This window comes from Mytilus trossulus, chromosome 5, assembly GCF_036588685.1.
Source record: "Mytilus trossulus isolate FHL-02 chromosome 5, PNRI_Mtr1.1.1.hap1, whole genome shotgun sequence".
Lineage (NCBI taxonomy): Eukaryota > Metazoa > Mollusca > Bivalvia > Mytilida > Mytilidae > Mytilus > Mytilus trossulus.
This window is the reverse complement of record NC_086377.1, coordinates 63,398,784-63,530,891: the sequence shown is the minus strand read 5'-3', so window position 1 is coordinate 63,530,891 and position 132,108 is coordinate 63,398,784. Positions and strand designations below refer to the sequence as shown.

At 32.6% G+C, this 132,108-nt stretch overlaps 5 protein-coding genes and 1 long non-coding RNA gene across 6 annotated transcripts; 4 read left to right on the top strand and 2 right to left on the bottom strand.

The window, feature by feature from the left end:
* Window positions 1-7,063: 7,063 nt before the first annotated feature.
* On the bottom strand, window positions 7,064-9,683 carry LOC134719794 (uncharacterized). Its single transcript, XR_010107702.1, has 3 exons — window positions 9,608-9,683; window positions 7,646-8,299; window positions 7,064-7,147 (listed from the first exon to the last, which is right to left on the bottom strand). It is a non-coding gene; the product is annotated as an uncharacterized LOC134719794 (long non-coding RNA).
* A 3,784-nt stretch (window positions 9,684-13,467) lies between these two features.
* On the top strand, window positions 13,468-14,685 carry LOC134719793 (complement C1q tumor necrosis factor-related protein 3-like). Its single transcript, XM_063582754.1, has 2 exons — window positions 13,468-13,804; window positions 14,205-14,685. Exons 1-2 carry the CDS (start codon window positions 13,624-13,626, stop codon window positions 14,657-14,659), a joined length of 636 nt encoding a protein of 211 aa, XP_063438824.1. The 5' UTR covers window positions 13,468-13,623; the 3' UTR covers window positions 14,660-14,685.
* Window positions 14,686-24,447: 9,762 nt separating this feature from the next.
* Window positions 24,448-29,490, top strand: LOC134719035 (uncharacterized). The gene is made up of 2 exons (XM_063581964.1): window positions 24,448-24,618; window positions 26,713-29,490. The coding sequence occupies exons 1-2, from the start codon at window positions 24,528-24,530 to the stop codon at window positions 29,235-29,237; spliced, it is 2,616 nt and encodes an 871-aa protein (XP_063438034.1). The 5' UTR covers window positions 24,448-24,527; the 3' UTR covers window positions 29,238-29,490.
* A 38,271-nt stretch (window positions 29,491-67,761) lies between these two features.
* Window positions 67,762-74,102, top strand: LOC134719792 (uncharacterized). The gene is made up of 2 exons (XM_063582753.1): window positions 67,762-67,840; window positions 71,805-74,102. Exon 2 carries the CDS (start codon window positions 72,616-72,618, stop codon window positions 73,588-73,590), a length of 975 nt encoding a protein of 324 aa, XP_063438823.1. The 5' UTR covers window positions 67,762-67,840; window positions 71,805-72,615; the 3' UTR covers window positions 73,591-74,102.
* Window positions 74,103-77,277: 3,175 nt separating this feature from the next.
* Window positions 77,278-90,625, bottom strand: LOC134718177 (LDL receptor repeat-containing protein egg-1-like). The gene is made up of 7 exons (XM_063580668.1): window positions 90,611-90,625; window positions 89,761-89,824; window positions 88,348-88,470; window positions 85,055-85,174; window positions 80,776-80,889; window positions 79,694-79,822; window positions 77,278-77,288 (listed from the first exon to the last, which is right to left on the bottom strand). Exons 2-7 carry the CDS (start codon window positions 89,813-89,815, stop codon window positions 77,278-77,280), a joined length of 552 nt encoding a protein of 183 aa, XP_063436738.1. The 5' UTR covers window positions 89,816-89,824; window positions 90,611-90,625.
* Window positions 90,626-114,467: 23,842 nt separating this feature from the next.
* On the top strand, window positions 114,468-131,413 carry LOC134719791 (uncharacterized transmembrane protein DDB_G0281039-like). The gene is made up of 5 exons (XM_063582752.1): window positions 114,468-114,577; window positions 120,905-121,040; window positions 122,586-122,756; window positions 125,443-125,607; window positions 130,029-131,413. Exons 2-5 carry the CDS (start codon window positions 120,934-120,936, stop codon window positions 130,933-130,935), a joined length of 1,350 nt encoding a protein of 449 aa, XP_063438822.1. The 5' UTR covers window positions 114,468-114,577; window positions 120,905-120,933; the 3' UTR covers window positions 130,936-131,413.
* The last annotated feature ends 695 nt before the right edge of the window (window positions 131,414-132,108 follow it).

The following is a 132,108-nucleotide window of genomic DNA, read 5'->3' as shown; positions in this document are numbered from 1 at the left end:
CCTTGTGTTAGTACTGTTAGTACTGTGTTGTTGGGTTTATAAGTGTCGGGTCTTTCCCATCACTCGTACAAGGACGGCTTGAACCAACAATACACTTTAAAAAATTTAGAGGATTACCCAAGAACTAGACATAAATGTCTTATCTATATGTAGAGTAAGTGCAACCCCTTTCTTATATATATGCAGAGTAAGTGCAACCCTGTCTTATCTATATGCAGAGTAAGTGCTACTTCTGTCTTATCTATATGTAGAGTAAGTTCAACCCCTTTCTTATCTATATGCAGAGTAAGTGCAATCCCTGTCTTATCTATATGCAGAGTAAGTGCAACCTCTGTCTTTATTTATATGCTGAGAAAATGCAACGTTTGTCTTATCTACATACTTTTTTTTTTTATAAAACCAGGACTTTGCTGCATAGATAGTTTAATGCTGTCCTAATATTTAAGACTGTCAGTAGGTGACAGAATGTCAGACATGATAGCATTAAAATATATACAATATACATGGATATACATTCATCTAGAAGTCTAAAAAGTATAACATATGAACAAAACAATATATACAGGTGTGGACATAATGTCGTAAATCATAATATTCATTGAGTAAAGAAACTTTTATTGATGTCGTAGAATTTATTCTAATTCCTACAAAATTCACATGTTATTGTTCTCTATGGAACATTCAGTTGTTGAAGACACAATTATCAGTTTTCTATCAGAATATATTTCTTTTCAGACTAGTTGCTGATAGGCAAATAGACTTTTTTTCTGACTTACAACTGATTTTACTTGTACCGGAAATTCTAGTTTGGTACCTTGACTATTAACATTTAATTTCAAAAACAACGAGGAGGCAACGGTAGGCCTTTAAAGTCTTCTTTGTTTACGATCTGGCTGTTGTAAGGACCAAATAGGAACTTGAATAAATTGGTTGGAAACGGAATAGATATTATGTTGTTATTTGACGAGAGGCGTTATTGAATGTCTTCTTCTAATATATCATAACATGCTAATAAGCACTCTTCTGATACTTCTGATTGTTTAAAATTCTCTTTCCTTTTGAAATAATAACAGAAAATAATACTTAAATAAGTTACTTAAATGTTCAGTCCGAATCGTTCGCCTCCACCTGTCTCCTATACTTATCCTGAGCATGAGACGAAATTTATTCCTATCCAATATACCCTCGTTATCTAGTGGCAGTCCAAATTTCCCCGACCATCATCCCAGATGGCCTCCTATTATTTCAAGACCTACCTATAGTATTTATTGTGAACATGTTCTCGTCCTGAATATGCATGAACTATTCGCCACTGGACGTTAAGCATCCAACAATAAAGCAATGAGACGCAATTTCATCTTGGATTCCTTCAAACGTAGCCAATCTGTATATTTAGGATCATGGTGCAAAGAGGATGAAAAGATTTGATCTCTTCTTTCTAAAAATATGTGCCTTTCCCACATACCTCCTTGTAATTGCCACAAATATGGACACTATTTCTTCAGTTTTTGTTAAATCCTTTCCATTTGTTTCATCTACCTGTACATGTACTTCTTTTGGAACCGTAGAACGAATTCCTTATAGACCTGGACTTGGTTCGAATTTTGTTTTACATTTTGATTTAACTGATATACACGTAGTTCACCTGATTTATTAGCTCACCTGGCCCGAAGGGCCAAGTGAGCTTTTCTCATCACTTGGCGTCCGTCGTCCGTCGTCCGTCGTCGTCCGTCGTCGTCCGTCGTCCGTCGTCGTCGTCGTCCGTCGTCGTTAACTTTTACAAAAATCTTCTCCTCTGAAACTACTGGGCCAAATCAAACCAAACTTGGCCACAATCATCATTGGGGTATCTAGTTTAAAAAATGTGTGGCGTGACCCGGTCAATCAACCAAGATGGCCGCCACGGCTAAAAATAGAACATAGGGGTAAAATGCAGTTTTTGGCTTATAACTCAAAAACCAAAGCATTTAGAGCAAATCTGACATGGGGTAAAAATGTTTATCAGGTCAAGATCTATCTGCCCTGAAATTTTCAGATGAATCGGTCAATCGGTTGTTGGGTTGCTGCCCCTGAATTGGTAATTTTGAAGAAATTTTGCTGTTTTTGGTTATTATCTTGAATATTATTATAGTTAGAGATAAACTGTAAACAGCAATAATGTTCAGCAAAGTAAGATCTACAAATAAGTCAACATGACCAAAATGGTCAGTTGACCCGTTTAGGAGTTATTGCCCTTTATAGTCAATTTTTAACCATTTTTCGTTAATTAAAGTAATCTTTTACAAAAATCTTCTCCTCTGAAACTACTTGGCCAAATTAATCCAAACTTGGCCACAATCGTCTTTGGGGTATCTAGTTTAAAAAATGTGTGGCGTGACCTGGTCAACCAACCAAGATGGCCGCCACGGCTAAAAATAGAACAAAGGGGTAAAATGCAGTTTTTGGCTTATAACTCAAAAACCAAAACATTTTGAGGAAATCTGACATGGGATAAAAATGTTTATCAGGTCAAGATCTATCTGCCCTTAAATTTTCAGATGAATTGGTCAATCGGTTGTTGGGTTGCTGCCCCTGAATTGGTAATTTTGAGGAAATTTTGCTGTTTTTGGTTATTGTCTTGAATATTATTATAGATAGAGATAAACTGTAAACAGCAATAATGTTCAGCAAAGTAAGATCTACAAATAAGTCAACATGACCAAAATGGTCAGTTGACCCGTTTAGGAGTAATGGCCCTTTATAGTCAATTTTTAACCATTTTTCGTTAATTAAAGTAATCTTTTACAAAAATCTTCTCCTCTGAAACTACTTGGCCAAATTAATCCAAACTTGGCCACAATCATCTTTGGGGTATCTAGTTTAAAAAATGTGTGGCGTGACCTGGTCAACCAACCAAGATGGCCGCCATGGCTAAAAATAGAACAAAGGGGTAAAATGCAGTTTTTGGCTTATAACTCAAAAACCAAAGCATTTTGAGGAAATCTGACATGGGATTAAAATGTTTATCAGGTCAAGATCTATCTGCCTTGAAATTTTCAGATGAATCGGTCAATCGGTTGTTGGGTTGCTGCCCCTGATTTGGTAATTTTGAAGAAATTTTGCTGTTTTTGGTTATTATCTTGAATATTATTATAGATAGAGATAAATTGTAAACAGCAATAATGTTCAGCAAAGTAAGATCTACAAATAAGTCAACATGACCAAAATGGTCAGTTGACCCCTTTAGGAGTTATTGCCCTTTATAGTCAATTTTTAACCATTTTTCGTTAATTAAAGTAATCTTTTACAAAAATCTTCTCCTCTGAAACTACTTGGCCAAATTAATCCAAACTTGGCCACAATCATCTTTGGGGTATCTAGTTTAAAAAATGTGTGGTATGACCTGGTCAACCAACCAAGATGGCCGCCACCGCTAAAAATAGAACATAGGAGTAAAATGCAGTTTTTGGCTTATAACTCAAAAACCAAAGCATTTTGAGGAAATCTGACAAGGGATAAAAATGTTTATCAGGTCAAGAACTATCTGCCCTGAAATTTTCAGATGAATCAGTCAATCGGTTGTTGGGTTGCTGCCCCTGAATTGGTAATTTTGAGGAAATTTTGCTGTTTTTGGTTATTATCTTGAATATTATTATAGATAGAGATAAATTGTAAACAGCAATAATGTTCAGCAAAGTAAGATCTACAAATAAGTCAACATGACCAAAATGGTCAGTTGACCCCTTTAGGAGTTATTGCCCTTTATAGTCAATCTTTAACCATTTTTCATAAATCTAAGTAATCTTTTACAAAATCTCCACTGAAACTACTAGGCCACAATCATCTTTGGGGTATCTAGTTTGAAAAATGTGTCCGATGACCTGGCCATTCAACCAAGATGGCCGCCACGGCTAAAAATAGAACATAGTGGTAAAATGCAGTTTTTTGCTTATAACTATGAAACCAAAGCATCTAGAGCAAATCTGACAAGAAGTTAAATTGTTAATCAAGTCAATATCTATCTGCCCTGAATTTTTCAGATGAATTGGACAACTGGTTGTTGGGTTGCTGCCCTCCAATTGGTAATTTTTAAAGAAATTTTCCTGTTTTTGGTTATCTTAAATACTATTATAGATAGCGATAAACTGTAAACAGCAATAATGTTCAGCAAAGTAAGATCTACAAATAAGTCAACATGACCTAAATGGTCAATTGACCCCTTAAGGAGTTATTGCCCTTTATAGTCAATTTTTAACAATTTTCATTAATTTGGTAAATTTATGTAAATTTTTACCAAATATAGTTCTCTGTTACTAATGGGCAAAGTTCATGATAGATATAATTGTAAGAAGCAAAATCGTTCAGTAAAGTAAGAACTTCAAACACATCACCATCACCAAAATACAATTTTGTCATGAATCCATTTGTGTCCTTTGTTTAATATGCACATAGACCAAGGTGAGCGACACAGGCTCTTTAGAGCCTCTAGTTATCTTCTTCGTGTTCTTTTTTCAACATTGTTTTCTTTGTTATATTCCTACGAAATCTGGTTTAAACTTTCTAATATATTAACACTGGACACTTTTAATTTGCAAAACACTCATTTGCAAATCCGCCGCCTCAAATAAGAGCTTCAATGTCATGAATATAACCAAAATGTGCGGAATTGCATGGGATTCAATAATTTCATTTGTTTTCCACTGTTACTATTATATTTATTTTGCTATTTGATTTGTAAAAACATGGGATTTTCAATATCCCATGGGACAGGGCAAAATCCCATGGGATCGACCATTATCCCAATGGGATTTTGGTAAAATCCCATGGGATATTTGTTGTCCCATGGGATCTAAAAATCCCATTGGACTATAGGATTTTAATTTGTCCCATGGGATATTAAAAATGGGATTTAAATTATAAATATACAGTAATGTGTATATTTTCTATTTTGGTAGTAAATTGTTATAAGATGAATCTTTTTAATTGATTTTTTTTTCTCTTTGGAAATGTTAATTCAACATATTGTTCTATAAATGTTCAAAACGTAACCTTAACAAAGAAGTATCAATATATGTTTATTTATGAAATAGAATACTTTTTCGAAACACAATTATTTACCATTTGAAATCAGTGAAAAACTCTATTATTAGGCTTAACATACTAGTAGCTTTATAAGTTAATGTATTTTGTTTCACAATATCCCTCCACACAAAACATTAATAGTTACTTATCATCAAGCATTGTGTGATGTCCACTTTTTTGGTCATTCAACACAGAACATTGACATTATTGTGGTTTCAAGATCTTTTGGTATTTAAAAGAACTTCAAATCATTGACTGAGTGATGAAAATAATAACTGATCCAACTTTTGTCTTTGAATTTATTCTGGTCTTGTTTCTATGTTTTTTCATCTATTCTAGGTGATGAAATTCAATCCTTCTAAAAAGGATTAATAAAATTTGAAGTTATTAATTATACAAAATTGTTTGCATACATGTAGCAATAATATGCTTTTCAATCAAAATAGCTTAAGTTTAATGATAATAAGAATTATACCAAAGTATACTCCAACTTTTTCGAGATAAGAATTAAAGTTGAATGTAGAATACTGGAACACTTTCACCACGAGTAAAAAGAGTTAAGATTACAAGATAAAACTAATCAAGAATAAATTGACAATGTTCAAAACCTTGAAACAGTATTTAAGTCTGAAACTTACAATGTAAAGGGGCATTAGCTGTCGATCATATTCACCGATTTGATTCAAATGCGCATACTCCACTCATAACATACTAAGACGTACATCCAGATTAACAAATAAGCACAACATAAACAATTAAAGATTCACAGAGTCAGCATTTCGTGTTTATTTTAGTCTAGACGCAATGGAGGCGAACCTCCGAAGACTGCAGGGGGTCATATAATTCGATATCAAAATAAAACATAGATATAGATAGATATCGAACTCATGTAATTGGATTTTCTTCTAGATCTGTTTGATTTCATATTGTAGGTTTAACTGTGTAAGAATGAGTTTTTGTAGATTGAATCAGTCAACCAAATAGTTTCCCCCTTGTTCCAATGTTAACAGTAATTTTTTTTAATTTCTGATAAAGTCTAGTTTATGCGTTACCCATCTCTAGCTAAGGTTCACATGAATATGGAATTTATGAGGTCGAGCTATCCACTTGCAAGTGAATAATTTACTGATGCCGTTTCTTTGCTTATGTTGACAAAACTGATGCAAACTGGCTGCTTAACAAGAATAACCATTTCACTATTTCACTTTTATTAATGACTGAACAAAAACTGATTTTTTTCTATATCTCGTAGCTATTGCCCGTTAACAATAACACGAATCATTGAACAATAAAAAGCGTTTGTTCTTTAAAACGTAATTGATAGAAACATGCAAAGGTCGTAAATTTTATTGAATAAAGCTAAATTGATAAATGAAATTGTTAAAAATAGACAACAGAAAATGAGCATTCTATATATCTTTTAAGTAGGCAGTGGCTATTTTCCCGACGCCGGCAGAAAATAAAATATGCTATTTTGTCGTCTCTGATTTAAAAATATCTTAATTGAAACAAACAAAATAGCATATTTTGATAGCAATGGCTATTTTGCCGGAAACAGCAATATAGTTAACTTGTTATTTAACCGGTTCTGTGTAATGAGTGAAAGTTAACTTTAGAAAAATACTACGAAAATATGCATTGTCATACAAGAATTCAATTAGTATTCAACATTTAGTTGAAGACGATAAGTGTAACAATATTTGAGATACATTTAATCGTTTAAAAACATTTATGAGTCCAAGTGAAAGTAAAAATTGGTAAACAAAAAAAGAGTAAAAACCAAAATCATTCTGGACTAATTTGTAGCAATGAAATCATGTAGTTGAAATTATTACTAACATCATTCTAATGCTACATGTATGTATAAAAATAAATGATCTCAAGATTCTTTAACTATACGGTAAAAACAAATGAAAGATAAAATCATAGAGGATGTAGATTTGGCAAAATAGCCACTGCCTTTGAAATATTACTTTGTCTAGCGAATTTTTTTTGCAGGTATAGCAGTGTACTTGGTTTTCCCACACTCAGTTCCATCTATAATACGAACTATGTACTTTACAATTTTTGCTGACTTGTCTATTGCCTGTAAATAAAGTGAAATTATTGTAAATGCTTATAAGAAGAAAAATAATATTATTAGTCAATATGTATTCTACATGGATAACCAGCCATTCCTTCACCTTTCGTCTGATAACTTACTTTTTCAATATATTCTACACATAAATTTAAATTATGATGATTTTAAATTTACACCTATGCGAAGGAAGTAATTGGTTTTAAATATGTATTACTTTCAAGTATGTGTTTTTTTCAACCGGGGCTACTTCAGGTGGTGTTGCATTTGACAAAGTATATCAAAATTATTTTTGCATAGAATTCCAGCCAAGAAAGTGCTCGGCGCCATCTTAAACCTGCACCTTGTTGAAGGTGTCATTGTGACTTTGAGATGAAGAAAAAATATTAAAATGCACTATTTTTTGTATTTTGTGGGGTTTTTTTTTTAGATTTTGTGTCATGGATGGATATGATATCCTTTAATTTGTCTATTTTTCTATACATATATATATAATTTTGGCCTTACCTAAAAGTAAAATTTCATTTTCCTGACAGTATGCTTTGTACTGCTGTATTATGTCTGCTGAACCCATGCAACGTACAACGTTAGGTAAATTGTGGACTGTTCCATTTGTTTCATCCCCAAAAGGTAGATCACGGACAACATGAATGGATGTAATGAAATCTAGGAATGAGTCTTATCTTTCAAGATCTAATTTTTGTCGATGCAATTTTTTCTCAGGAATTGGAAGTGCTGGCCCTAAGTTCTTTGAATGACTGAGTGCAGCATAGTAGCGATGAGATGTTACTTCTGGTAGTAGAGACAGTAAGTCCTTGAAGGACATTCTTGAGGCAAGAACTGAAGGAACTTGTCTCCCTTGTTGCCAGGATTTTGCTTTTCTGTATGAAGTAACAATATCTTTGTACTCCGTATGACCTTCATTTAACTGCTTGGGACATTTTATATCTTCAATAACTTCGTCAACATCGTTTGGAAATAAAAATCCTATTATCAATTTCATAATCTCATCAAATCTTTCTTTGTAGGTGTTTCTTGTTTTATATGTGTAGGACTGCCATGTTTTTCTTTTTTTTCTGAGAATTCCTGCAATCTGACAGATGACAGGAAATCATTCAAAGATGTCAAGTAGCTGCAACATTCATAACTTCTGACTGATTGCTGCAAAGAAGTATAAAACTGATTACAATTAAATAAATGAGGAATGGGTACATGGGTCATAGATGATGCTCCTGCTTGCATGTAACATTATAAAGGGACACAACTTGGTGAATAGTTGTCTTATTCACAACTTTACAGCATTTCCTTATTTGCTTACAGAAGCTTTTGTCAATGGAAACCAGTGAGAAATATATACAAATCTATTTCAGATAATTGTAGTGGCAATAATATATTTTATCTTACCTCCTACAGATTTATGGTGATATGATTGGTTAATGAATTACACATGGTGACTATATATATTTGATATAGAGTGTCCTCAAAAATACATGGTTAGTTACCGCATAGGTTTAGCAACCATATAGGTTTAGTAAGTAGTTACTTCCCTTTCAAAACAAAAATGAAATCAGAATGGTTTAAACAGACAAATACATTTTGTAAACTGATAATGGACGATTGAAATACATTCATAACTGTACAAATTTAAATTCCTAATAACTGTACAAATTTAAGCGCAATTCCAAACACCTGTAATAAAGTGTTATAATTTTAAAGTACCAGGAAGAAGTCTTCCGTCTCTCATTAAAGAACTTTACAATAATATTTATTGTTTATTTGCTGTTGTCCTAAAAATACATGAAATATTTGCCACAGGTTGTAATGTCTCTTGTTAAGTGATGTTTGAAACCCAAAATTTATATCAAAGAACATGAAAACAAGTTGTTAATATCCGTGTCATTTTGGTCTCTTGTGGACAGTTGTCTCATTGGCAATCATACCACATTTTCTTTTTTATATTATGATTTCAAGAGCTTTCAAAAAATCAGAAATGTTGAAAAAAAAATTAAAGCACCTCTGCAGGAGGCTAGTCCTGCATTATCCTGATCCATGTTTAATATAGTAAAGTATCGCAGCAGTTTATTAGTATATGTACAAAATAATTTTCTGAGTAAATGATAAATATAACTGTCTAAAGTTTTCATTTTTACTTCAAATATGCATCAAATACTTGCCACTAGACATTACACAGGCAGCGGTAAAGAATTATGTATAATAGGTTGACAATCATCTAGCATAAACACAAACAACTGAACAATGTAATGCTTATATATTTTGAATGTTCTTTTAATTCTGTTTCCTATTAATTTCTAGTAATTGTGCCTACAATATATACTTCAGGATTCATGTCTTTTGAATGAGGCTTTCATTTCTGTTTTGAGTTGTCACATTAATCATGTTTAAGTGTAAATGATATAAACTTTAACCATTGTAAAGTGATAAAATACTTATTTTGTAGATTCTACTTACTTGTGACTGGGATAAATAATTCTGAATTCCTGACTCTTCTGATGTAACTGTATATTCGGATGCTGAAATTTCAATCTGAAAAAATAATGATGTATTTTGTTTACATTTTTTGAAATCCTGAATGTGCTAAATGCATTAACGCATTTATAGTTTTCAAACATAATTAATTACTATAGAAACAATGTATTTTGGTCTGTATACAGTATCTTATTTTTGCACTAAACTATATTCTAACCTTGTTTTAACTAAAACAGTTTTTACCACCGACAAATATATATATTTGTTTGGTACGTAAAACACAGACACATGTACTAGACTAAGTATATAATACATTAACCTGTTATTAAAATCTTTACATGTAAACATCAAACATCAACAAAAAAAGTAATAGAGAAAAACAAATGGAAATATATACTTTGGTTAAAATTAAATGTATTTCTTAGCAAAAATTACATTTTCTATGTGCTTTTATTTTTGCACTTTTATCAATTTAGAAGGTACATTTAATTCAAATTTTATAATTCAAAATCATTGCTAAAAGGGACAGATTTATAGAGGGGGATGCTAGTTTTCCTCATTGCATTGTTTTACATATGTCTTTTGGGGGCCTTTTGTAGCTGACTATGTGATTATGGGTTTTGCTTATTGTTGAAGACATTAGAATGACCATAAGCTATTTACGTCAATGCTTTTGGTCTCTGGTGGAGATTTGACTCGTTGGCCATTTTACCACGTCTTCTTGTGAGGTCTTTCAACTTTCGGTCCTTAGTTTAAGACCTTGAAATTGAGGTCAAGGTCATAGGTTAATTGGACGTTCTAGATTTTGACCTTGCTTAAAATTCATATTGATACATCATAAAGGCATAGGAACTGACATTTTCAACTGAATCTTAATATTTTCATATCAAAATAGATCCTTATTGGTTGAAAGACCTTCAATTGTTCTCTGAACAATTGGTTTTTAGGCAGTTAAGCTGCCTTATGCGAGCACCCTGGATTTGTGTGCTACCCAATAAATGCTGAAATATGTGCCATTGTTATCATCTAGCTGGCATCTAAATTATTTATAACTAATTGAACAGTTTTTTCATACTTTTCATTCTGGATTACAAAAAATATGACCAGAAAAACCTAAAATGATCGTCGATTTTCCCAAAAGTTTTGAAGTTGCACATAGAAAGTAGAGCTCATTAGAAATCCTTATGTAGTTTATTCTCCCTGAGCTTTTGGCTAAGATGTCAAAGAACAAATGTATGAAATATTTCATCGCCGAAAATCTCTAAAGACTAGTAGTTAAGATTTCCCAAATTGCAAAAGTCGTAGGAATATTGTTTGTCGTCAATATGTAGTCAACTACGTATGTATACGTCAGTAGTCTATTATATAAGTTCAACTGATCACGTTGTTGGCGGCAATTTTAAATCAGAAAACGAAAATTTCGTATCTTTTCAATTTGGACACAAGGTTTCAAATTAGCGGTGGTCCGAGGTCTGCGACCTTCCAATTTTGCAGTCGGACTTTCTACTTGGTTACTAGCTACGCCCTACATGCCCGACGGACCTTGAAAGAAAATACAAAAATAACTTTGCAAACCAAAGTTTCCTAATAAATATCAATACACGATCTCAAACTTATTTTTATCATTACCATTCATGAGAGCGATGCTCAATTTGTTCAACCGCTAGCTTTATACAGAAAATCGCCGATTAATAATGTGTAAATCCGAGTAAAATCGTATCCCACTCTCTGTCAAAAACAACATTGAAAATAAAATGGCTGCCGCGAGATTACAATATCGGATCCTATTCCGGAAGCGGATAAAGGTAATCCCGGGGTTTGGCTATTTTAAACTAGAAAATCCAGACAGGTGACAAAATACATCTATGCATGGTGAATAAATATAAACACTAGAATTGAAAACCAAAAGATATATGCTGAGACTACTATAACAAAGTAGTCTTAAGATATATATATAAAAGATGAAAAAGCAGAAAATATTTTGTACATCAATTATAGTGTCAAAATCCAATACAATGTGACAGTGGTAACAGTTTATCTAACAGTTTATTTTTTTATCTGTGATAAATGTTGGTTGTGCATGTTAAATGTTTTTCAAACATATTACTGCAATTTCAAGGGGTATTTTTTTCTTTTCAGTTTTAATAGGTCAGTTAAAATAGCTGGAAGTTTCTTATATAGAAAAAAAGATGTGGTATGATTGCCAATGAGACAACTATCCACAACAGACCAAAATGAAATATAGGGGAAGTCCTTGTGGTCACCCTACCCCTCATGTTTAAGAACTTTGAAACAGTTGGGATCTAAATTAAATGAAATATAGGGGGAGTCCCTGCAGTCACCTGATTAAGAAATTGGAAACAGTCGAGATCCCCACCATTAGATTAAACCATCTATATTCATGTATGAGAACTAATCAAATGAAATATAGGGAGAGTACTTAGGGTCACCCTTCCCACTCCTGTTTGATAACTTAGAAACAGATGAGATGAGATCCCCACTCCTCAACCATATATATTCATGTATTGGACAATATAACAAATCAAATTAAATAAAGGGGGAACTCACTGGGGTCCCCCACCCCCTCCTGTTTGAAAACTTGATAACGGTCGAGATCCCCACCAATAAACCATATATATTCATGTATGGGACAATATACAAAATCAAATGAAAATTAGGGCTAGTCCCTAGGGTAACCCCACACCCTCTTGTGTGTGTTTTGAGAACTTGTAAAAGATTGAGATACCAACGCCTAAACCATATTCATTCCTGTTTGTCATTTCAAAAATAGAATGACATACAAGGTCAATCTCATAGGCGACACATATGCATATCACTTTGCTAGACCCTAACACCTGTTATTTTATTACAAACTTATACATCATGGACTTGGGGTGAAGGTTGGAGTCATTTACATTTATCAGTCAGACCTCACCATTGATCCCTGTAGTAGTAAACATTTGTCTGATTTGTGTCTCATATCTTTTGTACTGTACAACACAAACTCAGTTTTTGTTTCCAGGGAAGCAAGTCCATTCATACTTTTACAAGCTTGTACTAAAGTCAACTTGAACTACTAACAGTCAACTAATACGAACAATTACGATCAAGTAGAAGAACTGCAATCATTGCAAATTTGTACCACTGCTGACTCATTAAAGACTCATGACCATTCATGGTCATGTGCGTTGCTATTGAAAACCTTGATAAAATATGAATTATTTGCCTAAATGTTTGATTCATTAAATGAACATAAATGTACAATTATATATGAATGTTTAATGTTTATTCTTTTAAATCTTTAAACAAAAAGTTGAAGCAACATTGCGACAGTTTTCATAATTATGTTTGCCTTGTTTTTTGGTTAACTGCCTACAGTGCTTACAGCGCTTTGATTTAATTTTTGTATGAATTGTGCCCAAAAATTATAAATATGTTGTTCTTGTGTTGAAATAATGCAAATGATGAGTAAAATATCCTTTACCTTGTTATAATTGTCTAATTGTCTAATATTTTAGGGACACCCCCTCCCCCCAAAAAAAACTAAACAAAGAAACAAATGATGGGTATATCATTAATGATGTTCTAATAATAACATTTCATAAAAAAATATTCATTATAAAGGCTGTTGCCTTATACCGCTGTTTAATATTCATAATCCTATTAAACAGAAACAAGTACAAACAACAAATTAGAACCGAGGGAAAAAATGTAACAACTGAAACAATGAACTAATAGAAAAGCTAACGAAAGCATACATAAAAAAGTACTGTCTGATAACAAATGCCATACAAACTGTCTTTAAAATGTTTATTTAATGTTTGCAACGCTGTAAAAAAGATATTTGTATACGAAATGATACGAGATAAGTGCAAATGTTTACCTACGACCGATTAAACTTGTGACTGTTAAAGGTGTATTAAAATTAAAGACCAAGATGTTACTTCTCATGATATCTGATAAGAAATTGTCAATTATATTAACTGCCTTGTGGTGATATGATGTTCGTGTTCAGTATATTCCTATTGTTTACCTTGGTGACAGCTCAACCAAATACGCATGACTTAGATCTCGCATCAGTTGTGAAAAACTTGCAAGATGATCTACACCGCTTGAAAATACAGGTTGAGAACTTGGAAGAAAGTCACAAAACGTGTGTCTCAACGTTGAAATCTTTTGGTACGTAGCATATTTTATTTATTGATATCTTATCATACGATAGTGTATTTCTTATATATGACTAATAAAACCATATCAAAGACTTCTGCATCAGAAATATGTAACCTTATCTGTATTTGGCAATAGTTTTAGTATCAATGCTCTTAAACTTCATACTTTTTGCGGGGGCTTTTTTTGTGTGTGAACGCCACTGATATTTATTTTGTAGACGAAACCCGCGTCTGGTGTAAACATAATTGTTGAACAAGTTGCTAAAGATGTTTGTAAATTAATTGATATCAACATAACTAGTCCTGCTATCCAAAACCTAGCTATAACTGCCGATATTAACTCTTTACATGCATCAAGTTTTTACAACTATTTTAGTATTTGAAGATTATGCATTTCCATTTTTTTACAGGACTTGTACACAGAAAACGATTGTTGCTACCAGAAAATGACCAATCGGACCATGTAGCCTTTTCTGCGCATATCTCATCCGGATTTACAGCTGCTAGCTTAGGGAAAGGCCATGAGGTTGTTTATGATGTAAGCGACACCAACGTCGGAAACGGATATGACAATGTTACAGGAACATTCCGTGCACCATCAGCCGGTGTGTATGGCTTTACGTGGACAATTTGTGCTGACAATCATGGTGAAATACAAGTTGAGCTGGTTATTAATGGACGTCAACGTGGGGTTAATCATGTTGATTCGGAAATTAGCAACGATCTCGATTGTTCAACCGCCTTTGTCATCGAAAAGGTAAATATGGGTGATTTTGTCTTTATTCGGTCGACAGTTGCAGGCGAAGGACTATTTATGAGCGACGGTAGAGCTCGATGGGCATTTTCCGGTTGGAAATTATTTTGAATTGGTACCTAATTGAATGATTTGAGATAAAGACAGCAATATTTATTAAAAGTATGCTATTTCTAAATGTTGTTAATTTGTTTAGTGTATTAAACTGTATTTACCTCGTTAATTATATTGGTAATTCTTTGTGACACTATCTCTTGCTTTTTATGCTGTAGTGTTGGGAAAAACAAGCAATTTTCACTTGTAGCAATGACTTCGAACTTTTTTCCTTGATCACTTGTTACCTAATAACAATAGCAGTGTTACTTTGCCCCTTCGAAATCTAAAACAAACGTTCAGAGATGATAAGACCCCAAGGGTGACTGGGGAAACGAAATATGGTCACTTGGTCCGGCAGTAAAACGCTTGCTTAAGTGGGTCTGTCCGTTTGACTGTGCGTGATGTATAAAGTTTGCAGCCACGTCCGGGCAGAATGGGGACGTTAAATACAATGCCTCGTGTAAAAATAGTGCCATGCTCTTTGCACGTTAAGAACCCTTTCAACACCTCTTTAAGGGGTCCGTAGGTGACCTGTTGCAAGGCAAAATTTCTGTCCCTATCTAATATACTCTCATTTTTTAATGGAAGTCCAAATTTCCCCAACCTTCATCCCGGATGGCCTCTCTAATTACAAAAACCTACCTTTTGTAATTTTATTGTTCTCGTCCTGAACATGCATGAAAAATTTTCCACTGGACGTTAAACAACCAACAATTAATCAGAGAGATGATAAAATACAGATAATAAATTAAATCAGGGCTACATATTAGGGTTCACATTCCTTCATAACAAAACTCGACATTTTATAACAGCAAATTAAAGATCAACAGCATTTACCTGCCAGTTCCACATTTATATTTGCAATAGAAACACGACCAATGCCATCAGTGGAACATGCTTTGGAACGTTAATTTAATGCCTTTGGTCGAAAGTGTACAATGTTAATAGACATAACATAACCATAACGGCAACTCTCTGAAGTTACCAAAGCATACAAAGGCAGCGTTATCCATGTCGAATGTGTTGCCTTTGTCCGTAAAAAGTTTTTTCCTCTTGCAATATCATCTTACCTTTTGGTGGGTTATTTTTGTTGCCTGGCAGTATTCGAACTTCAACCATCATTGCCACACAAGCCGTATTCATTAAACTTAAATGAATATTGTTTATTATGTTTATTATAAGAATACTATTTTTTCTATATTTATCTTAAGGTCTGATATTCAAAGTTAAAAAACTTCTTAAATGGTAAAATTGATAAAATTGTATATACTTAGTTGACTCTCCCATCCTGGTCTTTGTAGAGATCACGTGTCCAATGATAGTAAAGTGTCCCTCTTACTACAGACTTTTTGATTTCTGTATTTTGGTATAACACTTTTTCACTGTTATTAATTATAACTTCAAAATGAAGAGACAAGAGGATGCCAAGCCAAATCAAATTCGTTTAAAAAAATAATAACTACAGCTAAAACCGAGGGTATTAACAGCTCAGTAGTCAGTACTTCGATACTGGCATGATTTATAACAAAGTATCTATAATTGTCTACAGAAAGTAAGGTTTCAACTCCCTCAGGCAAAATTAACCTAAAATGTATGGATTAGGGGTTTTTTAGATCCTTTTTGGTTTGAAGCTCTTCAAAGTATTCGGTCCTTACATATATTTGGCTTTCAAATATTCGCCTTTTGGCGTTCCTACTGAATGTCAATTCCAAAAGGCGCATCGGACGCATGACATTTACAACGTGGTGTTTTCATATTTTTCATTACATGTGACGCACAAGAACATGAAATACTACACAGAGAACTAAGGCTATAGCAACATGATTCAATTAAAAAAACAATAACAAACTCGCCGCAAGACTCGTTTATTACTGAAATTGAATAACTCAAATATATATCAAACGATGTTCAATTCTCATTTGTTTTGAACCCTATAATTATCGACCAAAAGGTATTATTTCTTGTCGATATTTGTGAGAAGAGTTTTAACTTTAAATATGTCGTGATACCCGATACCCAATTTTTCAACATTCAAAAAAGTATATATATGAGACTTGTTATTCAATCCTTAAGAAAGGTTGCCAATCAGTTCATCAATTCTATGCAATACTTTATTCTCAAATTTCTTACTATTTCATTCTAATATGATTTGACCAGGAAGAACATCTTCAAGAGCTATATCTGATAACTGGAGACGTTTAAGGAATGTAATTTAAATCCTCTTTTATGTTTAAACTAACAGGGGACATTATTCTTGTATCTGTATTCAGGATCTCTTTTCATCTTGGGTGTATGAAAATGACGAAATCACCAGGACATTTTAACATTCTACGTCGATGAAATACAGACAACACTATATCATACAGAACAATGCCAGAATTTGAAATTTTGGAAAAATACCACATAGAATTTATAAGGAGTGAAGTGAACTGAAAACTCGGGGTCAGATGTGCCATCTCACACAGCCAAGAAGACGCACTTACAAGGTCAGAAGGCCTAACTGAACATTTTTTTTATTCCCAGAATGGAGACTTGAAAACTGAAGCGTCCGGTATAGAGTGTGCAACGATGTTTGAACTTTAAGAACACTTGCGATATCTATTTGAACGTCTGTTGCAAGGCACAATCAGTGTCCTCTATCCCAGATGGAACCCATTACACGACTTCCGTTTGTGTTTAATGGTAGTTTGTTATCGTCTCAAACATGCATGCAACACTTGTCGTTAAATGTTATTCAACCAACAAAGAATCAATTAACAAAGTTGAAAACATTGGTCAGAAACTTTTCACTGTTTCCTTTATTTTGCTGTCTACGTAATTTATTTATTGAATGATACAGTATGTTATCAGATGGTCGTAGGGCACTATTACAATTGAAGATAGGTTTCAAGTTAACGTCATAGTCTTTATTTTTATTCATATCCCGAAAGCAATGAAAAAAGAGATTGTAAGTCGTTACTTTGAGGGTAGTAACGCGTTATTTCGATCAGACAATGTTAAGGAGAAGCTAAAGAATATAATGGGACTTTCAAACCCATAAGTCGTAAATAAACTGGCAATGTCATGGCAAAAAAAAATGAAAGACCAAAACATGTAAAAGACGAACAACAGTACACAAAACATAGAAAACTAAAGATTGAGAAAATCAAAACCCATCAAAAACTTAAGGTAATCTCAGGTTTTTTTGGGGGGTAAGCATATCCTGCTCCACATGTGGCACTCGTAGTGTTGCTAATTTTAATACAAACCCGGCGAGCAAGTTTCAAGAGGTTTTTCCTTGTCAGAACTATCATCCTGTTTGCACGACATTACTTTCCTTTGCTTGACTTGTCGTATTTCCTCCAGAGTGACTTTCTGATTTTTTGGTAATCTGTTTCATTATCCGACGTAGTTTGCTTTTGATTCACTGGTGTATTGTCAGAAGGGTAATTTTGATCCAAAAGTAGTTCGTTCCTGAAAGACAGCAGTTGGCTTTAAAAGAACAATTTGATATTGAAAGATTTATAGTATTTGGCAAATGTATTATTACAAAAACTTTGTGTAGGACTCGGATACTTCGGACGGTAACAAAAAAATAAATGCTGTTTGCGCCGCGAATATTTCAAGCATATTAAGGTCGTTGAACATGTTAATAAATTATGTTTTAGACGTTTGATGACAAAATAAAATACGATCATGCAAATCGTGGGAATTGTATAGTTTTCCTTATTCTAGGTATAAATGTAAATCATGTTTGTTTTTTTTTTTGGTATTGGGGATGTGTCGGATAGTTTATTTACAGTTTAAATCAATAAATTCTTAACTTTTTCCCCACCAATATTTGATTCCCGTACTTTACATCAAATATGATATCATTGAGGTACTTTGTAATTTACTAAAATGGAAAAATGCATACATATCAAATTCAAACATAAATGTATCATCCTGTTTTTAATGTGTCGGAATATTAGAACTTTTGTTTTACCCAAATTAGAAGTAGTTCTTTAAAGTTTGTACGCGTATGAGCTAACGAATTGAGTACTATTAAATAGAAAAAATGTTTTCTCTACGTGTTGCTAAGATTATTTTATTATTTTTGTCCTCCGCGGAACATTTTGTGGAGTAAGAAATACCGTCCGTTCAATCTTCCTAGCGCTCTCGCATGTACAATGTTTGCCAGATTAAAAAAACATAATCAGCAATGACTGTGCCGAAATTATTTTCAAGAGAGTTATACCTCTTAGAAACATAAATTATCAGAAAAATTGCATTACTAGCGCTCTCAAGTGTACAATTCTTGTCATTACTGGAAAATAACTTTCTACTGACGATTTCTACTCCAATTATTTTACTTTTCCAGCTAATGTTCGACAGAGATGTTGTTACTGGATTGGTTGAACAGTGCAACAGGTTATGTTGCTGAAACTGGCGAAGATGCCGAAACGAATGACAGTGACCGAAGACTGGTCCCCTGCCTATTGAACATAAATCCACTGGCGGGACTAACTCACAGACTGGTAGAGTGAATACAAACGAAACTTTCAGTATGGATTTTATTTTCACTTTAATGAACGGATGATATCAGTTCGAAAGGCTGACTTCGACTGAAGACTTAACTTCAGCCGAAATATTATAAAAACAGACAATGTTTCCAGGTTGCTACAGAATTTAAGATTACCCAATAATAGGGTTGACACAAACATAAGATTAACACTTTAGAGTAACAATGGACCGTAATTGAAAACGAATTAATGTCACTGTTATCATAAATGTCGTGGACAAGAACTGATTAAACAGATATTGCAAATAATTATCGATGTACGACATTAACTGATTAAATAGTTATCAAAGGTACCAGGATTATAATTTAGTACGCCAGACGCACGTTTCGTCTACATAAGACTCATCAGTGATGCTCATAAAATAATTATGAAATGAAATACAAAATGTAGTCGTGTAGCATATATAAACACAATCCCTTGCTTAGTTTTTCTCACAGTTTTAGATTCAAAAGAGACACATATGAAAGATCTTTAAGAATGCAAATCAACGAACATTGTCTGTTGAAATATAATGAAATTGTCTGAACGATTAAACAGAAACTATGAATAATATAAGAAACACGTCCAAATGTCCGAAATAAGAAATACATAAATTAGTCCGACTTTTTCCACGTTCACAAATGAATAAACATAAACAAATGTTACAATTTGTCTGTCGTGGTCTTTTATACAGTTTTGACATATTTTGGATAATTTGTTTAGCTCGACATTTTTTAAATATTTTGTCAGCGTTTTTTTGGATTTCAAAATATTAGTAACACAATTGCATTTTTACTTGTATGATATACTGTGGATTCATTTATTTTCGTGGGTACCAATTTTCGTGGATTGCGGAAAACTTGCATATTCGTGGATATTTAAATTCGTTGTTTGAGAAAAGTTTGCATACATTCCTATGGAAATTTTGTATTTCGTTCAACATTTAGATTCGTGGTTTCCCTGTTCCCACGAAATCCACGAAAATTGGTAACCAACGAATATAAATGAATCCACAGTACTTTTACCCATATCTGCCGTCTATGGTGGCAGGCCGGGACATCGATGGTTCTGGCCAGGTTGGGTTAAATTTGGCCCAGCAGTTTCAGAGGAAACGATTTTGGTAGAAGAAAACAACAGACGGCGGATGCAAGATCATCAGCAAAACTAACATGAACCTTCAAGCCAGGTGAGCTAATATGCCCAAAAAAAAGTTATGAATCTTATTTTGTAGTTTAATATCAGTAATGTCTCGGATGAGTTCGAAAATTAGTTCCGATTAAATATTGTTATAAGCGTTTGGAGAAATAATGATACTGATAGTATGGGAAATTGTTAGCGCTCTCATGTGAAATATTCTTGCCAGCTTATTATGATTCTTATATAGAAGTTTTATATCAGTAATGTCTCGGAAATTTTTGAAATGAATTGCCCATCACATGATGTTTTGAATTAGTTATGTCCTTTAGAAATATTAAACAAAATTTACAAATTGTTCTCAAGATAATTGTAAAAAAAGCAACGTTGTTTGTAGGTGTTAATTTAGATTGACAAAATATGTGCAACGCGAAGACACTGGAGATCTTTCTTTTTATTTTTTTTAGTCATTTTGAAGCTACTTATATTAGAATTGTCATTTTAATAATACATATTTTACTACACAAGTAAACATCAACTTATTGTGTTATGGTTTTTGTAAGTATGGGACCTTTTATGGTGAACCGTGTCAACAAATCAAAAACGCTTACGCCAATTTTCATGAAACTTTGATATTTGGTATATCTATTGACGTAACTCCCTGTTGTATTCATCAACAAACTTATTCTTAAAAATGGGCGATTTAAAAAATTTCTTACTATAACCCGAAATGCTTTGGACATTTAAATAAAAATGTTTTAAATAGTGATTATAAATGATCACATGAGTCCCCCTTTCGTTTTTTAAGGTAAAATTTTCTGAGATACATTTAACATAAAAATGTGTAGGATTTTTGGCATAAATCAATATACAAATGGCTGTGTTTTTCAAACCTCAGCTAAAAGTCTGAATCCATACTTGATACTAAATCCCTAACGGGAAGGATTGTGCCTGATATTCGTATGATGAAATCATAATCTTTTAATCAGTTTGATTGAAGTCTGGAGCTGGCATGTCAGTTAACTGCTAGTAGTCTGTTGTTATTTATGTATAATTGTCATTTTGTTTATTTTCTTTAGTTACATCTACTGACATCAGACTCGAACTTCTCTTGAATTGAATTTTAAATGTACGTATTGTTATGCATTTACTTTTCTACATTGGCTAGAGGTATAGGGGGAGGGTTGAGATCTCATAAACATGTTTAAACCTGCCGCATTTTTGCGCCTGTCCCAAGTCAGGAGCCTCTGGCCTTTGTTAGTCTTGTATTATTTTAATTTTAGTTTCTTGTGTACAATTTGGAAATTAGTATGGCGTTCATTATCACTGAACTAGTACATATTTGTTTAGGGGCCAGCTGAAGGACGCCTCCGGGTGCGGGAATTTATCGTTACATTGAAACCTGGTGGTGACCTTCTGTTGTTGTTTTTTCTATGGTCGGGTTGTTGTCTCTTTGATACATTCCCCATTTCCATTTTCAATTTTATTGTAGGTTTAAACAACATCACCCAAGAATGTATATCGGCTATGAAGTCGATCTCGGTAAAAAACAAAACTGGCCAGAAAATTGTGAATAAATTAGTCTTTTGACCTTGTTGACATTTGTTGTTATGTCATGTATTTGGAAAGATGTAATTCAAATGTATGTTCCAATGCGAATATAAATCATAAATTTATAAGAGCTTAATTGCCACCTCTTTTGTGTAAAGAAAATACAGTCTAACATGAAATTAAGCTCTAAACACCTAAAATTATTGTCTTGCGTATACTTTCCTGGGAATCGAAACCTTTCGGTGATGAAATATCTTTATTTCTTTGAAATAAGCACGTGTAAGGAAATGTTTTCAATTTGCTGTGATACCTCCCATAATCATATATATAACTTTAAAACGACAACTTAACAGTCACTTGAAGGTTTGTGCGAAAACTGTGCTTACAGAAACGAAAACTTAACAGTCACTTGAAGCGAAAACTGTGTTTTACAAATACGAAAACCTAGGAAGACGTGATTTGGAAACATGCTAACTATTTATAAGAAATTTTGAGATATCAAGATGACTATCTGTTTACATTTATCATATAACTGATATTAGGTAAGTAAAACATGACAAAACAGAAGTATTCATTTGGAATAGTACTTTCGCCTAAAGTAGATGAAATTTCCCATTTAAAAAAGAAACCAATTGTCCATTCGTTTTTGATGCGTTTTGTTTCCAAATTGATTTTCCTCTGAGTTCAGTATTTTTGTGATTTTACTTTTGAGTACAAATTGATATATTTAATCATTAATTTATAACTGATAGAAGTTAAGAACGCGAGTAAACACATCTGCACGTCAATAAAAGAGGTCATTCAAAGTTAAAAGACGGGTAGTTTGGGTGGTGGGTGTAAAAGAATTCAATTTAAAAGTTCATGTCGGTATTGGGAACTGTATTACCTTTGTTACACCTTCAGTGTTTTCCTTGACAAGACTATGACTGGAACAATTGCAAATTAATTTATAGTATGGTCAAATGGCCGCCCTCTGCATCAAGTTCACTGTCGAGCAAGTTGCAGAGACATAAAGATTATACACAACTGTACAATATAAAAAAGAAGATGTGGTATGATTGCCAATGAGACAACTATCCAAAAAAGACCAAACGACTCAAACATTAACAACTATAGGTAATCGTACGGCCTTCAACAATGAGCAAAGCCCATACCGCATAGTCAGCTATACAAGGCCCCGATAAAACAATCTAAAACAATTCAAACGAGAAAACTAACGGCCTCATTTATGTAAACAAAATGAACGAAAAACAAATATGTAACACATAAACAAACGAAATCCACTGAATTACAGGCTCCTGACTTGGAACAGGCACATACATATATAATGTGGCGGGAATGTTAGTTGAAATCTTCAATACACTTTTTATTTTGACATAAATCAATAGAAATAAATACAATCTTCTTTTGCGACTTTATAATACCAAACCAAACAATTGGATTCAATCAGAATGTATACAGTGCGGTTGCAAGAGTACACTTTAACATATTACAATTGAATAACCGGCGAAAACATTTTAATGTCAATATATTTGATTCGATTTATTATATTCCAGTTGAAATAATTGTTTCTTTTTAAAAGACATTGAAATGTATTACAAAATATAAATATGTTGTAAAAAAAAATATAAAATGATTAAAAGTTTTATCACGCTACAGTATGTGAGAATGTTATTTTGATAATGAGTAATTTCGCTAAGTTTTAGTAAATTGTAAGACCTTTTGTCAGATTTGAAAATGAGAATGTATCTTGTACGAATATTTAAATTGTCTGACCAAGCAAAATAGCCTTTTTGTGCTGATGCTGCGTAAAGAATTCACTACTCAATCATCAATCAGATTCGACTTAAAAATAAGGGGAAACAACACTAGACAACATGTTATACGTGAAACATCTTGTTTTGTTTATCAAAAATGATAATCCGATTGTATGATATTAGTAGGAACTATGTTAGTGTGTTTTAGTTTGAGAAAAGTTCTACCAGTTAACAATATCAGATTTTTTTTATCATTTAGTAGTTAAATATAAATCTTCACAGATAACGAAAATAGTGAAAAACAACGAAAAAAGTGCTATTTAAAATTGAAAAAAAAGGTTTGTCATGTTTTTTTCTTATTTTGTCATCAAGTAAAATTTGCAAAACACATTTAAAAATAATGTATGTTTGTTTAAGAATGAAGTAGGGATTTCTTTGCGGGATTTAAAGAGTTAAATAAAGCGGCCTTCATATGCGTTTCCAAACTTAAATGTTTTTAGCATAAATCACTAATTAATTTTGTTTTGTCTTAAAATGGCGATGTGTAGCTAATGTCGCTTTACAAATCATATTTTTGTTTCGAATCAGATTTTGGTTACCATTTAAATACTACGAGCGTGCGGACATGTAACAATCGCTCATAAAACGTGGGCCTTCGACTAAACAGTAAATTAAAAATGCAAATATATATTTGTTTAGGGGCTAGCTGAAGGACGCCTCCGGGTGCGGGAATTTCTCGCTACATTGAAGACCTGTTGGTGACCTTCTTCTGTTGTTTTTTCTATGGTCGGGTTGTTGTCTCGTTGACACATTCCCCATTTCCATTCTCAATTTTATATAATTAAACAGGAGCAATGAAAAAAATATCATATACATGTTTTTATTTCAGTAAGACTGCAAAAATAATATTACCAAAGTAAAATGAGTTCTAAACTATTAGTAGTAACTATTCAGTTTATTGTCGTTTTGTTGATATTTGTGGCAGTCAATGGTGTAACAACAAACTATACAGGTAAGATTTAAAAGACTTTTTTTACTATTTGGTCACTTTGACAAATTTCCCATTTTCATTCTCAATTTAATGGTCAAAAGATCTAAAAATAATTGAAAAGTAACGGTCGATGCATTCCATCAATGATGTCTTGCGTACAAAATTTTAATCCTAATATTTATGACGAGTTTATTCTCCATATAACGTGGAACACTGTTTAATGATGTTCGCTACTTTGTTTTAAAACATAAGCTATTTAAAAGACTGTTATACACTGATAGTATGTAAAAAGGATATCAAAATATGCTTGTTTTCGAGTTATAAGGCATGTAAAATTTGGATGGAAATAATTTTATCGAGTATTTTGATACATTTAACATTGAACCCTTTTTTCTTTCGAAAACAATGAAAATATATCAAGGATTTTATAAGATTTTCAATAACGGCTTTGTTTATTACTATACTATTTATATATATAATAAAAATATGAAAAGCCAAACCAGAATATCTGGCAAAAATGAAAAACAAGAGGAGCGAAAGTTATATTTCCAACGCAGATGCTAGTGGCGAAAGATTACCTCCTTTGTTAATACTGCAGCAATACTACTTCGTCTATTGGTTGACTTCAAATCCTAGTATCCATATAATAATGATAATATTCGAACCGAACGTATAATTCCGATTTATTTCACTACTTCAACAATGCAGAAATTATGTTATCTTCAATTTTAATATATGCAACAAAATCTCTTTTTAGCTAGCTCTTAGTCAACATGTTTTAACCAAGGGTGTTGTTTTACAGCGTTAACACAGACCGGATTTAAAATCAAATGATTTTCAATCTTTTTTTATTGAATGATAGAAACACAAATAATATCGGGTATCTATCCATGACACAATATCAGTAAATGGACAACAAAAACCTACAAAAAGCTATCAAGTACGTTTTAGAATCAGTATTGAAAAAGTATTTGTTTAAAAAGAATAGCAAGAGCTAAAGTCAACATGATAATGCATATCTGGTTGCAGTACCTACAAGGATATATTTATGTTTCGTAAAAGGATGACTGCTATCAGATTGTGTTTTCATTTGTTACTTGAAACAGGCATCAATCAGAAGATAGTCTTGTTATTTCTCTTTTGTTACAGAAAACTAGTTTGTTCCTTGTCATCATCATATTTGAAAGAACTAAGTAATTTAGTACATGCACACTGCACAACAGAGGCATATTATGTGATAAGTGGAAGAGATCTTTCGAAATTATTCAAATAGATACAGGAAGATGTGGTATAAGTGTCAATGAGACAACTCTCCATTCAAATCAAAATTTATAAAAGAAAACCATTATAGGTCAAGGTACGGTCGTCAAGATGGAGCCTTGGCTCACACCGAACAGAAAGCTATAATGGGTCCCCCAAAAAAATAATAATGAAAAACCATTCAAACGTCAAAATCAACGGTCTAATCAATATAAAAAAAAAGAGAAACGAGAACCACTGATGAATCACATCAACAAACGACAACTACTGAACATCAGATTCCTGACTTAGGACAGGTGCAAACTATTGCAAGTTCATATTGTTGATTTTAAATGAATGACTTTAATTATTAATGATTGCTCGAAATTATCTATTTTTATTTTCCATTTATTTTTATTATTCATTTTTTTTTGTGCTGATTGGATTTATGCAGTATCGATCGACACACTCGTTAATGTCTGTCTAGTGTTTTGATTATTTGATAATTCAACTCGTCATGAGATATACACGAAATAATGCTCTAAAAAATTTGGTCGGGAGTTGAAAAATTGATACAAATGAATGCAGTTTGTATTTATCCTTTTTGTTTTACACTTTTTTACCATTCAATCTTTCAACAAGAGTCGGTCCTATAGTGAACTTTAGACCCTAAGCTTTCATTTAAAACCAAAACTACACAACTAGTTCGCCTGTTGACAATAATACACTAGTGGTTCTATACCTTTAAGCAATCTCACTATGGGTTAAACGACCGATCACGTTCTGGTTTTTTTCACGATGTTATAATAATGTGTAATATGTAAACGAAACGAATTTCTGACCGTTAAGACTGGTATCATTGATGTTTTATTTCAGGAGCATTTTGTAAAGTAGCCTTTGAAGACGAGAAAGATGGTCAAAGTAGAGTCAATACATCTGCGAAACTTTTACATATTACACTGGACTTTAAAAACACGACGACCATGTTAGTTCTACAAGATACCATTACTCTATATAATCCACACGAATGGATTATAACATCGGGGACATATGGAAGTGGATTGTTACAATTAAGATCTATCTATGAAATCCTTTCATTAAAATCATTAAGTGTGCACACAAGAAGAAACAACATTAAATTAAAACAATTTCCCCATGACTGCTTGCAAGGAATGAACGCATCAGAATTCGAATTAATTATACGGATGTTCTTGCTTCAACATATTGGTACAAATGAAGAGGTCTGCAATATCCATATCCTGGACGACTCCGGATTTGCGGAATTCGATCATGAATGCTGTTCTTTAGGTGCGGACACGGTTGAGTGCTATGTCGTTAGGAAGAATTTACCGATGCGAATGATTGACATTTGCTCTTATATAGTTGTCGTTCTCGTTATCCTGTACTGTCCCCTTCTGATACCGTCTTCTTTATACAAAAGAAAGCTAGAGTTCATCCATCGTCTAGCTGAACCATTGAGAATTAGATGTAAAAAGACGGGAACTGACCTTACGTGGAGACAGAATGGTTTAAGAAGTCTTGTGTATCTGGCAAGATTTGTTAAAAATAAACCAGAGGAAGACGAAGATAAGATTGTCTCAGAATATACATTCGGGAAATATTTTCAAAGTACTTTGGAGAAAATGTCTCGTAATGGGTTTTACGAAATTGTCATAAGTCAATTGCATTTCAAGGTAAAACACAGAGAGATAATTTCCGAAAGTAAAATTGAAACTGGATTATTACACATTTGTTATAATTTATTCATCAAATGTGGACGAAGAAAGAAATATGATAGAAATATTTGGATTAAGAAAAATCCATATAACTGTTGCTATCGAAATGTACTCGGTTGTTTTAGGCCGTTCGGAAAGGAATACCCTTGGTACAAATGCTTACGCGTCTTTATGCATATCGTTCTCGCGGCAGTTGTCTGCTCCCCATGGGTGTTCCGAATATGTGTCTATTACCTCTACGAATATTCACTAAGAAATGAACGTCTTAAAGCGGCAGAAAAGAGGAATTTGAAGTTAAGACTACACGAAAATTTGATGTTCTATCTTACACCTATTCACGTACTATTTATAGCTTGCTATGTCATACTGGCGTTAGAATGGATTTCCTTCAGATTTATGAGTAAAAATGTCAAATATTTGACAAAGGAGATGTTGCAAATATGCTTTCATGGAATGAATGACTCAGCAAAAATGAAAAAGGTTTTCTTTTGGGCAATCAATACGCTGAGTATCCCAATTAAAAGCTGTGGTATTTTCGGATTTTTTCTAGGCGTGATATTTTGGCCAATCACATTGCCATACGTTGTAATTGTCGTCTGCTATCACATATTCCCCACAATCAGACTATGTGTTTCGTTGTTTTGGATAATCGTATTCGATACCATTCCGGATTTTCGATCTTGCAGCGTCAGCATAAAACAACACCGGTTCCCACTGTTAACATTCTTTACAGATCCGATTCAGAACACATTTGATATAGGATATATTGAATATCGTAAAAGTCGAGGGAAAATCATAAGATTCGTACAAATACTGTTCTCCATTTTAGCAGTTTGCTCTATTGGTTTAATAACGATAGAGTGCGTAGTTTTCCTAATCGATGTTGCGGTGTATACAATGATTGGCCTTATTTTAAACTCATCCCATGCGATGCAATTAGTTTCTGCCTTTTCTATCGCCTGGTTTTACTTCCAAAAATGCTTTGAAGGGAATAGTGGTATATATTTGAAATATACGAAGGTGATTTTGCGCATATTACAAAACGAAAACAAAGACGAGTTACAACTGGTGGCTGATCTTGATTCTACCCACCAGACTAATACAGCATTCCTGGTCAAACATGCTAAATGCAATGCGGAATTTTTCGTCAATAATAATAGAAAGCCCATGTTGACAACGAAAGGCGTAGTATTACTTCTGGATAAGTATGACAACCTATATATAGAACGAGCATTTTTCCGGAAGGCTTGTCAGATTGATCACCCATCCTGTCCGGGTCCGGTGCATGAACAGATTATGAAATCATTCCGACGTTTTATGTCCATAGTTATGTTCCTGATCTTTGTGACGCTTATAGTGCTGGCATTTGGTGAAACATACAGCATTTCTATTTCAAACCAGCTCCTAGCCACCATTGCTGGTGGCTTCGTGCCATGGGTCCTAATGAAATCTGACATTTTGTTTAAAAATCCAGTTGAACCTGATTTTGATCAGTTATCCGAAAACATTTGTTTTCAATCAAGACTTAAAGAAAAGATAAACAACGACGAGGAAACATGGCGGATTTCCGATATGGAAGTAGAAAGTATAAGAGAAATACAAGCCACTGACAAAATCGACTTAATCGTTAAAATACCACAGTCTGGTATGCGAACTGCGCTTTAGCAAATTGTTAACTCTTTCGCTACTTAAATTTAGCTATTTATAATTTAACATTATCCATAGGTTTTGATGATTCAGACATGACTTGCAGACAAGCTTTTTCTTGATGTTTGTTCTTAAAGATAAAAAAAAGATGGTCCAATTTCCCTTACAAATTTTTTTCTCAACAACTAAGTATAAACTTCTCAATCACATTTTGAAAGCGTATGGTGTTAAAGAGGATACTACCAGCTGAAAACTTTTAGTATTTTTGATTATGTTGGTTTTTTCAAATGTGTATGCTGCTATTATTTATTTATATTTCTAGTAAGCTTGCAACAGACATACAATAAAGTATATAACAAACACGTTGTTATTTTAGTATGTTTTATGATTATAATAATTGTGTTTTTTTACGTTTTGTTAGACTTTCGAAGTCCTTTCGTTTCAACGTAGTGCCATTAAAATGTTGTCCTTTAACCTTTGCTTTTCATAAATTCATGACATATTGTTTAAAAACTCATATCAAATCCTTAATATTTTTATCAAATGCTTTGAATATAAAACTTCCAACGTTAGATTTATGAAAATGCAGGAGATATCAACTTTAAAAGACTGCTCTTTCTAGAAACAAGGACGCAACAATGTAAACAACAGGATGCAGAATTCAAGAAATGAAAATAACACTTTGTAATTTAAGCGCTTTTCTGGATTTATCATCACCAGTAACGCTCGACGCCAAATGTTTAAAAGACAATGGATGTATAGGTACCAGAACAAGAGTAGAGTAGAGTATTACAAGAACCTAACAATTGTTTCACTCCAATGATACAATATGATTTGAATATAATAGGATTGTCTTTTGTCTATCTATCAATTATACTTCTATAATATCTTAAAGTATGGTTTGTCTAATGGTATGCTTTAAGATCAAGTCTGTGATAGAGTACAATTTAAACACATTTACCTTCAGCTGTTAAAAATGTCTCATTGTTATTTATAAACGTTATGTACATTATGGTTTTGAAATAGTGTTCACAGCTTTTCACAGGGAAAGTTGTAAATCAGGAAGTTGTGTAATGGACAAAGAAGAGTCATTACTTTGTTCTAGTTGGTTTACTTAAAAACTCCTGATAAACTACCAGCTTTTGTCCCTTCACGATAGTCAATTTTTTTATTTCAACAACAAAACATGGTGTAATTCTCTGATCTGTTGATCCTCGGTCATACTGTGAAATAAGGATGTTAACATTGTCTTCAAAAGATTATTCATTAAATTTCTGCTTTGTATTTCTTGTTAAAACATCGGCCTAGATTTGCTGGTCAGACAATGCACGTTTTCTTACACGTATGATTGAGGTTTAGTTTTCCTCTGATACAACTAGTACTTCAATACTAGTTAATCAAGTTTTACTATCAACCACATAATCGTTAGGTTTTCTTTCTGATTTTACCGATTCAACATCTATGATTTCATTCGTGTTTTCAATTTATTTGTTCTCCTTTGGTACTTCTTTGAACACTTTCTCCAAATCTTCCTCATTTTTAAGATTTGGAAAAGGTTCCCATGACAAAGAAGATAGTGACAAACATATCTTTGGGTCAGAACCAAACAGAACATGATGAGGCGATTGATCAATTATTCCCTGATCAATTTTTCGGAAATTGTACAAAGCGCAAACCTCCAAACCACTCGTGTGTCATTATCATCATCAATTATATAATAGAAGCCTTTTACTTTTGTTACTCATGTATGTTTGTTTAATTTTTTGTTCATTTTTATGTTTTGGAGTTTATTGTGAAGTCCATTTTCGCTGAAAAACTGCGTTTTTGTTAAGGGACAAACTGAAGCCCTCCTCCTAGTGAGTGATTTTCTCGATGTGTTGAAGCACCATTTAGGGTATTGGACTGTAGTTCGCTCTTTGATCTTGGTTGTCTCTTTGACACACTTTCCGTTTCCATTCTCAATTCTATTTGTATTTACTGTGATCATTCAGAGTAATGATGGTAGTTTAATGCGACATAGTGCCTGCAATCTTCTAAATGCAATCATGCACGACATAATAATCGGATTTCTAAATTATAAAATAACACATAACAAACAAATTTCTTTTAAACTTCTGTATTTGGTCTTTTGAAGCTTGAAAAAAACAAGATTGATCCTTTTATGATATGAGATAGATGGGTTTGTTTTAACATTCGGTTATGGGTTCAGACCTCTTTCTTTACTTTAAAAGCAACAAACTTTACCCTATTGTCACCGGGGAAATAAGAGTGACTTCTAGGTTGTGCAACAAGAGCCTGCCTGAATGGCCTCTTGTTACGGAAACTGTGTGATGCACCTGATCACACAATGAACGATTGTTGTGAATAGCAATGAGAACTCTGGAGACTGGAACTCTGGTGAAAAACTAACTACTGAGACTCTGGAACTAGCGAAGAATAAACCAATAATTCAGCATGGAATACTAATACTTTTATTATACAGATGGACTGTGTTCAGTGTAAAGTCCTGAGTCCAAATCTTGCTTATAAAAATTATAAACAAGTATTTATACACAATTGAAATGACAAGTATAGACATAACATATAACAATTAATTTGAGTGATATTGTTCACTGACAAAGATTAAACTATTTTTAGAACTTGAAGAATAGATAATCTGATTATGACAATTAAGAACATACATTAAGAATAAGGTAAAATGTCACTAATTACCTAACAGATTGAAACATGTCACTCAATGTCCAAACTAAGAATTAACTTGCATATCAAAGCATGTTGATTTTAAGTCCTGGATACGAAATGTAAATAAAAATGAAATTATAAAATATAATGAATAATAAAACACAGATAATTAATGTCTAAAATATCAAAATTGAGAATTAAATATTAATGTCCTAAATATTAAACGAAGTTGCTTTTTCCACTGTCACATATGCCTCTCCTCCCAATTAAGTCCGTCCTCGGACTTAGCACTATCTGAATCGGCCTCCTCTGCGGTTGTTATAGTGTCTGTTGTTGTTATTGGGACGCTGTTGGTTTTGACGGGATACAACATGGAGTTCGTGGTTAAGGTCCTGAAGTTGAAAAGTCAATTGAGAAATCGAGTCCGCCTGAAAATTTACCTTTGAACATAGGTCTGCTTTTTCTTTTTCTAACGCTTGTTTTTCATTTTTCAATGATTGGATTTCATCCGAAAATTCGGTCGAACGCATATAGTAAAGATCTTGCACCATTTTAACAGTCCCGTCTTTTTCGATTACTTGGTCCTTTAATTCTTGAATTTGATCCACATATTCCTGTACGTTTATGCGCGAAGCACTTTCTTCTTTCTGTTGACGCAGGTTTTCAAGTTCTTGCTTGAATTGGTCTCTTTCTGATACGATGATTTGCTGATTCTTTAATTGAATTTTGAGTGCCTCGATGCACTTTTGCTGTTCTATATTTGTATTCTTTTCCTTGAAAATTTTCTGCTTCACGCTTTTTAATTCTGTTTTGAGCACATTTGAAATATCCAAATATTGAATGAACGGTGAATTACGCATACCAAAGAATGGTAACGCACGGATAATATTTTTACACTGAATATAGCTGTTTATCCTAGCTGTATCGCGCTCTTTCTGTTTTCTGATTTTCAAACTAACTGATTTACTTTTGCTGTCCTTTGTAACTTTAGAAAAACACTTACTAGAATAATGTCCGAATTTTCCGCACGAATAACATCTCTGATTGATAGAGTTACAAATATAATGTTTGTGAAATTTGCCACACCTTCCACATGCTGGACTATAACCTGACTGGATGTTCCATGGTCTCCATTGTGGTCGGAAGCTGTACTCCATCACTGAATATTGTCTTCGCTATTTATCTTGGGAACTCGCTTGGCTGCTTGAGGTCTCTGGATCGTGTGCTGGGCATAGAAGTCAGCACGCCGTCGTCGTCCACCAATCTGTCACCGGGGAAACTGAGTGACTGCTGAGGTCGTGTAACAAGAGCCTGACTGAATGGCCTCTTGTTACTGAAACTGTGTGATGCACCTGATCACACAACGAACGATTGCTGTGAATAGCAATGAGAATTCTGACACTGAAACTCTGGTGAAAACTGACTACCGAGACTCTGGAACTAGCGATAAATAAACCAATAATTCAGCATGGAATACTAATACTTTTATTACACAGATGGACTGTGTTCAGTGTAAAGTCCTGAGTCCAAATCTTGCTTATAAAAATTATAAACAAGTATTTATACACAATTGAAATGACAAGTATAGACATAACATATAACAATTAATTTGAGTGATATTGTTCACTGACAAAGATTAAACTATTTTTAGAACTTGAAGAATAGATATTAAATGATAATCTGATTATGACAATTAAGAACATACATTAAGAATAAGGTAAAATGTCACTAATTACCTAACAGATTGAAACATGTCACTCAATGTCCAAACTAAGAATTAACTTGCATATCAAAGCATGTTGATTTTAAGTCCTGGATACGAAATATAAATAGAAATGAAATTATAAAATATAATGAATAATAAAACACAGATAATTAATGTCTAAAATATCAAAATTGAGAATTAAATATTAATGTCCTAAATATTAAACGAAGTTGCTTTTTCCACTGTCACATATGGTGGAGATGCCGGGGAAATAAGAGTGACTTCTAGGTTGTGCAACAAGAGCCTGACTGAATGGCCTCTTGTTACGGAAACTGTGTGATGCACCTGATCACACAATGAACGATTGTTGTGAATAGCAATGAGAACTCTGGAGACTGGAACTCTGGTGAAAAACTAACTACTGAGACTCTGGAACTAGCGAAGAATAAACCAATAATTCAGCATGGAATACTAATACTTTTATTATACAGATGGACTGTGTTCAGTGTAAAGTCCTGAGTCCAAATCTTGCTTATAAAAATTATAAACCAGTATTTATACACAATTGAAAAGACAAGTATAGACATAACATATAACAATTAAATTGAGTGATATTGTTCACTGACAAAGATTAAACTATTTTTAGAACTTGAAGAATAGATATTAAATGATAATCTGATTATGACAATTAAGAACATACATTAAGAATAAGGTAAAATGTCACTAATTACCTAACAGATTGAAACATGTCACTCAATGTCCAAACTAAGAATTAACTTGCATATCAAAGCATGTTGATTTTAAGTCCTGGATACGAAATATAAATAGAAATGAAATTATAAAATATAATGAATAATAAAACACAGATAATTAATGTCTAAAATATCAAAATTGAGAATTAAATATTAATGTCCTAAATATTAAACGAAGTTGCTTTTTCCACTGTCACACTATCCTCCGTTTGTTTGAGCTTTTCAATATTAGTAACCTGAAAAAAATCTTACTTCTTAAGCAAGTATCTGTCTTGGTCACTCTTTGTCAATGCCATTTTTGTAATTTTGATTTTATATATCAATTCATGCAATGTGTCCTTCGTGTAAAGATAGTTGTTCTTTGATATGTTATTCTTAGCAAATTATATTACTTCTTATCAGAATGAATCATGTCAATCAACAATAATAGCAATTTTATTAAACACTATTAGGTTCATTTTTGCAAATTACCATTCGAAAGTTAAGAGTAGTTCAATTTTGATATCAAGTGAAAATATATATGACTTTAGGAGTTGCATTGATCTTACATGACTGGGCAAGGCTGTCTTTTATTCATAAAAGTCCTTAACAATTTGGTTATCCGTACCCTAGATCCTATTTAATTGCCAACCACTTAATTTAAATTGTTGTACATGATCTTCAGTTCACTCCAATGATTATATATTTTTATGGAAAAAATAAAGATAAAATCAGTAGCGATGTCATGTCAACAGTATTTACTGTCATAAAAAGAATAGGTATAGTTTACATTGTTATATTTCAATGCCCTCTGTATAGTCATGTAAAAAAATATCCTGGTAATTTGATGTTATTCACTACCGAAAACATACCGCCTTTTTTACTTAAAAAATTTCCAAGAATTGTAAAACCTTCAGCGTTTCATAACACGGAAATTTTGCCCTCTTGCGATCATGTTGTTATATATATGATGTTGATACAAAATGAGTCATTTTAGAACTTGTTGGAATGCTCCTTTTGTCTGGTATGATGAAATACAACACTTATTTTTTTGTCACATTCTATGTATATTCTTTTTTAAGTTGACTTGTAAAGTAGAGAACAATTTGACAGGTATAGTTAGGTAGCTCGTTATGATATTTTACTTGTTTGGCTCCAAATGGCTTAAGTAGTGTTGATTATACCTTAATAAGTGAAAGTCTGCTATCTGCAGTTCTTTATCTTATTGCTCTTTAAGATATTTAAAACTATTTGTCATTATATATGTATGCTCAAAATAAAATGCAAAAAGTTTAAGTCATTAAAAACGATCGGATCCAATCTTAAATATGAAAAATGTCACTTTTCAGATGTTTTTTTTGTCAACAATGAAAGTGGCCTGCATCTGTGTTCATCCTACACCTTTATATATTTCATATATTATCATAAAATACAACTTACATTTCAATATTAAGGATGAACACGAATGCGGCCACTTTCGTTTTACACGAAAACCGTTTAAAATTAAACTAAAACGCTAGAATTGTGAAGATTTCAGTAATTTAGCACGACTTAATGGTGCTAGTACCCGATATATGTGCATTGTATTGTCAAAAACAGCCCATATTTATGTAGCAGAATCATATTACTGTCCAATAAATAACTAAAAGTTTACATTTTAATAATTTTGTAAAACTGCTATATTTTGGGGCCAAAAAGGGGTCTTTCTGGACCTACTCCTTTAGAGAACAAGTCCGAATTTTCATCACTAGACACTTATCAACATTGTGTGTATCACTGTTGTCTGAATTACATTCTTCTGTACTTATAGTTTTATTTAAATTATAATCTTTAATATCCACCAAGTTACATTTGTTTTTATCTTTATTTAAATTGTCAACTTCTATTATATTATTTACACATTCCAATAACCGAGGGGATTTATCTAAATCGGATGTACACAAATCAATATTTATATTCTCAGCTGATGATTGCCTTTCATCTGTTGTTGAGGTGCCAATCGGAGTTGGTCGTAAACGAAATTTTGAAATGTCTTGTAAAGTTCTTGTACATAAATAAGAAGCTCCACGTTCTTTTCTTTTGCAATGCCTTAATTTAAACATATTTTATGCAGACATATTTGAAATAAAAGGTTCTTGTAAAGCAGATTAGAGAGCGAAGATCAACATAACAATACATTTACGAAATGTTGTCTGTGACAAATTCCCCATTTCCATTCGCAATTTTATTTACCAATTAAAACATACTAAGGGAAATAACTCAATTGTATATAACTTAAGTTGTATCTGACAACACTTTGTTTCTATTCTTTTGTTATGAGAAAAGTTTAAAGATTAACTTACTCAACAATAGTTAAATTAAATTGTACTCAGAAACTATAAGCCGGAAAAGGTCTAGCAAGATTTGATGTGCAAATTACAAAACTCATGAAAATATGGCAAATGACTTCTTGTTCAATTTTTACCAAGTATTTTGTAGCTTTAATAATAGATAAGTAGAGAGCAAAATCAGTCCACGGTTAGAATTATTATCAAGTCAACATCTGATTAAAATAAATCAACGCTCTGAAATCGTTATCAATTACTTTTTTTTTCATTCCGTCATTTCTATATTGTATTATCAATGATATATCATATGTTTAACTGATGCTTCTGTATTTACAACCCGGAGAGCGTGTAAGTCTCTTTGAAGGAATTTGTAGGCGTTATTACCCTAAAATGGAAATGTTTACTTATGTATTTGCATTTTTGGAAACTTTCTCAAAAAGTGAAAACAAAAAAAATGCACATCAGATCTTGACGTTATCAGCAAATATAACCAAATACAAAACAAGGTAAAATTATTTTTCAAAATGATTCGTTGTCTCTTTATTTTAGCGACTCGGGCTATTAAGTATTATCTTAATTTAATTTTATGAAATATCTTAATCGATCATCATGCAGAATGTTCTGCGTTTCAATATCGATCGAAAGAAGGTGATTAGTTTGCCCTTGACGAGCCGCCAAGGTTAAAGGATGCAATTATCTACAGACGTGCTAAATAGAATCGACAGATCATATGATAAGTATTTTCATCTCTCATTAATAAATGTTCAGCTCGCAGCAATACTGTGGCATTAAACGCGGGTGTTTTTTTTTAATGGATACACTGCACTATAGCAATACCGGACGACTATATCAATAGCTCGCAATAACTCGGCAGCTCTTTCCATTGTAGGTCTTCGTATGTTTTTCTCAAATTTGCTTACACTTTAGTTTCTATGGGATATACTTAAACTATTTGGTGTTACGATGATTGGCAATTAAAGTTTTGAGTATCAAGATACACATAACTAGACGATCAATTGAGAATGAAAATGTAGAATGTGCCAAAGAGACAAAGACCCGAACAAAGTGCAACAAACAGTCTCTGGTGAATAGTGATCTTATCGGCCATTATACCACATTTCCTTATAATTGTGCAGAAACCTCTTGACAATTTTTATTTTTCCTAGTTTATCAGGCATTTTTGGGTGTTTTTTTATGCGATTTCAATTTTCGTTATTAATCTGAAAATCAGATAGCATAAAGTTCAATTGTGAAAGCCCTATCCGAGAACGAAAGTCAACTTTATATTGAAAAAAAAACTTTTGCAATTACTTGATTTAAAATGAAAACTTAAGCAAATAGAACAAATTCCGATAGCATAAACCCATTAGTTGACTTAGTATTATTTATTTATACCAATCTTTATGAGGTATTTAAGAACAAATACAGAACTGCAATAGTTTACACTTTGGTTACATCATTTCTAGACAAATTAATCGCTGTGAATCATTACCTTAGACATTACATTCGTTTTGTCTTGTCTCTGATATATGTAATATAATAATTTTCTGTAATTGTATCTTACATTAATTTGTAGGATCCTTTACTATAGATAATTTAGCTGATCTGTAAAAATAACATCTCCATGCCTTATATATCATGTACTGTATTACGCCGCTAGATTATAAAACTGACGTGGAAAGGTAACACATGGCCAGCGAAAGCTTCATTTTTATGAAGCCCAGGTGGTCGTGTGATCTAGCGGGACGGCTACAGTGCAGGCGATTTTGTGTCACGATATTGCAGTAGCATGGGTTCGAATCCCGGCGAGGGAAGAACAAAAATTTTGCAAAAGCAAATTTACAGGTCTAACATTGTTGGGTTGATGTTTAGACGAGTTGTATACGGCGAGGGAAGAACAAAAAAATTGCGAAAGCAAATTAACAGGTCTAACATTGTTGGGTTGATGTTTAGACGAGTTGTATATAATCGTCTAAACATCAACCCAACAATGTTAGACCTGTGCTTTCGCAAATTTGTTGTTCTTCCCTCGCCGGGATTCGAACCCATGCTACTGCGATATCGTGACACCAAATCGCCTGCACTGCAGTCGTCCCGCTAGTATATACAAGTCTAAATTGAAAACTACGTTCAAACCTATGATTGCGTTGGATAAAAACCGCAATTTTTATACGTGTGCATGTAAAACAACATTTTCCAAAAGACCAAAACAGTGAAAAAGTATATTAAAACAAAATGCATTTGACTAACAGGTCGAACAACTGATGTTCTTTAACCCTGCTGACTGCCATTGGCGATTGCCAAATAAAATTGATCACGAGATGTAACAAAATGGATCTTAATATATAAATATATTAAGTAGTACTTGCAAGAACATATTGAACAGTGTACTTTAGCGTGTGTGCCTGTATCATGTTATGGTGAGTTAGGTTCCTTGTCCAAATTTGCTTCAGTGTCTAAAAATATCCTAAATGTCGAAATAAAACTCATTGAACTGATTTTCTTTTTTCAAATAAAAATATATATTAGATGCATGTCTTTTTTGCCAGTTCCTTTAGCAAAACAATTTGATCATTTATATACAAACAGACAAATAAAAGTACAAAAGACACACCATTGAAAACTAATGACTAAGCAACGCGAAACTCACCAAAAAATGAGGGTGATCCCATTTGCTCCGGAAGGCTAAACTCGTTAAAAAAGGAGAAATGTGATAGTTTAATGTAAACATGGTTTTCACTGTTAGAAGAAAAATAAGACTGTTTCTGGTAGAAATCACACAAGCATTGAATAATAAAGTAATTAAATAACTCGATGCTAATTTGTTCTGAATACTATGAAGTAGTTCCCACTGGACGATAACCAAAAATATTCAATAAATTAGGTATTCTGTTATTATATTACATATATGCTGAAAATTCATTTCACTTCAAAATATCGTTCCCTAATCTTCTGTTTCATAATCGAACCATTGCAAAATGTTTTGTTTTGAAACATTTGCAACTGGACGTCGAGAAATCGGCTAGATATTAATATTTTTTTCAAATCAATTGAAAGTTGTATTGTCATATAAACTTTACAGTTTTTGACATATAACAACAACAAAAACAAATAAAGACAACAACTAAGTAACTCAATATATATATATATACAAATTCAGGTAAATATTAAAGGTCCCCTGTAAAGGGATCAGTACCTTGTCAATTACATTTCCGATTGCGTACCCTTTTTTGAATGGTACTGTGGTTTTAAAGGCAGTTCTAACCTTCAACTTGTCAACTAACTTCGAAGAACCTGATTTATTGATTTTTTACGATAAATTGCCGTCCTGAAATGAATGAAATATTTGTGACTGGAATTGTTAACAAACAAATCTCAATAAATTACCGATAAATAGGTGGACAAAAGGTGATCCGTACATTAGTTAGTCATAAACACAGAAATGTATATAACGTATATTAGATTCACGTGTATCAGAGGGCTCATGATGAACCAATTTGATTTGTTAGCATGCTAGTCTATTCGTTTACACACTTTGTCATGTCGGTGCCTTGTATAACTTAACTATAGTTGCCTACATCCTTTACATTTGGTCTCTGGAGGATAGTTGTCTATTTGACCATCATTCCGCAACTCTGTATTAGTTTAAAGGCATATCCTGACGTTCTCATTTTTCTTACTAATAGACCAATCTTGCATTGTCACAGCATCACTAAGAGAATGATAATTCACTTCCTATTGGAAAATGTTGTATACTCCAATTAAAAAATGTAATTGGCATGGATCGATACATTTGGAATATAAAACAAATTCCGATAACAATAACGACATCTCATAAACCCATTAATTGACTAAGTATTGTTCATCACTTCTAAACTTTCTGAGAAACTTCTGACTTCAGACAAAGACAGATTTGCAATATTTTACCCTTTGGCAACATCTATTCAAGACAATGTAATCACTGATATCTGCTTCCTTTAGCTTTATAAACATTATTGCTTTAGATATGATATTTGATTGTTATTGTCTTAAGAAGATATTTATTAAGTAGTATTTGCGAAAACATTTGTACAGCCAGGCTTTCTTATCAGACTCAATGAAGAAATAAAAAAAAGCTTTGTACTGTTGCATTCTCTTTAAATTAATATATATATATCATACATAAATCCGATTGTATTCAGCTCGCATACCACAACTCCTGCAAGTAGCATGAGAAGAACATCTAAGTGCAAATGCTCATCTAATTCCATTTGGTTTACATAGTTTACTATGACTACAAACAATGGCGTATTTGCTGCATCTCATTTAAGTGTTTGTAGGTGACCTGTAACAGGGGCCATATATGTTCCTGTCGACTATATCCTTTTCCAATGTCAACTAAACTTTACAGCTTTTTTATCAAGTTTGTCCCATTCATCCAAACATAGCTAAAGTAACGTTTTGTTAAATTTGCAAAAATATGTATGCAATATTTGTCACTGGGTTATCGTGTTGGTTACACTTTGAAATGATACTTTAGTAACCTTTTGTTCTACAAGCAGTTTTAGCACCCATGTACATAATATTCTGAATACTTTATACCCTATATATATTTTTTCTTGATGCGAAGAGTCAATTAATATCTTCGCATTCAAATAAAATTGAGAATTGAAACGGGGAAAATGTCAACGAGGCAACAATCCGACCAAAGAGCAGAAAAAAGCCGAAGGCCACTAAGCGAGAAAATCCCGAACTCGAAGATTGGCTTTTGTCGGCCCCTGGGTTATGTCCTTTTTGTTGACATGTCAGGTCTTCATGTGTTGTATTACATTGACATTGGCTTCTCACAAGTTTGGGTTGGGACGGTGAAGGTTAATCTGTAAAAGCAACCAACTCAGACGCATACTTGTTTTATAAAGTGTTTCTTTCATATGCTGTGGATTCATTTAAGTTCGTGGATTGAGGAAAACTTACATGTTGGTGGATTTTTAGTGTCTGCGGAATTCTACATAAAATCTGATAGGAAATTTTTACAGTTAATTTTGCGGTTTACCTTTACCCTCGAAATCATCAAAAATTGGTTTCCAACGAATATCAAAGAATTCCTAGTTGTGTTTTAGCAGAAGTAACATAATTAAAAGGCAATAATAAAACAGAAATAAAATACAAAATACAAAATTTAATAACAATAAATAAACAAAACTTATAAATATTGATGATCAACTTCTACGATTTATACACATTTAAAAACATTTATAATTGCAATCTATTGCAATTTCAAATACATAATTATGATTATATTGCTGGCAAGATAGTTACATTTGTTGGTTGCCAAAAAGTGATAATCATTCCCGCTGATATTTCGTATGGCAATATTACATTATCATGTTGCAAAAATAATCGTTTCAGATTCTAATGGTTGCTGGGTAATATTTTCGAAAGCATGAATCGAAACTTTGCTACTGCGCATGCCTTACACTCTAAACATAATGATTAGAATAATAGCGTAACGGTATTTTAATCTTGATGTACTTGTTCAAAATTACCCATTTTCCTTCTGATTCTGAAAAGGCGAAACCATATATATAAAAATTCAACCACGAAATATATTCAAAATCAGAAAGCCCACCATCAAATATGTTACCTGCACACGATTTGTTTTCAGCAACGCAATGATGACAAAACTAATGAAAAAGTCTGTCTCTAGATAGAAAGAAATTAAACTAAACATTATGTACATTTTGTATACACGTCCTATCTAGGAGCACCACAATGAGATGAATGTCAAATTTTAAATTTCCTACGAATCTCCCTCATTATTTGTTCATCATATCCTTGTGGATAGCTTCTAACTGTGGTATAGGTTGGTACGTCTGTGGGTAAAATACTTTGAGCTGAAAAAACAAAATAGTAGTTTAATGGCGAGCGGTGCAGGTATTCAAAGAGGGACGAAAGATACCAAAGGGACAGTCAAACTCGTAAATCTAAAACAAACTGACAACGCCATGGCTAAAAATGAAAAAGACAAACAGAAAAACAATAGTACACATGACACAACATAGAAAACTAAAGAATAAACAACACGAACCCCACCAAAAACTAGGGGTGATCTCAGGTGCTCCGGAAGGGTAAGCAGATCCTATCTTCAATAGTGTAAGAACTCTCGATATAGAAATGAGCAGATGGGGTGACGACTACGCAACATAGACCACAGACCGACGGACGACGATATGTATGTCACTGTTTGTTTTTAAATATGGAGCTATATTCATTACGGTATATTACACGAAGTTTATAAAATAAAAAAAAACAGAAAAATTATCAAGCTGATTTACGTTAGAACAATAAACAAAAATCAATAACGATATGAAAGTAACCAACGACATGGTTGTGTTTTGATTGATTGATTGATTGTTAATTGCTTAACGTCCAGTGGCAAATATTTCATGCATATTCAGGAGGAGAACAAGTTTACAATAAATACAATAGGTAGGTTGATACGATAGAGGCCATCTGGGATGATGGTCGGGGAAATTTGGACTGCCACTGGAAAATGAGGGTATTTTGGATAGGGACATAAATTTTGCCTTGCAAAAGGCCACCTACGGACCCCTCAAAGGAGTTTTTGCAAGGGTTCTTAACGTGCAAAGAGCGTGGCACTCTCTTTACACGAGGCATCGGATTTTACGTCCCCCTTCTGACCGGACTTGACTGCGAACTTGATACATCCCGCACAGCCAAATGGACGCCCCACTTCGGCAAGCGTTTTACTGCCGGTGTCCTATAGCCATTCTTCCCCCATGCCAAAATTTCCGGGGGGAAATACTTGATCGATCCAATATTTTCCACCGAAAAAATTGGCATGATCCCACTTTTCCCCCTCAGCGTTATAAGAGGAAAACTAGGATCAGGCCAATTTTTCCCCCGTGAGTAGCATGATAAGGTAAATTTTCCGCCTTGTAATATCACATCTTCCTATATCTATATACATGTTATATATCTATTCACACGAATCACATTCTGATCACATCCATTTTCTTTCGTGGACCCTTGGTATCATTGACCAAATAAATACAATTACTTTAACCACTTCTGGTCAGTCAATAGTTTTTTCCTTGCATGCGGACATATAGACAGTCATTTAAAAATGTAAAAAGACTAGGGGACACGTAGAAAGACTGTTGAACAGAAAGACAGACTTGTTGACTCATAGACAGACTGATAAACCTGAAGACAGATTTGTGTAAATGTAAATGAAAAACAAATTTGTATATTTATAAATAAATCTAATTCTAACACTGTTCGGTTTAATTTCCAGACTCTATATAAACATAATGAAATCTATGATGGAGGAAAGATGGCATGGGGGAAAAGTTACTATATGTATACGTATTGTCAACTTTCCGCAGGGAAAGAATCACAATGATCCAAAATTTCCCCGGGGGAAAGATTGGCTCATGCCAGTCTTTCCCCCGGGGAAAAAATGGCATGGGGGAAGAATGACTATATAACACCGGTCGGTAGAAAACCAAGTGACCATATTTCTATACCCCAGTCACCATTGGGGTTTGGTTGTGTTTTGTATGCCGTTGTAAGTCGGTTTTTCTTTCTTCTTTACAGTTTGTCGGCGGTTTTTAGCATTGATATTTCTTCTATGCGACTCTCTTTTACCAAATCTGTATTTGTTCAGTATCAAACAATAATTTGAATATATACACATAACTCACCGGGCTTGTTGTTGGACTTGATTTTAGATTTCTTTGTAATTTAGAAGCAGGAACGAAACTGAAAAAAATCATAAACTGGTCATGCATGGATTCGAAGTTTAGTAGACAAATTGACCCGCATGAATGTATACTCCTCGACAAACCTAGGCATATCCCGGTATCATACTTTGTATGCCCCCTCCCAAAACAAACAACAACAAAATCCACGGATACAAATCTTGGTCACAGGTTGCAAAAAATAATTCATGGCAGCCGTAGATATTGAAATGGACTGATTTGTTCATTTTGCTGTAGAATAGAGATAAATACATTGTATCTTAATCTTAGTCTACAAAAGTCGGGGTTTTGATATCGAAAATTGAGAATATCAGGCAGTAGAAATAAGTTGGTCGTAAGGCGGAACAGCCGTTTCTATGCAATTACTGCGTTTGCGCAAAATATAGATATATTGTGATTATACTGGTTGACGATAATAGGTCGTCATATTAGAACAAATAGTTTCCTACCTGACGTCTGGGTCATGAACTGCGCTGTAGATAAGAGCTATTCCTCCTAACACGCCAGCAGCACCAACTAATCCCATAACTGCCATAACCTATAAAGCAGAAGATAAAAGCTCATTAACTGGTTTAAGTCTCGTTCCCGCGAGAATTCAACTAGTTTCTATATGTAATGTCTGATATTTAATCGAGTCACATGATATCCAATTTAATACGATTGGTGTAAATGACGCCACAGAATAGAGTAAACTACTGTTGCCTTTATTTATAGCTGATAGGTTTGTTGAGCTACGATAGAAAGAATAGATAGGACGACGTGAATCATTTATCTGATAAGTTAAACTGTAAATGCTACATTGAAACGCGCATTGTTGCGGGCTGTAAATTGTATATTTGAACGTATACATAGTGTACATGTAGATACTACATATTACATAATATATTTTATTCTTAGAACCGGTGTACATAACGGATAATTGAACAATCTAACGCATTGTTGATAACCAACATTTTTTCTTTAAAGCTTTGACGATAAATTGCAATTGTATATTTGAACGCGCCGTAGATGACTGCATAAAAAATCTGGTATAATTGAGCGCACTGTAGCTGAGTGCATATGGTATAATTAGGCGCGCTGTAGATGATTGCATATGGTATAAATGAGCGCGCTGTAGATGATTACATATGGTATATTCGAACGTGCCGTAGATGACTGCATATGGTATATTTGAGCGAGCTCTAGATGACTGCATATATATGGTATAATTGAGCGCGCTGTAGAAGTGTGCATATAGTATACTAGTAATTGAGCGCTGTAGATGATTGCAAATGTATAAATGAGCGCTGTAGATGACTGCAGATGGTATAATTGAGCGCTGTCGATGATTGCATATGATATAATTGAGCGCTGTAGATGATTGTATATGGTATAAATGAGCGCTGTAGATGACTTTATATAGTATAAATGAGCGCTGTAGATGACTGCATATGGTATAAATGAGCGCTGTAGATGACTGCGTATGGTATAAATGAGCGCTGTAGATGATTGTATATGGTATAAATGAGAGCTGTAGATGACTGCATATGGTATAAATGAGAGCTGTAGATGACTGCATATGGTATAAATGAGCGCTGTAGATGACTGCATATGGTATAAATGAGCGCTGTAGATGACTGCGTATGGTATAAATGAGCGCTGTAGATGATTGTATATGGTATAAATGAGAGCTGTAGATGACTGCATATGGTATAAATGAGAGCTGTAGATGACTGCATATGGTAAAATGAGCGCTGTAGATGACTGTATATGGTATAAATGAACGCTGTAGATGATTGTATATGGTATAAATGAGCGCTGTAGATGATTGTATATGGTATAAATGAGCGCTGTAGATGACTGCATATGGTATAAATGAGCGCTGTAGATGACTGCATACGGTATAAATGAGCGCTGTAGATGACTACATACGGTATAAATGAGCGCTGTGGATGATTGTATATGGTATAAATGAGAGCTGTAGATGACTGCATATGGTATAAATGAGCGCTGTATATGGTATAAATGAGCGCTGTAAATGATTGCATGTGGTATAAATGAGCGCTGTAGATGACTGTATATGATATTATCTATAAAGGAGCGCTGTAGATGACTGCGTATGGTATATTTCAATAAGTTAACTTACATCTTTATGGTGTAACATCGACTTCATTACTGTTTTGCCAACTTTTTGTGCCATTGCTTCTGAAATGATAATCAAATAGACATGTTTAATTCCGCCATATTATGTACGTGTCTGACCCTTAAGCTTGGCAGGAGCCTATAATTCAGTGGTTGTTGTATATCATATTTGTTTTTCGTTCATTGTTTTGTACGGGATTCAAACCCACAACCTCTTATAGTTATGAAATAAGCCATTATGTCTCAAAGTGCATTTAACTATAAAACTTTTGAATTTAAGAAAACATCCAACCTTTTTAAGATAAATCATGGGGTGGTGGGCTTGTTCCATTCGATTTAAATGTCCCACAAGGCCAGTCAGAATTCATTGATAATATAAACTTCGGTATATTATTAGGCTGTTTTTCTTAACTTTACTGTATGTTTATAAGTTACGACATGTAAAACATGGGTTATGTTCGTATTCCCATTTAGTCAGTATTCACTGTACAACAACCTATAAGGCTATTGGTAAGTACATAATAGCTTGCATAAGAAATTAATAAAAATATTATAAAATTTTCAGTTCCCGTAAAGGGTGACTTTTGTATAGAAATATGGTCATTACAGGTCTTCTACCGACCGTCAATAATACGCTTGTATAAGTGGGTTGTCCATTTTGCAGTGCGACAATTACAAGTACGCAGTCACGTCCTGTCATAATTGAAACGTTAAATCAACTGCCTCGTGTAGAGACTGTACCATGCTGTCTGCACGTTAATAATCCAACCAATAACTGTTTGAACTGTTTAAAGCGTGTGTAGGTGGCCTGTTGTAAGCAAAATTTCTGTCCCTATCCTTATATTCCTGAGGCAGTATAAGTTTTCCCGACTTTTATTCTGGACGGTCTCTATTACAGAATCTATTGTATGTCTTGTTAATTTGTTGTCGTCCTGAACATGTTTGAAATATTTGCCACTGGACGTTTAGCAACCATAAATCAATAACATTATCAGTTATTATTGTTTGTGACGTTTTTAACCCATTACAGCGTGTTGGAGTAAGATTTTGAATACTAGTTTAGATGTATTTTATGTAAACCCATGATGCATTAAATTCTATTGGTGGATATGGTATCGGAAACATATTTTCCCAGTTTGTATTAAGATTCTTTAGATGGTATTGGAAATTTTATTTCATTTTTTTTATTGTCAGCATTTCTACTTTTATTTATTAGATTTTCAATTGTTTATTTTCTTGTCATAATTATGTTATAATATTTCTATCATTTCGGTTTAATAGTGTATATGTTCTATGGTTTTTGATTTGTAATATAACACTGAAAACCACATAATTGAACTGGGAATACATTTTAGGAATGTCAATTTCTGTTAATGAAATCGATTTACATCGATGGAATTGGTTCGTTTGCCCTTGGAGACGAGACAAGGTTAAAGCAATGACTGAAAGTGTGTTATTATTGATTATATTGATTCATTTTAATATTTTTGATTATCAGCCGTGTATAATTATAGCATAATCTCTACAAGTGTTATTTTCTTCCTCATTTTAAAGGGTTTGAGTGTAACGCCTTCTCTTGCCTTGAATCTATGCAATAAGTAGCCATGTCTTCTGAATGTAATTTTTAAAATATAACCATGGTTTGGCACCATTCGTATTATAAATAAGAAAGAGGGAATACGATTTTGGTTTTGCGTCAAGTAAATGCAGTAAGCAAAAATATGGGAAACAGATAGTTTCCTGCTGATCAAAGGTAAACAAAAATGTCCATATTCAATTATTTCTCTTGTTTTAATTGTACATACAAAATAAATGTTAAAACTCCGTTGTTGTTAAAAATACTTATTCACTCACTCATCGTTTCTTGGATAAAAAAAAAAATACGCCACCCATGTACTCATCGCTTTTCGAAGGAAAGTTAAAAGATTCTTGACAGCCTACTTGGCTATGGTTTATCATATTATTATGAAATATCCATGTCTTGTTTGTTTTTGCTTTATTTTGAATTGTTGATGGAGCGGTAAATTTTACGATATTATGTAGGCTCAAAAAAGACTACGATATGTTTTTAATTGTAGACGTTTTTATGTGAATGGTGTTGAATTATTTTTTTTTATGAGTGATGGATCATATTTACTTTTCAAAATGTTCATAATACAGGAATGCTTTAAAACAAATTGAGTCAATAAAATAACTTCCTGAAACATAAAATAGAAAATATTCATGCCTTTTACTTTCAGTTTAGAGCTGTGAAATATTTAAAAAAAAATAAAAAAAAACGGCTGTTGCATGATGCCGAAGTCTTTTCAAATCAGATTTTAATAAATGTATATACATGTAACTAAAGATTTTAATGATTATCATATAATATTTTATTACTTTAATTGTTTTAAATGTTAATATAGCTTTCATACTTATAAATAGATCTTTAAATTTAAATCTAGATAAAACACTTGAACTATATTTGTTTAACTTTCCATTATCTAATTACACATGTAATATTCTTCTTAGTGAAATGACTTTCTTTGTTGAACCAAATTGAAAATTAATTTCTTTCCGGAAAGTAAAATAACACAGTATTTCACAAAAAAATATATCGTTAATATGGACTGACGTATAACCCCCCCCCCCCCCTTTCCCCCAACCCCTTTTTTCTTTAATTTACCACCTTTACAAAATATTTTAAAAATCGTTATTTATCAAGTGTAAAACGTTTTTTTTTTTATTTCCAATAACATCCCATTTGATTGTTTATAATAAACTTTTACTTAAATTTACAAACACTGTGTGTTAAAAACCAATAAACTGACATACCTTTAAAAAAATTATGATATGTTTAATATTTCCCTTCGAAATGAAAATTGCAATTCATTTTTCGCGCTGCTTTATATAAAGCCAGAGAAAAATCTATCCGTTCGTCTGCATGAGAATCATCACGTAGACAGCTTCATCGGACAACTTGCGGGCGGTTTAACCTGTAGGATTGACCTCCGCGTAAGTTGTACGTCACGTTTGTAAACAAAGTAATGACGAAATCCTTCAATGTACTCAGAGAAATCGATTCTCGGTGAAGTGAATTACCGGGAAGAGACCTAGTGTTTATTTTTAGTTTTTCTCGTAAATGTATTTTTATCAATTTATCAAATAACTTCCCTTTTTTGTAGTTAATACTTTTATACTGCTGTTTGTCTTTACTGCGTTAGAAATTATGTCTACGCAACTTAATTTGTTTCTGAAAACTGAAGTACGAAAAGCACAATATAGATATTATTTGTATTATAAACTATTGTAATTTACAACCATCACTACTAACAAACATTTAGCTTCATACTACACATAATTTTATACAAGAAATGTGATTAATAATGCTTTGGCTTAAGTTGTCCTAACATGAATGGTCTTGCAAAACTTGTAACTACCATGACATACATCGACTTGGTTCCATGGCAACCATTGCAAAATTAAATTGTAAAAAGTCAAAACACAAAATTAATATCAACTTGCATCCAAGTGCAAAATTGATCTTAGACTATGGCATAATTATTTTGTAACACATGTTCATGTCAAACAGCTATTTAGACTTGCATAAATCAGAAAATAAAAGAAAAGATAATGAAATGCTTTATAACATGTAATCTAATAATGTTTCTGCTGTTCGTAGAATTCGATTGTGGCAGATTTTAAATTTGAAAATGGAAATGGGGAATACATCAAATAAACAACAACCCGACTAAGAGCAGACAACAACAGAAAGCCACCAACTAATGAGTCTTCAACACAGAGAGAAATCCTGCATGGTTTTTTTTTCAATTTTTAAATAATCTTGACGATTATGTGTTTTATTGGTTACTACACAGAATTTGGGACGAGATCAAACGTTCAATGTAGTTTTCACATAGTTTTTTCACTGACCCCCCCCCCCCCCCCCCCCTCCCCCTCCTCTTAACTTAATTTGGGAAAAATTGATTTACCTATATGGATAAATCGATTTTGGATTAACAAAACTTGCAGCAATGTTGACAGCCCCCCCCCCCCCCCCCTCGAACTATTTGATTTAATTATTTTTTTCCTACATCGATCTTTTGATGTCGTCCCTTATTAAAGTTATGTACACATGTATTTTAGAAATGATATTTTTAAACACCTTTGTGTTTCTGTAAAATAAAGATTGAGAGGAACGGACACTGAATTATAGCTAACAACAAAAACACGGAAATTGGAAACCACATTTTGTATGTACTGTTGTGTATCATTGTAGAAGTCATACAGGGGCGGAAATTGGCCATTATTCTTGAGAAGGATGTAAAATCGAGGTAAAAAAAAACTATACTTTGTACAATGTTATTAGGTGATATAAAATGAACAACAAGCGACGTATTAAACATATTTAAAAATCAATTTTAATTTATGAGGGACCAGAATTGTTTATTTTAACCATTATAGCATGTTTTCATCGTTATTTCATTCAATTTATTTAAAAGTGTTATTTACATTTTTGTAAATGTTTTTGTTTTCTTCTATGTAGGGCCTCGGTCTCCCATTGTATTTGTATCACTCAGGTTGTGAATTCAAACCACGCACGTGTCAGATGGATTGGACTTCAATCTGAATTGTCTAGAATCGTCAGTTTTCCTGCCGAAAATCGATGCTCCCTCCACCACGAAATGGCCAATAGTGACGAAAGTGGTGTTCAAAACCAATCAATCAACGTTATGCACATCTTGATAACGCTTCATAGGTTAAAGTACCTATAACCCGAATAATCCAGTCGTTAAAATACGATCACTTCGATCACTCCATCATCGAGAAAGAAGTGGATAGAGGGCGCTGAATAATTCGAGTTTAAGAACCTAGGCATCAATGGCTTAAATGTATTGCGTATGATCTTTTTTGATTAAAGTCAAGCCAGAAATATTCTCCAGAAGGAACAAATTTATACAGGGTTATTATTGCTTTAGGTATATGTGTAGTGTTTGTTCATAGTTGAGGGTTCGGATAAGGGGATCCCTTATTTCTGTTCTTATGTCATTTTTATGCATTATTTATACTTTTGGCCGTTATTCTCCATTCATTATATCCAAGCACCTCATTGTTTTCTATTCTGTATCATTTTAGTCCATTTTTCTTTATTCTATATATTTTTGCTGATTGTTATCTATTTTGTAATTTTACATCCACACCCTCGTGGTGCTGTTTCCCGACCGGCAGTAAAACGCTTGCCGAAGTGGGGCGTCCGTTTGGCTGTGCGGGATGTATCAAGTTCGCAGTCACGTCCGGTCAGAAGGGGGACGTTAAATCCGATGTCTCGTGTAAAGAGAGTGCCACGCTCTTTGCACGTTAAGAACCCTTGCAACAACTCTTTGGGGGGTCCGTAGGTGGCCCGCTGCAAGGCAAAATTTCTGTCTCTATCCAATATACCCATTTCCAGTGGCAGTCCAAATTTACCCGACCATCATCCCAGATGGCCCCTATTGTATCAACCTACCTATTGTATTTATTGTGAACTTGTTCTCGTCCTTAATATGCATGAAATATTTGCCACTGGACGTTAAGCAACCAACAATCAATCAATCAATCGTGGTGCTGTTTGTCTTTATTTATTTGATGGCATCATCTTATTTTTTTTATTACCAACGGAAAAACATGCCAACAAATTTTCTACAATAAATTATCAGAAGCTGTGAATTGGCTCTAGCCATATTCTCACACACGTAAAAGGGTAATTCTTTGTGTCAGGTAAATTTGCGAATAAAATGTCTTCTACTTAGTTACTACAGCTTTGTTGCTTACATTTCCAATTTCATTTTATATTATCTCGTTTTCTTTATGCTGGACGTTACAATACATTAAACCATAAGTCAATCATCAATACATGATATTAATACTATGATTATCTTTGGATGAATTATAAACGACAAAATAACGTTATAAAGGTTGAAATCTCGTTATAATATACGATAAAATCTCGTTTTATAGAAGATTAATGCCTCAAAACAAATGCTGATTACTGTCAACTGTTTATTATTAATGGCTTTGGCTCAGTTGCATGCATATTAACAGTATATATTCCGTATCGTTAATGAAGTTCTGTTTCTTGATTGCCAGTCAAAAATACAGTTCTCCAAATTTTCTGTACTTTGCGAGCGTGGTTTATCAGAGTCGGATTTAGGGGAAAGTTTCTTCAGAGAATCAATTAAACATGACTGGAGCGGATCTCTCTCTTATGCAGTCAGTTCCCCCTCTATTTATGAATATTTATGAGTCCGCCACTATCAAAAACTTTTAAAGCTAATGAGTCCTTGAAAGAAATTGCTTGGTGTATATAGACAACACTGTTTATTTTTATGTTTATTACAATTAAACGGGGTATGGGACACATTAAAAACCTTTGCGATGGTGAGATGTATATAGCAACCTCCCTTGTATTAAATTTCCTCGTTTCGTACTATTTCAACACTACAAGAACTAGCCGCTGCCTATTTTATGTATTACCAGTGGATGCAATATTTGAAAAAAAAACGCCTTTGTGTATATAAAAGTCCTTCTTTCACTATCTATATCAAGTCTACAAGAACTGCCTATTGATGTATGTAGAGGTTTAACAGGTTCTCTTTTTAAGGTAAATGTCTCTCGTTCCCTGTGTCACGCCATCTATCTGAATTCTACATGAAGTTGTGTTGTTCTCTGTGATATAACGTTTCAGTTGAGCTATTTTTTTTCTGTTGTTGAGGTACCAGTTGTTCTATCGAGCTCGATGTCAAATGTCTTAATAAAATCAATAGAATAATACCCATTAACCCCCTCTCCCCATGCCCTTCCCCCCCCCCCCCCCCCAAAAAAAGATATCCAAAACTATACAGATGTAAGAAGCTTACATGTAACTATCTCCTTTCTTTTCTTTTCAACACCAATCATTAATTTCTTTTTGAAATTATATTTTAAATCTCATCTTATTGACGAGGTAAACAAGAGCAGTTATGATAATAATGCTGATTAGGAACTTTCAATGGTATTTTTAGAATTGGTGTTATCCATAACTTTGTAGAATTCATCTAGTTCAATACAAGATCAAATTAAAATAAGAATTTTAGAATAAGAGATTTATCGAAAACCTATTTCTAACACCCGAAACCAAAAGTCCACGTTGGAGGATGTAAAACTTTAGGAAGACGTCATGGTCGCTTCTCGCTCGTGAAGCTCGAGTCTTAGAAGTCGAATTTTTCTAACTGCATGTAAAATTCCAACAGCTAGCTTAATGAACATGTGTCTTAATTCAAGAAGATTCTAAAGAGATGTAAGTGCTGACATCCTGTAGATTTCATCAAGAATGTATATTTAAAATCAATCATGTGATGTAATATAAGCACTAACTTTCACTTCATTATGAAAATCGATGTTTGCCTCTTAGCTGCACCACGTACGTCAGTGCTACAGTAGTGATTGGTGTCTGATTACTTGGACGACATTTCTAGACATATAAGAGGGTCAGGATAGGGGGTCCCTCGTTTTTTATTCTCTAATTTCTAGACTCTTTTCTTTCTTTATTTCATTCATTATTCTCTATTCTTTATTTATTTCATTCATTCATTATACATTTAATTAATTAATTATTCTCTATTCATTATATTTAAAACACTTCTTATTATCCATTGGTTTTTGCCCATATTTTCCTATTTTTTATGTTTTATTATGCACCTTTTGGCCATTAGGGTTTATTATGTAAATCACATCCCTAAATTTAGCAGAATGAAATTCACAAAAACTTTTCAAGATTCCAAACTAGACATTTGTCTAGCTACACACAGTTTCTTGACTTACTAATAACAGGTCAATGTTGTTGATGTAAGTCAATTCCTACAGTTCGAACTAATTGCCACTGGACTTATTAAACAAAGACACATACAATAATATACACATTGCAAAACTCAGTTTAAGGTGGTACTTAACACTACAGGGAGATAACTCTATAAAGTCAGCTTAACGTTTTAATTACGTTGTGTTGTAAAAGGAATATTAAGCTTCTCAATGATCAAAATTGGTGTTTGTCAAATTGCTATACAACCAGTGTAATTTTTCTGACAAAACGGTTGGTTCAAAATTTTTTAAATATTTATGTTTTTGTTTAAGTGTCAAAGTAAATACTTTGACAAAATTTTATGAAAATTAAACGAGCCAAATTTATTTTAGTGAAAGTGTTGGGTACCACCTTAATATCTTTCTTATTGTCCATATATAGACATCTTTGGATCCTTTTAAAAGAAATAAGGTTGTGCTATGTTTTTCTTTCTTCTCTCTTTCAAATTACAATTCTAATTAGACAAATGTTAGTATTGGTTGCCTTACATGTAGTTACACGTAATTTACTTATAATGGGACTAGCTCAACAAAAGTGTTTATTTCTGACACTTTAGATTTCTAGGTTTCGATGAAAACATTTAAATAGAAATGTATAAATAATTTATTTTTTTGATTTGTGAAGTTTTCGATGTAGATCCCCCCCCCAAAAAAAGAAGAAAAGATTGTTTTCATATTGCAGAACTTAGTTTTAAAAGTCCATACACTGTTAAATACAATAACGTAATTAGTGCGTTTAATAATAATTAACTGCGTTGTTTTAGTATTTTCATCAACCGAAACTGTATTAACTGTAATAAAGAATTTAATACATGATCATTTATCTAACGACGATCTTTAGCAATTTACCACTGCACCTGTGCACCATGTTTGTTTATTGCAAATAGGTAAACAAAAACGCAATACATAATATGCAGCCTTCTTTATTTGAAATGTTAGTACAATCGAACCTGAATTGATCTGCTAAGAATAATGTTTGTTTATTTCAGAAATGTAAACGCGATAAAATACAGCCGTTAATTACCCTTAAAACGTACGAAATTATCATCACGTTTCACACGAAATCATTTTATTGTAGGTAATATTAATTTTTAAACTCCTCGTCATACCGAGCAAATATAAATGATTACTAGATTAAAAGCTTAATAAAAATTACGTCCCAGTTGATGAATAAAATTTAGAATGAAAAATGGACATATTGACCTTGCAAAATTTACATATATCTTAAATGTAGGACACAAACAAATAGTTAGTTAATGGACCCCCTTTTCACATGTTGATTACTTCCCAAAAAAAAAATGAAAGCATATTGTATTGCAATTCATTTATACTATTTCTCATTTGCAGTAAACAGGATTTATGACGCATTTTCAGAGTTATATATAATCTTCTTAAAAAAGGTAATTTATAGACAAAACCAGTTTCTGTAATTATTTCTTACAAAAAAATGCAAAGCCTTTAATAACTTATTATGTAATATTTTATATAAAAGAGGGGCGTAATTTATGTTATTAGTGGCGGATCCATATATTTGCATAAGAGGGAGCACATTGACTGCCAACATTTCATCTGTGTAATCACTCGGATGGATCGTCAGTTATTAATAGAATTAAACAAACCACAATCGTACAGCATGATAAAGAATAAGTAATGTATTGAACACGGTATAGGTCACGTAGACACTTCCGGGTGAATGCCGCGTGAATTGATATAGCTGATAAAAATACGAAGGTCGAGTGCTGTACTCTACTAACTTTTTAAATATGATATTACGAACATATGCGATCAATTGTTTCTTTAGATTAGTCATGTTTTTTACTAAATATTTCCTGGACTTTCATCTATGATAGTTTTTAAATTCACGACTTGAAAGAATGTGCCGCATTAACTGTTGATCATGTTACCTACCGAAATATTTTATCAATTGTGTGTTTTAACATAAGGTTAATTATTTAGATAATTTCTTTACGTTTTAAAATGATGTCATTGCATTTTTGAACAAAACATATATAAGGGGAAGAAAGGGTGTTCAACAAATGTTTGTAGCACTCAATTGTTGGTTCAGAATTCAAAGAATTACATTTCAATAAGGTTAACAAAGTTACATTGTCATGCGATGTCAGTTATTTCTAAGATAGTCAAATAAAGAACGATATAACCGCATTCTAAGGACAGAATAATTTAAAAATGCATCTCATCTGATGAATATATATATATATATATCATTCATGATACATCTGTTGTAGGGTTGTCACTGACTCAGACGTACTTATGAATATATTAATTTTCTGTGACTGTATCTTACATTAGTTTGTAGGATCCTTTACTATAGATAATTTAGCTGATCTGTAACAATAACATCTTCATGCCTTATATATCATGTACTGTAGTACGCCGCTAGATTAAAACTGACGTGGAAAGGTAACACATGCCCACCGTAAGCTCTTTTTTTGAGAGCCCATGTGGTCGTGTGGTCTAGCGGGACGGCTGCAGTGCAGGCGATTTGGTGTCACGATATCACAGTAGCATGGGTTCGAATCCCGGCGAGGGAAGAACCAAAACAGATCTAACATTGTTGAGTTGATGTTTAGACGAGTTGTATACTAGTATATATCATTCATATATCAGAAGTACAACTATAATATTTGTAACTGAACGTGTAATTAATATTATCAATTTACATTATTAATGATGCTTAATACATGCAGCAAGTATGAAGTAAATGTGATAATTGTGTCATTCATAAATTTAACAGAAATATAACTGTAATATTTGTAGCTGAACATTTAATAAACATGTTATCAGTTTATATTGTCTATGATGATAAACACAAAAAATATATCCGAAATAATTGTCACGATTGTTATATAAGCAAAACATATTTTAGCATGTCCATAAAAAGGCAGGTATTAAACAGATTCGTCAGATTAAACTATCAGCATAGCTGGTATATATTCATAAAACTACTTTGTCATTTTGGTCTTTTGTGGATAGTTGTCTCATTGGCAATCATACCACATCTTCTTTTTTATATTTAGTTTAGATTTGTTCCGAATGGGCAGATTTTTCTGCATGACCTACGATAAATTAGCACTTCGATTGGATCTATATATATATGCATATCAGCCAAGATCTGCATGTATGTTATAATTGAAGTCATTTTAAAAGCTTTTAGTGATTTATATTCTGCCGATTTATACAGCTAAGGGAGCATTAATGAAGACTCTCGTGCTTATTTAAATCTTACAATTTTTAAAATTCAACCAACAGGGAATTTAATGACCTTATTAAACTAATTTGAAATAAATTGATTTAACTTTGAATTAAACACAAGCACTTTATTTAAAACGTAAGTGCATTTGATCTCATTATATTGCACATATTGCTACCTAGAATATTTGTATATATTAAATTTAATAAGCAATATTAAGACAAAGTTCGTAGTAATAGATCACGTATACGCAACTTTATTTGATAGATAATTGTATTTACAGTGAAACCTGTCTAAACCGAACTTTAACTATATTTACAAATCGATTTATCACAAAATTCCTAAAAGGAATAAAGTGCTGTGATAAAACAATATATTTAGATCCACACACCGACATCTCTTTAACGAGTTTGATTGCATTATCGTTACCATTTGATGTGTTTTTTCATTATCAAGGACTAAAGTAAAGAGTTATGTTTTATTCTTATATGCATCGGTTTTAGGTTTTACTTGACTTGTTCTTCCGCTTGTAATATTTGCAACTGAGCGTTCAACATCAATCCATCGTCATAAGCAAACCTTAACGACTGCGGTAGTGCATGTAAATAATATGCAAGAAGCTGACGTACTTTTTAATAAGTGCATTAACGAATGAAAATTATTCCTGGCACATTTGTTAAGCCTACGCACATTGACTTACAAAAGAATAAATGCAGTTTTAAGCTTTACATCTTTAACAATAATTTAAGTAAGCGTTGCTTCATTTTTGTTCATATATGTGAACAAGTTCACAGACAACAATACACCAAAGTTCAAATAAAGCAGATATTATAGTTCGTTTCTGTGTGTGTTACATTTAAATGTCTTTTTTAATGTTGTGTCGTTGTTACATATATATTTGATGCGTTTCCCTTGGTTTTAGATATAACCCAGATTTGTTTTTTTGTTTTTTTTCTCAATCGATTTATGAATTTCAAACATCAGTATATTAATGTTGCCTTTATTTATAACAAAACAGTTTACGTAAAACAAATATGACAGAAACTTCAAGAACCAACCACTGAACTACAAGCTCCCAACTTGGGACAGGCACATAAATAATGTGGCGGTGTTAAACAAGTTTGTTAGAACTCAACCTTCCCCAAACCTTGGACAGTATGTAACAGTACAACGATAGAACAAACAATAAAAATCAGTTGAAAGGGGCTCCGATGTTCAACTCGCCCTTACATTTTCAATGTTCAGTGGACCATGAAATTGCGATAAAAATCTCATTTGGCATTAAATTAGAAAGATCATATTATAGGGAAGTTGTGTACTAATCTTCAACTTGTTCGCACTTCAACTTCATCAAGACTACCCTGACCAAAAACTTTAACATTAAGCGGGCCAGACGGACGAGAAAACGATCTAGCGAACGGACGAACGGACAAACGGACGTACATACCAGAACTCATTAGGCCCACTACTATCGTATATGGGGCATAAACAATGATCGATAATAATAATAATATAATTTAAGTAGAACATGTATTTTTAAACGCGATGTTAGTATGCAACACCACTTTAAACTCTAATGTACCATTACATTTCTCAACAAAAATATGAAATTTAACGACATTTGATACCTATCTATATTTTTTACTGGTAATTTAACACATTAGAAATATGACCATGAGAATTTTTAACACATGACTAATTTTCATTACTTGACATATTTTGTAAATAACATGTAAACATCGAGTTTACGGATGCAAGGTTTTTATTATGTATTTTAATTTTACACTCCCATCCTGGTGAAGACACTTCTGAAAAATTAACGATAAATAACAACTGCTCCCTTTCTACGAATTAGGACGTACTTATCTGACTAAAGGGATATTAATTTAAAAAGTATGTCTCCTGTTACAATAATTTCAAGTTTAACTATTTAATATACTAAAGAATGATAACTTCCTGGCCCTATAAGATCCTATATAGATATATGTGTGTGTGTGTGTGTAATTAGTAAAGTAGATGTGTAAGAAAGTATAATATATATAACTCGTCTAAACATCAACCCAACAATGTTAGATCTGTAAATTTGCTTTCGCAAATTTTTGGTTCTTCCCTCGCCGGGATTCGAACCCATGCTACTGTGATATCGTGACACCAAATCGCCTGCACTGCAGCCGTCCCGCTAGACCACACGACCACCTGGGCTCTCAATAAAGAGCTTTCGGTGGGCATATGTTACCTTTCCTCGTCAGTTTTAATCTAGCGGCGTACTACAGTACATGATATATAAGGCATGAAGATGTTATTGTTACAGATCAGCTAAATTATCTATAGTAAAGATATATATATATAACTAGAGGCTCTCAAGAACCTGTGTCGCTCACCTGTTACTGTATTTACTGATGTTGGTCATCTTGGTGGGTAGGTGGGGTCATTAGACACTTTTTTTTAAATAGATACCATAGTAATGATTGTGGCCACGTTTAGTTTAATATGGCCCATAGTTTTAGAAAAGAAGATTTTTGTACAAGTTACAAAAATGAAGAAAAGTTGTTCAAAATTGACTATAAAGGGCAATAACTCCTTAAGGGGTACTCTTACAATTTTTATCATGTTGACTTATTTGTTGATCCTACTTTGCTGAACAAAATTGCTGTTTACAGTTTATCTCTATCTATAATAGTATTCAAGATAATAACCAAAAACTGCAAAATTTCCTTAAAATAACCAATTCAGGGGCAGCAACCTAACAACGGGTTATCTGATTCATCTGAAAATTTTGAGGCAGATAGATCTTGACCTGATCAACAATTTTAACCCATGTCAGATTTGCTCTAAATGTTTTGGTTTCAAAGATATAAGCCAAAATATACATTTTACCCCTGTGTTCTATTTTTAGCCATGGCGGCCATCTTGGTTGGATGGCCAGGTCACCGGACACATTTTTTAAACTAGATACCCCAAGGATGATTGTGGCCAAGTTTGGTTAAATTTGGCCCAGTAGTTTCAGAGGAGAGGATTTTTGTAAAAGTTTACGGACGACGGACGCAGGACGACGGATGACGGACGGAGGACGACGGACGACGGACGCCAAGTGATGAGAAAAGCTCACTTGACCTTTCAGGTCAGGTGAGCTAAAAAAGAAGATGAGGTAGAATTGCTAATGAGACAACTGTCCACAAGAGACCAAAATAACACAGACATTAACAACAATAGATCACCGTACGCCCTTTACACATTTTATTTGTAAGTCTAGCAATAACAAATGGTTTGATAAATTCGCTTTCATTTTGAATGATCATTCATCACTTTCCTACAATGTACAAAGTTAAAGCTTTGCATGGTATTGTTTATTAGGATTTTACCATTTTTCCAGTGGCGGAGATTCATTAGTTCTACATACATAACACGCGAGATTTCCTATATATAATTACAACAAATTGCCCATAACTGTACGTGCGAAAGCCGTATTACACAGCTTGCTCATCATGCCAAAATGTCAATAAGATTAAAATTTATTGAAGTTATAGATGATAAATTCATTGGTGTTCGGAGTTCATAAACGAGGGCCTGGATTGTTGTTTTTTTTTTTATCTTTTTATTTATTTTAATTTTTTTGGGGGGGCTTCATTTTTTAATAATTAATTTTTATGGCCATATTTCTATAAATTAATATTTAAGACTATATTTCTCCATTCTTTATCAATTTTGCACATTATTCTGTATTCCTTTCATTTTCCTTAAGAACCCTGTTATTTTCTATTCCTTAAATAATTTTGTACCTTCAGTATGCACTATGAGCTAATTTTTCTCTTTTCTGTAAACCACATCTAGATCTTCATAAACATCACTCAAATATAGCATATTTTGTTATATTTCTGATCATTCATGGAAGATAGGACCAGAAAAAATGAGACACTGAACGATTAAAAGCTAGATATACTATATAAACTACATATGTAACATCCAGATACTGGTAGCCAAGCGGTCTTAGCGGTCCATTTACAGAAATCATGAGGTGGTTAGTTTCAGGTCGTAACCCGTACATAGAGGAAATTTTTATAGGCTGCTCGGTCAGTTGACCTGTAAAAGGTCGGGGTTCTCTCTCGACACTGTGGCTTTCTCAGCTAATCAAAACTGACCGCGTCGAAGTAGTCAATAGTGATGAGTGTCAAACAGAAAAAATTGGCAAAAAAAACCCAACTTAGCATAAAAAGGGGAAACAGGGGGGCTTCCAATTATCATTGAAGTCATATTAAATCACTTTTCGTTTAATGTTCGTTAAAATGAAATGGTCCTTCCTTTCTACAATAGATACTTTTGGATCATATTAATGTTTATATTTAAAATCCTTGCTAATGCTTGTCCCGGTTTAATTGCTTTGATAATTTTTTGATATTTGTCTTATAGTTTTTTTCATAAAACTACTTTCCTTTAATTTTGTTAAGTGATTTTTTCAATGAAATGTATGAAAATCAATTATTACAAAGCAATTTGTAAATAAGTATATTTCAAAATTCATACCTGTTTATTCACACCAAACGTTTTCCCTTGAAATACTAGAAAATTTAAAGTTCGCTTTTTTATATTTTTATCAAATTTATTTTTGAGTTTCCGCAAATCACTACTTCACGCACGTACACCATCCGACTGCTTGTGAAACACTGAAAAAGTTTATGATTGGCCAATCCTTAACTATAAATAATCAATCGATGATATACTGATGATGTGGTTGTAAATAATAAAACTGTTTATAATAGCAATTGCATTTTAAATTATCTATGGTTGTCTTTTAAATTTATTTATAGCATAGCATATTCGTGGTGAATTCATAGCACATTGGATTAAAGGAAGTGGTACACACTTTTTAAAATGAATAACACTTTCCGTTAATTCAGATAAATAAAGGATACAATAGTATACCGCTGGTCAAAATTCATAAATCAATTGAGAAAAAAACAAATCCGGGTTATACAAACTAAAACTGAGGGAAACGCATCAAATTTAAAGATTTGCTAAATATACAGTGGCAAATGTTTTATGACAATTTAGGGCAATCAAATTAGTTAAGAAGAACGATGTTTTGTTAAGTTATTTTGTTATTTTCATTATCCTGTTTATTGTATGTAATGTTCGGCCTCAACACGCATGTGCTATCAGCCACTGGACGATACACTACACCAGTCAATTTATCCATTCAAATTAAAAGTTGGAAAACCATATCATAAAAATAGGATGATTTTTGGTTGCTTGACGTTCAGCGGCAATTAAGTCATGCATATTCATGACGATAACAAATAAAAAATAAACACGATTAGTAGATCCTGCTATACAGACCGTCTGGAAGGTAAGGAAATTTTAAATGCCACTGTATAATGAGGGTACATTGGATAGGGACAGACGGTTTGCCTTGCAACATACCACTTGTTAATACTAACGCATAAAAGAGTTGTTGCAAGGGGACATAACGACCAGAGAGCTTGACATCGGTGACATTTTTTGGTGCGAGCGTCACTGATAAGTCTTATGTAGTCGAAACGCGCATCTGGCGTAAATATAAAATTTGAATACTGGTATCTATGATGAGTTTATTTGTAACGTCCCCATGCTGACCGGACGTGTCTTATGGTGCGCATTTTTATTTATATGTTGATGGGTGATTCTGTCTCTGTGATTTTTGTGGTGCCTTTTTAGCATGAATTATCTAAAGTGGTGAAAAGCAATTCAAAAGTTCTAAAGTCAATAAAAGGTTTACACTATCACTATCAAATATGAAACAAATACTATACTACTTAAAACAAATTTCAACACCTATCAACCTAACCCGAACCTGTTAAATTAAAACTGTTTGAAACCCTTTCAGTCCTACTGTTTGGAACTATAGTCTAAAACCTAAATGTTTGAAACTGTTCTGAAACCTAAATGTTTGGAACTGGTCTGTAACCTAAATGTTTGGAACTGGTCTGAAACCTAAATGGTTGGAACTGGTCTGAAACCTAAATGTATTGAACGGGTCTGAAACCTAAATGTATGAAACTGGTCAGACGGTTTGAAACCTAAATGGTTGGAACTGGTCTGAAACCTAAATGTTTGAAACTGGTCTGAAACGTAAATGTATAAAAGGGGCTAGACCTTATAATGTATAAAACGGGACTGAACCGAAATGTATCAAACAGGCTGAAACCTATCAAAACGAATGTATGGAAACTATCCCAACTGTAAAACTTTCGACGTATGAAACTTTATTAGAATATATTTATAAAAACTGTTGGAACAGGGTAGCACTAATGTATGGTTTAACAGCAAACACTCACTGCAATAGTTAGAGATGTGGAACGCAAAACCCTAGCACTAACCCTGTTTATACAACTTCTACGGAACCGAAACTATCTATATCTTCTCAGCCTTCTCAGCAGGTTTAAAACACTCGGACTCCACTTTGTTTGACTAATCCTGCTACTCGTCCTTAAATATTAACAGTCCTAACTTCTCTTCTTCTTCTTACGACGTCTCCGATAAGAATGACAATTTACACTGTATATATGGAAGTGTTTTACGACCTTGACTGGCCTTTCAGCTCTCGCACAGTCGACTCGATTTCGTAAGGCGTTTGGTGAGCTTTTACATATTTTGATGCCGTTGGTCAGGAACAAGAAGTGGAGGACGCAATATTTAGGCCGCCATCTTAGGTTTGGTGAGTTGTTTTTGGTTTGTTGACTATCAGTATTTTGTTGTTAATTCTTCACTAACAGCTGCTTTTAGGGCCGGTTTGGTCAGCTTGGCAGCCCGCTAGCCTCGATGATGGAGTACTGGTAGATGATCTCGGACGTAGTATTATAGATGACAGGAAGCGTTATCAAGACCAAAGCCGCGAGGCAGTGAATTGTAGGTCAATCACCCAACACATAGAATACAGCCCTCGGACGTTAACTAATCGGCATACCACTCCCCATGATACAATACTATCTGTACGGCATGTATTGGTTTCTGTCATTTAAAGTAGTAGTTCGTTGAACATCTAACTGTAAACCCTCATCGAAGATAGGGGTAAAGAAGAGCTGGCCCAGCACGTCCGTTCAACTGTAATGACTGAGACGTGACTGATGGATGAATTTACACTGAACAGCTACCCACTATTTAAATAATTCTAACGCGGACCTCGAAGAGAGCACCCTAGCAACAACTGTCACAGGTAAAGCGTCTGATAGCAACCAAGGATAAAGGGAGGTTTTTAGATACAGTTTTCAACGATAAAAAGATGATATGGGAAACTAATAGCGATATATCGGAAATTATATAACTGTAGAAATATTATAACCTTCTCCAACTGCAAATTCGTAACAGTACTATGTAGGAAAGAAAATGGAACGGAAGAATACGGATGCGTACTTGAACATCTCACAAACAAAAATGAACGCCCCACTGAGACGAGGGTTTTATTGCTGGACGGAAGAAGATCTGTTCTATATACATAGTCATCCTTAGGGATTTATCGTAGAAATCTAATATTTAACTAATCTTGAGTTTGCAGAATAGTTTTTAAATACATTTAAATATTTTCCAGCGGTCTGTGACTTTAACATCGGAATTAAATGGTCTAAAACAGTCAATTTTCTTTAAAAGGTATTGTTAAAGCTTGTATTTATTTTGTTTTGACACAGTGTGGTTTTGGTCTTGACCCATATGGTTGAAATTTGAGTATTTTCCATTTAATTAATTACATGTATAAGACGGTCGAAATATTAAAAACTAAGTAACTATCAACATACATAGCTTTACTAAACTGTTTCGATTTCATTGCCCTTTTTAAAATATTCAAATTGAGAGGCCTTAATCTTTTATGTACACTTAATGGTGTTCATATTAGCTTTTGAGAAATTAAGGATACTTTGAAAAGAAATGAATTTGAAGTTAGTATTTTCCTCATAGCCTCAAAGTCGTATCCTATAAGAACGTTCTAGTTTTTAGTACATTTACCTTTGTATAGTACTTACGTGACTTTCAACGTTTTTAAACTATAAAAATAGATAAAAAGTTCAGTATTGTTTAAAGTTTAGTTTTAAAATATAATATAATCAAGTACCCCGTCGATGAAAACTTCTATCATGTGACGCGCTTGACTTCTCTGGTATTGTTTAAATAAATAAAAACTAAATACGTGACTCGCACAGTGTATTAGGAGAGAGGCGATAGGTACCAGAGCGACTTTCAAGCTCATAAGAATAAAACAAACCGACAACGTCATGGCATATGTAATACAGTGTGGTTTACGAATTTATTATACTTTTTCATTCTAATAAAATTAACGGTAACAATTTTGTTGTCTAAACTTAAAATAGGATAAGTACTTTATATGGACATTAAGTGAGACTAGTTGTTCTTTTTGATTTTGATTTGATATTAACAACAAATGGAAGTTTTTAACGACCTTGACTGGCTATACAGCCCTTGTACGGTCGATTTGATATTTATAATAGCAAACCTGCACGTAAAAGACACTCTTGTAAATTTCGAAAAAGAGCAGGTTAATGTCACTACAAGACAGGACTTTTGCACCTGCAGAGTGAAAAGGGATTACTTATAAGTTTCAATAACTTGTTTCTCAATCTTCTATAAGTGAATATGTTTAAACTAGTCTGAGGATCATGACCTCTAGATTGATGTGTGTCGTGATTTTTACCGCGTCGAATAAAAAGATTTCCTATGCTTTTAGCCAATGGAAAAAAAAACATTTATATTGATACAATTATAAGATATGCTATAGATACCAGTCTTGTATTACAACTTGAGTTTCCGGTGCATGTCAAAACATGGAGGGAAACAAAATAGTGCATTTTTTTCTGATTTTTTTTCTGAACTTCTGTTTGATTATGGGTTTATGATGAATTGAAACATATATATAAACTTGATCACAGCCTAAATTCAGTTCATGATATCGTCCGTGTAAAATAAGCCCATCGTCTTTTAAAATATGCAATTGCGTTTTATACTGTGAAATAACAAAGTGATTTTAGCTGTTAAGTCCGTGTAATATAAGCCCATTGTGTAAAATCAAGAAATTGATGTGCTCCTAACCACAGGAGGAAGTTACTGAAAGAAGAAGAAGAAGAAGAAGAAGAAGAAGAAGAAGAAGAAGAAGAAGAAGAAGAAGAAGAAGAAGAATATTCAACCTCTGCGGTCGTATAAAGCTGCGCCCTGCAGAACACATGGTTTCTATTAATACAGCGATACAGTTCTTTGAATAGTATTTTTTATGTTCAAATATGGCTACTTAATGAAACTAAGTACAGTCATGTAAATGATTTATTTTTTAAGACATATCATTTTTGTTTTAAGTACCAGTCATGTTTTACAGCTCCAGTTCTCGGTGCATGTCAAAACATGGAGGGAAACAAAATAGTGCATTTTTTTCTAAATTTTTGCCTAAACTCATTTTTTTTCTGTTTGATCATAAGTTTATGCTGAATTGAAACATACAGTATATATATAGACTTTGAAAATCTTGCATCTTTTGGGGGAAATTATGATATCAATCCAGGAAAATGGAAGGATTGTATAATTTTGTATCTGATTTATGTATAATGGTAACACGGATATTAAGTAAAAAACAACTAAACAAATACAATAGGTATAAAACAAAATATTAACATATATTTTCAGTGACCAAAACATGAAAAAAATTATCATACACAAGTTGTTTAACTTAAAACGTCTTCTACATCAAGCACAATCAAAAATGTACACGCGAAAGTACTTTTGTAAAATGTATTTTCTATGTTGAATTTTGTTGGGAAACCCCTTTTATTAATGGCTGGATCTGCCCTGCAAAATATACAGAAAGATGGTTTAAAAAAACAAAGAATAGAGAAAAATAAGGCAAACAAATAAAGAATGGATAGGAAATAGCGGAATTCTAAAATATATAGATAAAGAATATAGGTCAAAAAGTATAAAGAATTAAATCAAATGCTAAAAATGAAGGAATCAATCACAGATTTTCAATAAAATACCTTTGCCGAAAAAAACCAACCAAACATTAAGTCGTTCAACACAACAAAGAAATTTAACAAGTGCACTGTTTGACCAAAATCGATTTAATAATGATCGAGTATTTTTAGTAACACAGGACTTTCTCAAGGTTTGTTTGTTATGAAAGAACTTCAAGTGTATTTATAAGTGTGTAAACTAAATATAAGTATGTGTATAGTGAATTATCCTTACAGCAGATGGGTAAGTTTTATTAATATATCTCTCTATCGTGCACGCACATTTTAATTAACATTGTCTGCAAATTTATCTGCTATATAAAGAATGTTTCATTCCACATCTGCTTTTTTTCATATTTCATTTTAATTTATAGTTAGACGTTACTTATCTTGTCATACAATTATCTATTTGACTATAACATGTGTATAGGTAACAAGTGTTCTGAGAGTGCTATCATACAGCCTCTCTGACATCGTTTGTACCATGTCCGTTTTACTTTGTTTGGTTCGGAGGAGTTTTAATAATGGTTTGTGATTGTGATTCGACCATAATCGATTGGTTTTATCTTATGGCACATTTACCCACCACGCTGAAGTACGTCCATTATACATTTTTCATTATTAAAAATTCAATAATGAATAATGAAATAGTTCACTATTCATTATTCAATGTTAAAAAATGAAAAATGAAAGAGTTTAAGTTTCATTATTCGACTTGAAGAGATGAATAGTGAGATAAAAATTTAAAAAATGACTGTGACACTATAGCTATATCCCGTATTTTTATATTCGTCATTTTGGTGTTATCTAACAAAAATTCAAATCAATATCATAAAGTAGAATAACAAACTCTTTAGAGGTATAATTTTATTTATTTAGTTAGTTTCGGAAGACATACTTGTTGGTTTTCCTAACAATTTTTAACACAAATTCCTTGGTTCAATGTATAGACGACCTGAATACCAAAACATATATCAAAATTGAAATACTCTATTGTGCAACCCGTCAGCTCCTAATTAAGGGAAACAATATACATTAAATTAAATCTGAATGATGGAGGCATAAGCTGAGAATTAACAATATGTGCTGCAATGACCATTACCGGGGTTACGGAGGACCTATATGCCAAAATACGCGTGAAAATTAAGAGATAGCCAATTTTGATTAATGGAATAGATGTTTTGAATAATGGAATGGACTCATGGAATTTAGATCCTCCGTAACCCCTGTAATGGTCATTGCAACACATATTGTTTATTCTCAGTTTATCCCTCCATCATTCAGTTTTAATTTGATGTATACTTTTTTCCTTAATCAGGAGCTGACAGGTTGAAGCGGTCCATTCCATTATTCAAGATAAGCTATTTCTTAATAGTCACGCGTATTTTGATATTTTAGTCCTTTGTTACTCCTCTAATATGCGTTGCGGAACATATTGACTATATACCTTTTGTTCCTCTCTTAATAAGCTTCTTTTTTTTTTTTATAGATTAGACAGTTGGTTTTCCCGTTTGATTGGTTTACATTAGTAATAAGGTGGCCCTTTATAGCTAGTTGTTCGGTGTGAGCCAAGGCTCCGTGTTGAAGGCCGTACATTGACCTATAATGGTTTACTTTTTTTAAAATTGTTATTTGGATGAAGAGCTGTCTCATTGGCATTCACAATGCATCTTCCTATATATATTTCGAATGAGGTATAATGTATAGCTAACATTAGGGGCTAAGGGTCACAGCAGTGCAATCCATTATTCAAAATATCTATTTCATTATTCAAAATTGGCTACTAGTATTATTTAATTTTTACGCGTATTTTGGCGTTTAGGTCATCCGTTACCCCTCTAATGGTCATTGCGGAACATATTGGTTATACTCTGTTTATTCCTCTATCAATAAGCTTTACATTTTGCCTTGATTGAGGACTGACGGCTTGTAGCAGTCCAGTCCGTTATTCAAAATAAGCTGTTTCTTAATATTCAATCGTATTTCAATATTTAGGTCCTTTGTTACTCCTCCAATATGCGTTGCTGAACATTTTGACTATACACCTTTTGTTGCTCTCTAAATAGGCTTTCGAATGAGGTATACAGTATATATGTTATTAGGGGCAAAAAGGTCACATCAGTCAATTCCATTATTCAAAATATATATTTCATTATTCAAAATTGGCTGTTTCTTAATTTGCATGCGTATTTTGGCATATTGGTCCTCCGAAACCCTATGATGTTCATTGCGGCACATATCGTTTATACTCATTTTATTCCTCTATTAATAAGCCTTAATTTAGGGTATACATTTTGCCTTGGTTGAGGGCTGACAGTTTGTAGCAGTCCATTCCATATAGTCTAACTAGTTGTAGTTCAGATCTTGCAAAAAAAAGCAAGAAAAGTTTTATTTGCTATTAACTCTTACTCATCAGGCTTTGGACAACTTCCTGTGAGAGTGTCTTGCAACCTTTTTGAAACTTTGGTCAAACCTATTTTAGCATATAATAGTGAAATATGCTATATGGACACTTATATTCAATTTTATAGAGCTAAACTCCGAGCTAACAAAAATAGCTCAACACCAGATGCTATTCATTTTATTTATAAAACTGTTTTAGAAAAAAACCAGCTACATTTTATGAAACAAGTACTGGGGACAAAAAGAAGCTCAACAAATCTAGCTGTTAGAAATGAACTAGGACTTTTGCCATTAGAAACTTTCATAAAAACCCAAACTATGATGTACCTATCTAGATTAAATAATGAAAATCTAAACCCACTTCTTAATGAAGCCTTTAAATTAACTAAAAGTTTAGATACCAAGGGAACATACTCTTGGTATACTTTTGCAAGAAATTTGTCACAAGATATACATATTGACATTAAACTTATTGAGGAAACTAAAACTTTAAAACAGACTAAAATGTTAAAACCCCAATTAAAAAAAAGTTATATCAACTATTATCAAACTCTTATTGATGATAAAATAAATAACTTAAATGAAAATAATAAAATATATCTATATAAATTTCTTAAATCTAATAAAAATAACCAAATGCAATACTACCTATCACACCCAAGTAAAGAGACAAGAAAAATGTTAACCAAATTTAGAATAAGCGATCATTGTCTCCTCATAGAAACTGGACGATATACCAAAATACCACGAAATGAAAGAAAATGTAAAATATGTAATATCTTAGACGATAAATTTCATTTTTTCTTCAACTGTAAAATAAATAACAATATAAGAGAAATCTTTCTAAAATATTATATACAAAAATATGTAAATTTTAATACACTTAATTTTACTGATAAACTCGTGATAATACTTAATCCATCAACATCAAATGATGTAAAAGCAGTTGTTTCTTTTATTAAAGAGTCATTAGAACTGAGAAAAGGAGAACAGTAACTGTTTTTATCATATTTCTTATAATATTGTCGAGTTTTCATTATGTTTCATTATGTTTGTTTGTCAATGTATTTGCCACAACCAAAATTGGTTTTTGTATGTTTTGCAAATAAAGATATTATTATTATTCAAACTAAGCGATTTCTTAATGTTCAAGCGTATTTCAATGTTTAGGTCCTTCGTTACTCCTCCAATATGCGTTTCGGAACATATCAAATATTTACCTTTTGTTCCTCTCTTAGTAAGCTTTCGAATGAGGTATAAGGTATATCTTTAATTAGGGGCTTAAGGGTCGCAGCAGTCCATTCCATTATTCAAAATATCCATTTCATTATTCAAAATTGGCTATTTCCCCAGGATCTACCCAAGACAGGAGGATATAAAAGTATCACTAAAAGTCAATGCTTGAAATTTACCAGACATTTGAAAATCTCTTGTTTTTATCAATAAGGTGCCGTTAAAAACTTTGCCTGCTTTCTCTTACGTTTTTTCAATTATTTAAAAAAAGATATAGTTTAAAAAAGTCATTTGAAAATCTTATAAATCATTGTTATGTTTTCTTATTTTTTTAATGTGAATTCTATGAAAAATAGAGAGAGAATAAATTCGCTCCGAATTTTCAATGGCTCATATTACAAAAAAACAAGCAGACGGACCTTGTATTTTTCTCAATTGTTAGTTCTGTTTTATGAATTCCCTAATGACATCAATGTCTTTGAAAAAGCTTGCTATTTTGAAAAAGAGTAGCGAAACATCTTTAAAAAGAAATTAACATAAAACATGAAACCGGCTTTTTTTTTCTATTTCAGTGGAAATACAAATGCTTGAACTGTACTTTCAAGCAATGAACCATGGACTTGGTTATTACACATAACAAGCCACAGTCAAATAAGCATCAAGTTTTAAGTTAAAAAAACAAAAGCCAGAAGTCATCACTGAAAAAAGCCGATCAACTTAAATATGCTACAGAGGAAGCACCAAAACGAAATACAACCTAAAATTTACAATGGACTCTGGCGAAAGTTATCGAAAGGGAGGAATCGGGAAAAATGAAAGTCAATTGAAATATGCCCCCGAAGATGGCAACCAAATAAGGATAACTAACAGAGACCAGCAAGTGGATACTCACAACATAAGAGGCACTGACAGCGATCAGCAAGCGGATACTAACAGAGTATATTTCTATGATATAAACGAGAAATCGGAATCTGTTATAATAAAAAACGCTAAAAAGAGTAACAATATTAAAATAGACAGATCTCCAGGTAAATCAAATGAAAGTAAGCCACCATTTTATCAAAGAGCCCCATCACACATTACTGTTGGCAAAGGACAGAGGAAGACACACCTACAAAAAACGTGGATTCAGACACGACGAGGGAAGAACAGATCAATACATTAGGACGTAATAGTACAAAGAAAAAAACTAAGAATGATTCAACCATAACTGATGTTTCTGAACATGTCATTAAGACAGGGAAGTCGAGATCTTCAGTTAATAAATCTATTGAACCAACTCTAGAATTAACAGCGTCGGAAGATGAACACGATAATTTACTGGAAACACACGATGATGATGGAACAGAAAGACTTCCCGACGATCATTCAAACAAAAGCTGTATGGATTGTATCAAACCAGTACCAGTTAAGAGTTGGAAGGAAATTCTCCCAGGCGATCATATTATTCTTCGAAGGAGTTTTTATGACCATCACGCAATTTTAGTTGGCGTTCTTCAACCAGAGGAAGATAACATTGACCAGATTGAGTTGGATTTAATTCACCAGACAAACAGTATAAGGGGTGCTGTGTGTGCTTGTGTGTGTCGTAGAACATTAGCCGAATTGAAACGTAAAACCGTAATTGTCAATCTAAAAGAGGATATGGTAATGGTTTGTAGATATTGGGGAAGAATACAGCCGAAAAATCACGAAACAGTAGTGAGACGGGCAACGGGGGCTTTAGAAGGTGACAAGGAAGAATTTCAGTATGACATTGTTAACAATAATTGCGAACATTTTGCTTCTTGGTGCGTAACTGGAAGAAGGCTCAGCATTCAAATAAGAAAGATTAGAACAGTTTACAAAATATTTTGTCGAAGTAGATTACGTGGTCTAGGTGACGAGCTATTAAGAAACAAGGTTATGTTTGAACATGGTATGCTGTGCAAAACGTGTTTCGAGAGAAATGAGAAAATGCTTGATGTTACAAGAAAGATAGTTCGACGAAAGGACGACATACAAAAAGGTGACATAATTTTATATAAATATTACAGAATTCTACATTGTTCAGTGGTTCTTGATGTCGTAAGTCGTAAAGACACATATATCAAGTGCAACATTGCCCACTATGCATTCAATGGACCATTTGGCATATTGAGACGAAAAATAATACAAAGCGAAACTTTGAAATGTTCTTTAAATGGATCTTTTTCTGTATTTGAATACTCGAGTGGTGAATTTAACACTTATGAGCCGGATGAAGTAGTTTGTCGAGCTAAGAAAAGAATGGAAGAGAAAATGTTTGCTTATTTTTCTAATGACTCAAGCCATTATGCCCGCTGGTGTAAATTGAAATTGTCAAAAAGTGACAAATAAAAACTTGGATCATTTTGAATTTTATACATACGCTTAGCATAAAAAACGTATCGTCGGCTGATTGAACAACATTGTAAGATAAAGTTGTTGACTTTGAAAGATCAGTTTTCTAAGTGCTGGTGATGATAAGCTTTGTAGGACGGTATAAATATAGTTTGAAACTTACTGTTCATTATTATACGTTTTGAAGATAATTACAGATCATTTTTATAGATTTTTAAAAGCCATTGTAAAAATCAGTAATGCGATAGAGGACGAAAAACACTTCTTTTTCAAATGTTCTAAATATTAACGTTATAGAAAAAAGTATTTTGACTCCATAACATTCAATTCTGAGTGTAAAAATACTGCTAAAGATGACAGACTAAAAGTTATATTACTAAACCCCACATCTCACAGTCAAATTAAAAATACAGTCTTCTTTATATGACAGTCATTGGAACTGAGGACCAGAGACCTAAGACAATAATTTGAACTGCTATTTCAATATTGTATTGTTTATTTTTATTTATATGTTACATAAAAAGAAGATGTGGTATGATTGCCAATGAGACAACTATCCACAAAAGACCAAACTGACACAGACAACCATAGGTCACCGTACGGCTTTCAACAATGAATAAAGCCCATACCGCATAGTCAGCTATAAAAGGCCCCGATAAGACAATGTAAAACAATTCTAACGGCCTTATTTATGTAAAGAAAAACAACAGAAAAACAAATATGTAACACATAAACAAACGACAACCACTGAAATACAGCCTCCTGACTTGGGACAGGCACATACATAAATAATGTGACGGGGTTAAACATGTTAGCGCGATCCCAACCCTTCCATAACCTGGGACAGTGATATACTAACAGTACAACATAAGAACGAACTGTACAAATTAGTTGAAAAAGGTTTAACTCATCAGATGGACAAAAATTTTGTTGTTTTTGGATTTATATGGCAATAGGGTATTTGATTTGATTTGATTGATCATGAAAGGTATTGTTGTTTTGTTTTCTTTCCTTTTGTAAATTTTTTGAAATTTATTTTGAAGGTTTGTTTGTTTTTCTTTATAGACTCATTTTTTGAATGCTATGTATATTTTTTTTTATGAAGCGAACTCCTTTAAAAACTAAGCTTATATTCAACGGTCTATTTATAAACCTGGATTTTTTTTTTTATCTTGTCCCATTTTTCAAGGTCCAAATCGGGGTATACAATTAAACTGTGTTTCATTTCAACATAAATTGAATATATATAGGTGTTTTTTTCAAATGCTGAACCTAAACCTGTATTCAAATTTTGGATTTTTGGGCCCAGTTGTCAAATTGGACGAAATCAGGGTCCAAAATTAATCTTATTTCATTTCAAATTAAATTGAATTTATGAGGTTCTTTTAAATACCGAAACTAACCATGTATTTAGAGATTTTGGATATTGGGCTTCTTTATCAAATTGGTCCACATTGAGGTCCAAATGTTCCTAAATTAAATTTTTGTTTGATTTCATCACAAATTGAATCATTTAAAGGGCTTGAATTTGACTAACTTTCCGCTGAATTTTTTATTAATGTTTATTCATGTTTTTATTTAGCTATGTCTGTTTCAACTTTTTAACGTTTTCCCCAAGACGTCACAACAGATGTATTCATGATTAACTGATGTTTGCTTAACGTCCTATGTAATTATTTCATGCATGTTGGGAACTAGACCAAAAAACAATAAATTTTTAATGTGCAAGAGAGCGTGCCACACTCTACACAGAAGACATCGGATTCAACGTTTCCATTTCGAACGGACATGGCTGCGTAAGTTTATATCCCGCACAGCCAAACAGACGTCCCACTTTAGCAAGAGTTTTGTTGCCGATTGGACGAATATCTTAGTTGCCATATTTCTATTCAACAGTCACCCATGTTTGTTCATGAACATGATAAATGAGGTTGTTGATTTTCTAGTTTGAATTATTTTACATTTGCTATTTCTGAGCCTGGAGGTTAGGTTAATAACATAGATATATTTTTATCTGGAACACGTTCCTGTATTGATTATGAATAAATGACAGGAAATTCAACCTCACCGTAAAAAAAATAATATATTGTACTGATAATATGAGCAACACGATTCCTTCTAAATTTAGCTATTGGTTCCGGTGGAAAACCTGTTAAAAATATACTTTTTCTCTTTTTGTGTTTTTTAAATGTTATTTATGCTGTATTTAGACACCTCTACCAAGAAATTTGTTTTTAATGAACATATAAAAATTGGGGGTTTTATCCAACACAATCATAGGTTTGAACGTTGTTTTCAATTTAGACTTGTTTATACTTTTTCGATTGGGCTATTTTATTTGCTTTCTGGTTTAAATAACCTGTTCATCACATTATAGACTCTTCAAAATTCAAAATTCTGTCCTAAATGTATATATAATCAGTCCAAAGTAACAGAAATGCAAATCCAAACCCATAAACTACAAAAAGAGCAATTTGACTATTGTTCTGCCTATTTTTTTTTATCCTGAACTTTATGAAAAAGTGTTTGAAATACAACAACACATGTTTACTCCTGCCGCATTTTTGCGGCTGTCCCAATGCAAGTCAGGAGCCTCTGTCCTTCGTTAGTCTTGTATGTTTTTTTTTAAATTTTAATTCATTTTTATATTTCTGAATTAGTGTGACGTCCATTTTCACTGAACTAGTACACAATTTTATTTAGGGGCAAGCTGAGACCACATCCGGGTGCAATATTTTTTCAGTGTGTTGAAGATTCTTCTGTGGACTTTGGCTGTTGTCTGCTCTGTGGTCGGATTCTTGTCCCTTTGACATATGCCCCATTTCCATTCTCATTTGTATTATGTGTTTTTAGACTTGGGATGGATTTCCGACCCCACTTCTGGCAGATTAATGTGCAGCAGCAGATTATAACCAGTATCATTGTTAATAAAAAAAAAAAAAGGGAACTCAGTATAAATATGCTAAAGACAATTCCCAAGTTATCTTACTGTTATCCCTACTATAGTTCGTATTTTTGAAATGTGACTTCAAGTTTATAATTTATTCATGTGTCTAGCTTCACAACTGTATCACCGATAAAAAAAAATACACATCGAAGTGTTTGCTGCATATCATTTTAGCTAAAATTAAGAATACAGTGTATATATGTCAGGGAATCAAGATGGTCACATAAAAACAAATAATTACTTTGTGAAGACTAATGATCAAAATATCATGAAAGCTACATATGTGCCAATACTGTTCTTATCAAAATATTATGTGCTTAAGGTGGTACATAGCACTACAGGGAGATAACTCAGTGAATTCCGCTAAACGTTTTAATGACGTTGCATTGTTTAGGAAATATTAAGCTTTTCAATTATCAAAATTGGTGTTAGTCAAACTGCTACATATCTAACATTTTTTTTCCGAGAATGTAAATCAAATTGAGAATGGAAATGGGAATGTGACAAAGAGACATGTCTAGTTAAAAAAAATTGATTTTTTTATATTAAAGTCAAAGGGTCAAAGTAAATGTTTTGACAAAATTTTTATGAAAATTAAACGAGTCAAATTGATTTTAATCTACTAGATACCACTTTAAAGTCTAGAAATAAAACATAAGTTGTTTCATATTCGTTCGTCTTCAATCTCTATATGTCCGAATAACCAATCTACGTGATGTAAACAACTTCTTTCCAGACTAGCCCTGTCCTAAAAAGCAAAAAGAAACATAGTGTTTTGTAAAACATTTCTAATTAAAAATATCTTTAAATAAAGGCAACAGTAGTATACGCTCTTCAAAACTCATAAATCCATGGACAAAAAACAAAATCGGGGTAACAAACTAAAACCGAGGGAAGAAATTAAAGCTTGCGTTATCAACTTCATATCATCAAAAGGATAGGAGTAATGCAAAATTGTTCATTCAAAGCTTTCTTTAACTTATCAATCAACAAAAATGTGTCCACAGTATACGGATTCCTTATCCGCGCTATAATTTTCTATGTTCAATGATCCGTGAAATTAGGGTAAAATCTCTAATTTTGCATCAAAATTAGAAAGATCATATCATAGGGAACATGTGTACTAAGTTTCAAGTTGATTGGACTTCAACTTCATCACAAACTACCTCGACCAAAACCTACCTGAAGTGGGACTGACGGACGGACGGACATACGGACAGACATACCAGAAAACATAATGCCCATAAACTGGGCATAAAAATAGTCAATCTTTAGTTTCTTTAGTTTCTTTGTGTATATCTCTTTCATATTCATTTGATAAAATTTACTGTTTGCAATAGCATGAATTGTTCTATATAATAAGAATGTTCTTATCCCGGGCATAAAAACAATGCCGTATTTTGCGAAACCTTTTCAACTTTTGATCTTCAGTGCTGTACAACTTTGTACTTTTTTCACTCTCGATCTTTTATATCTGGGCGTCACTGGTGAGTCTTGTGTGGACAAGGCGCGTTTTTGGCGTATTGAATTTTAAACCTGATGCTTTTTGTTATCTATTAATCATGTTTTTCTGTGTCTATTATGTTCTCCTATTTATTTGTATTGTAGTCCTGTAATATTATGTTGTCATTTCAATGTTATATTTAACTTTGCCATTAAAGTGCGAGGTTTGGCATGCCTTAAAACCAGGTTCAACCCACCACTTTTATTCCCCTTTAAAAGTGTTCTGTACCAAGTCAGGAAGATGGTCATTGTTATAATATTGTTCGTTTCTCTTTGTGTTGCATTTTAACGTTGAGTCGTTTGTGTTTTCTCTTATTTTTGAGATATTGATATAAGACGTGGCACGGTACTTGTCTATCCCAAATTCATGTATTTGGTTTTCATGTTACATTTGTTATTCTCGTGGTGTTTTGTCTGATGATTGGTCTGTTTCTGTGTGTGTTGCGTTTCGGTGTTGTGTCGTTGTTCTCCTCTTATATTTAATGCGTTTCGCTCGGTTTTGGTTTGTTACCCCGATTTTGTTTTTTGTCCATGGATTTATGAGTTTTGAACAGCGGTATACTACTGTTGCCTTTATGTATATATATATATATACGTCTGAGTCAGTGACAACTCTACAACATTGTTGGGTTGATGTTTAGACGAGTTGTATATATTTTACTATTTTATTTAATGAATACATATATATATATGTGGTAAAATATATGATAAGTGCGTGTAATGCTGAGTGGTTTTAATCGTTTGTGTAGTGTCTACCAGAAAAGGCAAAATGACGTTCTATGAGGACTAACCTTATATATATTTTATACCATATTGACATGAGAAACAGGAATGTATGTGGTTTAGTGTGGGTTACTTGTCCATTTTCAAGAAATTCAAAGACTCTTAAATCGCTGGAGTTAGGGATTACACCTGGGGATTAACTTTGTATTTTATTTGATCTGTTTTGAAATGAAGAACATGTTTTTTCTTTGGATTCTACATTTAATTTTCATATTTGTATAATTAAAAAAAATATGTTCAAGTTCAAAGGGCACGGGTATCAGTAACCTTTGACCTTTCAACCCAAAGAAGGTCACTTCGTCACTTGATCATTACTGAAGATCCAATGTGTCTATCACTTACTATTCTCATGATACAGTGAAACGTGTTTAAACCGAACAACGAGACTTCAGATTATGTTCGGTTTTGGCCAATGTTCGGTTGAATCTGTGCTTAAGAACATATTTGGTTTATACAGGTTTTCGGTTTATGCAGGATTCGGTTTAGCCAGGTTTTACTGTATAATTATTTAATCTTTAACAATAACAAATTCCCACAGGTTCTATTGTAAACCCCTTTCTATTTTTGGCCCATCAAAATATCCCTTCGTTTACCCTAATACACAAAAAAACTCTGTTACAACTACTAAAAATCTTACATATTTTAGAACCCTAAGTTATTCATCCAGAAGAAGAAGACAGAAGAACAAGAACGTGGACAAGAACAAAAAGAACAAATGAAGAATAATAACAAGAAGAACAAGAAGAAACAAAGAGAAGAACAAGAACAAGAAGGGGAACGAGAAAAACAAGAACAAGATCCAAAAGAAGAAGAACAAGAAGATAATCATGGTAGAACAAGAATACATAAGCAAACAAATAAGCATACCATTGAAACATTCTTCACTAAAGCGCTCATCATAACACCCTCCACAATCATTATTTCCATCAAGTATTTTGCTGGCGTGAATACATTCTACGCTATCAAAAGGACAAAACAGCTCGTCCGCACCACATTCTATAAAAACATGGAAGGTAAATATGATTAAACAAACACATTCATGTTAAACAGAACAGTAGTAGTTTCTTTATTTAAATTCCTCACATTTATTTGAAAACAAGACATTATATATACAGAGTGTCAAAAGAACGAAAACCATTTTCTTTCAAAAACATTATAAAATTTCAAAAAAAGATCTAACTGGAGTAAATAAAACTAAACAACAATATCAGGTTTAAATATTTTAGCACGCCAGACGCACGTTTCTTCTTAATAAGACTCATCAGTAACGCTCTAATCGGAAAAGTTAAAAAGCCAAATTAAGTACAAAATTGAAGAGCATGGAACCAAAAGTTCCAAAAATTATCCCAAATGACGCTAAGAAATTCTATGCCCGAGGTAGAAAATCTATAGTATATCGATGAACTCAAAAATTGAGCAAGCTGTCAATTTATTATTACGATTATATCAGTGTGATATCTTGTCAACACAGAAGCGCTGACTACTGGCCTTGTGATACCCTTCGGGAGTAGACCTCCATCACCAGTGACATCGACCAATTGGTTGTAAATAAAACTAATCAGGCTTAGATATTCCCCAAATATCCCAAAGTCATAATGAACAAGTAAGAACTCTATCCAAGCAACAGATGACCACGTTTTTTTTCATATAATTTCAAAATGTTTGAAAGAGTTTTTCATTGAAAAAAGAACGAGGTTATCGTCAGCACGTCGGAGATATTTTGGAATATATTTAAATTCGATAACAACATGAACGGTAAACATTTGTGCATATGCAAATATTTCTAAAACGTCAGTGAAATTTGCTATTCCTGTTTCCTGGGTCATGAAGATGAGTGGTAAAGTTGCTTTCAAAGTAAAACCGTTGAAATGATTGTCGTTATGACGTCACAATACGTCATCATAACAAAAAAGCCTGACAAGACGTGTAAAATATTTGAAATAACTTACGGAAACATCCGATTTCATCTGCAAAATCATTGCAGTCTGCTGTCCCGTCGCATACCCACTTTTCTTGAATACATCTTTCTTCTTTTGGGCATTTGAAAGCATTCTTGTTACAAACTATGTGTACAAATAAAACAAAATAACAATACTTTTCTATAAAATCTATAAACCAAGAAACAATAACTTAAACAGAAGTTAAAGCTGGGTTGAACCGAAGCTGAAATTCAAATAAAAAAACCCGATCTCAACAGTTTTACATCTACTTGCGTTTACTGTGAAAATCTTCAAAGTACTTTTAATTCTAATTTGGTTTGCATTTCAACAAATACTTGAATGAATTTAACTGAGTCTTTATAGGTTCTTTATAGGTTAACACTTCGATAAACTATGTTGCCGAAAAAAGCGCTGACCGAAGTACTTGTTGTATGAAGCGCGGAAGCGCTTCATTCTAACAATGTGCGCACCGTCAATGCTTTTACAACCATATGAAGTTACAAAACTTCAATACTTATTATTACATTTTTTAGCTATGATCATGGAAACACAAATTATATAATTGTTTTATTTAATTCAGCTGTGCACTTTATTGTGGGACCAAGTGTTATCATGAATGAAAAGTTTTATTGATTAATGCAATTGCTTAAGGAATAACACGTGATGTGCAGTTAGTCAATCATAAAGAGTATCATAATGAAACATACATCTTATGTAATTATTAAAATAAAAATGATAAATAATATTAGAATTAGACTTATAAGGATTGAACACATTTTTGTTGGTATTGATGTGTTAAGGGCAAACGATACAGTTTTGATCCCGTATTCAAATTTTGATGAAAATTCCATATAGGCTATTTTTACCTGATTAAATCAAATATGTATTAAAACATATACTTCCATGTGATACTTTTTCATTGAAATGAGGTTGAAAGTTCAGATATTTACTCAAAATTAGGATTTGTGGACGTATTTTCCTTTCGACAGAAATACATAACTTTTTTGTTTTGAAAGATAAAGTTATTTGTAATCTTTGTTTCATATAAATGGCATATAAATTTATGCATTTTATTTTTGCAAATAACTCATATGTATTGAATATTCATGAATGTAGAAAAAAACGTCAACTTTTCCTGTACATTTATCAATTTTTTAAAAATTGCACTATTTACGTTTTCATGAAAATTGGTACTAATAATCTTCTTACGTAATCAAACAAAATGCCATTTTCAAAAATAGGGGTCAATGAACTCGTTTTAAAGTTAAATCAATTTGAATTCAATAAAAATTAGCCGAAATTGCATCTTTTCCTGATAAGTCACCGTTTGACGTCGCGAAAATAACATTTGACGTTAGCAACGTCATTTCCTCCCCTGTGACTGTATCGTATGCCCTAAACTGGGTTGCTGACTCACAAACTTAACATAAAACGCCTTTGAACTGTTCTTTAGTTTATGAGTTAATCGACCGAGTTTACACATCAATAACAGCGACATATTGGGGTCAATACTTTTTTTATTAGAAATATCATATTATAGTGAACATGTGTACTAAGTTTCAAGTTGATTGGACTTCAACTTCATCAAAAACTACCTTGACCGAAAACTTTAACCAAAACTTTAACCTGAGCCTCGCACTATCTTTTTTTTTGTTCACTGGATTGTGAAATTGTGGTCAAAACTTTAATTTAGCATAAAAATTAGAAAGATCATATCATGGGGAACATGTGTACTAAGTTTCAAGTTGATTGGACTTCAACTTCGTTAAAAACTACCTTGACCAAAAACTTAAACCTGTAGCGGGACGAGCGGACGCACGGAACAACGAACGGACGGAAGAACAAATGGACGAACGGATGCACAGACTTGAAAAAAAAATGCCCCTCTAATATCTAATAATACTGCCTTTGTTTTAGAAATGTAGAAAAATACAATATCAATCTATTTATATTCCTAGAAATTAAAGCAATATATATGATCAAAATCATGTGCTTTCAAATAGAGAAGTTTATAACTTAATAGTTGACGACTATTACGAAATTGGGGTTCGAATAGACTTTTTTCATATGACCGACTTTTGACTCCGGATTATATATTTGTCGACTGGTTACCTTGGACATCATGGTACCAGGTCAGGTAAGAGCAAGCTAAAAAAAAAGTAAAACCAAGCAAAAACAATCGGTACTTTTTTGGAGGAAAATTACCTGCTTAACATTTTTTTTCACTACAAAATCATCGGAAAACAGCAAAGTTTGCCCTCAATTACACCGATTACATGTTTGATTTTACTCATTTTGGTTGCTTTGACTTGAAATACTTACATTAAAAATTATAAAGCAATTCTTCTGAGAACACTTAAGGTCTTTCCACATCAATTCTCGAAGTTATTGAAAAGAAGCTAGTTCTTGTTTACTCAAAGTTAAAATTGGACTTCAATCTTAAGTTTCCTCAAACTGATGAGATAATTTAGTGCTTGAATACACTTTTGATTGAAATAAGGGAGATAATGTACTTCTTTCGGTGAATTAAATGTCACTTCCGGACTCATATGATAGCTTCTTTCACACTGATTCCAAAAATATATAGTTTTTATATACTTTTGACCAGGAGATAACTCCACATCCGGTTAATCGAAAGTCAGTTCTGGACTTAGTGATAAGTTGCAAAAAAGGCTACTTCCGGTTTTCTCAAGTTCACTTCCGGCTGTCATTTTTCAAGGTCATTTGTCATCCAGTCATACGACTAAATAATAAACCAAGTTGAAGTTATTAATAATTTACCTTATAATAAGACATTCTAGGGGAACTAATTACTATGACATGCCATTTGATTGTTTTAGACCAATTGTAACACTGTTACATATCTTCATTACAATTAAGCAAACATTTTGCACTTGTTGTTTTATTTAAATCTTTTAAAGTGTTGGAGAAAATGCAAAAACAAGAAAAAGTCAAAATTGAGAACATGACCTCGACCTCTTACATTGACCTCATTTTCTGAGTAAAATCTAGGGGCCTCGAAAAAGATTTCATGGTTAAACGGTTAACGGTTTATGAGTAAAACACACATACCGACAATTTTTTTCGTGATGGTAGATAACTCATATAACAGTTCATCGAATCGCTTCAATTCAAATTAGCCCAAATTTTCCACGAACAATTTGTAAAAAAAATTTTGTTGATATTTATTTTTTGTTACGAAGGAGATGCAAACATATGATAAACAGTGCATAGGGAGATAACTCTTTCAAAGAAAATGGTTCGTCTTAGCAGGGTGAAATTTTTAAACGCAAAAATTATGATGACCAATGCGAAACAAAAATTAATCGCAAGAACAAAATTTGTCGGAATAATAATAATAATTATGATAACAAATACAATAGGTCTGTCCACAGAAAAGTGGAAACAGACCTTATAATCAGAACAAATACAATAGGTCTTTCCACAAAAAAGTCATGCATCAGAAACTAAAATCTATCAAAACACATTTCACATGTTTCAGGGATTTATTGTTTTAACGTCATGGACAGTCAAAGAAGACATGGCTTATGCAATGCCAAATTAAAGTATCGACAGTTACGAGTTACAATAATATATTTGCACTGAGATTTTGCAAAAGACCATTTAGTTAAATATGAAAACGATTCTTGATAAGATTGTGTGGAAGTGTACTGAAGTGTAGAGAGTAGAAAAAACATAACTGTCTCATCGATATGCAAAAAGTGAGTTTGTTGAGATTGAAAAATATTCAAAGTTGTTTCTTTAAGCTTGCTGCATATGAAAAAAAAGGAAAACTATTCTTTCTGATTAAAAAAAAGTATTTATGATAGATATTGACTGATTTATTTCTTAAGATATGCGCTTTTCATGTTTTGGAGGGAATGATAAAAAAAACTAATCAAATACATCAGGCTTAATTTTTTTCCCACACCAGACGCGCTTTTCGTCTACATAATACTCATCTGTGACGCCTTTGATTTCTTTGTTAACTTTTAGTCGGATTGTGGTCTCCTTGACACATTCCCAGTTTCAATTCTTTAATCTAATCGAAAAGGTAAATAGCAAGATTAAGGAGGTACACCTGGTTAAGGGAAACAACTCTTAGAATCATCATTATGTTGCGTCAACCATTTTTATAAATACATTCTAAGCTTGTAGGTTTCAGAGATTATTTCCAATCTGTTTGAGGTAAATGCTTAAAATACTTTGATGAAACTTGACTTGTACAAACACAATACTGATTTAAAGAGTTATCTCCCTGAACCATAAAATAAATTATTATAATTACCAGTACAGTTCTCTTCATCTGGGGCACCTTGACATGCCATAATTCCGTCACAACGCGTTTCACTAGGCAAACATTTCACATATGAGCTGCGTCTGCATGGAACGGCACCACCATTGCATGCTGCAATTGGCAGGTAACATGAAATTGTCATCAAAATGTAAACAACTTATATGGTGAAAATTAACAGAACCGGTAATCTGTGCAAATATATATTATATATCAAGTTATGTGACCGACAGAACTTGTTTTTAAATATGATGCGAAACATGTGTTTAGGTCACGTACAACTGTGGATTCATTACTATTCGTTGGATACCAAATTTCTTGGATTTCGATGAAACAAGGGAACTACGATTTCAAATGTTCAACGAATTGAAAAATTTTCATAAGGACTTTATGCAGAATCTATCGAAACCACGAAATCGGATATCACGAAAATACATGATTTCCTCAATCCAAAAAAATGGTACCCACGAAAATAAATGAATCCACAGTATACGTTATAACCATCGCTTTTTTATGATCATGTTTGATTGACAATTATTGCAAAAGTAAATTTATTAATTCATATGTTTCCCTTATGTTTTAGAAGTCAGTTTACAGTGATAACATACGAAATATAATAATAAGTAAAATTAAGAATGGAAATGGGGAATGTGTCAGAAAGACAACAACTCGACCTTAGAGCAGACAATAGCCGAAGGCCACCAATGGGTCTTCAATTCACCCAGAGGCGTCCTTCTGCCCCCTAAACAAATATGTACATTAGTTCAGTGAAAATGGACGTCATATTAATCTCTAATTAAAATGAATCATACAAGACTGTCAAAGTACAGACACTCCTGACTTGGGACAGGCGCGGAAATGCGGCGGGGTTAGAGGTATGAATATAACTTCATTGCACTGTATATGAACGCCCTATCTTTGTTCAAGGAATAAGACCGTAATGACTGAATTAAATAGTTTGTCATATAGACCAGAATTAACGACAGAACATGGACTTTATTAAAAAAAATAACACAAAAGAGAGACGAAAAATACTGAAATGACAATCAAACTCAAATGTGGGAAACAAACTGACAAAGTCATGGCAGAAATAAAATACAACATAAAGACAAACAGCAGCACACAACACAACATGGAAAAAAATAAAAAATTGAGCAACACATACCCTACAAAACAAATGGGTGGTACAATGTGCTCCGGAAGGGTAGACAATCCTGCTCCACATGTAGCACCTGTCGTAATGCTCAACATACGTATAAATCATGTTAAAAGGAGTCTCAAATGGTGTTGTTATTATCAAGAAAAGAGTAATTAATTTCATAAATGTATTAACAGTTTAAATTTTGAAGCGCGTTTCGAAAAACAAGGTAATTCCCGTGGTTTAAGAAGCCAACAACAATATCAAATTCCAAATTGTGATGCAAAAAAGCAAGCTGATAAAGCCCTAATCGACATTTATTATTATTATTATACAGTATTTGTAACAGCGCATTATATAATATTAAAATTACTCTAAGCGCTTTACAATATATTGCCATATACATATATACATGATATAAGTATCAACAATAAAATATAAAAGCCCATGTTAAAAACTTTTAAAACAAAAAGAATTGAAAAATATATCATTGATAAAACAATAATAAAAATGGGCATGATAAAATTAAGGAGATATTGAATCAGTACCAAAAAAGATAAGTTAAAACTTCAAAATATTTGCTAAAAAAATCTAAAATAACCAATAAAAGTAAATTCAAAATTCAAAAAAAAGTAATAGCTTGAAAATTCAAAAATTACAATAATGTAGAAATATTTTTAAGAACTATTAAAAGCGTGTCTGAATAAATGAGTTTTCAAATTTTTCTTAAAAACGTTCACCCAATGGATGTTTCGTAAATCACTTGGTAAATCATTCCACAGAACGGCTGCTGCTTTGCCGAATCTTCTTTCCCCATATGTTTTAGTTCTTACACGTGGCGTTGTTAAAATCATGGAATTTTCAGATCTTAGTGCTTGCATTGGTTTGTATATTCGAACGAGTTCTTGTAGGTAGACCGGTGCCTCATCGTGCAAAGCCTTGAACACATACACAAGAAGTGTATACTGGCATCGTTATGTTACAGGCAGCTAATGGAGAGACCTGAGGATTGGTGTTATAACTCAACTATCTATGTTTATATACCTGTTTGTAGGTTTGACGTGTCAGACTCTTAACATCTGATGTTTACAGCTCTTAATTTGTGCTGTTACACTTATCATTCAGGTCAGTTGTGAATGCTCACAATATAAAACAAAAAAGATGTTTAAGGATTGCCAATGAGACAACCCTCCATCAATAACCAATTCAAATGACATCGATATAGGCAATTACAAACTTCAATGCGGAACCTTACCTCAAACCCATAGTAGTTATCAAAGGAACCAGAAAAAAACTTATAATGTATTACGCCAGACGCACATTTCGTCTACATAACACTAATCAGTGACGCTCAGATATCCCAGATAACTCAGATAAAAATTTTCATTAAAAAGCTAACCAATTATCCTGTGAATGGCATTGAGAATCCAAAATTCCAAAACGTTGTGCCAAATACGGCTAAGGTAATGTATGCCTGGGATAAGATTATCCTTAGTATTTCGAATAATTCAAACTTTTGCAAACAATAAATTTATGAAAATGACCGTATAATTAATATTCATGTCAACACAGAAGTGCCCTCTGGGAAGAAACTAGATGCTTGCACAATAATAACAAACTATCTTTTATTCGACCATTCTCCTTATTGTTGTTTTAATCAAATAAATTAGAATTATTATACGGTCGAAAATCTCATAAAAACATTTCATCGAAATAACGTGATTTATCAATCAAGTACTAGTAACTTAAAAAGCTTCTTTTTTTAAATACGATAAACGTTGTAGTTTTGAATGATACAAATTTTAAGTTGAATACACTATACACCTTTTAAGATGGTGTCTAACACTACAGGGAGATAAGTTCTATGAAAATTAATCCAACCAAATTAATATAAGTGAAGATATTGGGTACCACCATAAAGTATAACAAACTAAAGTGAAACTCGTTTAAACTGAACCACTTCGGGACTTAAGATTTTGTTCGGTTTTGGCCGATGTTCAGATTTATCTGGTTCACAACGTATTATTTGATTTGCTAACGAACATGTTTGGTTTTCACAGATTTTTGGTTTTGACAGGATACGGTTTAGTCAGGTTTCACTGTATTAAAAAAACAAATAAAACACAAATTAGTAATTTATGATACAAACCATCACATTCATATTCATCCTCTCCATCGGGACAGTCTTCTATCCCATTACATCTGTTTTCCTTTGGATAACATTGTTTGCCAATTCTACATTCTAGTTCATCTGGTGAACAAATTTCCCCATCTGCATAATAAGATAATTTAATTTTGGATGTAACGCGTCTTCTGATTGGCTGACGTCATTTTGTTTATCATCTCATTTACATTATATTGTCATGTGACCTTGACATCATCAACGTATTTTTATTGTTTAAACGGGTTTAAAATGAAATTTAGAATTAAATAATAAGAGATGACTTTTTCTGTCTATTTTAAATAACATACAAAATGTGGAGCACACTTTAAAAAAAAACACGCTATGCACCACATTTTTGATGTTATTTTGATGTTATTTCTTCATAGACAGAAAAAGTATTACAGTCAAATAGTAAGATATACCATATCAATAATTTTAAAATTAAAATTCTTTTTAGGATATTCTACAATTTAGCAATTAACATGGCTTTTTACAATGTACCTTACATCATGAAAACATGTATAGCTAATACAAAAAAATGTCCTTGTCCTTACTTGAAAATAATAACTTTTTTAAGTAAGGTTTTGTATTTGAATTAGATTGAACAATTGTATAATGTGTATGACAGCGACTTTCAATTCCTGGTTTCATTACATCAGTTTATAATGTTTTTACTCTAATTTCACATGAATCATATTGCAACACACTTTATATCTATGATAATAACAGTTTTAAAGGCCACGCTTGGACAAAATTCTGAAGAGGTGTTTTGAGAATGCCGGTACCAAGTCCGGAATGTGACAGTTGTTTTCCTTTCGTTTGATGTGTTTTTTCATTTGATTTTGCCATTTGAAAAGGGACTTTTCGTTTTGAACTTTCCTCGGAGTATTTTTGTTATTTTACTTTTAAATCTTTTAATCTCGATTTAAATCATAATTGTTTTCCGACGAACTACATATGTATGCATGTATTGATAACAATATTGATAATCAAAACTAAAATACTTAGAACTGTGCTTAATTTATTACTAAAAGGTTTACTGCACTTAAAACACGTTTTTAAGTTCAAAAAGGGGCATCGGTGGCCAAGTGGTTCAAGTAGTTCTACTACTGTAATCACAAGCCAGTCAACACTGAGGTTGGAAGTTGGAACCCAGCTTGTGCGGGAGCACTCGATACCTATCTTAATTGACTAAAATTGTCACTTTTCCTACCGAAGGTCGTTGGTTTTCTCCAATCACTCTGGCTTTATCCACCTATAAAAACTGACCGTAACGAAATAGCCCAAATGTGGCACCTAAAAGAAGCGTTTAATCACCATCATTCAAGCTACAAAAATGGAAACAAGAACATACCAACACCTCTTACAACTCATCTTCTGGTCAAAAATATTACATACTTGCTACATGGAGTCCAATCATAACCAAACATATCAAACTGTAATGTCTTTGCATTTCAAATGTCTAGAAAAAGAAACAAAACATTGTCGTATTCTTTTAACGTTATCGTTATCGTTGACCATCTATTTTTATTTTATTTTTATTTTTTTACGATTGCATATTTTTATAATGTATTTTTTTCTAATTATTAGAGAATCTACGATGTTTAAAATCGGAAATACAAATTAAATCTATATAAATTAAGGAATGCAATAAGAAAAAAATATTCCACTGTTTATACATGTTGATAGTTTTATCAATATTTGATTGGTTGAGAATATCCCACGTGTCTTTGAACATTATCCTTTCGATATCCATAAAATCTACATTGGAATAAAGAATTTAAACAACTTTTGAAGAATCTCTAAATTATGATATCATTTGAAATACATATTTATTTGTTTGGTACAAATTGTTTACATTACATATCTTGAATAGCTTTGTGTTGTGTCTTTCATTTAAAATTAAGTGTTCTAATTTTTATACTGTATCCTACAATGCTTCAGGTGACATGTATATATGCTACCTCTAAATACAGTGAAACTTAACGTAACCGAATCTTGTAAAAACCGAAAATATGTAAAAACCAAACACGTTCGAAAGTACCTTCATATCAAGTAATGTGCGTTCTGGATCTAATAAAATCGAACATCGACCAAAACCGAACAAAATCTTAAATCCCGAAGATATTCGGTTTAAACAGGTGTCATTGTACTTGCAGCATAATTGATCCTTGCGCATTGATGTGTTTATAGAAATGTAAACTATATGAAAAGCAAAAAAAAATTTATTGATATAATGACAACTTACCTTGTGTCTGTAGCACCAGAGTCTGTTTCTTTTAAAACTTATCAAGTAAATTTAAAGCCTAATAGTTTGATTTTTTTAAGTAACGCGCCTTCTGATTGGCTGATAGTTTCATTACTTGTGGGTTTAATGAAAATACGTTATTTTGATTGGCGGACAAAAATCGATAGGCCACCAAAAAAAAGAGTTTATTTTCGTTAACAAAATCAATATTTATTATTGCACGTTGTTCATATGAAAACGACGATGCGAAGAGAAATGAAAAAAAAGGTCTGATATAACGCGTTATTTTAGTTTGAGCATAACACTGGGTTTTTTTTAAATAGCAAAACATCAATACAAGAACTTGATATAGATGATAATCAGTGGATATATCATAAATATCTTAAAATGTCCTGTACCAAGTCAAGAAAATGCTATTGTAATATTAAAGTTCGTTTCTGTGTGTGTTGCACTTTAGTGTTGTGTTTCTTTTTTGTCGTAGTTCTTCTCTCATATTTGATGTGTTTCCCTCAGTTTTGGTTTACCGATTCATGAATTTCGAACAGCGATATACTACTGTTTCCTTTATTTATATAGAAGAGAATCAGTGGATATATCTTAAAGTGTTGCAGATCACGTTGACTCTTCTATTGAATATTAATGGATGAGACACATTCAAGGTTATATTCCAGTGTTTTAAACATAATGACATTAATGAACAGTTATCCTTGATGATTTCATTCAAATACCAGACCTCACATTTGGAGATAACGTGAATAAACGAAAATTTATAGATAATTGATCAATTATAACATTTAAGTATAGGACGAGATAAAAGAATTACCATGTACTTTCAAAAAATAATTTTCCACGTAAGTAATTGTCAGCTAATTGAACTTTCATTTTAAATAATGTGATGAAAGTGGAGAAATTCACATGCCTTCATTTGAGCAATAAACTACTATCCATTCATTAAAGGTTATTAAAGTTTAAAGGCGACAACCGATGAAATTTTCTTTTGGACTTAGTAAAACTGATAACGTATACAAAAAAATCAAAGGCCGTACTCAGTAAACAAACGGTATAATAATTGAATAAAAAGATCAGAATTGTTTAATAAAAAGTACTGGAATAAAGAATCAGAATAGTGTAATAAAAAGTACTGGAATAAAGAATCAGGATGGTGTAATAAAAAGTACTGGAATAAAAAATCAGATTAGTGTAATTAAAAGTACTGGAATAAAGAATCAGAATAGTGTAATAAAAAGTACTGGAAATAAAGAATCAGGATAGTGTAATAAAAAGTACCGGAATAAAAAATCAGAATAGTGTAATATACTGGAATAAAGAAACTGAAGAAATGACAACAAAATTAACATAGTTACAATACCAAATACATCATGTACTTCAGATTATATTAATATTTTTGTAATATCAAGACCAATTTTAATAGTAACTGTTGCGAATGCAAACCATTTAAATATTTGTTTTGTATCTTAATGAATACAATTGACATGGTACTTATAAATCATTTTAATCATTGAATACACAAATATCAACATTGCGAAAACCTATTGTACAAAATGGGCTTTTATTTTTTTTTATGAAAAATCAACATAAATCATGTATAAACAAAATAAATTATTTTGTCAAAACAAACAGTATTCTTAACAATTAATTTCAATTTAATAACTTTAACATTATTACTTCAAACAGCGTGTTTTCATGCTGATTATAAGGACGAATTCTTAATTCCTATCCTAATAAAAATTATACAGGCCACGATAAATAATGCAAAGTTGGCGAGCACCATCCAAAATGTATAATCGAAGCAATCACAGGATTCATGATTTCCCTCTGTCCATGTTGAGTAGTTTCCGAATGCTACAACAGCAGCTGAAATTCAAAATTCAAGATCAGCAAAGTATAGGTAATTTCATTGTTCGTACCCCAAAATGAAAATAACGTCACGACATAGGTTGAATTTCCATTGTTTGTGACATTATTACTAATCCCGATGTTTGGTGTACACTGTTGAACATTTTACCCATGATGCATTAGATTCTGAAACGGCGAATTGGGTATGTTTAACGACATGCAAAGTATTTTCAATTAATAATCTGATCAAATCTCATATTTTTCAACAATGATACCACTACCAATAAAAATATCCATTATAATAAAATTCATCATAGATACCAGGATTCCATTTTGTATTTACGCCAGGCGCGCGTTGTGTCTAAAAAAGACTCATCATATTATACAATTATGGCCCGTTGAAAAGGTGAATATCCAAAATTGTCAACATGAAGAGGTTATTTCAATGAGGGCACAGCCCGAAGTGAAATAACTTTTAAAGGTTTACAATTTTGAATATTCGTCGATTCTATGGGGCCACAATTGTTTTATTATATCGAACTAACAGTGGAAGGGCATTTCGAACACTTACCTATTTTTAACATTTACACAGACTGACCCGCACAGAAGTTTGAAATCCTATCAATAAGGGGGTAAAAATATACCAAAGTCGACTATCACAGTAGAGCTTCTCTCGCTTCTCTTCCAGATAAGCTTTACTGTGATAGTCGACTTTGGTATATTTTTACCCCCTTATCGATAGGATTTAAAACTCCTGTGGACTGACTTTTGAAAATACATTTGTTTTCGAATGTCTCAAATTTACAACAAAAGTAGAATCTTTTTGTAAAATATTGATGGCCCTGAAAAGGACCGTTTATAAGAGATAGCATCGGCTGCTGTCACTTTCAACTCTATTCATGTCCAATGCCTTATTTCCTCATCTGTCGATGGGCTTCCAGTGTACAACGTGAATGCTGCCATTTTGTTTATTTACGTCTGTGACGTCATGTTCATGGAAGGTAACTCAAGTACAAATCAACAAATTCAAAAGGTTATTCACCGGTGAATAATAGGGTTATTCAACGCTGGTGTAAATTTCTAGGGTTATTCGTCCTTCCTTGCAATTGAATGAAAAACAACTGAATTATTCCATGTCACGTGATAACGTTTCACCCAGGGTTTCCGCTGGCGGTCGCCATTTTCGCAATTTGCGAAAAAATAATAATTGTGGCGATAAAAATTCGTCATTTGCGAAAGAATTTGGCGAAAAAAATATATAGAACGATTTATTTTCCTCCATCTTGTTTATTTACTTTTTTCGAGTTTCTCGGACTTTACCCGATCAGACAATACTCGGAATTCACCTTGACCTCATTAAGATTTAGACAGAAAATCAATAATCAGCTGATTGCATTCTATAGCTATCGACAACAAAGGACTAACTAATAAAGGTGTTGATTGAGTTGTTTGACAAAATGATATGGTTAAATGGCTTCCGCTAAATGTCACATTCAGAATTTATTTACCACTTTGCGACGCACGTGTTTGAACCAAACTTTTGACGTCTCCTTTCCTTTTAAAGATAGTTTAGAAAAGAAAGCTGTTGTGACGAAAATTGTTCAAAAGCAAAAAAAAATTTCCGATCTAAAACTTTTAGTTATCCTTTGACTTTAATATAGGTATTTGATTAGGGAGACTACGTCGTTTTGGGTTGAGCTATGTAGAAAGCTGTAACAAAATAAACTGGAATTGCTTATAATTTCGGAGAAAACATGTTACGTAGCGTTTTGTTACTTGATCACACTGTTTATGCCCCGTTATTTGTCTGTTTGACATTTATCTTCCGACTTTTATATTAAAAGGTAAAAAGTTTAATTAAGTATTGTAATAATCTCATGATACTCTTCTCCTTTGATCATATACATGTGTGTGCTTTACGATCAAGCTGAACAAAAACTTTACTGATTATAACGAGAAAACAAAAGAATCATTTAAATGAAAGGCATATTTCCAGGCAAAAAAAGAATAAAATGTTCGTGAAGACTGTTCCCGATCATTCAATCAATCAATAATTTCCTTATTACATATTTTATTGAAAGCATTTTAAGTGATTGTTGTCATTTTTATCAAAAACAGGTGGGTAAATTGTTGCTTTATAATCAAAGGATTATTTAACTAGTTTCGATGGATGGATCAAACTTGTTCTATTGTCATTTGATATCAATATTGATGTGCGTTATTTTGATAATCTGCCTATTTTTAATGTATGTTCAAAGTATAAATCATATCTGTGACGCTGGTATAGTAGCATGAAATGGTAAATATCCATTTAACGTTTGTTAAAATCATCCCTTCACAAAATTGTTCTGCAATGAGATACACATAAGCTTATCATAGTTTTGGACGAAAACCCAGTGTGACTGCAACTTCAGACTTGCAAGTATTTATTTAGATTTTTTTCCCTATAGACTAAGGCTTTGTTTGCAATTGTAAACCAGATATTAGTGTACTTTAGTCTATTCCATACTATAGAGTGATGTCTAAAACAATACTGATTTTCTTTGCAACATGTTCGTCATCAGTTGTCCCTTTATAATATAATAATGTTTGGTTTGTCACAAAATAAACTGGTAGTAACGATGTTTGATAGTTTCTGTTAAATTAAAACACAACCTGTTTACACTCGGGTGATTTAGACAGTATATCATTGTAGTACAATCAAAATGTCTATTTTGATATATTAATAAACATTGGCGGAAACTGTCATACACCTACGATTAGGAATACAATTACACTTACAGATATCATTTATATCTTGGGCTTTCTAGAAGTGTGAAAATAAAGCGTCGATCCAAAACAATGTAATGATAGTGATGTTTTTCTGTAGTTGAACTTTTTTTTTCAAATACGCACTAGTCTACATAGCATATTACGCACTTGTCTACATAACCTTGTACTTAACCTACTTTTCCAATTGAAAGATAATTATATCGTATTGATTTTCAAACAAAAATTTCAGATAGCGGACTGAAGTAAAAATATGGTATAACTATTTTACAGATAACGAGTTTTTAATTAGGTCATTGATGACTGTCAAATGTAAAGACCATGTACATTGCGTCCATGCCAACGAACACATGTGATTTCTTCAATAATATGCAAAACACTCACATTTTTCACCTGATTATCTTTTTTATCAAATTTTATTACATTATGAAGAGTACAAAATGCCTGATGTTAAAGTTTGACACCGGAAATGACGTCATACTGGAATGTGCAAAAGACTACATCAACGGATCGCAGAATTTTTAATCTTACACCATAATAGAAATAGTTTTAACACCTTACGAGAATTGGAAATTGCTTAATATCAACTCTCGTTATTTAATATAAATAATAATAATAAACTCGCCGAAGGCTCGTTTTTTTTTTATTTTGAAATTAAAAAAACTCGAGTTGATATAAAGCGATATCTCATTCTCACTGTTCATGAAACCTATGAGAAGAAATGTTTTGTAAATGAGAATGTGACGTAGTAGTTGAAGAACAAAAGACTGCATCCTAAAATTTTGAAAATATCAACAACTTACTTTAAAAGGTTTTATATCTCGCACTGTTTCTGCTTCCTCGGTAAAAAGATTATATCATATTTATCTTCAAATAAAAGTCGAGATATCTGACTGAATTAACATTTGTGTATCACAGGACAAGTTAAAACGAACCCTTTGTAATGAAGATATCTTGACAAAAAGAAATTGATTAAAGTATATCAAATGGGTGGTCAACATATTGTTCGCTTGATAAAAAGCATTGTCAATCAAGTCGAATCTATATGATTAAATGATAGAATTATTAATTTCATTTTGATAGTGAAAAACATAACTGTGTTGAAACAAGTTGCTTACTTTAAAAAAAAGAAAAGCAATACATGAACCTAAAACTGCTGACTGCCGGGTCACCAAAAGATTGTTGCTGAATTTGTGTTTGCTTTTGAATTGAAATAATGTATAATAGAAGAATACTGTGAATAGAAGAAGCCAGCTGAACGAATATATTTACATCTTCTATTTGAATAGTTATTGTAAAGCTCGACTATTTTATATATTACTTGGGAATGTACATATTTTTTCCGATTATAACCCATTGGCAAATCCTAATTTCTACTAACCGGATGACTTATGCAAATTGCACAAACCTATCGCAATATAAATTTATGCACTCAGTTTGCTTTATAATCTGGAATTCTGGATACATTTATTTTATCTATCATATCTTTATATTTTGTTTCCTAAATGAATGCCTTAAAATTCTCAACTCGTACTTGAAGCTGTTTTTACTAATGGTAGATGTTGTATGCGGTTAAACCTGTGGCATGCAATTGATTGGGACCTCTTATGAAGAGACTTATTTTGGTATAATAAAACATCTCAAATTTTAAGGATTTCCTGATTTTACTTTAATCAATTCAAAAATTATACAGAGAAACTTAGTTTTGCTAAAGAATTTTTTAATTCAGAAGTTTATGAATACCTGAACACACTTTCAAAATAACCAATTTATATAAAAAGGTATGTAGATATAAAAAAAAAAACAACGCCAGACACGAGTTAAGTCTACAAACAAAGCATCAGTGACGCTCGAATGAAAACATTTTAAAGACTAAATACATTACAAAATTAAGGAATCTATTCCTTGGGTAGACAATCCTCAGCTTTTTAAAAAGGTCAAAGTTTATAATAGGACAGTGACTCAAAAAAGAAACAAAAGAGAAACAACTCGAGGTCAGAATACCGTTAGTAATGATGACCGTGCTTGAAAATCACATGTAAGGCTCTTTCTGTCGTGTGCTGAATTTAGATAACAAAAAAGAAAATAAGCTTCCACGAGTGAATTTAATAGTATTGCATGCAAGTAGTATTTTAGCGCACGAAATAGTAAATAGAAAGCATCTCACTGATACTCAGGAAAAGAATACGCATTTGCGTCATCACATATCTTAATCTAATAGTTAAAATCGAATGTCAAACGGCCTACATTAAATGTTGTGACTCCGGATTAATTGACATTTTATCCGGAATTTTTGAGAACGCAAACCGATAAATATAGTGCGCTTTTGAAATGTGATCTATAATGTGAATGAATCAAGACGTGTAGGATAGTTGGTCAACACAATTAATACAATTTTCAAAACCGTACCATAGTACAAATATTTAGATGCTATAAGGTTAACTACAAACAAACAAAAATTGAATTAAAATTTTATAATAAACTAACGTTCCTGTTAGTAATTTTTTCAAATTCTTTTGAATATATATATAATATCAATAAACACGAACGTCAAGTATTTACGGATGGACTTTTTATTTATCGAATGAATCTATTTTTAAATTGTAACATTCCCCTATGTGAATATATTACTATACAAAATATAAGCAAAGACTTCTAAATCCATACTAACAGCATAAAATAATCAACATTGGGGTTGTAATTAAATTTTGTTGTAATTATTGTAAATTATTTGTACGGTTGTTGTGAGCTGCAAGGATTTAAAATCATGCTTTATGAATTGAAAAGACACAAATATTTTTATTCACGACCGTTTAAAATTTAAATATTTAATAAATTGATCTTACTTTCCGTTTTATGGATATATTACAATACAAAAAAATAAATAATAATTACTCATAAAACATAAAAACTATAATGGTATATAATAATTAATGTAGAAATATAATGATTATTGTTTATACACATTTTTTTTTGTAGGATGCAAGTATTTATTTAGATTTAATTTTTATGTTTCCTTTACAAATGAATATTTAAAAATACCAAAGCAGAGTATATTGTCATATAAAATACTTTAATTGCAACTCTGAAAATATTCTGATTTCAATCATTGTTAGTTTCTCCAGAAACATAAATACAGTAAATATTTTGTATATATTTGTTTGATTCCGATTGAATTAAATACTTTTGATAAGAATATTATCTTTCTGTTTTACGATCTAATATTATCTTTCTGTTTTACGATCTAATATTATCTTTCTGTTTTCCGATCTTATATTAATATTTTAACCAGAATGTTATCTCCCGTAAGTCTAGTATTATCAGGTATCTTGGTGTAATAATGGTTTCTTTATTTTGGCAAAATTTTATTTTTTGGAATTTTATGCAAAATTGTATTTATCCCGGGGTGAACAAGGGTGGGGTGTTATTTACACCGGGATAATTAACAAATCAGATTGCAGGATTTTTGCTGCATAAGAAATAAGATGAAATACACAGTATCCCGTGGTTAAATCTTCAAACATAATTAGTTTACATGTAATCGAGACAACAGACAATACCACGTTATAATTGACAATAAATATAAATATGGCAATCGCATACAATTTCATTATACCCCTCAGGGGGTTCATGCAAAAAGTGAAATTACAAAAATACCGAGGATAATTTAAAACGGACAGTTCGTTATCAAATGGCAAAATCAAAAGCTCAAACACATTAACAGATGGATAACAACTGTTATATACTTGTCTCGGTACAGGCATTTTCTTATGTAGAAAATGGTGGATTAAACCTGTCTTATATCTAGCTAAATCTCTCATATGTATGACAACGTATAAAATTCACATATATTGACAATGATGTGTGAACAAAACAAGCAGACATGAAAGGTAAAAATTTCCCAAATATGTTACAGCAATCAACATTGTGTTGAAATCCGTATCACTATTAAATCAAACAAAGAAGCACAAAAAGCATTTAGACAAAGCACATTGGTAAATATGAAAGACAAGAATTATACTAAAATCCTCATAGAACAATATCACAATGACGGGAGGTATGAATACAGAGTCACGTCAGGTTAATAAATGATTACTTTTAAAGTGAAACCTTTTTTTTGCGCTTGTGAGTTGAAAATCACAAATATGTGTATTGAAAAAAACGAAAAATAATGGCTTTCCTGTTCAACATAGAAATGATGGTTTATAAATTGATAATATAATGGAATTGTATGCGATTGCCATACAAATGAGTGGTTCATCTTGTGTCATATATAAAATCAGATTTAATCCCCAAATTTGTACAGACGGAAATGGCTGTACCAATTCAGAACTAGGACACTTGTTTTACTTTATTTCTGTGCTTGAGCCTAGTTTGCTTTGTGTTTTCATATCATACAGTTTCGACTAACCGGTTACTCGGATAATCGTTCGACCGATTAACCAGTTAACCGGTAGTTTAAGTTGATATGTAAAGGCGTTATCTAAAGTACCCTACACTTGTATTTTTTTTTATAAAACGATGAATTGAAGTTTGTCCTTTGGCATTATAATGCTTATCATTGAGGATTCCTTGCGAAGTTGGCTTTTAAGAATGCCAATACCAACGTATCTACTATTTCATTTAAAGTATGACAAAGCCGTACACAATGGAGGTTTATTTAAAGTTACTGTTTAAAAAAACGTTTATACTAATTATGTTAACTTTAGTTATCTTGCTCCGAACTCAAAGGCAAGTTAATAAATTTTATGTTTTTGTGATTAACATTTACAAAGACAATTGATATGTCAAATTAATAACCACGACGATATTTTTTTTAATAGAACACCATTCTTTAATGATTTCAATACACATTCATATCAAATTTATAAAAATTGAAAAAAGTCCGGTTAACCGGTAAGCGTTTTTGATATTCGATATTCGGTCCTTCCGACGGTTAACAGGTTAACCGGTTAACCGTTGACAACACTTATTTTGCCATTTAGTGAAGAACTTTCCGTTATGAATTCTCCTTGGAGTTATATATTTTCTTGTTTTATTTTTTCTTACGGTTAAGCGTTCGCGCTTCAGTAACCGCGTGTAGAATGAGACAAACACCAAAACACCAGCAGACATTAAATCATTTATTATCATATAATTCAATAACAAGGAAGTAAGTTTAAGAGTGAGGTTTAAAATCGTCCATGAAAATTTTAATCATGCCCTAAAAATCGTTACGATTTCATGTTATAGTTGAAAAAAAAAGTTATACATATCAAATGAACATCGGACTTCTCTTGAATTGTATTTTAAATGTGCGTATTGTTATGCAATCACTTTTCTACATTGGCTAGATGTATAGGGGGAGGGTTGAGATCTCATAAACATGTTTAACCCCGCCGCATTTTTTGCGCCTGTCCCAAGTCAGGAGCCTCTGGCCTTTGTTAGTCTTGTATTATTTTAGTTTAGTTTCTTGTGTACAATTTGGAAATATGTATGGCGTTCATTATCACTGAACTAGTATATATTTGTTTAGGGGGCAGCTGAAGGACGCCTGCGGGTGCGGGAGTTTCTCGCTACATTGAAGACCTGTTAGTGACCTTCTGCTGTTGTTTTTTCTGTGGTCGGGTTGTTGTCACTTTGACATATTCCCTTTTTCCATTTTCAATTTTATTCATGTTGACATGTCCCATTATAACATGTATAAATGGAGAGGTTACAGAAGGTATAATCTCCTCTATATCATACACGTGTTGTTAATAACTCGTTAATAACATGAACAACCAGACGGGTGTCTTATGTGGAGCAGGATCTGCCTACCCTTCCGGAGCATCTAAGATCACCCCAGTGTTTGGTGGGGTTCGTGTTGCTTAGTCTGTAGTTTTCTATGTTGTGTGGTGTAATCTATTTTTGTCTGTTTGTCTTTTTTATCAGGGCGTTTTCAGTTTATTTTCGATCTATGAGTTTGACTGTCCCTCTGGTATCCTTTGCCCCTCTTTTGTGCTGAAATACAAATATCGGTTCATTTGCATAATTTATGATAGTCACTTGTATAGGCGTCTTTGTCGGATTTGTTTTTTAGTATTTATTGCTTGATTACAAATATTTTGTCACCTACATCTAGTGTTTTACTTCCCATATTTTTTTCAATATCACGAAACTTTAAACAACCGAGGTTTAGTTAGCTATGAAAAACCAGCTTTACCTCATATCATTTTCTTTTTTTTTTCAAAGAACCTTAATGAATGACTTCAATGATAAAATTAGGTTTTACTGTTATCAAGGTATGAAAAATAAGAATTGTGTTATGTGTATCTTTGTTTGTTTAAATGTTTTTAACCAAATAGTGTAGTAGTAGGATAGATAAAAATCATTGTGAAAAGAAATGGCATACACTCATTTAACGAGGCCCAATCTAAAAGAATTATGAAAAATCTGACCAATAACTATGTCTGAATTTTTTCCTCAATTCCTATATATGTATAATGAATGGATTAAGCTAAAAAAATATATATACCTTACCTTTATTGTAGTAAAGGGAGGGACATGCTAAAATAGGGCTAATATTATAATGGATATATAGTAAAAATTGCCCTGAAATGAACTAAACGTGAATTTAAAAAAGACTGTTCAATAACTAATTTTATTTTTCACATATGACATGCATCAAACATCACTCTTTCCATTCAAAGTCAGAAAAACAGGTGTTACGGGGGAAAATTTTTATAGGGGGGCTCTCAAAACCTACATTTTACCATTTTATTTACAAGAAAATCAAGATATCAAATCAAAATATCAAAAAAAATTAAAAATGTAATAAGTTGTCTCTTTGTTATCCCTGATAAAAAAAAACTGTAATTATTAATTAAAAAAACATACCTTAAGGTTGTACCCAACACTTTGACTAAAATTAATTTGGCTCGTTTAATTTTCTTAAAATTTTTACAAAGTATTTACTTTGACCCATTGACAAAAATATAAAAATTTTAGAAAATTTGAACCAACCGTTTTATCAGAAATAATACACTGGTTATATAGCAATTTGACAAACACTAATTTTGATCATTGAGAAGCTTAATACTCCTTTAACAACACAACGTAATTAAAACGTTTAGCTGAATTTACAGAGTTATCTCCCTGTAGTGTTAGGTACCACCTTAAAAGGTAAAATTTCACAAGGAGGGGGTGGAGGTGGGGGGTGCAAAATTTCAAGAGTCATTTATTATCATATCTTCACAAGCAAAAATTTAATAATCAAAAATAATTGAAAAGAAATATGTAAATGTAAATTAAACAAACTTATAATACATACATAAAAGAATGCGTTTGAGTTGAAAGAAATAAAAAAAACTTGGTTTATTGGGTTTGACATTTTTGTAGGGAGAATCTCAAAATTTTTTTTTTTTATTTTACACATAGAAAATATTAATAGGAATTGAATTGCATTTTATTTGAAAAAAGTAGATTCCTAGTAAAGACTTGCAAATGGAAATATTGGTTAAAAAATCTTAATGGGGAACATCTCAAAACACAAATTGAATATCTAAAAAAAAATGTAATGCAATACCTTTTTTACATAATCAATGAACCGTGAAGTTGATTAGAAGGGGTAAATACCAAAATGATATTATTTATACTCTGATGCCTATAGGATTATATAAAGTTTTCATAATGATATCATAGCACAATCCTTTATGGTAAAATAAAATAACTTCTACCTGCAGTTCAACCAGACTTTGTACCAATGGACTGACGGACACAGAGATCTTTACACTATAATCCCCTACTTTTAGTAGACGTATATATATAAACTTGTGAGGGTTCACCTATAAAAACAAATATCTCATACAGAATCCTGTTGAAATCATTAAAAGCTGGTCTGTATAGCCTGGAGGCTTGGGTACTTTTAAGGCCGTGTGAACTCCTCTCTGGGAATGAGGAGTCATATCAGTTATCTTGAAATTTTGCTGAGCCATTGTATTTAACTGGTTTTTTTTAAATGTTTTTGAGGCAATATGGAGCAGACTGTCAGTAGTCAATTCCAATGTCATTCAGTGCAGATTATATTGTGAGCCTTTATAGCTGAATCGGTTTCATTCGTAATCATACCACATCTTCTTATTTGTTTATATCTACTGCACCCGGGAGACTTGGTGATGACTTCATGCATTTGTTCCAACAATGGTCATTACTACAGACAGAACTAACACTCTCTGATCTATTTTTTGGTTTCAAGGCCAGATAAACATAATAAAAAAAAACAATCTCTTACTGATTGAGTATTTAATAATTTCAATATTAACAATATAACAAATAACATAAATTCAACAATGAAAACAAGGTAACTATATATGTTTATGAACAGATTTTTAAAGTCCCTAAAACATAAGGTTGATAACTGAAATCAAATGAAATTGTAATTTTTGTGCAACTGTATTAATGATCAGTATATATCTGGACAACTGATCTGTCAAATTAATTGCTATTTTTTTTTTAAAGAAACAAAAGTATTTAATGATTTCAATACACAAATAATATAAATATCAAAAGTCTGGTTAAACAGTTTTCTATATATATAACAAGGAGACTATATCAGACCCTAAAAAAAGAATAGGTTTGTTTGCCCTAATGCTACCTACCTTGAAAATACTACCTACTTAAAAATCTTTTATTGTCCTAATGTGAAAATATTTATTTTTATTCAGATAGACATGAAGACTTATAAACATTGATACTTAAATTTCTCATAGCCAAAAGAAAAAGAAAAGAAATAGCCTACCTACATTGTAGCAGAAAATATACCAACTGTCTCGATGCATAGATTGGGTACTAAGGGTTTTGGCAAACCAAAATATTTCTAAGTGTGGCCTCATTCTGACACCAAATTTTCACTGATTTTGGATATATCCACATTGCGGCACATGATGTTAAAGGTTTTGTTATAAGAGTCAGGGTTCTCACTAGGAATTTTTCATGGTGAGTCCTGGGACTCATCACTTTTAGAAATGCTCAGTCCCAAAAGATTTTGATGATTGCAGGATGCAATGTATTTTTTTTTGTGTCATAAGATAATGAAATGTGACGAAATACAACTTAAACGATGCGTGTTGGGTTGGCAGATTTTATTAAATCAATAAAAAATATGACTTCTTAATAGTTATTGCTCAAAATTTATGCATGTTACAGACTTCTTTCTGGGTCTATATCATATCCTTGATGTGGGGCCACATTGAAAAAAATGTTGGTTTGCCAAAACCAGAGTTCCATAAAAAAGATCAGGGCAATAGTCTGAGTATTTGGTGCATAGTACAGAATAAATTTAAAATGTACATGTTCAAAATATAAAAAAGAAGATGTGGTATGATTGCCAATGAGACAACTGTTCACAAGACACCTCAATGACACACAAATTAACAACTAAAGGTCACTGTACAGCCTTCAACAGTGAGCCAAAGCCCATTCAGCATAGTTACATGTAGCTTCAAAAGGCCCTGAAAGCTATATCATAATTATGTCAACAAATTTAATCACAATCCCAATTCAGACAGTATCAAGCTGGAATATTGTGTCCAATATTGCCCCAATTGTCAGGGTTTGATAAGCGCTCAATGAAGCATTTTATTCTACTGTGTAAAGTACCTTTTCACTGGATGATGTAAGATTTTGGTTCTGTAAATTTGATTTTGTATTTTTTACATTCTTGCCCGACAGAAAAACCCAACCAAAAGCAATAAACTAAAGTAACGATGATAGTCCGTTGGAAGGGGACGAAAATTGGCTGATCCGTGTTAAGAGAGTGTCATATCTCTTGCACGTTAAAGACACCCTTATAGATTTCGAACAAGAGTAGGCTAATGTTACTACAAGGCAGCACTCGCAAGACATCATAATTATTTGCAGTCCAGGAATTGGTACTAGGTAAACATGCTACATGTGAATATAAAGTATAAATATACAGGGTGTGCAGATTTTATTTTTGCACTTACCAGTTGCAAGTTTGGTGTTGACATCAAATATCCTTGGCCCATGGGATGCATTGTGGGTTTTGCCCATGACAACACGTACAAAGTCATTACAGTTATAACAACGAACAACCAGGTGACCACATAAACCAGCAGGCAAAATTCCAATTCCATCTTTTAACTTCAATGTAATGTCACATCTGGAACATCTCATATTATCAAAAAAGGTTTGAATGTCAGTCACATGTCTGGTATAACCTAATGGCTTTAATTTTCCAGAAAAATAGAACTCATTGATCTCATCAAACGACGCAGAGGATTGATACGTGTGATCATGTTGGAAAGAACCTGGTGTAAAAGATGTATCAAAATCGGGCGTAAAAGTAGTATCAAAATCGGGTGTAAAAGTAGTATCAAAATCGAGTGAAGATGGTGTATCAAAATCAGTTGTGGATAAATCGGGTCTAGATATGTTGTCTAATCTGTTGTTGTAAGTCTCTGCCTGACAGTTTTTCAAAAACCGACCGTTCTTCTTTCTGCTAGGCATGTCGTCTGATATTGTTTACTTTGCCGTAAATGGCGCGAAACTATGTCGTAAACAATAATAACAGTATAAATGTAAATAAAATATAAACTACGATCAAAAATTGATTTATTTTATCATTTTAGTTCCTAAAATAATCAGAAAAGGTATTGTCTATATTTATTTTATGTGTTATGTTATAACCGTTAAACCAACTACCGAAAAATGCCCGAGTTGCGCAATAATCAAAAACGCGTTCTAGATCGGACCTCGTTTATTCGGATGACACAATTATATTAAACGTACTGTTTTATAGAATATCTTGATATAAGTACGATGACATATTATCCAAATTTCATTTTGTGAGAAAGAGTGTTCTATGAGACAGGTGAGAATGCAAGCTATTTGCTTGAAACGACTAGTTCTACATGTGAGCTAAATACATGACGCAGTAGGTAAGCTTTAGATCGTTAATAAAGATAACGTAAGGAATCCGGGCCCATGGTATCTTTCTAAATATTACTGTCTACTGTGTCTCCTTTATTTAGTATAGACAAAAGATGTGATACTGAAATTCAAAGGAAATGCGAAATCTAAAATATCTATCCATTTGTTTGTTGCAAAAATTAACAACCTTACTTTTATTAAATTTGAAAAAAAGTACAAGAATTAATGACTTAGCGATAATAGAAATAGACAATTTTCGAGTTCGATGCATTTCAGTCAAAATCATTGGCTTTAGTGAATGTCATTCGTGCATCAACAATGAGTCTTTTGTAGACGATGCGCGAGTCTTGCGCAAATACAAAATTACAACCCTGGTAATCTTTTAATGAGTTTGTTTAGGGGCATCGTCATTTTTTTCCCATGTTGGACGAGTGGTATGAAAATAATGATGATATATTGCCCGAATCCTTCGTCCTTTATTATTATAATTGACAACCAACACTGCTGTCATTAGGGAATTGTAATTAAGTGCCTACGGACCAAAGACTATTTCTAGTTTATTCTGCACAATGACGATTCTCAAGACGCTTGATGAGCGTTAATAGAGCAAGGATACAGTCGATCACCTATATCTGGTAAATGACGTCATCAGGGCGCGCATTATTGGCGATTTTTTCCGGTAAAGGACATAACTCAAAAGTGGTCTTTTAAACAACACTTGGTTTGGAAACATAGGAAATATCATAACCATTATTCATAGTTCAATTAGCCAAACATTTATGAAACATGCATGAAAAGATTTTAACATCAATTGTTCTTCATAATTAACAGCAGTACATATTATTTTGAAACATTGACTTGTAAATCTCAAAATAACCGAATATCATAAAATAAACAAATCTCTTAGTCATGTTATTAAAAGAAACCAGAACAAAGCAAGGAACAATGAAAATAATAAAATCTTATTTCAATTTGTTTGATTAGTTTAATTTGAAAAACAGTAATTAGGACGAGCACGTTGTTGCACAATGAATAATTGCTGCCAAGATGAACAGTACCCAGTGCGCTATCACCATTCCAAATGTATAATTAAAGCAACCACAGTTGGTTTGATTTCCCGCTGACCATCTTGAGAAGTTGTTAAATGTCAGAGCAGTCGCTACAATTAAAACAACAACATCAGAACTCGCAAAATAGCTTTTATCATATCGGTTTATCTTAATAGTAAAAGTTAATTTGCTTCATTATACATATCTATATCATATATCATCACATTAATCACATGTCTTCTTTCTTTCACTACGCATTCTAGTTTTATGTTTTATGTTTGATTTTTTTCCTTTGATGTATTACTTAAATTATTTGTTTAGCAACAAAACCAGGTTCAACCCACCTTTTTTCTTAAAATGTCCTGTACCAAGTTAGGAAAATGACTGTTGCTATCTTATAGTTTGTTCCTGTGTGTGTGTTGCATTACCGTTTGATTTTTGATGCACTTCAGTCTTTCTAATGTTTCGTTGTTTTCTTCTTAAAGTAGATGTGTTTCCCTCGGTTTTAGTTTGTAATCCGCATTTGTTGTATCTCAATCGATTTATGACTTTCGAATAGCGGTATACTTCTGTTGCCTTTAATTATCTTATTTATTTAATTGCGTCTCAAGTTATCTGTATAACTATTATCAAACGTACACTTATGGTTTTGAAAATTTAATATTCATGAAATTTTAATATTCATTGGGGGTGAATTTTCGAGCTGTTTCTAAGTACGCTGTGTCTTTATCTAGTTTTGATATGACCATTTCACTTTTCTTTTCATTTTGATTCAAAATAAAATACTACAATCTAGATACTTATATAGGATACAGCCACAAAGACTAAATATATTTATTTGTTTTTACTCAATCGATTTATAAATTTCGAACAGCGGTAAACTACTGTTGCCTCTATTTAGTCGCCTATCCTGATTTTAATTTAATAGTTAATTATGGGGTTTGGATACTAATATTTGATTTTGAAATAAAACAAAAGTTATTTTCAGATTAAGTAATATTTAGCCTATAAAGAGCTAATTCAATAAATTACCTGCAATTAAAAATCCTATGTATGCTATTATAATGATTCCAACTAGACCTTTAAAGAAAATTCCATGACATTCCGAATTTGCACAACAAGTGTTAACTATGAAAAAACTTCCAAATATTACTGCACCGAATGTTCCACAAAGTAAAAGGGCTCTTGGCACGCCTTCTTCAAATGGACATATGCAAGGGAGCCCTAAAAGAATAGAGTTGCAAAGTATTCCATTATAAATTAAATACTTCTTTTTTCTCTTATAGTTGATGTGTTTCCCTCGGTTTTAGTTTGTATCCCGGATTTGTTTTCTTTCAATCTATGACTTTTGAATAGTAATATCTACTGTTGTCTTTCTTAAATAAGCATACGAAATACAAAATTTGATTAAAATTCAAATTTTGAAGAGACATTGTTGCTTTTTTACAGAGGAGAACCGTCTTCCCTCTCTAGCCATGGAATTCACCGATACAAAGGAGAAGTCAGGTAATCGTAAACTTGTAAGACAATACCTGTACCAAGTCAGGAATATGACAGTTAGTTATTCATTCGATTGACGTGCTTGAACTTTTGATATTGCCATTTGATTAGGGACATTCCGTTTTGAGTTTAGTATTTTGGTAAAAAAAAATTTGGTAACCCAAATCCTTAATGAAAATGTTCAATTAGTATCTTGACATTATATTGATACAAACAGAATACTAGTCAATGGTTTCTTCAGTTGATTTCTCAAATTACGTACCAAAGTTAAAAGTAGCTTTGTCGCTTTTACGGGCAATGTAGACATATAACACTGCTAATCCCGCTTGGATTCTGACGAACAATTGTAATGCATAATGAAAGATAACAAAAAAGTTATTCTGTATTTATTTTGTTACAACACTCACCAACACCAACGTTAATTGTTTGAAAGATGAACATCCCAAAGCAGAAAAACAATCCACATGCAGCACCTTAAAGAAAGCAAAACTCAAGTTCGAACAATAACCTTTATTTAATCTAAGTATTATTAATTTTTTTTAATTTTAGGGTTTTAACGTTAAAGGTAATACTGAAATGCTCCTCGGTTGAACTAAATTGATACTGTGTTTTCTAAATTTTTATAAGGTTAATGATTAAAACACATTAAAAGTCTTTCATTTTTTTTCGTCATAGTACATTGACATATTGCTTGACTAGTTTGTGATTTTGTAAATAATACAGAGCCTTTGCCTAATATTTTTTAAGAAAGATAAATAAATAGTTGAAATTTTGCGGTATTTTTTATAGACATATGTCTGTTAAAAAATATATATATATGATATAAAATTTACAAACATTGTGTTTGTCGATATAATCTTGTTTCATAAACTTCCACTTCTTTTTTCCCTTGGAGTTCGGTACATATATTTTTTCAATTTCTTTAAAGGAAATATGCACAGGATGCAATTATCACTTGCGTGTAACTGTCTGTCTATTGTTTTGTTTTTTATTTGTGTTGAAGGCAAATGCATTGTTCTGATTTACCGATTTATAAATAAACATGATAAACTCGATTTTTAGTTCAACATTTTTCGTTTTATCTCCTTGAAAATAAGATTTTTTTATTTAATACATAAGGTTTATTCGTTTACAGTTATGATTAAACTAACTAAGTTGAGTTGTTATACATGCAATAGTGAATTCATACAGTTAACCTGTAAGCCATGTATTACACTACCGATAATTTTTCATAGAAATAATATAATAACATATAACCTGCCATCTTCCTCTTACTCTTCCTAAAATAAAACAACGATTTTTATTTTACATTTTTCATAATACAGCTCAAAACTAGAGTATCAATCCATCATACGCTGCTGTCTTGAGAGTAAGCACGTTAATGATTAACATTTTTGGCTATAATTTTAATCAGTTGTCAGTAACAGCAAGTAGTCTGAGTTCATGTTAAACGGGTGTATTGATATCTGTGTTTTCTGCGACAAAATCAAACGCCAACATACATAGAAACAGACTCTCTAGTAACAACTACAATTTTCCTGACTTAGTACAGGACATTCTAAGACAAAAATGTTGAGTTGTGGCTGGATTTACGGCTAGCCAAACATCCCACTTATATGAGTATTAAAAAAACAGGAATACAGTACAAGAAAATACAAGAATGCTCAGGACAGAGAATTACATAGTTAAATAATATAATAGAACATTACAACAGGCAAAACCAATAAAAAAAAACGGACGACAATTGAATGTACGACAGTATACCAGTAAACAACAAACAAAGTATAAACCAATGCAGTAAAATCCGGTTTGCTGTCACTCTGAAAGCCTAGCTCTTGTTATGATGTTTTTATGGTGTACTGTTACACCAAATCGAAGGTAAGAGCAGGTTTTGGCATTAATAAACTCACCAGTTTAACCCCGTCCCATTATGTTTGTGTCTGTCCTAAGTCAGGAGCATGTAGTTCAGTTGTTATGATTTATTGATGTGTAAACATTTTATTTCGTTCATTATTTTGTACATAAATCAGGCCGTTATTTTTTTTTAGTTTTAATTGTTGTACATTTGTATTATTTATAGCTGACTATGCGGTTTATGTTTTGCTCATTGTTGACGGTTGTTCCGTGACCTATGTTGTTCGTTTCTATGTCATTTTGTCTTTGCTGAGAGTTGTGTAATTGGATATCATACCAGAACTTATTTTAATATGCAACTAAATTTTGATTTCTTTTTCTTTTCTTTCTTTTTTTCTTTTTTTTTTGTATAGTTAATGTGATAGATTCGCGTGAGGTTTTATGAAATAATCTTTCTAGTAAATTAATCGTATTTAAAATGTCTACTTACGTTCAAAGATATACAACCTTGTTTTACCCTTATTTAACCCCGCATTCTTGCATATCTTTAACTTTAACAGGTGATAAGACTTTGGAATCTTAAAGTAGTAGACAGTTGATAACATGCTTATGTGTACAGTTAGTAGTTGTCGTCTGTTTATGTAGTTTATAAATATTTTGGGGCCCTTTATAGCTTGCTGTTCGGTGTGATCCGAGGCTCCGTGTTGAAGGCCGTACCTTGGCCTATAATAGTTTACTATTATGTATTGTTATTTGGATGGAAAGTTGTCTCATTGTCACTCATACCACATCTTTCTATATCTATTAACCCAAATCATTGATATATGAAATTAAGAAATTTTGAACTAAAAAAGTGTATATAAAAGAAGGACGTACGAAATCCATGTATACAATTTTCGAAGAAAGTTTCAACTTGTTTACATTTTCACAATATATAGTTCTTAATATTTGCCACTGGACGTTATAACCACTTACCAACAAATATATCATCAAATCTTTCCCGTCATTGGACCCAAAAAACTTAATTAATTAAAATGATTTGCTAACAAATACAGTAATAGTTTAATCAGACGTGTTGCTTTTGTCTACTTCCGATCCGTAGTAAGATTTTGCCAAAGTAGGACACCCGTTATGTTGAGTAATCTGTATTCGCAGCCACATCACGTCAGAATTAGGATATTAAATTCGCCGAAGGAAAAAAGTACCAAGCCGCTCTCTCTTTGTTCAAAACTCTTGTAAGAACTCGTTGAGGAATTCATATGCGTCCTGTTGCAATGCTTAATGTTCTGTCCATATACTCAACGTACGTACCTTTATTTTTAAAAGGCATTCAACATGTGGCGTATCCAAATCTTTTTGAAAGGGAGCCCGCTGAATGACCTAGGAAGGGGGCTCCAGTCACGCTCTAGTGATTCCCTTTAGTAATCAACCATTTTTCCAACGAAATTGGGGACCGGGTCCACACATCTTCCCCCTGGATCCGCCTATGATTTGAGTAGTAACTAAAGTAGTAGTTGATGTCGTGAATATAAGATGTTGAATATAATTATTCCAGCAGCACCTGCATACGGGGTATATATCTCCCAATTGATACGATATTCCCGTGCTTGCATTTCCTATCTTGATTTTCTTGATAGAGGGTTACTGCTCACAAGGAAGCTATTAAACCAAGAGTTCCAAATGGTGAAGTTGAAATCATCCCTTCGTAAATTTTACGGACGCCATCACGAGTTGGTTGACCGTTATGGAATAACCGTTTCACAAATGATATCGGATATGTTCCTTACGTCGTAACTACAATCCCCTTCCCTTTCATGAATTTGACCTACCGAATTAGACTATTTACCGGATTTGTAATCACATAAGCAACACGACGGGTGCCGCATGTGGAGCAGGATCTGCTTACCCTTCCGGAGCACCTGAGATCACCCCAAGTTTTTGGTGGGGTTCGTGTTGTTTATTCTTTAGTTTTCTATGTTGTGTCATGTGTACTATTGTTTTTCTGTTTGTCTTTTTCATTTTTAGCCATGGCGTTGTCAGTTTGTTTTAGATTTACGAGTTTGACTGTCCCTTTGGTATATTTCGTCCCTCTTTTAAGGACAAGCTACAATTAATGGGCTATATCACAGATATTGGTAAAACTTTCCAGTTTTGTAGTTTTTTCATCGGAGTTCGGTATAAAATTTTTGTTATTTTAACTTTTAACTGAATATTTTTTATATATAATTTACAATTCAAAGTCATTTCGTACTTTACAGAATTTGTCACATTGGTAAATTGTAAAATAAACTAAAAAAAACGCGAAGGAAAATTCAAAACGGAAAATCCTTTCTTGAATTGTAAAATGAAAAGCTAACTTGGACTTTCGTGTATTAGTATAATGTTACATATTCGATATTAAGTTCGGAATTTATATCAATCTTTTTCCCGATTCGCAATTAATAATGTTTGAAATTGCATTGAAATACACTAGTCACGGCGTTTCTTCAGAAATGTACCCGTTAAAAAAGATTTTTGTTTCTCATTCCAAAAAGTGTAAATTTTATTACAAAATAAGGAATTGAAAAAAAGAGACTAGGAAAGGTGGAGACAAACTATTACTCAAAAAGTTATTTATAAGACTCCTCATTTCGTCGCGATTGCCATATACGAATAACGGGTTTTTCTCTCTCTCCTAATTAAAAACCTTTAAATCCGGCTCACGGCGTGTCGTTCTTGTACAAAGTAGGATACATATTCAATCTGATCAAAAAAACATGTTCGCGTTCTAACATGCATTATATATTTGTCACGGTCAAACAGTCATTATTTTTTTTTATTTTTTTTTAACAATTTTTTTTTTATTTTGTCTTTGACTTGTTAATATCCATCTGATGCAATGCAAGCTCCTTCTATTTTTACGGGGCAATAATTAGTTGTAAAATTCAATAACAAATGTTAAAGCAACCATATAATATAGATATTCTTGAATACCACAAGTACATTATTTTTCAAATGATTTCTAATAAAATTAAGAATAGAAATGGCCTGGGAATTTGTAAATGATACATCATCCCGACAATGTTTAGATATTAAAGAGAAGTTAACAGCCGAATGTGACTTCAACGCAGTGCTTGAGAAAATCCCACCTGGCCCCTTAATAAAAATGTGTTTTAGTTCAGTGAAAATGGACTTCATACTAAACTCCAAAACATACTAATAAACTAAAATAAAAAAAACAAACAAACATACAAGACTAAAACAAAGTCTTGAGGCTCCTGACTTGGCACATGCGCAAAAATGCGGCGGAGTTAAACATTTTTTTCCCTGTAATACCACTGAACCCTCCCCTATACTTCTAGCCAATTAAGAATTAACAAACACACTGCAATACGCACAGTAAAACTCAGTTAAAAATGATTCCAAAAATATTCATTTTTCAAATTTAGATCTCCAGTTGAATTCTTAAGAAACCCAATGAAATACAGAATTTGTTTGTTCTTTTGGCCATACATATTTTGAATAAGCTTTATTTTAATAAGCATTTTTTTTATGGAAATATTCTTTATAAAGCACAAAGGTGTCAGTATTCACCTCAGAAACTTACAAAACCTTTGAATAGACTTATTATATATGTTATTTTATCTATGTCCTTTAAATTTATAAAGTGGATATTCTCATTTATAAAATGGACAACAACACAAAACAAAAATAGATAAGAATTAGCACGTACGGACCTGTACAGGTGCTTGAACAAAAATTAAAAAAACACAAGAAGACCGAATTCAAAACGGAAAGTCCCTAATCAAATATTAAAACCGAAAGCAAATCAAACGAATGGATTAACAATTAACTGTCCTATTCCATTAAAGTGCTAAATAGGGCGAACGGAAGTTGGGCCGAACACACCCGGATTCGGTTAGGTTGCTTAGCGAATACGTACACTTCCGGTGACTGATCATTGATGATCCACCAAAAAGCCCTAATCGAATGTGGTGCAACTGGCTCTAAGACAGCCTGTCATTGAACTTCTAGAATAGTTTATAGGGTAAAAATGAATATTCGACAGCTTTGTTCATAAAATCATACTCGGAATTAATGTTTTCACTTTTGCCAACTTTTTGTTGCATTCTTTTACCTCAGCCACTATCAGCGAGTGCGTGTTACAGTAGTCCAAATAACTATGACGTCTGGTAAGGCTATTTTGTTAAATCAGGGGCGGATCCAGGCCTTTTAAAAAGGGGGATCCAGCCATATGTACCAATTCAAATGCATTGATTGTCCAAAAAAGGGGGGGTTCCAACCACTGTAGTCCGAGATTACTCTGACGTCCGACGGCTCTTTAGCCATAAAAGCTGGGGCCGTGGGACGTCAGATCTTGTCCCATATCAAAAAGTGGATATTTGCCCACCCAAAATAGATGCGCTACTTCCTCGCTTCTGGAGCCGACTGAGGGCCTTGGAATTATATAAATCGGGCATCAATCTCTTCAGTTTTCATTTATCTCTTTATTTATGTAAGTTTCACCTACCTGTCAAACCTTCAATTTTCTATATTTTAACATTTTTCACAGAGACCCATGATTTCTCCATTTTTGACTTTGACTTTCAAATGGATGTCAAGTTACGAGAGATTTCGTGGCCTCGAGACTCAAATATGCAAATATTTATATTTTGTTACCTCCTTTGTAGGAGATCGATGAATAACGTTTAGAAGCAACCACGTTTTTTCACCTCCTATTACAGGAGATCGGTAACTAGCATTTAGTTTCGACCACGATAACAGTCGGTAGCTCTCGGACATTTAGGTAACTTACAGCGTAAATGAACGAGGTGTGACATTATGGTCATTTGCACTGTTTTCCTCGTGGTCACGTGATAATCTTTGAAAATGAAAGGCAACATGGAGAAATCATGGGTCTCTTTGAAAAATGTTAAAATATAGAAAATTAAAGGTTTGGCAGGTAGGTGAAACTTACATAAATGAAGAGATAAATGAAAACTGAAGAGATTGATGCCCGATTTATATAATTCCAAGGCCCTCAGTCGGCTCCAGAAGCGAGGAAGTAGCGCATCTATTTTGGGTGGGCAAATATCCACTTTTTGATATGGGACAAGCTCTGACGTCCCACGGCCCCAGCTTGTCTGGCTAAACAGCCGTCGGACGTCAGAGTAATCTCGGACTACAACCACTGGAACCTCCCCCTGGATCCGCCACTGTAAATGTTTAAATGGATAGTTGATCATCGTATGGATAGAAACCAGTGCCTGTGTACAGTGTGTGGCCATAAGTATTTTGTCACTTGAGATTTTCCCCTATATATTTTAGGCGAGTCTGCCCGTACCCGCATGCGGGTACAAATAGTCAACTTGCAGTTCTAGTCTGCACATACCCACATCCGTTATTTATTAAAATGCCATTGAATCGGGAATGAAACGTGAAATATTTACAGAAATTATCAATAATATTGGGATTTCGTGTAGAATGAGTGAAGAATATGAAAAATAATATTTTCAAATTGTATTTATTAAATAATGATACATAAAAACATTGCAAAATTAAATGCACAATAATGGAAAATGAAACTGTACAGTTCCTGGAAAAGAAAACATGCATATGATAGAAATTTATACAATTATAAAATTTAGACAATAAAATTTTAATAATTTAAAAATATACCCATGATGATATATTTTTAAAAATAATCTTTTAGTGAAATGTAAGACAGAAACTGAAATTTTAAAATATATAAAACTACTAAAATTAAAGCTTGAGTTTATAAAAATTAAAGAAGCAAGTAATAATATCAATTTAAACCAATTATTAAAGAAATTAAGAATGTCTTCCCCACAGTTATAATATATCACTCTCTTCCATTTTTAAGAATATTTGCTAACTGAGTTAAAACTGTTCACTTACCTATTTATATACATGATACATGTTTCAATTCAATGTTTATTGTTTATTAAAGTTTCATCTCTCAACAATTCTGAGTAGTTTTAATCAATTTATTCACTAATTGCAACAAATTCCGTATATATTTCATGTTTCATTACCGATCCAACACCATTTTCTTATGAAACCAGATATGGGAACGTGCAGCCTAGAACGGCAATTTGGCTATTGGTACCTGCATGAGACTTATAATTTGCATAAAGTTAAGCAATTGATAGTTATCTAATTTGCATGGCAAAAATCCTCAAGTAGTCCTCATGTCAACTGACCCTCAACTGATGGCCAGCAAGCCGTCAATTGGCCCTATACTGTTTGATCAACTTGGGGCCAGTTGAGCCATGCAGTTAGCCATCCTATCATTTTTCTGTATGGGTAAAGTATATATTTCAATTGGTTAATTATAATTTCATGTAAGTATAGGTAGTTTTGTTCTTACTAAAAATGTGTGTATGTTCCTGGCCGTATGAGTATTTTTCAAAATACACATACGGTCGGACCGTGCATGTACGGTCTGACAAAATATAGAAGTTAGTCAAGTTTATCAGATACAACTGTATGTAATATATCAAAATAACTCATACATGTATATCAAATACATTAAAAGAGTTCAATAGTTATTAAAATAAAAACTAAATATTTCAACTATTTAAAGTAATCACGATTATTTGATCTGACAATCTAGCTCCTGTATTTAGCATGTCAGTAATTCGTTAAATGCAGCCCAGTACGCGCATTGAAATTGAAGTTACCAGAAGTATTTTTTTTAACTAAACATAATGTGGAAGGACAATTCTTTTAGAAAATAAAGGAACTTTACAAAAAAAAAATGCATATGGACCATAATTTGGTATTCGGCCTTTGGTTTCTTTTTGTATCCTTTTTTATAAGTTCTAAAATTTAAACTTTTATTTAGTGGGTTGTGTTGGTGTTAGAATAGTATGAATGGAACAATTGAGTTTTTCGAGAAAAAATTAATACATTTTGATTCACCATTTTCGTGACATGAAACCAAACAGGAAACCAATCTTTATTTTCTTTATTTTGCACAATATAATTCAAAAGGCATAAATAAACACCATTACTAGTGTTACTTGCTTCATGTTAATATTTAAAATCTATTTTTAATGTTATATTAAAGTTTTTTTTAAACCTGACAGGAAACCATAAGAAACCGAAAGCATTTTTTTAGTTTTATTTTATTGCAAAATCTGCTTAAATTAATCTGAACAGTATACTTTTTCTTAAAATCCATCTTAAATGTAACAGTATTATAAAACTCCTAAATATGTGCTTGTTTTGAAAACAATTAGTACATTTTATTCAGAATTTTCCATATTTTCTCCATTGATACAGGATACCATAATCGTTGAATCATGATGTTTAAGCAAAAAAAATGTATTTATATTTGGTTTTGATTTTCCAGTTAATATATACAATTTATTCCAAATCATTGGCAATGTAACATTCTTTAAATCCAGTAAAGAAAAATCCTTTAACTTGGAATTAAAATCTTTAAAATAGACACAATGTGATACTTGTGACATGTACACCATCTACAGGGTTTCCACATTTTAACCTATTTTAGTGGGCTAAAATCAATAAAGTACTTCCTTTCAAGTCATGCATGCTAAAAGTTTACTTCTCCTTTGACAAATTTATTGCGTTTCTGATAAGTGTTTGCAGAACATGAATAAAAAATATTAATTAAAAGCTGTGACAGGATTCCAACTTTGTACATTCCAATTGTAACGGTATATTAACATGTATTTTTTATTAAATTATATTTATTCACCTAAAATATCCAGTAATATTTACTGCTGAAGTTAAATCAATCCAACGAGCATTGGTACAATGATAAGAGACGTAATTTCGATTGATTTTTCCAAGGACTCTTCACGTCATTATCGGGAAACGAAGTGTGTTCTAACGTCTGTCAAATATGAAATCGATTTTGTCAAGTCATTGGGCATTTATTTTCACACAGGATCGTATGTAACATTATGCACATAGGAAAAATAACAGACCACCGGCGCAATCTCTTTGACAATTGTATTTTCCCCTTTTAAACAAGACGAAACAAGTCTATAGATTATGTTTACTAACATCCCGTTGGAAACAAAAACAATGTTTAGACCTAGTATTTCGTACATCCGGCCGTAATGGCGTGATCACATGCTAGTCACATGTTTCACGTATGACCGGAAATGGTTAGAACTTAAGGACAAAAACAATTTTAATAAATAATTGGACTTCTGTTTCGTGTAAAATGTAACGCATAACGGCAACGTAATTTTCTTACTTAATTATTACGACGATCAAAACAAGAATGTAAATCATCTCGGATTTACCTGTTTGAACATCTCGCGAGAGTTCATATTTGCATATTGTTTTTAAGAATTCTATTACAACAAAGCAGATTACATCATCTAAAAATTGCGTTATGAAATCGGACGCAAAAATCACGCCACTGTTCTTACATCTGCTACATAAATACTTATAGTTCTTGGCATTTTCTTCTCACTATTCTTATTGGTCGATGTTCTTTGTTATTTGAAAGCAAAAGTTACGAATTTGCCGGTGACGATTATCTATAAATCAGTCAGCGTTATGCTCTTCGGAAGCAATAAATAACGCGAGAAACGACACAAAAATACGGTTGTAGAATCTTTGAAATTCGTATATTTTAATTTTTTTTCTAGGGAAGTGTAGCATACACTTGTATGTTGATAAAAATAATGGCATCTTTAGATGTAGTTGCAACTTTTCTTACAGTAATTCACATTTTATCACTTTTCTATAGTTATAGGAAACGGAGCCCAATAGCAAATTATGGTCCATATTCAATGGAACATGCATAAACAAAATATGTTAATGTAAAAAAAATGACGTTCCGTGTGAAAGCAAGTGTCACCTTGAGCGAAAGTACCTAAATAGAATCCAAGGATATACAATTAAATAAATATTAAATTACATTTGCTCGCTTATTCACTTTACACATCTTTTTGTAATAATAACAATTTGTATAACTAACACAAAAGATTTTGATAAATGTTTGTTTAAATTTAACCCATATGGTCCCTAATTAATAAACATGTATGTTAAGCTGGACCATACACGTAAACTCATACGGCCTGACCTTACGAGTATGTTCGGACGGTACAGATATGGTCTGACCGTACGCATATGGTCGGACCGTACGCGTATGGTCCAAATACTCATATGGTCTTGAACATGAACAATACACATGATACATGTGCCAGTTGATTAAAATATTAAGGTCAAAATAATCATGAGGATTTCAACAATCTAGTGACTGTATTACTAATGTCAAGAAATAAGTCATGTATGTGGTTCCCATGAAAATCTTTAAGAGAAGCTACCTGCTTTAAATGTAGGAAAATAAAACATTTTGTATTTGAAACATTTCAAATAACTCATTTAAAATCAATCAATCAATGTGTATGTTAATTTCTATTTTGACTGGGCAAATATTTAGAGGAATAATCATGATTACAAATACTAGTAATTCCATCATCATTAACTATATGTAGTGGTTACAAAACAAAAACAAGTATATGAGACAAACTATCTCTTCTAACATGTCTAAGGGGTTTTCTCAGACCTTTATAATATAAAAAAGAAGATGTAGCATGATTGCCAATAAGACAACTCTCCACAATAGATTAAAATCACACAGCAATTAACATATATATGTCACCATAGGGCCTTCAACAATGAGCAAAGCCCATACCCCATAGATCATGTTTATCTGCATCTACATTTTTTAGCTCACCTGGCCCGACATTTTGAACTACTTCTAGAGAACCACTGAATGGAATGAAACCAAACATTGCATGAATGTTCCTTATGAGGTGCTGACCAAGTGTGGTTACTTTGTAGCCAATCCATCATTCAAAATAGCCACCAGCGGGGGGACTTAGTTTAACATAGAACCCTACGGGAAATGCATACAAATGACTTCTTTTAATAGAACCACTGAATGGAATGAATTCAAACATGGCATGCATGTTCCTTATGAGGTACTGACCTAGTGTTGTTACTTTGTAGCCGATCCATCATTCAAGAGGGCCGCCAGCGGGGGACCTAGTTTAACATAGGACCCTATGGGAAATGCATACAAATGACTTCTTTAGAGATCCACTGAATGGAATGAAACCAAGTGTTGTTACTTTGTAGCCAAATTTTATCTTTTTTTTTATATGATTTCAAAAACCCAGGTAGAATCAGGTGAGCGATACAGGCTCTTAAGAGCCTCTAGTTTTTAGACAACAACCTTTTAATATTTATGAGATTTATAACCCTATATCTTTCATAATTGGTCTAATAATGATAAATTGTAAGTGTAACAGTTCTCCATGGTTTAATTTACATATTTGATCATTGGTTTTGTTTATTGTAGATTTGTTCAAGTTTTAGGAAAATCTGAACATGCGTAGAAGTCAGCGTAACGATTATCACAGACCTAAAAGGATTAATAGGAAAAGTAATTTCTGTGAAGATGATATAAGTAATTTCTGTGAAGATGGGTTTCACTCGTAAGAATAATTATTTATTATCTGAGACTTATGATAGGACTGGGTGTGGGTTTGTCATTTTTTATACTCCCTGCGGTAGCAAAGGGGGCAATAAGTTTTACCCTTGTCCATCTGTATGACCTTACATCCCTAAGTTTTTCAACCAGATGTTATGAAACTTATATACAATGCTTATAGCCACATAATACAGATCTAGTAAAAAATTAGATGGCATCAATTTTACCTTTCTTGTTTATACCCCTTGTAAACATAAAAGTTGTTGAATTTTGTGTTTCCTTTCTCTAACTTTAGTTTGCTTTAACCAAATGATTTTTTTGTTTTAAACTTATGCACAATGCTTATTACCACAAAATACGGACTAAGCTTTGGGGTGTCACTTTTACTGTTCTCAAGTTTTGCCTAATTACAAATGGAAAAATTGCTGAAATTTTTGTTTTTGTTCTCTTACTTCAAGTTAGTCTCAACAAAATATTATAAGACTTATACCCAATGCATATTACCACATAACTCAGCTCAATTACAAATTTTGGTTAGTGTCACTTTTGCTGTTTTTCAGTTATAAGATTTGGTATGATTGCCAATGAGACAACTGTCTACAAGAGAACTATAGGTCACCACACAGCCTTCAACAATGTGCAAAGCCTATACCGTTTAGTCAGCTATTATAGGCCCAGATATGACACTGTAAAACAATTAAAACGAGAGAACTTAAGGCCCTATTTATATAAAAAAAATCATAAGGGTTCCAAAGAACCCAGTATCTTGCATACTTTTGCTGTTAATCGCAGGCTCAACGAAAAAGAAGAAAAATGTCAATAAAAATATTCCTCTTGATACTACATGTACTACCTTTGACTGTAAGAAGCTTATTTTCATGTTTGGTAAAAATCCAGGATATTTTATGAATTTAATAAATGTTTTAAAAACTTAAACTTCAGACCGTAATGTTAACTGGCCATGGAAGTCCATTTATAAGTAAAACACAAGTACAAAATTTTAACAAAATTTCCTTCTAGATACTTTTGATCACAAACAAGTTTCTGTCCAAGTTAGTTTTGTACAAATTCGAAAGTGTATAAGGAAGTTATTTAAATTCTAAAAACTTCAACCTCAGTGACAGATTGAATATGTTGAGAAAATCTAAGTCCATGGTGGTCATGGACACATTCCCATTAGTTGAATTTTTGACCATCTTTCTCTATTCTTTATTTTTTGCCTGTTATCCTGGATTTAGAGTTGACATTAAACTCAGGTTTTAATTAATCAAATTTGAATGAATAACGAAGCATCTTAACAAATTAAATTTTTTCTGTGACAATAAGGGACCTACTTTATGATTTTTATGGGGGATGACATTTTATGTAAAAAAAGTCAGGATGAACTAAAAGAAAAAGGCAGGACCGAAACCTAAAAGAGTGAAAAATAAAAAGGCAGGACAGAGATTACAACTAAAAAAAAATGCAGAACAATTTTTTTTATCCTAAGCCCCCCATAAAAATCAAAATATAGCTCTCTATAAACATAAACTATATCTTTGTTCTACAGGTCTAAGGAAGATGATATTGCCAATCATTCTATGTCAAAGATTCAAGGAAATGAAAAGAAGAGACCGTGGGGTGAGAAAGTCAAGTGGCAATTCAAAAATGACAAACAAGACAAATTGAGAGAAAAGCAGGAAGGTTACACTTCAGGAGCAATATACAATGATCCCCTAGGGTAAGTGTAATACAAATCGAATATTTAAAAATCAATTGTTCAGAGAAAGGTCTTTTCACATCAAATTTATAAATTATTGATGAATTAAGCTACTTTAGGTTTACTCAAAGTTACTTTTAGCATCCAATCATTATGTTTCTTCATACTGAAGGTGTCAGACAACCAATTACTCCTTACAATTTAGAGCATATGTGAAAGTAGGCATACTCTGACAAAAAATAGTGCAATAGATGTTGTTTATTTAAACTAACCACCAAATTTCCAGAAATGAAACTTACGGTGAAAGGGAGATATATTTAGACTACTGTAAACAAACTTAATTTCGCAAGCGATTTATTTTCGCGACTTTTGCGAGTAGAAAAATAACGCGAAATTAAATCGTTGTGAAGATGTAAAACTTAGATCTTATCTTATCAAACTACGTCAAGTGAATTAGAAAATCGCGAAACTAAATAGCCGCGAATTCGACTATCTGGGGATAAACCCGAAATAAAGTATTCGCGAAAATAAGTTGGTTTACAGTATTTTGTGCCAAAATTCACTTGTCTATGACTTTGCATTAACAATTCAGGATAAGTGCGCTACATAGTAACTTAAGATTTTCAGAAAACCAGGAGTTATTTTTGTAGTACATGTGTTTTCATGATCAGAAATTTCTTATTAGACTTTAAACATTGGTTGAAAATTGGCATGTAGAAAGGTGATACATGTACAATTCAGGATATACTGGTTTCATTGAAGTTAAAGTTAAGGTAAATAAAGGCAACAGTAGTATACCGCTGTTCAAAACTCATAAATCCATGGACAAAAAACAAAATCGGGGTAACAAACCAAAACCGAGCGAAACGCATTAAATATAAGAGGAGAACAACGACACAACACCGAAACGCAACACACACAGAAACAGACCAATCATCAGACAAAACACCACAAGAATAACAAATGTAACATGAAAACCAAATACATGAATTTGGGATAGACAAGTACCGTGCCACGGTAAAATATTTATAAAGCTGTGAAAATTGCAAAGTTTGGTTGAACAGATAGGGATTTTTAATTGGTAGTCTGACACCTGAACAAGGAATTAAAGTAAAAAGTGTTGCTTTCTTTTATGGTTAAGGAAGAGATCTCATAACAATGAAAACAGTGTTTTGGGAGATATCTCATACAATAAAAAATCTTTACCTCAACACAGTCAGTCTCAAAAGTGCATTAAAAATTAACCTGTTTGATATCGTATGCAAAAAAACTAAGCCATTTCTTGCAAAACCACAAAACAGGTTTTTAAAGGAGTAGGTCTGGTAAGACCACTTTTCCGCCCAAAAATATAGCAGTTTTACAAAATTGTTCAAATGTAAACTTTAAATTGATCATTGGATAGTGGAATGGTTATGCTACATAAATATTGGCCGTTTTTGACAATACAATGCACATATATTGGGTACGAGCACCAATAAGTCATGCTAAATTGCTGAAATCTTCACAATTCCAGCATTTTATTAAAAAAATTAGACGGTTTCCGAGTGAAACAAAAGTGGCCACATTCGTGTTCATCTCAAATATTGAAATGGAAGTTGTATTTGATGATAATAAATAACATATATAAAGATTGAGGGTGAACACGAATGCGGCCACTTTCGTTTTTGACAAAAACCATCTGAAAAGTGACATTTTTTTCGCATATTTGGTAGATTTTTCATATTCGACCTTGAATCGGATCGTTTTTTATGACTAAATAAGTTGAAATCTTTCACATAAATTAATTGAATCATATGAAATAGACACTTTCGTCAGATGAAACTGAAATTTGAGGCCAAAATCTGTCCTTACCGGATCTACTCCTTTGGCAGAATAAAAATTAATTTATCAGAACAAATACAATAGGTAATACAAAGAAAAATTGAAAAAACTAATAACTGAAGGATCCAATCTGCAACAGTAGGCACTAGACCAATGCCACAGATAAGCAAAAAAAGCATTTTGGACCAGTTTGTGCTACACAAGTTTGTATAGACACATAAGAATTATGTTAAAACATTACAGTCTTCAGTAGTAAAAAGTACTGGTGCAGATGGAGGTCCGCAGTAGCCAGGTTGTCTAAGTCTGTCTTCCATCTTCTGTATCACTAGCCGGTCATCACAGATGTTTGAGCCACACATCTGGCAGGTGCATGCAACTCGTGCTGAATGTTGGTGTTTCACTTCTATTATATTCAGTTCTTAAAAAAATCCCTCCAGACTGTTTCATAATTTATTGGTTGGAGAGATAGGATGCACTTAAATTGATTAAATATGAGTGGTTGTATTTTTCTTAGAATTTTGTATAAGAACTATGAACTTTTATACATGAAATGAACATTGAGGCAATTTTTACTCCTCAATGCTGTTCAATTTCGAAAGCAAATATAAAATTTAAATCCTGGTGTCTATGATGAGTTGATATACATCTGACTTTGACCTCATTTTCATGGTTCTTTTTCTCAAAAAAACGTTTTCATGGTTTGGTCTGTTACTTGTGTATTATAAGCAATAGAGATCAACATTATTTAAAGTTTATGAGATACTTAGTACTTGAAGTTAACTTTATATTAAGAACTAGCATCACATATGCAATAATTAAAACATGAATGTTGGGAAATCTAGCAACCTTGTTGAATAAAAGTATTTTTATTATTATTTTTATTCAGAAATGGAAGTAAAGAATTGAATAGACATTCCCAAATACTCACACCACCCAATAGGGACAGTCCAACCAGTGATGAAAAAGAGAGGAATAGGCGATCACTTATTCTCACACCACCTGATACACACAGACAAACAAATCAGGAGAGGGAATGGTTCAAATCATCAAAGTAAGATTCTTGTCTTATTTAGACTAAGCAAAAACATACGGTATTTGTGGTTCCAGTAACCTGACTAAACTACTGACCCTAAAGAACTTTTTTTTTCTATTTCTCAAAAAAAAACTTTAAACTATCAGATTTTGTAAAATGTGGATTTTTAATTATTGAATACACAAACCTGAATTTTTAGCTCACCTGGCCCGAAGGGCCAAGTGAGCTTATGCCATCACTTGGCGTCCGTCGTCGTCCGTCATCTGTTGTCTTCTGTCGTCGTAAACTATTTCAAGAATCTTCTCCTCTGAAACTACTGGGCCAAATACTTCCAAACTTTGACTGAATGTTCCTTTGGGTATCTAGTTTATAAATTGTATCCAAGGTTTTGATCTATCAATAAACATGGTCGCCATTGCTAGAAATAGAACATAGGGGTCAAATGCTGTTTTTGGCTTAAAACTCAAAAACCAAAGCATTTAGAGCAAATCTGACATGGGGGTAATATTGTTAAACAGGTCAAGATCTATCTGCTCTGAAATTTTCAGATGAATCAGACATCCCGTTGTTGGGTTGCTGCCCCTGAATTGGTAATTTTAAGGAAATTTTGCTGTTTTTGGTTATTATCTTGAATATTATTATAGATAGAGATAAACTGTAAACAGCAATAATGTTCAGCAAAGTAAGATTTACAAATAAGTCAACATTATTGAAATGGTCAGTTGACCGCTTTAGGAGTTATTGCCCTTTATAGTCAATTTTTAACCATTTTTCGTAAATCTTAGTTATCTTTTACAAAAATCTTCTCCTCTGAAACTACTGGGCCAAATACTTCCAAACTTTAACTGCATGTTCCTTAGGGTATCTAGTTTATAAATTGTATCCGAAGTTTTGATCTATCAACAAACATGGTCGCCATTACTAAAAATAGAACATAGGGGTCAAATGCAGTTTTTGGCTTATAACTCAAAAACCAAAGCATTTAGAGCAAATCTGACATGGGGTAACAGTGTTAATCAGGTCAAGATGTATCTGCCCTGAAATTTTCAGATGAATCAGACAACCTGTTGTTGGGTTGCTGCCCCTGAATTGATAATTTTAAGGAAATTTTGCTGTTTTTGGATATTATCTTGAATATTATTATAGATAGAGATAAACTGTAAATAGCAATAATGTTCAGCAAAGTAAGATTTACGAATAAGTTGACCCCTTTAGGAGTTATTGCCCTTTATAGTCAATTTTTAACCATTTTTCCTAAATCTTAGTAATCTGTTACAAAAATCTTCTCCTCTGAAACTACTCGGCCAAATACTTCCAAACTTTAACTGAATGTTCCTTAGGGTATCTAGTTTATAAATTTTATCCGAAGTTTTGATCTATCAACAAACATAGTCGCCATTGCTAAAAATAGAACATCGGGGTCAAATGCAGTTTTTGGCTTATAACTCAAAAACCAAAGCATTTAGAGGAAATCTGACATGGGTAATATTATTTATCAGGTCAAGATCTATCTGCCCTGAACTTTTCAGATGAATCAGACAACCTGTTGTTGGGTTGCTGCCCTGAATTGATAATTTTAAGGAAATTTTGCTGTTTATGGTTATTATCTTGGAAATTATTATAGATAGAGATAAACTGTAAAGTGAGCAATAATGTTCAGCAAAGTAAGATCTACAGATAAGTCTTTCTGACCAAAATTGTCAATTCTTGCCCTTTAAAGACTTTTTTCACAATTTGTTCATCATGTTGACTTACTTTAAAAAATCTTCTCCTTTGAAATCGCTGTATCAATTTCAGCCAAACTTAGGCTAAATAAGTTTCATAGTATCTATTATAAATTTTATATTTTATTTCCTTGTATGTCAAGAAACATAGCTTCTATGGCTAAAATAGAACATAGGAGAAAATGATTTTTTTTTTGCTTTTGAAGAAAAAAGGACGATCCAAAAAACATTTAATAAATTAAAAAGCCAAAATAATCATTGATGAGAGATTTAACCAAAAGAATTAAGGTGAGCGATTCAGGCTCTTGAGAGCCTCTGGTTATTAGAAATATTCACTATGGTTAAAAATGCAATAAATTTTTTTAACAGAAAGTAACAAATATAACAAAAAACATGACATGTCTAATCTTTTTACAATTAAACAATTTTGAATAAATGCAGAACATCTGATAGACATGATAGAGGTTTGTTTAATACAGTAATCAAAGATTTTTATTATTATTGAGTATTTTGTTAAAAAAGGGGGAGGTATTTTTTACATATGTCATGCTGTATCTCCAAAAAAATTATGATGATTGATTTATACACTTCTCTGTTATATTAATCTTCAGATGACTGTATACATTTAGGTTTTGTTTCAAAATTTTATTTTAGTGATATTTACTTTTTTGTTAAAACAAAAGAGGACAGGGGGTTTACATATCCCACTGTATCTCAAAAACAATGTATGGTTATTGCTAAATACTTTCTCAGAAACTATTTATGATTATTGCATTAAACTCCCACACCAGACGTGGGGGTATCATGCACTCATGGCACAGCTGTTCATTTTTACAATACATTCAAAGTGCTTTGAGCAGTTTTCATTAAACTTTGGTTCCTGGTTTATATCTATGAAGATAACCTCCCTTTATTTGTTGATAGTCTAACAACAGATTTACTAATTATTGGGCACAGTGTTTTGCACAACAGAAAGAAATCTTTAATTGAATATAAATTTAATGCATATAACCAATATCAAGTTCTTTGACTTCATTAATTCAGAAACCTATAATATGTCAAATATTTGATTACAATCCAAAGTCAGACCTGTATCAAGCTTGAATTTTGTTTCTTTTACCTATTATTTGGGTTGCAAATCCAAAGACAAGAAATCTAGAATCTGCTTAAATTTTTGTAAATGATCTTATGTAAACTATTGAATATTAACTCCCAGTCTCACTAGACCACAATCGCAACACGCTCCCCTCAATCTAAAATAAATTTAGATCGTGGTGAAGTCGCGGTATGAGCAGCATGAAAAAGTGAATTTTTGTTACAATTTCACTATGTTACTACGTCCTCACTACACTTCTACTACGGACATACCATGAGTCCTATTGCAACATGATCTTACTGCGATTATAACATGTTCTTACAAAGATTATACTACTTTCAAACCGCCATCTTACTACGTTCTCAGCAATAACATCAACATTTTGTCCCATATCAAAACAGTTCAATTAATTCTATTTCTGATTAATATGTAGATTTCTCGTAAACAATACGTCATGCAACCAAAATCTATTAGAACATGTGGGCGTGGTGTTAGGGGTTGATGTATAGGCAGAGGGAACAAAGTAACGAATCCTGATCAAGCAGAGATGTAGGACCGACCAATCCAACCTAAATTACAACATATTGCTGGTCCATAAAGCTCAAATGGCAATATTTTAGTGACACAGATATGTCAATAGATATAGGAAGATGTGGTATGTGTGCCAATGAGACAACTCTCCATCCAAGTAACAATTTATAAAACTGAACCATTATATGCTAAGGTACAGCCTTCAACATGGAGCCTTAGCTGTCACCAAACATCAAGCTATAAAGGTCCTGAAAATAACTAGTGTAAAACCATTTAAACAGGAAAACCAACGGTCTAATCTACATAAGAACGAGAATCATGATTGAGCCGTTAGAGCAAATCGATAATTACATTCAGACAAACAAATATATATTTTTATGTGAAAATAACAATGAAAATGATGGTGGTAGTGTGAACATCGTCAGGTCTTAAGAAGAGCGTGATGAGGACGGCAAGGGCATGTTAGAATCATACTATGGTCGTGAACAGCGTGGTAAAGCCGTTGTGGAAGCGTAACAGTAAGAACATGATGGTCGTAGTAAGGTCGTGATAACGTCGCTTTGAGATCAAAACGCAATCTTGCCGAATAGAATCACACTTTCACTACGATTGTACAGCTACCTTTGCAATCTTACTATAAAATCTAAGTGCGCCTCTATTACGCTTCTACTACGACCTGATTTCGCCACGACCGCACCAAAATATTTGTTTAACATGTTCAAAGTTGGTCGAGCTGTTCATGATCTTAAAGACTTCACCACGACCGTGATACGACCTTACTTCAATCTACATGATCTTACTACGATCATCGAAATTTGCATTTTTTTCTCAGATCGTAGTGCGATGGTGGCCTATTGGGACTGCGGTATTATATGATAGGAAAAATGGGCAAAGTATTTTATCCTCTATCATTATGGAAAAAAGCCTTTAAGGGTTGATGTAAATTCCTAAAACCTGACCTAAGTGTATAAAAAATGTACTATATACTCATTATTTTTGTGTGATACCAATTTTTTGGTTTTCATTTGTTCAGGTAATCCATGAATTTGAAAGATCAATATAGTACAACAAATTGGTTTTTTTTTCAGATTTTTGAAATCTGGTATGAAGAAAGACTTACCCAATCAATTAGACCATTCAAACATACTGACAGAGACAAGCCATTCAAACAGACTATCAGTTCAAAGTCACTCGCATGGACCAGCAATGTCAAGATATACTCACGGACCGGCTGTGCAAGGCCATTCGCACGGACCAGCCATGTCAAGGCATTCACATGGACCTGCAATGTCAAGCCATACACACGGACCGGCAATGGCAAGCCATTCACATGGACCAGCATTAAACAGAGCAAAAATTCAAAACAGACCATCTGTTCCGATCAATACGAACGGAACAACAATTCCAACCCATTCAAACAGACCAACTATCCCAAGGCGTTCAAGCAGCATTACAATGACAAGCAATTCATACAGACCAACAATTCCAATCAATTCAAACAAATCAACAATTCAAATCCATTCAAACAGACCAACAATTTCAAGCCATTCAAACAGCATTACAATGGCAAGCCATTCAAATATACCAACAATTCCAATCAATTCAAAACCAGAAATCGCAAGACATTCACACCTATATCCAACAGAAAGCTATTTCAACGGACAAGAACTTGAAAGCCTTTCACAAATACATCCAATGGAAAATGTTTTAGTTGGACAAGAAATGGAAAGCCATTCACATTTATATCCAAAGACAAGCCGTTCAAACAGACCAGAAAGAGCAAGTCAATCAAACCTACCTGCAATTTCAATCAATTCAAACACACCCAAAGTGCCAAGCTATGCAGGTCTACCATCAAAGGCAAGTCATTCAAATAGACCGACAATGGCAAGTCATTCAAACAGACCAGATTTTGGTAGCCATTCAAACAGACCTGATTTTGCAAGCCCCCTTGTGGTAAACCATTCAAACAGAACCATACGTTCCCATTTTTAAAAACTCCATTTGGTATCTGGTGCATAACATTTCTATAAAACATAATTTTAGCTGGTGGTGTTTGCCTGGACGGTATTTTCTATCTTAAAGTAGTGTCATATACCTTCTCTTCATTTTAGTGTACTGTCGATGACATAATTCTCTCACAAAATCTTCTATTTGTATCATTCTTGTACTTATCATAATGTGTAGAAAGAATTAGTGTATTTATAACTAGAATACCAACATTTTTTTTGGGGTGTAGTAATGACTCACTTAACCAAGACGCTTATCTAATACCTTGTAACTAATAAGACAAGAACTTTTAGTTTGATAATCTAATAACAAAACTGACACCAGTATAAGACTCAATGACAATAATTGTAATGTTAATATTAGCTACTACTTTTTGTGATTCTAGTAGCACTAGCACAGCTCATATAGAAACATTTCTGTTGTAGTTATTCGGATCATTTCCAACTTAAATCATGTAGTATCAAAATATTTTGGGTGAAGCTTAATTCTGGTTTAGATTGTTTTAATTTTAGTAAACAAAGCACTTTGAAAATATAAGTGAACTAAAGTTTGTAGAAACAGTTTGATAAATATAAGTTCTCAAAAACTATTAGAAAATAATAAAGATTTCATAAGACCTTTACAGATGGCTTATAATTATACATTCTAAATATTTATAAAAAGAAAAATGGGGGTCAATGGGCAAATGTTTTAAGGCATTAAAAGGGATAGAACAGAAGATTCTGAAATGTGACAAAAAATCCAAAATATGGCAAGCAAACACTCTTAAGGGTTACCAGGGGTTATCCAGACAAGTAAGCCTTTTTAAAACTTAAAAGATGTTGAGAAATATGTCCTCTTATTTAAAACAAAATTTCCTTGATATGGTTTTAAATGCAAACACATAACTGACAATTGGACTGTTCCCATGAATGGTATCACTTAAATAACCATAACAACACTTATATGACGTGAATATGTAGAACAAGACAACTTATTCAGGGGTTTGAAGCAGTCATACTTGAGTCTTAGAGGGAAAGACAAAAGAACTTATTGGATTTGATTTGATTATGTGTCAATGGAACCAGTAAATTAATTTTACAGATATCGAAATTTAGACATAATGGAAATTACAAACATGTGAGATATTACATAATAAAGCTATATGAAGAGGAAAAA

What these genes read in the sequence shown, in the direction of transcription:
- LOC134719792 (XM_063582753.1), top strand. Translation starts at nt 72,616, where the DNA reads ATGGATTGTATCAAACCAGTACCAGTTAAGAGTTGGAAGGAAATTCTC.
- LOC134719035 (XM_063581964.1), top strand. Translation starts at nt 24,528, where the DNA reads ATGAGTTCTAAACTATTAGTAGTAACTATTCAGTTTATTGTCGTTTTG. An exon ending in TGTAACAACAAACTATACAG is followed by an intron (nt 24,619 to 26,712) that starts GTAAGATTTAAA and finishes GTTTTATTTCAG; the next exon opens with GAGCATTTTGTAAAGTAGCC.
- LOC134719791 (XM_063582752.1), top strand. Translation starts at nt 120,934, where the DNA reads ATGCGTAGAAGTCAGCGTAACGATTATCACAGACCTAAAAGGATTAAT. An exon ending in ATATACAATGATCCCCTAGG is followed by an intron (nt 122,757 to 125,442) that starts GTAAGTGTAATA and finishes ATTTTTATTCAG; the next exon opens with AAATGGAAGTAAAGAATTGA. An exon ending in GAATGGTTCAAATCATCAAA is followed by an intron (nt 125,608 to 130,028) that starts GTAAGATTCTTG and finishes TTTTTTTTTCAG; the next exon opens with ATTTTTGAAATCTGGTATGA.
- LOC134719793 (XM_063582754.1), top strand. Translation starts at nt 13,624, where the DNA reads ATGATGTTCGTGTTCAGTATATTCCTATTGTTTACCTTGGTGACAGCT. An exon ending in CTCAACGTTGAAATCTTTTG is followed by an intron (nt 13,805 to 14,204) that starts GTACGTAGCATA and finishes ATTTTTTTACAG; the next exon opens with GACTTGTACACAGAAAACGA.
- LOC134718177 (XM_063580668.1), bottom strand. Translation starts at nt 89,815, where the DNA reads ATGCAAAGACATTACAGTTTGATATGTTTGGTTATGATTGGACTCCAT. An exon ending in GGATGAATATGAATGTGATG is followed by an intron (nt 85,175 to 88,347) that starts GTTTGTATCATA and finishes TGCCAATTGCAG; the next exon opens with CATGCAATGGTGGTGCCGTT. An exon ending in AGATGAAGAGAACTGTACTG is followed by an intron (nt 80,890 to 85,054) that starts GTAATTATAATA and finishes TTGTACACATAG; the next exon opens with TTTGTAACAAGAATGCTTTC.